Here is a 144179-nt window from a genome sequence, read left to right as displayed (position 1 = left end):
TAGAATGTCACTCAATAGAGCACATGCCTCCGTCAAGGCCCAACAGTCCCCTTACACACAGTCAAAATGCACCAAATTACACACCATCATAATGTTAAAAAGCGTTATGTCAAAGAAAGGGGGAAAATCCTGGATCAGCAGCAAACTTGCAGCATCCATCCACCAAGATTGATGGTAATCTGTTCAGTAGTTTTTACAGAACCTTGCTTACAAAGAAAATAACCAACAAACAACGGGACAGGGGGGAATACATAACCTCCTTGGCAGAGGTAAACATTATATAGTTGCAGACATATAGAGTTCTTTTATACGTGGTGATGTCTGTAGCCCGGAGAAGCAAAAAAGGGTCGATCAACGTCGAGGCAGAAACGACCTCAGGAAACACTTCGTCATGCATATGGGAACCGTTCAGCCCGAGAGTGTGTGCAAGTGTTAATATGCATGTGAAAGCAGGTTTCTAACATATGTGTGTGTGTGTGTCAACATGAAGGCGTTCAGATGTGTTGGGTCTGTATGGCTGTGCGTCACTGCAGCACAATGAATTATACACACACTCCTGAGCAGCAGCAGCAGCCCTTTACTTGAGTGTCTTTCGCATCCCCTCAGTATGGTGGAGAATCTATTTTCCCATGCAGTAGCACTTCAGGCCCGGCTCTGATTGATTGTCTGTTAAACTGCTGCTGTCTGAGAGACAGTCTGCCAGGAAGTCGTAGTCATACGATGTGACGCGGCCCACGGCCAACCGAGAGGCAGCAACCCCCTGCACTCTACGACACAGGAAGGAGAATCAAGCAAATTAGAAGGGATGTGTAATTTGGAAGAAAGCTTGGCAAGACTCTCAATCTGAAAACACTAAACATGTATATTTGGAAAAGGCAGACTTTGGCAGTTGAGATCTCCAACACACACACGTCTCACCATCACACAAACACACACACACACATGCTGGACAAAGTTATCAGCTAATGGAGCGATGAAGCGAGATGCATTAGGAGATTTGCACACCTCCACAGACTGTCTGAAATAGCAGGAAATTAGAAGCGTGGAGGTGGGAGGAGGAGTGGGGGTGAATAGTCTTGAGAAAACAAGAGCAGCAATGATTAGTTGATAGAACGGAAATTAAACTGCCCTTTTCAACATTGATTGACTGTATTTCTTTTAACAAAAAGATTTAACGGTTTCATGCTCTCAAATGAGACAATATTCAATGTTTCCCTTGTTTTATATTGTAGTCAATTGAATACAACCAGAAAGGCACTCAGTAGAGACAGTCACCTTATGAAAGTTTAAATTCAATTGATCCACATTTTTATTTGGATCTGCACCAAAGTGAACATACACATAAAAAACATTCCCCTTAGCATGCCTGGCTTTTTTCTTTCTTCAAGATCCATGAATAAGTCTCTGAGGAATCAGGGAAAAATTGAGACAAAACTCACAAACCAGACCTGCACCTGTATTTAATGAGCTCTTCACTGACTCATACAGCATCCTTCCTCCAGGTTTCATGCTAATCCGACCAGTAGTTGTTGCATCATATAATAAAACTAACAGACATAAACGCAGATGCATACATCCTCCTATAGGCAAGGTAATTATGTAAAAACTCACTAAAGGTAATTTGTTTATTTAGTCAATATCAACACAAGTATAGCTAGATTACCTTTACCCAGCACCAAAGGGTTATTTCGATCATGTTATTGTTGGTATTTTATATTTTTGATTGATTATTTAGCTAAACTTAAATCTGGTTATGTCCCGGTTATAATATAATCTGGTAATTTTTACACACAAGCTCAAATTTGACCTAGAAAGGTCACAAAACGATGTTCATCTGACAATGAAAACTGCAAAACAAATTATTAATTGAGAAAGTAATGGGCAGGGTGATTTATTGTGAAAATGATGCAGGTTTAATGAGAGCACCTCTGAGGTTAAAGATGATGCTCTAAAGCTACTTCCTGATCACCAGGGAGTGTTGTGCACAATGAGTGATTATGTTAAAGAGCTGGTATGACATCATTGAGAGTGAAACCAAATCTTTACTTCTCCAAACCATAGTGCACACACACACACACACACACACACACACACACACACACACACACACACACACACACACTCACACACACACACACACACACACATACATGCACACAAATAGTCTGGAAACAGACCACACAAAGAGCTGAGCAGGACGGGACTACATGAGGCCATGTATCTCAGGTTTGACAAAAAACAGTTGCACCATGCAGAGAGGTCGTATGAGCCGAAGTCTATCTGACAAGAAGACGAGATGTGATGTCTGAGGTCCTGGTTAAGGTGGTAATATGGGAATCGTGGTTATAGTTCAGGTTAGGATCAGCGATGAAATGGTCAAAGCAAAGGCTTTGATACGGTTTTGGTTAAGCTGTCCACAATGAACGAAAGTCAATAAAAAGTCCTAAATCTGTTCACTCCGGCACATTATGTGGACTTTACTTCCTTGTGGGGACAAAAACATTTAGGCTAGGTTAAGTTTAGGTTTAGTTCAAGGTTAAGGTTAGTTTAAGGTTAAGGTTAAGGTTTAAGGAGGCAGAGATATCACTTTACTGGTCATAAGGTAAGGTTGAGTTAAGGTTAAGATTTAGGTTAGGGTTAGGCTTAAGTTTAGGTTAGGTTAAGGGTTCGGGTCATGCAAGTTAGGTTAAGGTTTGAGTAAGCCCAAAGTGAATCAATGTAAGTCAATGTAATGTCCTCTGAAGTCTAGAGTCCTGTATGTGTGTGTGTGTTTGTGTGTGTGTGTGTGTGTTTGTGTGCGTGTGTCTGTGTGTGTGTGTGCGTGTGTGTGTGTGTGCACGCGTGTGATACAGGTGTACAGTGGTCCCTCAGACTGCAGCAGGTGATCTGATCCCTCAGTTTGCTGTAAGCTGCTATTTTTAGGAGCAGCGGGTGAATTAAAAACGTGCATGTTCCGTGCGCCCCCTATGTGGCGCATGATTGGACAGCACCGGGGCCCGGGGGGGTGCAGTTGCTGCCCAATCAACATCTGGTTTTGGCAATAACAGGGTGATTGACAGCGTCCCGGCACTGTCAACACTGCGGAGTCAGGTGCAGACGACACGTATCCGTGCGTAACGCGTCCCCCCGTCCCCCCCACCCTCCACGGTCTGAACGGGCATGTAACCGCGCGGTGTGGAGATTTGAAAAATGATAAGATGAACAAAGGGCATCAGGATGTTTGGGGTTTGGACACAGAGGAGGGAATAAAGAGCTGCTCGCTTGACAAATTCTACTTTGGAGACACCAGTTGTTTTGGGGGCATCCCTCTGCTCCGAATGCGCACTGGATCGATCACCAGCCCATGCACAAGGTGACTACATCGCCCCTCATGTCCCAGACAGAAAGGAAGAGGACCTACCTGGTAATCTCGAAGCTGCAACCTTTCCGGAGGAGCAGGGCTCTCTTCCGCATGATGCCTTTGTCTCTGCCGAGGTACACATTTTTATCTGAATTCATGGGTGCTGTGCGAGCAGGTAGACCCGGGGCAGACAGCACCGCTTCCTTGCCAGGGGGAAAAAATAAAAAAAAAGTCAGGGGACTGCGAGAGGCGAAAAAGAAAAGAAGAGGAGGAGGAGGAGGAGGAGGAGGAGGAGGAGGAGGAGGAGGAGGAGGAGGAGGAGGAGGAGGAGGAGGAGGAGGAGGAGGAAAAATCCCTTTTACGCTCGACTCACCTCCGCGGAGAATATGGAAAGTGATCCACCGCTCGGGCTAAACAACAGAAGGCGTGTGTGAGCGTTCAGAGGTGCATGGTGTGGAGGCTGCCGGTGCGTCCATGGAGCAGCGAGGGACTGGGAGCACTGGGAGTCTCTACCGCCCCGGAGAGCCAGTGATCCTGAAGTGTGGAGCCGCACAGCCGCGCTCCTCCTGCTCCTGCTCCACACTGAGAGAGAGAGAGAGGGAGAGAGAGGGAGGCTGCACACACTGCACAGCAATGACTTCAGGAGAGAGAGAGAGAGAGAGAGAGAGAGAGAGAGAGAGAGAGAGAGAGAGAGAGAGAGAGAGAGAGAGAGAGGGAGGGAGGCTGCACACTGCACAGCAATGACTTCAGGAGAGAGAGAGAGAGAGAGAGAGAAAGAAAGATAAGTGGTGGTGATGCTACGTACATACTGTATGTGTGTGCGTGTGTGTGTGTATGTGTGTGTGTGTGTGTGCGTGTGTGTGTGTGTGTGTGTGTGCGTGTGTGTGTGTGTGTGTGAAAGCATTTTGGCTTGTTCTCACCCTCTAATCCACTTCCAATGGGCTATTTGAGGGTTAAGACTTGCCTTTGGTAATTGATTTGTGATGGTTAGAGTAAGGTGCTATGGAATGCATCATGCCAGAGACCTGGTGGTGAGAACATGGTTTAAGGTTAGGGATAAGGTTCTGGTTATAGTTTACTGGAGAAAAATGAAAACACGACACATACAATCCGGTATTTGAGTAGCAGTAAGCACCACATGTGATCTGCACAGCTACAGTATCATGGGTCACATGTCGAGGATCACAGACGGAGGACAAAGTGTCCGCTGGCAAAACAGCGAGAGACACAGTTAGGCAGTGAGGACATTACTACAGTGAGTGCCATTGGAGATGTCTGGTCTCTGGACGTTTTCAAAGAAATGGAATTCACTGAGATGAGAATTTATATGTACAGTATAGAACGGGATCTGCTTAGTATTAAGCGGATTCTGATCATCTGCAAACCGCCTCGCCTGCACAGTGAGCCTCTCATAATCCTCTGGTATAGACCGGGTGTAAGATGTGTGAGGACGGCGATGCTTTTACACAGCTACACAAAGTTAATCACAAACGGAAACCGCTTTTGGCAACATCCATGGTGTTAAACCTAACTGCCTTTTGTAGTACTGGTCAACAATGAAGTAACGCTTGACATCACAAAGTTTCCCCTAAAGTCGCCCTGATAAGTCGATAACATCGCTATAGCATTGGCCTCATGGGGATCCAAACCCAATGAGGTATTTTGACCCAGTGTTCTTGTTGCTTTTACACATTTGCGGCATTATTTACCCAAACTATCAGGTTATGGTCCAATTATAACATAACCTCAAGTAGTAGTAGTCTTACCTAAAAAGGTCAGAAAACAAGTAGAGTTTTCATTAGTCCTTTTTTTTTCTCTACCCATAATATTCATGTATTCAAACACATGGAATCAGTCCAGTGTTCCCAGCTTTGTTCAGGGTGGATGCATCAACCACTCGTTTTAGATTGAAGTGGCAAATGTCCACAACAACCAGATTACCACATAGAGTTTTACTGCTAAAAACCAAAAAGCACAAATATGTTGTGTCTTTTTGTATCAATCTGTATCAATCTTTCTTTTCCCTGGTTTTTAATCGAATCTGCCACTGTTCTTCATGATCTCTCTTGGAAGGACAAACAAGATGATTCCTGCCAAATTTCATCCCTGCTGGTTTTGGTTTGTCATATGCAGCATCACAGTTGTCCTCTCATTTTTATTTATTTTTTACAAAGGCTGTAGTTAATACAGAGCGGAATGTCTTGACAAGGCTCCTTAAAACACAGATCATCTGAAATATATAAAAAATTTGTAAAAATATGTCCTAAAAATACTCAAAGCTTTGGCAATTAAGAGAAAATGTATCGAAACAGACATTTATAACCTCTCACTACTACTTGCTAATTTAAACTAGCAGAACAGATTTGACTGAGGCCGATTGGACCCTTCTATTCTTATGTTTCTATGTATACAAGCATTAGCATTACATTACAATACATTACATTTCATTTAGCTGACGCTTTTATCCAAAGCGACTTACAATAAGTGCATTTAACCCAGAGGGTACAAACCAAGAACAACAAGAATCAAGAAAGTACATTTTCTTCAAAAATAAAGCAAAACTACAAAGTGCTATAAGTAAGTGCCATTTAAGTGCTACTAAATTCTTAGTTTCTGTGGCTAAACTGTGGCACTGTGGCTAAATTTACCAAATATTCTGTGAGCAGGATTTATTGTCATCTGTTGGTGAGGTTACATGCTGCAACAAACTCCTCAAAAAACAAACTCCAAAATCCTCCCCTCTCCCCTCTTGCAATGACAGCCTGTGTCTAAAGAGCAACATCATGAGTGAAGCCAAAAGTGAAGCCAAAGTATCTTGATCACCACCTGGTGGCTGGCTGCAGTATATCCCATAAACCCCACCTCCTCTAAGCAGGTGGATGGGACATGGGCAAAATTAAACAGACAATAATTATTCAGTTCAAGCTCTAATTTTTCATGCTTGGTCTTGTTTACCTTGATACTGAGGCTCCATTCCATTCCCTGCTGCTACTCAGACTCCAGGGTATTAATATCTGGATCGTGCCCAGTGATCTTTATGTAAAGTCTATGTTTCCAAGCAGAACCTTTGGTATTCTTGGAAGCTAATGTGCATTTTTTCCAAAGGTAACAGCTTCTATGCTGATTAGCAAAGACTTGTGGTTGTTTTCTGTAGGTTGTTGGTTGTATGTTTCACCTTTTCCATCCAATAGAAGGAGCCTTTAGTAAACTGATTACTCCCACATATGTACACACAGACACACACACACACACACTCACACACACACACACACACACACACACACACACACACACACACACACACACATACACACACACACACCCACACACATACACACACACACACACACACACACACACACAGTCTAGTATGTCAGCCCGCTGTTTAGATGAGGAATTCTCTCAACATGACTCACAGCTGTATCCCAAGTCTTGACCTTGTTTGTGTGAACAGGACGAACTTCAGTTTTGTTGCTCAAACCCTCAGATGCGCAGTGATTCAACAGCACTGCCGCTTACCACACCGCCTTGTGGTAAGAGACGCCTTTAAATAGCCGCCTTCTCTTTAACACCACTTATCAGTGTAGTTGTCTTGTGGAAGTATATAGTGCCACCGACTGAGGTTTGATTTTGATTTGGATTCAGCAAACTTCAGACTTTCAGAGCCTGCAAGTAAAAAGTACAGAAGTTGTACTTACCATTAATACAGAGAAATACAATGTTTTGACCATGAATTCCGGATTTCTTATTGTTAAATATCCTCTGGACTCAGGCTAATGCAAGCACACTCAAGGTTAATTCTTATGAGGGGGGTCATTTAAAGCGTGTCCAGGTCTTTTCTGTATTTACTGAACAAGGAACGAGGACACTGTGAGGCCTTGTAAGTCTGTGACCTCCAGCAGGACTTAATGAAAAACGTTATTCCAAACATACTTGGGCTTTTTGAATATCCTGTGTTGCTGCGGGCTGTGATGAGAAGGAATAAAATAGTTCACTAAATAATATTATTACTGCAGCATTGAGGTGTGCATGGACTGCTGTGTGTTATGTGGTCTCACAAAACAATGGAAGATGGAATACACAACATTTTATCTTTTACTGTGTTTGTTTTCATTGGTGTTTGTTTGTCTGTAGGCAGGATTACACAAACACTACTGAACTGATGTTCTTGAAACTGAGTGCCCTTGTATCAATTTTTAAAAAGATCTCAAGATACAAGCTGTAAACACAGCAAATAATCCAATTTAAAGTTGATGCAGTGAAATTATTAGCAATTATCTACAGCAGACACAGTCCTGTTTCTGGCCAATATCTTTAAGCTCGGTTTTCCTCTCCACCAGCTCTTGAAGAATAAGTGCACTACTCACATAATTTGTGCAAATTCAGTTAATTAATCACTGTCCAAAAAAAGAACCAGGACAAGTGACAAGAGATGAAATGCAACATCTGTGAGTTTTGTAGAAGTCCGGCGCATGAGTGTGGCTAGTGAGAGCAGAGTTAAGAGTTCAAGAGTCAATGAAATGTGTCAGTTGAGAAGTTCTTAGAGACACTTCAGCGAGTACTGAGAAACAGAGCACTTTGATAGCGCAGCTTTGTGGCTCTCAGTTTTACACAGAGATGGTAAAGTCCCCATCACTTTGATCGGCACAGTATTGACCAGCTGTCATTTTTGAACATGAATGTGGGGGAGCGAGGCTCGTGATCTGCTGCCGGCCCCCTGCTCCGATCATGGCTCAGTCTTTAGAACCACATTGACCGGTGACCTCTACATGTACATTTATAAGGTCGTCTCATCCCAGCATGGGCAAAGTGAGATTCTGTGTGCAGCCTCTATAAGTCAGGAAGTGGCGGAGAGGGCCGTGGCGAGAAGAGCACGAGACGCGGCACACACTCACACTTGAGAAAAGAAGAAATACATTTGCAAGGGAAACCATTTGTGAGGGAGCGAGGAATGGACTGGGGAGGGCAAAATCTTTGGGATGAGGTGATGAGTGAAGCACCAGTAAAAATTAAATGTCAAGACACGTATTTATTTGAAAACTAATTAGTTGACACTTCAGTGCCCTGAAGGGCTCAAAATGAATGAGCTGCTGATGTCACACAGTCACACTGTGGCGAGCAGCTTAACATTTAAAACGAAACTGGTGTAAACATTTTAAATAAATAACGAGGACATTGATTTACTGATACTGGTTGTGTCCCATTTGGTCTGAACCAAGGACCAAAGACACCATGTGTATAAAGATGGACGACATGAGGGCTGCCAAAAGTAAAGACTAAGCGTCTCGCAAACCCCGCCTCCTCCATGTTAGTGAATGGGACATGGACCAAACTAAACTAGTCAAAGTACTCTTCAAATCATTTTTTCGGGGTAATGTTTTTGTTCATTTTATATACACTGATGTATGTATGCATATTTTTTTCCTAAGTTTGATTTTAATAAGTTATTTGTGTCATTGGGTCAGATACTGAACATTATGTGATAGTGTAGCTTACAGTAGAGCTGTGTGAACGTGTGTGTAAGTGGGGGAATGTACTGTAAAGTGTTTTGAGGAGTCATTAACAAGAGAAATGTGCTATGTAACACTAAGACAAAACTAAGATCTCCATATCACCGCTCCATCGCCTGAATGCTAATGCACACAACTCTGGCAGCGTTCCTATCCAGGATATTTTGGCTTCATTGTTGGATATTGGGAGGAAGTGGAGACGTGTCATCCATCTTCATAAACAGTCTTTGGTCTGAACAATTAGGGAAAACAAGGAGGTTGTGTTGCACTGCCAGCAAGACATGAGGTAAGTTGGTGGAATCATAAGAAATAAATCTCCATGTGACAAATTCCCTCTAACCTGCAGCTAATGCATGGAGACAGAGAAGGAGAGGGAAAACCTGGTAGCCTCCTCTTCATCTCTTCACCAGCTGCCTATAATAGACAGATTCATCACTGTCTTGCTGACCTGAGCAATAAATGCAGAATAAGAAGGAGAGCAGGGCCACAGCCAAAACTCAGCTGAGGGGAGTCTATTAATGACATTAGGAGGATTTTTATTTAGCCTCATCCCAGCCTCCCAAATCTAACATATATTTTGTAACTTTGTAAAAATTCAGCTTGGTGACGTTCAGCAAATGATGCCAAAGGTGACACAATCTCTCTGGGTCGTGGGGTTTTTTCTCGGGGCGTGAAGGGAGCAGTGGCGGCTGGCAACGAGGGCACAAGTGTCAGCAAGCTGTCCTCCCCTGAGGAGGCTCAATGCAGAGGACAGAAGAGCCAAATGCCACTGCAGCGACCGCACTTTCAACAGCAGGACACAGACAAGGGCTTTTATTTAATACCGAGTCATACTTAAAAGGTTTCATCGCTCTCTGAGTCCTGCAGACAGCTGCGGGTTTAACTAGTGCTTTCAAGTGATGTTGATCTCGTGAACCTTTGAATGGAAGCGCTAATGACCCCTCATCACTGATTATAGGAGCCGTGTGGACACATTTGATGAGCAGTTGAAGCTAACGTTGATTATTCCTCTTGCTCCTGATTCTTTTCAGATGCCGCTGAGATATTATGTATTTGATGAGGCAAAGAAAGCATAAATGGGAGAAACGTATTTGTAGGTTTTATAGATGCTCCATTCCGTTTTTGTTTTTTTTCTTTCATCAAATCAATTCCAAAACATGGATTTCGTGTCACATAGGTCATAAATATGCATTTTGTCAAGTAAGGACAAACAGAGAATGTTAATTTTCACCAGCTTACAGTAGTTTCTGAAAATTATTATTCAAGGTTTGAAGTGATATTTTATTAAATCAATTTAGAGAGGAAACGTGTCACTTGTAATCAGTAGTAGTGATTAGAAATTCTATACAGGTATAGGCAGGATTACAAGAAGACAGCAGTTGTCTATTTTAATAACTTTATTGATGTACAAAGGCGATGATGCTTGACTGTTCACTGTGTGTTTCGAAAGAGCAAGAGTGAGTCATTGAATTATTTCAATATATATTTGATTATATTATGAGCTCTTTGTCAAAGTTGAAAATGTTGAAAATGAAAAGAACCACTTTGACGTGATGAAGTGTCTGAGAATATGATAATTCATCACTTTCAGACCTCATCCTTATTCAAATCAATTCAAGTGAGGCTTTCAGCCACACATATGCTGGTGTGTGTGTGTGTGTGTGTGTGTGTGTGTGTGTGTGTGTGTGTGTGTGTGTGTGTGTGTGTGTGTGTGTGTGTGTGTGTGTGTGTGTGTGTGTGTGTGTATGTGTGTGTGTGTGTGTGTGTCATGATCTGTACCTAACTTGTATGAACAGGTGCAGGGGGTTACTTTGGGGTTGATGATGTTCATTCAAGACGAAGAAAAGGACTTCAAGGGCAGTGTTAGTGCATGTGATAGAGGACAAGACTTTTCTTTCTTCCTTTCTTTTGCACTGCAGACACACACACAATCACACACAATCACACACACACACACACACACACACACACACACACACACACACACACACACACACGCCTGCACAATCCTTTAAAGAACACACACCTCTTTCGTGCCCTACTCCTGCTTCCCACCGACAATCAGAACATCGACTTCAGACTGAAATCGTGATCACAAGGAAAATTCTTTTAGAGGAAGAAGCGGAGCCATTAAAGTGCTAGAGTTTCCCCATTCACTCTCTTTTGTTCAAAGAAATCCTCACTGTCCTCTGGTAATGACCATCAGCTCCATGCACATGAATACATTTACCCATAAAACCATTCTCCACACTATGACCCTTTTTGCCGCAGCTGATTGCACCAATAAACACATATTATAGATGTAAAACGGGAGCAATCAGCCAGGCAGACGTGATCAAACACTAAAAACTGACGTCCTGCAGTAATTCTTTCTCAAATCACCAGTGAAAACAATCATGTCAGGATTGTGGAGCCTCTCACAGGCCTGTTTGAGCACTTAAAAGTAATTATCGGATGAAAGATGAAAAGTGATAGCCGTTGAAAATGTAGCTTTATGTGCAGACAGGGAAAATATTCTGTAAATCCAGATAATTTCTACAGCTGTTGTGCACTAAAATATTAACAGAACAGCAATTAGTGTCCCTGTATCAGAACATGTCGGTTAGACGTCCCCACGCGGGATTTCAAATAATCCTGTCATGTTCATGGATTACCTCATATTATAGAGATTATTCTAGGGGCTACGTGCCTTCTTGTGAATTCCAATTCCCTCATCCATCTGCTTAGTTTTCCCACGGGACGACATAACCATATCTGTTTCTATTCAAAAATGTAATTATGGAGTATTCACCGGAAAATCAGTTATTATCTCAACATTGATATTCCTCTGCTCTTGCACCTACATCAGCCGATAACTGAGGTCAGCCATCTCTTTGTCCAGAGTGCAATTTTGTTCCAATCCTGCAAGATGAAAAGAGATTTTGTTACAATTTGGATGTACGGTTACGTTAATCAAGAATTTCAACTTCAAGCCATCATTTATTTTATTTTTTAATTATTCATTTGTGGTCATTACCTACTTGTGTCTTTTCATAATAAGAATTCACATAACAGTCATTTGATATTAAAAGGTTAAATATGTTTCCTCAAAGCAGCAGCACCTAGTTAGAGCCCCTTGTCTTGTCTGAAAAATAAAAAATAAAACAGTTTCAACTCTATGCCACAAGAAACTGTTGGAAGACAATGGTGACTCTTATATTCATTACAACAACAATCTAAAATAAATATAAGAAAAACCATACAGGACAAAAACCCGATGAGTAAGTACAAAGGGATTAAAATGTTGGTCTTTATATATTTATAACTCTAAAAGTAGGATTGAAACAAGACAAGACCCCCCCCCCAGAAGTTAAATCCTGCACTGTTAAAAAACAACAATAAAAGCTTCACAAAGTCGGAGCAATTATCTTGAATGAGGTTGTGATGGCGCTATTGACATTTCTTCTGTCTCTGTGTCTGTTAAAGCCTGAACCCTCATCAGCAGCAGGATGGACAATGGAGCACAGCAATTACGGCTTAGGGCTCTGTGATCACAGATGTTGACTTAATGATCATGTGTGTGTTTTTGTGTGTGTGTGTGTCTTTATTGAGTTTTCCTACTTAAATCTGTGTTTTGCATGCACTGAACTGACAGAACCACAATGTAAAGTCTCATTAGGGCATTTTTTCAATGTGGTTGTTTTTGTCAATACAGACAAGAGTAATAAAGTCAGTCAGCACTGCACGTATCTGTGAGATGAACTAACACGTCTTTGTAACCGTGTTGGAGCTCTTTCTAAAGATCGAGGAGTACCAGCTGCAGATCTTGAGTACACTCTGTCTCCAGGTCTCCATGTGACTTGGCTCCTTCTCAACCAATCACAGGGTGATTCAGAGCTTATCACTGTCAACCCACTCGAGCAGACGCACTCAGACGTACACACACATTTACCTGGTCCTTGTCAGGGTGCCAGTGAAGCTCTCTCCCACTCTCAGAGTTGGGGTCACCCAGAGTGGCAGCATTGAGAAGGCAGATGGTGCCACTCAATCACCTTCCTCCCCAGTAGATTTGATAAGAGAGAGGCTTTCAAACCCATACTGTAGATCATTTGGATTTATGACTGCTCTTTCTCCAGGGACTCATCTAAAATATGTGTAGATGGTCTAAAGATGAGCTCAGGTAAAAAAAAAGGAAGTGCACACTAGAAGACTTGATGACAAATAAATTCACGACTGAAATAAAAAGATAAAGCTGATGATATTCGACATCTTACTCACAATCCCATGAAAAGATCAAAGCCAGTCTGGTGTTAGCTCATGGTTTTGTTCTTTCTGTGACTTCTCTGGTTTTTACCAGAAAACCATTTAGCCAAAATAAATGTAAGACTATTATTAAAAAGCTGATTATAACCCAACTAGCTGCCTTACAATAGCTAGTGATGTTGGTCTGTCAGTCAGTCGCATTTGTGACAGGGAAATAAACAGACATTGATGGTACCCAGGGGATGTATCCTAATGACACTGGTAACCCCCTAGACTTTACCGCCACGAGGTTCAAATTTGTGGTTTAAAGTAAAATATGTAACTATGATCACATCAACCTCAGCTTTTTTAAGTGATAACAAATGTTAGGTTGCGATGCTATCATTTTGAAAGTGGGAAATATTATCGGTGCTAATCAGCAGTAGCATTGCCATAGTGAGCAAGTTAGCATACTGAGGAAGACACTTTGGTACAACCCATAGACTTTATAAAGATGGACGATGCCTCTCTTCTTCCTCCAAGTGAACAAAAATTAAGCTAAATATGCAAGTGCTGCCCTCTTGAGGTCATTTGGAACCAGAGTCTGCACAGCAGTGATCGTGGTTTAGCCGCGTTGTTGAGGTCCCGTCAATACATGTCTTTGATCAATTAGGAGACGAGAAAAATTGATAATAAAACAAACATCAGTGTGTTAACAACGACCCAAAATGACAAAAAAAATGTATTCAGCATGTCGGCTACATTGACTTTCTAGTTGGTCCATGTCCCATTGACTAACATGGAGAAGGCAGGGTTTAAAACGCCATCAGGGGCAATCAAGATGATTTGAGGTCCATTTTCAGCCAAGGGTTAAACACATTTAGTGCACTTTTTATGGAAGCTGATCAGTGTATATAGGGTTGAATCAGAATACAAGATCATCCCTGATCTGTTTTTAATAGTTCTGGGCCAGCAATCAAGGTCTATGATAAAGAGGAATTACATCAATTCAATTTAAATCTGTTTTATTAGCATAGTGCCAAATCCCGACATACATGATCTCAAGGCACTTTACATAATAAGGTTGCGACCTTACAATATTCAAGTTTTGGCAACTCCTTGTTTGAAGGGGAAATTAATCACCTATTTTGTACTTTCCATGGGATTTGTTGACATGAAGGAAAACTAGACTACAAATCACCAGACTTGTTCTTTAGATGCATTAAGTGAGATGCTCAGTTTCTGAAGAGGAAATCCCTCAGATGGAGACATGGGTGACTAACTGAATGAATGAATGCAGCCAGGTATCATGTGTCTTCAAGCTTTCCCCTTTTACTTGCATTAACTTGTCAATATCTTCTTGGCCCACTATCCATCTCTTCCCTGATTGCCAACGTTTAAGCTTCATGGAATCATTCAACATAATTACTCTTATGTTAAGAACATGTTGTGTAAGCCACTATGCAAATCACTTTCTGTCTTTCTCCCCAGCCTCTCTGGCCGTTGATGTCCTCCTGGGTCTGTGGGAGGATCAGAGAAACAGATGTCAATTATTCATCAGGTCTCCGTGTCACAGCGGCTCTCAGAGATGGGCTTACGATTGTCTGTTGCATCCATCTGTTGTATAATGACCACATCCTTCCTCATAAATGTCGCTCTGACTGTTTAAAAAAACTTCTAGTTTTTGGAATTTGGAGCATATATCAGATTTAGCAGATGGGAACATTTTACATATGCACAGTTCTAGAAAAGTTTTTGGACTCAAATCTTTTCCATCCCTTTGCACAGATGTGTGGGTCTATTATATTCCAGCATTATTCCACTTCTGTACAAGGTTTACTCAAAGTTACTCTTTCGCTTTTTGGCCTGGCTGTTAAACAACAAATGATATGGCAGGTCATTTAAAGACCAGAGTGAAACTTCGGATGTGTCCCAATCAGGGGCTGTATCCTTCAGAGGCTGCCTTTCAACACTGATAATGTCAGAGCTGCACAATGAGGCTGTCCCATTTGGAAGGCTCCTCCAACAGATGCTTCCAGGCAACAAAGGCTCCAACAGGTGCATTCTTTTCAGGCCAAACTATCCTAGGATTCATTTCCCTTCAGTGGAAAAAAGAGAGGTTATGGTGGCGGCAAGCAATGAGATCCAAAGCATCCAATGCTTACTTTTAGATTTAAGCATCAGGCTGAACAGCTGAAGATACAAAACTACGGGCAATAAAACATTCTCATCGTGTCCAACAGCTCTGATGCTGGGTAACAGCAGTGAGGGTGAGGTCTTCTTTTTGGTTCACCCCTTTTGGTCTACATGACCCCAGATGGAGGCGGCGGCCTTTTCCCATTTTTTTTGCAAATCATTCAAATGATCTCCACCATATTGGTGAAGCTCTTTCAACATTTCTATTTTTCTGTTACAATTATTGTGTCTCCTTCCTGGAATTCAGTACACTTCCTTTTGCCACCCATTTTCTTTAACATTAATAACAACATCTCATAGTTTCACTTCTAGACCAGTATTTCATCTTTATGTGGTTCTTTTTTTTCTTTGTCCTCTGACAACAACTCCAAGAGACTTACAGCCACCAATGAGGTGGCTGTAAGTCTTTGTTATTTTCATCTTTAAGGAAAAAAAAGAAACTGTATATTTACCTTAAAGATGAATATAACGTGTCACCTAAATTACTCTAACCGTATTGCTGTGCTGGTTTTAATTGGCTCCAATGCCCCATAAACTGCAGAGTCTTCTTTGGGTTTATTATAAAAATTATTATAATCAATCAGACGGTTGTTATGTCGACGTTACTTTGTAAACAACAGCTAGGTTTTTCCCTGTGCACTTTTTTGTTCCGTTTTATCAAGGGGATCTTAATGGCTTCCTGTACCTCAGAGTAATGATAGCCTAATGCTCATCACCATCATCTCTCATTACATATTGTTGAGGAGGCAGTCATCAGACAGCTTCTGCTTCCTGGAAGTCTGACTCGCCGTGCACGCTCGCCCTCTTATTTCTCCCTCTCCTCATCCTCCACCATCACCCTTGGGTGCTGCCAAAGTTTGGCACATTTGGCAATATCAGCTTAAAACGAATGTCTTTTTGCCTTGTGATACCTCCTTGCCTGCCTTGCGTTCATCAATTATCCATTTTTGCAATAGGAATTTTTCTTGCAGATGCACTTTTTACTAAAGTTGCTGCCCCAAAGGCGGTGGGGTTTAAACATGTGATCGGGGCCAGTGTCAATAAAGCCAAAGAACCAACGGACAAAAAAGGAGAAGAGTGCCTGCGTTGCCAGATGGCCTGTCCAGCCCTGCAGCCAGGGTGTCCAGAAGTCTGAGACCACCGACTGCATGCACAAAAGGTACTTCAGCGTGGCTGTTTCCCTGGGAACGTGAGATGAGCAGGTGCAGCCGCCTCAGGCAGGGATTCCCACTCACCACAACTGTCAATCACCTCGGTGAGGCTGGAGCTGCAGGGCTTCCCCTTATCACCTAGTGTGCATGTGCTACAAAGATGTAATACTAACAAGTAGAAAGACATAAGCATTTCATAAACATATTGCTCTTTTTTCCATGTAATGATTTCTTCAGTCCTCTATAACACTGGTTGTTGTCACAGTTGTCTCTTCTCACCTCTATTCTCTGCCTCTTCCCACTCGGTGCATGTTTAGCATCCAGTTTTGGAGATTTTAAAAACACAGATTTACATAAGTGGGGCAAGAAAATGTAAGACTACTCTATGTTAATTGGCTACTCAACACAGACACTTCATGTAAATTGCATAATTAATTGAATCCTCTTGTTCTTTTGTCTCTGTTAAATACACTGACATGATATCGGCAAACGCTTAGCCTGATTAAAGCTAATGTCCATGATGTTGCATGCTACTTTCTTAGCATTTCTAGTTTGCATTCATTAGCATTCATGAGAATGCAAATATATTCCACTGTCGTCCCTTAAGTTATTGTGTCTCAGTTGTTTGCACCTTGCACAACACCTTGCATCATATCCTTCTATTAGATGTTATTGTGCTAAACATCAGGGTTTTTCTCTGTGCATCTTCTACATATGTCTAGCAATAGTTTGTAAAAATGCACTTTGAAAGAGATTCTGTAACTATCATCTGAAGATGAGGACAAATCAAGATCAGGTTGTGTTTCTCATGCAGACTCTAAAGAAGAATGTAGGAAAAGTCCTTGAGTAACAATTGAACCTGTCCCTCCCATCGACGTCCCTGTGTGTCAGCTGACCTTTATTATTTTGCAGATCATTACCATCTCTGAAGGACAGAACTTTGTCCTTCGACAATACACACACGCACATGCACACACACACACACACACACACACACACACACACACAAACACACACACACACACGTCCACCTACTTGTATCACATCAATCACATTATTATTATTATTATTATTATTATTATTATTATTATTATTATTATTATTATTATTATTATTATTATTATTATTATTATTATTATTATTAAGGAGTAAGAGTATTCTATTGTACTGTACTGTGCTCATAATCCTTATATTATTTACATGACATGTCCTTTAATTGAAACCATATTGCAAAATAACTATATGCATCATCATACCTGTTTCATTGGCTGTACTTTGACCATCATCATCACTATGCTCCTTTGAGATTATAACCATCCCCACCACTAGCTCAAGCAAATCACAACTGTCCTAAATATTGTGCACTCTTGTAATTTGTATGTGTCGTTGTGGTTTTTTGTGTGTATTACTGTCCCCAAATAGTCTTATTTTGTTATATTTTATTTTAATCCTATTCCTTTTAGGTTTGGCTGCTGTAATAATCTGATTTCCCAATAGGGATCAATAAGTGATTATCAGCCGATCTCTCTTATCTTACATTCTCTCAGTATCTGAAGAACAGAATCTATAAAAATAGAGTGGTGCTTGTGAGCTACAGTTCAGCAAGCTGCACTGCTCTATGCCTCGCTCTCCACAATCCTCCATCGTACATGCACTTCCAATTTAGCAAAGATTTCCCATGTCTCCCTCTGCTTGTCAATGCCTCGGCCGCCCTGCGTCAGTGTGGCTTCCTGTTGTCTCAGCCCCTCCATCACCCCAGCTCCCACCTGCAGGCTCCGACAGTGGGATCAGACATATTTGCTCATCACTCACTCCACAGACAGTCACAGCGTGAACTCAGCCCATTCTCCACTTGACTGATACAACACTGCAATGTTCACGTTTACATCCGTAATTTTAACAGCTCAAGACCTTCACCCCAAAGTGCATTAATTGATCTGCATGTGATGTCTTTTGCAAAGTATGTGATTTCTGTATATCTTTTTTTTAAAGGAATATTTATAGGAATAGTTATACGTTGATAGGATTTTTTCTTTGCCTGGTTATGTGTGAATGTACTACATGGATTTCTGAAAATGTTCTTGTGCTCTGTGCAATGACAATCAAGGGAGTATATCCCCATTTATTAATAGCGTCTATGTAATCATGTCTGAGGGAGTGATGAAGTCTCTAACTCAGTTCTGCTGCTGTAATCAACATTTCAAATGTAAATTGTATAACTGCAATTAACCTAAATTAGTGTCACACTGCCGAACATTGTTTCTATTTCTGTTAATGGGAGTAAAGAGAAAGGCATATTGTTTTTATAGTGAACTTTTCTGACTGTGACTCATGCATCTTAACTTATTCTTATTGCTTGCCTTTGTTCCTACAACAACCACGTACAGATAAAGGAGTCCCTTTCTTTTTTTACTATGAGGGGGAGGAAAAGAGAAGAATCTCCGTTGGTGCATTTTTATCACACTGTGATGTGTAGGTAACCCCAGAGATAAGACATTAAAAGGAATATATAGAGACCAACAACACACTTTTCATTCGATAGACCTTTCTTTAGAGGGAGCTCTTTCTGATGCCTTATGAAATGCTTGTCTTTTCTTTGTCCCTCTTATTGTGTATTCTGCTTAAAGCTCCTTATTCATATTTATTAGCAGATTTATTTTAACACAAAAGTGTCTTATGTTCCCAGAGCCTCTGATTACATCTTATTTTTCAGCCTTTATGAAATTTCACATTTCTATTTTAGCAGCACAAAGAAAGAAATGTGTGATGCGGAGGTGGTGAGCATCTGTTATTTACTCAATGTCCAAGATTTCAGCGGTATACTTCAGTAATATGAAGGTCACATGCATGTTAGTAGCAATTAAATCAATACTTTCTTCAGTTTGTGTGGAGTAATTGGTGCTTAATTTGCATCTATTTTCCTTTTGAAAACACTAATTACAAAAGCTTGTAGAGGTCAGACACCACAGATTCATATCCTGAATAAATTAAATCAGATATAGTTATTGCAATTCTGACAACTAAATGAAAAACATTAGAAAACAAAGAATGTGCAAAGAATATATGCACAATTGTTCTCTTTAACCACTCTTATAATTATTTTAATAATTCTTATCTTATTTATTATCATTGTATTTTTACTTTTTACTTTATATTTAGATATTTAGTGAAGGCGGCAGGTAGAAAGAAATAAGAACCTCATAGCATTGATACATTTGAAGCCTTTGAATCCTTGAATCATTTTAGAATGGTGGACCATTCATGCTTTTCATGATATTTCCTTTATTAAACTAAGATCTGCTGAGATGTGTGTTTCTGGCAGTCACACTTTTAAATGAAACGGCTCCGTGAGTGGATTGGAGCAAACAGATTAAGTCTTCATGTTCTGCCTCACTAGTCAAATCTGCCTCCTTAAATTACAGCGAAATCTAACACAGCAATCCCAGGCGGGGACGTGCAAACAGGTGTGGCGGAGATGCACTCAAAGCAGAGAGACAAATGAGATGATCACAGAGGAGAAGCACACTAAAACATTGAGGGGGGTGATGGGGGGATTACAGAGAGAAGAGATGTGGAGAGATGAAAAGATGAAGAGGAGGGTGAAGAAAACGGTCAGGACGAAAAGGAATGGAAAGTGGATAATTCCAGACAGACAGACCAATTTTTTTCTAAATGAGCTCAAGGAAAGTGACTCTCCAAGGTCGGCGACAGGCTCCGGTCATCGGTTTGAATGAGTGTGATGGAGTGGTGATAGTACAGGAAAAACACAGCCGCAGTAAAAAGCTTTGAGGTTAATCTGCTTCAGGAAAGCCACTACGAGGGCGTCATGTGCTGCTGCGGAGTTAGATGGTGAATGTATGGATGGGTGAATTGAATTGTGTGACTGCTGCCTGGCAACACGACAAAATCACTTCAATTAGATAGCAGACACCCAATAAAAAAAAGAGAGGACAAATACAAATTAAAAGACGTAAATCAATCTAAATAAAAATTGTGTAGATAAATCAATGCTCCTTGGCTCAGGTCTGTGTCAGTGTTTATAGCATGATGAATGGGTTGCTCATGTGTACGTGTGTGTGTGTGTGTTTGTCTTCACACTTGCCTTTGTGACAAGTATGAGATTGAGCCCTGCAAATGGGACAGGATGTATTCCTGCTGTGTGTCCCCTTGGAGAGAAGTGCTCCTGCTGCTTCAGCATCCTTCCAATCAATTTGTCACCAGTGGGAATAATCTGATTTGCTTCCACGAGGGAGGCATTCATTTGAAAAACTGGGACTGGAGCGAGACACCGGCTGATATTACGCAGCATCTATTCTTGTAAATATTCTTCAAAAAGTCATTAATTCCCGAGAGATCAATGTTGTTGTGGAAAGGCCTCAGTTCTATTCGTGGGACAGCTGAGCGACATAATCAAAAGGTTGAGGAGACGATCAGAAACTGCAATATACATAATTGGAAATGGTAAATCTGATATAATAATGAGTTAATGTTGAGGGTTTGCAGCACTGTTGGCTTTATTAGTTGACTAATGACATTTGTAGCCAAATCAAATAATTACAAAAATATGTAAAATTTGTATGTAAAATGTTTAACAAGCTTACTTTTGTGTATTAGCATTATTTGTTTAAAGGAGAAATTCTGTGCTCATCTTTTCACATCTTAATGTGTCACCTGAAAAGGTTTACATGCTACAATGTTAAAAAAACACATACATTTCCTCAAACTGTCGATTGCTGCAGCTTCTCTTTTCAGCCTCTGCCTGAAACATTTGGTTTTAGCTCATGTCCCTTTAAGGCCCCCTCCTGATAAAGCCCAGTCTGCATTTATTGGCCAACTGGCCCGCTCAGTTGTGATTGGTCAACTATATAAAGAGCGTGTTGGAAATGTCGACCTCTGCACCCACTTAAGGGTCCGCTCCCCCATATGTGAATGTATCAGGGGCACAACCTTTGCCTCCCATTTGAATCTAATTTTTGCAAGCGAGGAGGCAAATCAAACGTTTGTGTCCTGTGGTGAGGCAAACTGCAGCCTGGCTTTAAATTGAGTTCAACTATGGTGAACTATGACCTGCGATATTCACTTTGCATTCATGTGTGTGACAGTGCCCATACCTGGCTTCGTTAGGTGGGGGGGGGGGGGGGGGGCGTGCCGGACAGGCTGCTAGGCGTGTGTGGTGCACACGTGGGCTTTTGTGATGCATTGGATTAACTGCTAATGAGCTGCTTCAGGAGCTTCAGGGATTTCTGTGGGTGAGACGAGCTCCCTTTGCCATTGCTTATTAACTTTGCAGCCATTTTCCATTCACAATTTTTTTTTTATATCAAGAGGAAAGACAAACTGATGTAGTTAATTATTAATAATAATATCGCTTTTTTTCAGCTTAATGTGCGGTCAGTGATTAACATGAAATATGCAACACGGCCGGAAGCGATACAGGAATTGAACAAAAAGCAGAGACGTTAACGTGGAGTAAATAACAGAGGAGGCAGCAGGAGGTATCTGTGTCTGCTTGCTGGGATTCTCCTTCAAGAAGGCTTCTCCCCTCGTGCTGCAGACAAATCTGAGCTCTTCTTGAGATGTCATGAACTAAATTGAGTGTGAAAATGTATCAGATTTGGAGAGAGCTGAGAGTGCACACCCGGCTGAGCTAATACTGACTGACTCACTGCACTGATATTATCACTGTCACACACACACTGAAACCAAGGCACATGGTGTCTGATAAGCGATGACAGAGCATCTTTTTTAATAAACTGGGAGCAGAGGCAAAGGGTTAAAAACACTGACTCTCCATTATGTAATTAAAATGTACAAAATGTACTTAGTCTTAAATGATCGTTTTGCAGTGGTATTGGTCTGTGCTGAGCAAATGTTTGTGTGGAGTGAAAATCTATACGATTAAACATCTAATGTTAATCTGTAACTGTGGGTTGACGCTTCATGTTACAATGGGGTCGATCCAGTGTAGAAGTGCTAATACAATAGTCTCAAATCTATTACAAGTGAAAGTTCTGTTCTCTAAATCATACTTCAACAAAAAACAAATATTGCAGGCCGAAATGTTGTTTATGCTTAAGTGAACATGGTCTGTTAACACATCCTTCACAGGATACAAAAGAGAATCATCTTTTCTTTTTTTTTATATATATATAGGACTAGAGGATGAATATCCCTTGTACGTTTGAAGGCCTTCTGCATAATTTAAGCTACCAACTACCAGTAGCTGTTAGCAGGTGAAAGCAGCGGCCAGCAGATGTCATGTCTTGATTGCCACCTGGTGGCTGGCTGCAGTATGGGCCATGAATCCCACCTCCTCATGTTAGTTGACGGGATGTGCCCAAACTAAAAAGTCCTAATACGGGTCAAAGATGGTTTCTGTAATTTACACTAGTTCATCCAATCTTGGTTTAAAGAAGTTACTCAATACTATAAAATGGCAGCGTTCGTATCTGGGACATTTTGGCTTCATTTCTGGGTAGTCGGAGGAAGTTGAGACATGTCGTCTATCTTTACGTCCAGCCTAAGCTCTGGGCCTCCAACTGTTACTATTATTTTCATTCAGTTGTGTTGCCACATTGACTTTTCTTTTTACATTTCTGAACGCCAGGAAACAAAGGCATAAGTGGAAACTTAAAAGTATCTTGTAAATGTAGCACACTTACCAAGAACAAACTTTAACCACAGATGGACATATCCATCTCCTGAATTGGTTCAAACATATGAGTCAGTTTTGTTTCATATAGACTGTTCCTGCTCCATGTAACTCATGACCAAGTTATTGTATTAAAACACTGATACATATAATTGTCACAATTGAGTAAAGAAACAGTGAACAAAAAAAACGAAAACCTAAATGTTGTGCCTCAAATAACCACCATGACATTTGATTTAATACAAACACTTACACAAATATTTTATCAACACACAATTTTTCATTGGAAGGAGCAGTGAGCAATTGTACTCCATTCCCATAAACCCTGCACTCAGCATTATTACCCAGATGGCAGATACAACAAGGTCACACGTGCAGATGAACACAGAGGATATCAATGAACTGACTGTTCACTACTGGAAAAACAAATCAATGAGGGAACTTTCCTCTGGTTTTTCTTTCACTATTCTGCTTAATTTGCCAACTATGAGATGTCTGTTAAAGTCTCTGCAACACAAAAAATTGTAAGAGTTTAACACGTTTGCTGAGGGGGGGGGGGGGGGGGCACTGAACATAAGCTGATGGAAAGGTGCTAATGCCTCTGGCCCCTCTGGAGCTATAAGAGGTGTTGTGAGAAATGGGTGAAGAAATGTCAGGCACCCTTTACAGTTTTGCAAAGTTGAATTATTGAATATTTTGTCAAAAAAAAAAAAAATTAAAATCTCTAATGTCCCTTTATGATTTGAATGTAAACTAACAGTGCAGGAAGAAGTACCATAACCGACTGATCCTCATACATTTCAACTCTCATTCTCTAAATACTACTCATTCAGTTGTGCTTTGTTCACCTTAAATGATAAGTTATAAGTGCATAGAAGTGATCGGCTCATTCTTATTTGTCGGGACATCTCTAGGCATTTTTACTATACTGTGAAGTGCCTAGAAGTGTCCGGCTCATTCTGATTGATCGGGACATTTCTAGGCATTTTTGCTATAATGTGAGGTGCCTAGAAGTGTCCGGCTCATTCTGATTGGTCGGGACTTTTCTAGTCATTTTTGCTATAATGTGAAGTGCCTACAAGTGTCCGGCTCATTCTGATTGGTCGGGACTTTTCTAGTCATTTTTGCTATAATGTGAAGTGCCTACAAGTGTCCGGCTCTCATTCTGATTGGTCGGGACATTTCTAGGCATTATTGCTATAATGTGAAGTGCCTACAAGTGTCCGGCTCATTCTGATTGGTCGGGACATTTCTAGGCATTTTTGCTATAATGTTAAGTGCCTACAAGTGTCCGGCTCATTCTGATTGGTCGGGACATTTCTAGTCATTTTTGCTTTAATGTAAAGTGCCTACAAGTGTCCCACGCATTGTACTTCCCTAACTCCAAGAGTGGGACATTTCTAGGCATTTTGCCTCAATGATCGGATTTTAGTCCCCATCACTAAATCTAAGGAGAAATATCCTCTAAAGGGCAAATAGGGAGATGGGAGATCAATAATTCTGTTTCCCTGTCTTATTTTGTGCTGTGTCTTTGTGTTGGTCACCAAACTGTATTGCACTAAATAATACATTCAAGAAAACAATAGAAACAAAGAAAGCAGTCATTTAGCTGTCCAGTGCTCTTTAGCTTTTTTGTTTTACAGTTTTTGTGCGCTGCAGCTGAAAATGAGGCTGATGAGAATAAAACCAATAAAGTTGTGAGTAGAAAACCAAAACAAAGAGCTAAAAGAAGCTTTAAGATCTATATAGCTGCGGGGAACGGCAGAGGGCCCCATACAAGTCATGTGATGCACTGTTAACATAACAATTTGATTTAAGCAGCTTCAGGGAAAATGAGCTGTAATTAAACTTTTAAGAGTATATATTTATTTTGAATTTGAGTCAATTAAATGTATTTCCAAAAACACAACAAATGTGTGATATAACTATAGTGTTTGGTGTAGTTTAAAGTCATTATAGTGATACATTGTTACAGCATTCTCATTACGCAAGAGCTCACGCACCCAGGTCTTTTTTCTCTCGTAGGTGTGAGTTGTGAGTTTTCTCTCTGCGATAAGGAGATAAGCATGTTTAGACAGAACTATGTAATGTTAGACACTGTTAAAACAGATATACAGAGCCAAGTTATCAACGCTGGAAATCAGTCTAGTTATTTTTATTTTCTAAAAAATTATCCTTTACAGATGAAGCTGCATTGTAAACATGAGCTGGATGAGGCTGTGGTGCAATGTCAACGTAAAGAGGAAGTAACACTGTGCAGGGGAGTGGGGTGGAGTCATTGTGTGTATGTGGGTGTGAATGACAGATGTGTATTTAAGAACACAAGCTAGTTACACATTATACATGGTTCATTTTATACTGTATCAACGTAACAGGCTAAAAAGTAGATGGAGCTCGTCAGGTTTCAGATTTCTCCTTATCTTGGTATTGCAATAAAAAGACAAAACTTTGGCTTCATCTGAGTCAAGTCAACTTTATTGTCTCAACTTGTCTTAAAGTGTCTTTGCAAGTTTCAGTCATATGCAGATGCTGTTTTACTTTCCATTTTGTTTAAAAAGCAAATACTTTTGCAATGATCTCAGCAGCCATGATCCCGTTGGTTTGAAATGGGGTGTGGGCAGATGCTCTGTTGGTACATTGCAAACCTGTTTTCTACCATAAAACCAGCAAAAACACAAACTCTTTTTTAAGTTTTTCTTCAATCTAGTTGAGGGATAAAGACAGAGGGTGTGAATAGGTTCTACTTTTAACACACGAATGACTATGCTTCCTTAGAATCGTGACTAATGTCAGTGTCAACAGTGAAGCACCACTCCCTCTATAAAAGGCCATTTAATGAGTTGAGAATGGATGAGAGAGCTTATGGCTTTAAAAGGGGAGGAGCATTATTTGATCTTAATCTGAATAAAAATTAACACATAAATGGTGAAGGAAGAAAAACAGCATCAACTAAAACAAATGTGCCCTCCAATGCAATGATACCTCATGTCAATCATAAATATAAAAATCAATTCATAAACAAGTCTGAGAATTTAGTTTAAGCTGCTGCAAAAATGTTAGTTTAGTTAATAACATAGCTTTAAAAGAAGCAAGAAAAAAATAAATAAATGAGAGCAGCACAGTGTGATAGTATTTGCTAATAAATACTTTGTTATACACACACACACACACAATACACACATGCAGACAGAGAGCAAAGGCAAATTTGTTCGTACAAATTACAGCCAGCCACCCCCGACACTCAGAATAACAATGATGAAGGAGAATTGCTCAGATGACACTGAGGTTCCTATAATGGGCCTCATATAACAAAGATTTCGGAAATGGGAAGAATGGCCGTCTGGTGGCTTTTGTTATCATCTGATTAATTGCAGATGGCTCCATGATAATAAGGCCTGTGGATAATAAGAGAAGATTTGACTGCCTGAACAGTTCACAAGGTCCCACAAACATGTAAGTGCGCAGGTAACAAGCTAATGGGATTAGACACATATATGTATAAGTAATCTTGTTATATAGAGGTTTAGTGGCTCCGATAAACTTTAACCTCTTTCATACCAATATATCTAAATAAATATGAAAAGGATTGCCATTAGATTTTGTTTAGACATTGATGGATCCTACAGGATGAAGTCTGACACTCAACCTCTACTTGATTCATTATCGCTAAATCTTGTGCAAACATTCATGTTTCTGAGACTTTAAACTCTACTGCATCTGCTGTTGATTACTGCTTGAGTGACAGGTGTATGAAAAACTAGTTATTATTGCTTCAGAATTAACAGAACTGCACCATATAATACTGACCTCACCCAGCAAAATAAAAAAAAAGAAGCTTCATGGTAAAAATACCAGGATGCAGATGTAGAACCAAGGTTTTTAAAAGTTGTGTTGGAGTCTTTGAAACATCTACTGCCAGCAACCATAGACTACATAAAGATGGACGACATGGCACCTCTCAAAACTTAAGCCAAAGCATCTCAATTGCCAACTGCTGGCTGGTTGCAGAATAGGTAATAAATCCAGCCTCCTACATGTTAATGAATGGAACATGGACCAAACTGCAGCATTCATATCTAGGATATATCTGAATTGAGGGAAAACAGTGAAATAACATTATGTAGCAGATGATGGAAATATGCCATAAACAGGTTTAAAGGAAAACACAAATCTATAACTGTTGTTGCCATATTTTGGCCTCATTTATGGATAGTGGAAGGAAGTGCAGACGAGTCGTTCGTCTTTATATACAGTCTGCGCTAGCAATGTGGCACCAAAGGGGAAATGGTGACTCAGAGAACGTGTGAATTTTGAATAGGAATTTAAATTAAATGAGGAAGTGCAAATGTAAGTCAAGCCCCTCCTCCTGCTATAGTCTATTCTATATTATATACAGTTGAAGCCTGTGTGTTTAAAGTGTTGAATGAGGAGGAAAGGAAAGTAGGAAAGTATATTTACCCTGCACGCCAAACACAGTTTTTTATCAAAGAACAAAGTGAAGGATAAAGTTTCTGAAAATGATAAACTGTGCACTTTCCCACACGAGAACTGTAAAATGAGATTTATGAATGTCTGGTGGCTGTGAATTGTATTCATAGACCTTCTCTTGTTTTTAAGTGAGAGGGTTAATTGAACTCCTACAGTTTCAATCCCTTACAATCATCCTGTGCCCTGGTGAAGGTCGAAAGGTTCTAAAAACAAAGACAAAAACAATAATCAGGGTTGAACAAACTCCCGCGGACCCACAGTTCAGTTCAGAGCACACTCTCTTTCTCTCTCTCTCTCTAATGGCCAAGGCGTTAAATCTCCCCTGGCAGCTCAAGGCTTTTAAGCACAAATAAAAAAAACTGATGTCACTATTCTGCACCACATCCATGCTCACAGAGACATGAGGGTGTCAAAACCTGCAGCCTCCATAACATGCAATCATCTGCCCCGCTCCTCCTTGGTCCCTCTGATCTCCTGTGACACAATGCGAGGCCGCCACTGCCGCCTGCAGCAGATGGGAGAAGCAGCAGTGCTTTTTTTTTTTTCACTTGGACCCGCCAGAGATAATATTATGTTGTAATTCCATATTCTGTCCTTGCTGCACCAAAAGCTACAATTACCATATTCTGGAGACTCCCTCTGGATGTTATGCTTTCAACGAAATTGATGTTTTGTGTTGTTATTCTCACAATATAAAGCAAATTTCTCTGTGACGGTTTTTAATCCGTACATTGAATTTGTCTCGCTAAGGTTTCACCCTGCATTACTACACTCGATTTCTTTTTTCCAATACCTTGCTCTTTATGTTTGGTCTGTGTTTGGGTGTTCATTGCTTTTTGTTTATTATCCTGAACATTTGTTAGTAGTTGATAGAGTGAGGTGAGCTGATGTTTTTATCATACCATGTTGGGGAATGGCATGTTGTGATTTTATGATGTTTTGTGTGCCAGACTATTTCTTGGCAGATAATTACTAATCAAGCCCGACTTCAACCTGACAGGCATTTTGTTTTCTGTGTCTGAACCTGACCCACAACGTTTTCCCCGATTAAAGGCACCTGTTGCCAGCCAAGTTGATAAGTTTGAGCACTGAGTGTTGTGCACCATTTGGATTCAGATTCATACTAACATGCTCTGTTGCAATGTTCTTCACTATCCTCCCAAAGATTAAGCTACATGCAGGCAAACAAAAAGCAGATCTCTTCAATCAAGATCAATTTTCACCAACTGTGATTATTGTGTTGCTGCTGCATGAGTAATCTTCACAGTAATTTAACAAAACTGGGCCAAATAAAAAAATAAACTTGAGATGATAAATTAAATTGAAAAACCATTACAGGCACTAACAGCTGAGAAATGATCGACCCATGTGGAGTCTCATCGAAGCCGGCACCAGGAATCATGGGTAATACCCAAAGGCCAACAAGCTAAATGGAAAACACAGGGACTCTCTCCCCGAAGAGCTCAAGAGGTCTCTTCAACGTACAAGTGCAGTTCAATGAGGAGAGACTTGGTTTTTACTTTACAATATTTATTTTGTAAACACACAAGATATGAATGTTTACGGTGTGTGGCATTTAGACCCCTGTGAGATGTCAGGGTTAGAAGGAAGCGGAGCAGGACATCGAACAGGAACACCCCCCCGGGGTCTAGACACTGGTGGTGGTTCATCAGTCAAGCGATAGTTTTGGATGGCCCATGTCCGTGAGAATTGTCCTATTGGACTTCGCCAATTGTGACATCCTCTGCCCTTAACCCTCACAAGAGTAAGGAAAAACTACAAAACCTTCTTAAAGGAAAAACGTAGAAACCTCAGGAAGAGCCGCATGCGAGGGATCCCTCTTCCAGGACGGACAGAAGTGCAATGAATGCCACGAGTACTAGGTATATTGTCGGCAGGTTGTTGCCTTTTTAGTCCGCGATCAGCTCCCACCGTGATCGGGTGCCGCCGTAATCACGATCCGCTGACAGTCTTGGGATCCGTCATCAAGGTCCATGATCTTTGCCAGCATGATGTGAGATTAGGCATGTAGTCGGTTGAGGTCGATGAATATCCTACAGGGGACTGGAGGAGATTGGGGTGGAGGAGGGGTTATGCGCGTCGCTGAAGGACGCCTGACTGCGGAAGAGAACAGAAGGGATTTTTAAAGTTTGCCAGGTGCTGAATGATTGGCTGAAAAGCCCGCGCCAGACTTGATTGGGCATTTAGAAACGCCCACGATCAGCTGATCACTTTGCAGGTTAGGTGCTCCGTAGATCAGCTGACCGTGTGCAGCTTAAGTCTTCCTCACTGAACTTGCGCTGAGCTTCATATGACAGCGAGTGGAGAGCTGTCAGCATCAGCTGTGGTGAGTACACTGGTTTATCATGCATTCAACCAAATGCCTGTATATGACTTGTTTGTCTAGTGACATATAAAACAAACGTGAGTGGTAGACACTGAAATCTTTTGTGCCTTAACTTACTGAGCTAAATTGTGGCTTTTTCTTCTCAGACCAAGGTTGATTTTTCCAAGGTGTTGAGAACAAGTACACATCTGACCAATCAGATTGTGTGTTGACAGTATCCCATTCAAAACATCCGCTTGATCGCAAACTTTAACAAAACTGAATTCTTTATGATAAAAGGGAAACCAACAGCAAGGACGATGGTTTGTATGTTTAACATGAAGCAGCAGTGGCTCAGTTGAGGCTCCTGAAACAATCAGTGAAATTCACCATGTTCTTCTCTCTTCATCAGTATTAGGTGAGTATTAGCTTGATGGCGATTCCATCTTTTCCGGAGGCGTGTTTTTTAAATCTTGATAATTTTTTTTTTTTTTTTATGTTATCAAATTTTTATTGGGATTTGAAGGACAAAAATCATCATCATTCAACAGCACATAAATAAAGTAATTACCGTATACAAACATAAGCATACCCATGTACTCACACACACAGATACACACATACTCGCTGGATAATAATAAAATGAAAACATTAAAATAAAATAAAAAGATATAACTGAAGATAAATTCATAGCAAAAATTTAGTAAAATACATAAAATGTCATAAATGCAAAAGGAAAAAAAGTGCTATTGAAGTGTAACCTAGTTAGATCTATCAAATGGTTAGATGTCATACACAATTTGCAGTATACAGTAAAACCTAATCTTGATAATGTATTGATTAAAGTGCATCATGCTTAATGGGAATAGTCTGATGCCTCAAAATTTGCTTCCGAATTATTGGGATTTCGTTGTGTTGGCACAGGTCATTTTACTATCTGCAAGAAACAGCTAATTTAATCCGTACACTGAAATTAACAATGCAGACTGGATTCTATTATGCAAAGTTACATCAGCAGACTTAATCTGAACTTCTCAGGAGCCAACATCCCAGTTCAGCAAACCTCGTGTCTCTGTGACTTTGACTTCAACACATCAAAAGCCAAACTGGCCGAGCAGCAGCTTGTAAGAAACATCTCATGCAGATCTCTTGTCAACCAGCCAAACATATTGAAGTTGTGTTTCTTTCTTTGGATAACCCCCATTGGCTAAAATCAAAGCCAACATCCCTTTCCAGTCTTGTTCATCACAAGCTATATTTAGCTTTGCCTGGTGCTAACAAGAGTTGCTAGGCTCTCAGACTGTGGCTGACCTGTTTTGAGCAGATTGTAAAGGTAGTGGCTGGATACCCAGGATATTACTTCTCCTCCACTTGACCTCGGAGGAAGATATTTCCGTGGAAAGGAAATGGTTTGAACCTGGGGGGTGATATGTCTCCTCCAGGGCCTCACTCCAGATGCTCTTTACCCAAAGCCAGACACGCCTCACAGGCCATACAAGCAACACAGCCTGAAAAAAACCATGACTTCATTCTTTTCCAACTTCACAATAAGTTTGCTAGAGGTGTACAACTCGTCTAGATTTAAAGCAAGAGGAAAGCAGCTATACATGACAGCCATGCTCTCTCTCACTGCCACAAGTCTTCACAGTTCCTCGTCCTCCCAGCTCCTTCTGTCAGCCTTATGCCAGTGTTTACATATCTGGAATGTCTCTCCTCCTAATAAAGCCATGACAGAGAGAGAAGATTCCAGTAAGCCCTGAACTATTTGTTGGGTTTATTATACTATAATATATCCCTCAAAAAAGAATAAATACAGATATCAGTTTTACTGCTGCCTGGAAAACAGATAGTAAGATATTTATTCATAAGAAGAAGTCAGACTTTGAGGTTTGACTCAGCCTCTGATCTCTGCTCACATCATTTTGGGCAAGTTGGTCCAGTAATCCAGATGTTGTGGCAAAGCCCAGAGGTCAACTCCATCCGGACAGATGTCATTCATTCAGTATTAGCATTTAGACAAGGCACTTAACTGCTCCCATAAAGTGAAGCCAAACCTCTTGAATGCAAACTGAAGGCTGGTTGCAGTGTAGGTCATATACCACACATCCTCCATGTTAGTGGATGAGACAGGGGACAAACTCTAGTGAAGTACATGTCAACGGCAAGGTGGTTTCTGTCATTTTACTGATGTTCTAATGTCTGTTGGAGTGTTCAAGTTTGGTGTTATATAGTGTATAATTACGCTTTAAAAACAGGGTGAAACATGTTTGACAGCTGAGCCTGACTAACGATTGGGCATGACCTCACCACTGAAGCCTCATCCCCCGATCACTAATGTGTAGACTCTGGCACTAATTGGCACCAAAACAACAAGATGGCCGCACCCGCCAAGATATTTTATCTCAAATTTTGAACAATAGGAGTGAGAGGCATCATCCATCTTTATATAGGCACATACACACTGTACGCAAGCAAGCGGTTGTGAAAATTCATATGGTGATTGGAACTGAACGTAGATGAGATTCATGTTATTACTTTTAACGATGATGTAAATCTGTAACTGTTGTTGACCTATTTCCCTTAAAACCAGGGACATCGCTACAGAAGCTTTATCCATATAATCCATATGTCATGTCGCCCCCCCCCCCCCCCCGAAGACATACGATGCACTTGATTTAACCCGCGTATAGCAGCGATGTTACTGAACCTAACTGCTCCTCCCGTAACAAAGCAGCCTGGCAGGGTTGTCTACAGAACACTGCTAGCGGCCTGAAGCTGTGTTCTTTTGATTCATACTTGAAATAATGCAGAGCATCCAAGCTTTAAGATTTCTAATATCATTGATTCACCTGCATTAGCATATATGTTATTTGGAGATTATAGGTTTGTCACTTTAGTAACTGCAGTTAATAACATTGGTATATTATTTAAGCCCTTCAAGGCTTCTTGAAGGGCTGTCCCAATTCATAGGGGAATATTTAAACCACAACACCTTGTGACTCAATTCAAGGGGCAAGATAAGGGGTAGGGCCTAAGGGTGAAATGGGATTGGGCCTAAGTGACACTAAATCCAATCATCTAATCAAAACAGCCATCCTATCTTAGCCATTTCTATCACAATGTCAACATGATAATAAACTGTGGTACGCAGGCGTTTCAAAGCTTTGTGTCTCATCTTTTCCACTGGCGGCTTTTATAATGGAAAGACAAGCGACAGGATTTAAACCCTGCGTCAGTTTGATCAGCCGCTTCACACAAGGAGCTTTGATCACTGATGGCCTCTCTTCAAAGACTAACAACTTGCATTAACGAGCACATAACATACAACGGCCGTCAGACTTTAAGCAGCTATGTAGATCCATAGAGCCGAGGTTAACAGACTTCAAGCTGTGGCTCTGTGCAGGTGTCACAGTGATTGGATCTGGTCAGATCAGACCGTCTGGTATTGAACTGGTATTGAGCAGAGGCCATCTCCAGAGAGAAGGATCACTCAGATTGAGGAGACCTCCCCTGGAGAGAAAGAAGAAAGCGGAGGGAGCAGCTTCTTCTTTCACGAAGGCCACACAGACAGACACGCTGCATTATTAATTGTCCGGTTGGGGAATTCCAAGTCGAGAGAGGGCACATGGGGGGTGAGATCCTGTGCCACAAATAAAACACGCCACACATCTCACCAATTCTCTTGTTTTAGCCTGTAGCCCAGGTGGCGTTTGAACTCCTGGGGAGGAAAAACATCTCCAACACCTCGGAGCTAAAGGATTTCACCTCAGTGTTCTCATTAGTGCATTTCACTGAGGCCGCGAACACATTAAGCCTGTCAGTCATTTGTCCGTGCTCCAGCTGCAAACTGCAGAGGCGAGGCTCTGCTGGCTCGAGGTAAACCGAAGAAATGGTTCACCTCCTTCGCAGAACAACATCAGAGAAAGTGACCGAAAATGTCACACGTTTGAGAAAGTTTTGCATTGTTAATGCCAAACGTGGATGTAGGGAGGAATGATTAATGCAGAGGGTAAGAGGGCAGAGGCAAGAGCACACAGACTATTCTTGTTCACATTCAAACCAAAGAGATGAAAAGAACATCAGCTTTTTTTTTTTTTTAATAAGCCTGTGGCTGTGCTTTGAATCCAGCTGTGAACTGCGTGTGAGGGTTTCCTCTGCTGCCCGCATTTGAATAGTATATGAGAAGGCTTTACAGTTTGAAGCCAGAACTCGGTCGGATAGAAATATGTTAGCAATGCTGCAGTGATGAGATATTACACAGACGACATGAGGCGGCAGGTAAAAGACGTGTGATCACGGGTAACTTCAGCAGAAACACAAAGATGAATCATATGAATGATGATGTGATCTGCATAAACAGTCTTGACACAGATTAGTGCTGGAGTATTCCTCTTTATTCATTTTTCTTCCATGTGTTATTGCTGTTTTCGCTCCCTGCTACAGGTGATGTTGAGAAAAGCCTTGTCTCTCGGTGTAAATTCGACTGTGGGAATTCTACACCTGAACCACAACACCGCCCCTCTTCTCACCTCAGCTGCTCATTAATTGTCACCTCTACCTGTCACAGGTTACAACTCTGCAATAAATTAAATTCAACATAATTAAACAGTACACTACTCTTGCCGCACAAGATAAAAACAGGAATTTCCGCTATGTCTTCAGCTCTAGAATGTATACAAATTATTTTCATTGTTAGGATACCTGGTTATTGTCTTGATTTATTTTCCCCACCGATTTATCACTTCAATAAAAGAAAAACCTCTATATGTTCAGATTTATAAATATCTTCAATATTCAGCAAATACTTACATTTGAGATTGAAGTGAAACTAATAATCAACAGAATTGTTTCTGTTAACTGGCTGATCATTTTATCGTTTCATTCTCCCATTTTCAGCACTCCAGCCTTGTATAAACAGGCCAATATATAGATATAGGGCTACATTCAAAGGCCATTTTCATTATTGATTAGTCTAAATCTTTTTCTTGATTAATTGACTAATTGTGTGATCAAGAAATTAACCCAAAAAAGAGAAAAATGCATGTGACATTTGTCGACAGTCACTAGTGACAACATTGACTGATAAAAAATCCAACATATACATAATGGAGAAGCTGAAACCTGGTTATATTTTGTATTTTTGATTAAAAAGGACAATGGTTAATTTTGTTTCTAATTTTTCTAATTTCTATCATGTAAATAGTTGCAAATTAATATTTTAGTATGACCTACTAATTGATTAATTGTTGCAGCTCTATATTAGTTAACAATAATATGGTCAAAACAATGTTCCCAACATTTAGATTAAGAAAAAACAATTTCAATGTGCAGCAGCAATGTCATTGTAATTGTCTTGAGAGCTTTTAAAGAAACAGATTTTCTTATCATTCAGGAGAGAGAAAAGATAAAAATCCATCTGCCATGCTGTCATTCTCCAAGGCCCTATGTGATTCCCCAATTATCTTCCCACTGAGCCCGGGGCTTCGTTTTATAACCGACTCCCCACCCAGGAAGGTGCAATTCAAAGCTTTCAAGGCCGTTAGCTCTCTGAGGGTTTGCTTTCTTCCTCTGTTGTCTCACAAAACTTAAATCGTTTTCATTCAACAACAAATCCCTCTGTTTTGAAAGATTGCAATCATGCTACACACAGAATCAATAACACAATACAAATTCCCTTCGGCTAATTCCGACAAAACCAAAAATACAAGTAGCACAACACATGCTAGACCCAACTCAACTCTGATAAAACAAAAACCGACTGCACAGCCAAAAGTGGTCGTGCATAAACCCAAACTATGCTCCAATTCTCGCCTTTTCCCCCTCTTCTGACTTCCTTGTTCTTTTCTTTCCACCCATCATCCAAAAAGGTGCTTTTCAGAAAACAAGGCTCTTCCCAAGATCACCATCAATGTGAAATCTGCAGAAACATCAATTTGCACCACAGCAAAGCATCATACAAAAAAATGTTTAAATGTTGACTACTAGCAAAAATAAAATGCATTCCCTTATCTTCTTACGGTAAATGATGTGACTAAGGCCGCAGATACAAGCGTATCTTTACGCGTACGCACAATGGCTGACTCACTTAATCTTCGTCTGTTAGCAAGCTGCAATACCCACTTCAAGGTAGGGGCAGTGGCGAGTCCTTGACCGGGTCAGTGGGAACGACATCAGTTACAGAATAGGCGAAGTCCCAGCATGAGCAGAACAAGAGAAGTAAGCTTGCCGTTTTCACGACACGTCTGATTTAGGGGTCTGACATACCACCTTCGCATTTCCGTCTTGATCTTGACATTGGCCAGAGTGCTCTATAATTTTTGAGTTCTGTGATGAGCCCTCGTCTGGAGTCCTCAAGTAACACGCATTGCACCTTTAGCAAGTACGCGAACAATAACCTTTGCGATGCAGCCAGTTGCGTACGCGTTATTAAACAGCAAGTATACCGCAGGGCTAACAGTGCAAGAGTGGCTACATGTTTTCTTCTCAACATTCTAGTTACTAAAAAGTAAATAAGATGATTAATTTTATTACAAAAATACTAAATCTGTTCAATGGCTAATATTATTTATACACTTAGTTATTAATGCTATGTCTGTACTGTGTCACAAGTGGACAGAATAATTAAAGTTCCTGAAATGGAGCCCAGTGCAAACACAAGAGGGTCTGACAGTAAGTACTGCACTGAAAGCTGATTGAAGAACATAGTGACGAGGTCTTCAGGGGAATGGCGGCCCGTCCTAACTCCGCTGGGGGACATTTGGGTCTTCCTGGCTGCTCTCTGGTAGCTCGTCCTCAGAGAAACTGATGTGAAGGCAGGTATCATCTGCAGGAGAGGAGAAGGGCAGTGGGTGCTCATAGGTGTCCGAGTGTGAGGCGAGGCCGTGGGGCTCGGCAGGGTACGACTCGGAGGGAGAGGCAACCGCTTCGTCTCTCTCCTCCGAGGGACTGTCACAGCCGCTGGAGGCCGTCAAAAATGTCCCGCGGTCCCCGAACAGGTCGTCGTCGTCGCGCAGAGGCGAAAGCAGGGACTTGGTCTCCGAGCGAACCCCCGAGTCCTCGCTGGTCGAGCACGAGCTGCTCTCCCCGTTGCTGAGGGAGTGGAAGTCGCCGGACGACAGGGAGCTGGGGGTGGTGTCCGGGAACGAGAGGCTGCTTCTGCGGCTAGGGGTCGCATCGTTAGCGGCGACCTCGTCGGGCGTGGGCGCAGCTGTGAATTCTGACCCAGGGGACAGAGTTCTGCTGGCCCGCTTGCGGTTCAGGGAGGGTGGTGGGGGGTCAAGTTTGGGGATTGTCTGTTTACACCTGCAACAAAGAGAAGACACGCACTGGTTAGTGAAGGGTGTCAAACTTTTGATCAACATGCTGAGTTTTTCTGGTTTTGCCAATTTTATCTTTGTGTGGTTCTTCCCCAAGAGCGAAGAGTTTTAGTTTGAAAGATTTTCAGTAATGCTCCCTCTCGAACCCTGCGTTCACACTAAAATATCCCCCGTTTGCACTCGAATTTTCCGTGCTACATTTCACCTCTTTTGTGCGCAAGTAAAACGTCTGCTCTCTGATCTCTCTTGTGCTCTGGATGCAGTAAGTGAAATTGTCTGGCCATCGTTTTTGGTGTGTAAGCTTTATGTCTTTGATAGTCCTGTATGGGTGGTTACTTAACCGGTTCATGCCCTCCCATACTCAACAGCTTACACTGGCCTCCAGTCCAACAGATGTTTGGTCAACATGGAGCAGAAAAACCAAGATCTTAAGTCCTTTACGGGACCACTATTGTTAGCAACACTTTTGCTAATTATAAAAACACAACAGATGCACCCCTTTTTCCGTTTCTCTGTATTTTATGAGAAAACAGCAAGGACCAACAGCTAAAGTAACCACGAAGGCGGGACAATTTCATTCGGTTTTACGGCACCTGATATTCAATTGGTCGGAGAATTTTGACTCACTTGATTTGTAACGTGTGCACAGAAGCAAAATGAGCGTGAGGACAAGAGCTAAAGATGAAGGGCGGGATATTTTAGCACATTCAGGGTATATTTGAATGAAAGCGCAGAGTTTTGAGTGAAAACATGAAATCAGTGAGTCCTACTCTCAAACTGTAAGACAAGGCTCTTGAATAGAGAGGAAAAAAACATTTTCAGCATCTCCTCTCTGTTACAAGAAGTACTGTATGAGAATAAGCCTGAAGGCAGTGTTCCTCTCCGTCAGTCACATTATACCCCATTAACCTGAGCGTACGCCGGCTGTTACTAGACAAGACAGTAACACTCTCTCTGCGGCTCCCTGTTGTTTCGGCTGTCTAGAGAGTTATCTACACCCCACAGATCCTCTGCGGAAAATATAGAGGGACAGAGGCAGAAAGAAGAGGGTCGGGGGGGTAAAGAAGCGAGGAAAGAGCTGAAGGCTTTGCCCTCAGACTCGCACACCAGAAATAGCTACATTGCAGTCTCTTCGACAGCACCACAATAATGCCATGACAAGCACCAGTGCGCACAACCACACAGTCACTCTCTCGGAAAATGAGTCCTGACACCAGACGCACTAACAAGCCTCACTTCCTCCCAGACTCCTCCCATCTGTGTTATAACTGGTGGCTGCTGACTTTGTTCCCATGTGAAATCCGGTCTGTGGTTGAATCCCGGTCCACATAACGAACTTAGGTGAGCAGCTGATGTATTTACCGTCTCGGCTTCTGTATGAGGACGGTGTTGACACCTGTCGTAATGACCAATTTGTCCTAATGGTGCAGGGAAACCATCTCCAGATAATTATCCGCCCTTTCCTATCCTAGCAAATGTCACGTGCAGCACTATAGGGTAAAAGACATGACCTCCACAGACTTCTGTGTCAGAGGCGGTATCATTAGTTTTTATGAGCCAGGCTGGTGGCGTGGCTCCGTGTCGGTCAGGATCACCTATCAAAAAGAATGGCATGGAATTTTACACCCACGCTGCCTGGAGCATGAATCTCTCAACTATGTGTGTAAGATTTTTTGGTTCCGAGTGTAGATTGTGGATAAAGATAGATGACGAGCCTCCACTTCCTCCCACTATCCAAAAATGAAGCATTATCCAATATCCTGGATATGAACTCTGTCATGTTGAGTATTTGGAGCCAGAGTCTGCACAGTTGCAAACGGAGGATGGAGCCATGGTAGCAAGTTCCTGCCAATAAACACGTAACTGTAAGGCAGTCTCAGTTGTCAATTATGACCATTTTTTATACTCAAATAACTGCATAAAACAACCGAAAAACAGAAATGAACACTAACAAATAGTGTGATGCAAACCCTCTTTAGGCTTATGGTCCATGTTCAAGCCATTAACATGGAGACAGGGCTGTAAAATTTGATATAGAAATTCAAACATTCATTTGAATGTGGTATTCAAACTATAATGACCCGTTTGAAATCAAATTAATACAGTATTTAACACATCAGACTGACGTGATCCAGCAGAGGGCGATCACCATCATCGTGATCTATTGCATACCCACATGACTTGTCAGTAATCTTATGTTGTATTGTCAGGAAAATTGAGGCCATGAAGCAAAGCTACCATGAGGAGACAACCAAATTTACACCAGAGCATTGGGATTTATGAGCAATACTGCAGCCAGCCACCAGGTGGGGATTGAAACGCTTCGGCTTCACTTTTTGGGAGCGGACATGTCGTTTAATTTTATACACAGTATAGATCCTAGTAGACTTAAATATTTAATGGATCCTTTTAATTATGGACATTAGTGTGTCCTTCAGTATAAATTGTGATGTGGTTCTTTAATCTCACGATTGTCAGCGCAAAAATTAAACTTATCCTATACTTATGAGTAATAAACAATTACATGCAACATCAATTCCATTCAGCTGAATTTAATGTGTGGCACCAATTAGAAAACAGTAGCATGCTAGCATGCTGACATTAGCCTTTAGCTAAAAGCACCACTGTGAGGTATTTAAATTTTGCTTGGTTTGATGGAATTATGCATGTAGCTGACTGTTCTAAATCAAACTGAAACCCTTTGATTTATAATGGAATGATGCATCTTATTCTCACCCCTGGGGTAAAAGTGTATTTATGGATTATAACAGTTAAACGTTTGATTCATCTGTGGTTTCATGTGCAGGTTTTTTTGGCAGGTGAGCATTTCCAGGATGTGGGGATTCATTTGCATCTGGATGAAGAAGCCGCCGTCTTTCTTTCCTTCTTACTCAGACTCATTATCATAAGCTTGACTCAGCACTCCTCTTTCTGTCACACCGACTCCCCTCTTCCACCTCACTGCACCATCTCTCCCTCTCTCTTTATGTCTCTCCATTCATCTCACTGTAGTGTGGAGTCATTCAGCCTGTACCTGCATCTCAGCCACTGTTGTCTTTTTTCCCCTCTGGTCTGACTTTTCCAGTCGGCTTAATATGGAAATTCAGTCTCGCAAATCTATAAATCAAACAAGGATGGACTAATTGACATAAAGGTCAATTCCAGCCACATAATTTAATAATTCATATCGCATTTGCACGAGTTCCGACAATAATCAATATGTACAGCCTCTCTGTGGCAAAGACCAGAAACAGAAATGGCATTTGAGCTTTAAGTGCTACATTTGATTTTCTTCGAGTACGATCATTAGAACCGTTTAATATTAGAGGAATCAGACCTCTTTAATTGGAACATGTTGATGTTAAGTTGCTTACAGACGACGGAACTTAAAATTCCCACTCTCCTTTTTAAGAAGAGTTAATTCCACTTCAAAACACGTCGCTGCAGAATATTCCTGGGATCACACAGTTGTCAGGGATATGGCCCAAAGTACTCAAATCCTCCAGTGCTCATTTTGAGCGCAGCACAACATCAGCTCTCCAACTAAAAGATCATTATGAGCCCGTTCAAGTCGGACCACTTACGGCAGCTCTCATAAAAATATATTGCATATTATGGCTAAAGAATAATATCTACATATTCCACCTGCTTTCAGTTCTGCATGAATTCAAAATAACTTCCAGGAATTTTCAACAGAGTGAGTTTTTTTTTCAAAGTAAGATTATCATAATGCGGATGAATCACAGGCTGTATATAAAGAAGACCTCTCCGCTTCTTCCCTCATTCGGCTTCATTTTTTTTTCTTAGACTTCATTTCTGGATAGTCTATCCATATTTTTTTTTTTTTTTTTTTTAAACACTAGTGTGATGTGAACTGCCTAAAACAAGAATAATTTATTTGACATGTACTTTCATGTTTTAGTTTGATCCTACATGTCCCAACCATTAACATGAGATTTATGGCCTACACTGCTGCCATGGCATCCATCTTTATACAGAGTCTGAAATAAACAGATTTCCTTTTTTCTAAAGTGGTTCGTTTTAATTGTGGCTGGAGGGCACCAGAGAATCAGAGCAACATCAAAAGACTCTAAATTCACATTATCATTTTTACGTGATCAACATGTTACATATTTGTCTCTCCTGTTTATTTTCTGCTGGTAAATAAAATAGAATGCGAATCACTTTTGATTTAGATTCTATTTTGTTCAGTTATTACCAGCCACAAATACAAATGGTTTTGTTTCCCTGTTGTCCTTCCCTGTTTTCATGCAGCAGTAAAATTTGTCCGACCTCTGATGTCATTGGGCCTATCATCTGGAAGACGGTGATTTGGTAATACTCCGGAAAAGAAAACGTGCACATGCCAAAAAACAAACAAATGAAAACCTAACACAAACGCAACCATAACAAAGTGAGTGTGAGACAGGAACATGAAGACGTACTTCTCCTCTGCTGCTGCTCTGACAGTTTTACTATCAGCCTGATAGTCGTTGACAAAATATCAAATCCCGACGAGAACATTTCTTCTCTCCTGCCGAAAAGCGTGAGAGGCAAAACAAGTGCTCACAGTCCAAAACACAGACATCCCTGTAACGCTGGCACACATGCGTGACTCACTGATTACCTCCATGCTAATGTGGTTATGAATTTGCAGAACCACATCCGCATGTAAATGGGAGGCTATTATGCAGCCATTAGCAGATAAATCACTGGTGAGAGCCACACGCGAGCCAGAAATCACCCACACTGTTCATCCGCCACATGCCCAGGCCCATGCTTGTGCCACACACTGGTTCGGCATACTGGTCGTCATGAGTAATACTCACATAGAGGGAGGAGAAGGGGCAGAGAGGAGGAAGAGAAGAAGAGGAGGAGGAGGAGGAGAAGAGGGGGCTTAGGCAGTGGTAGAGAGCTTCCCATGCTCCGAGGGAGAGGCAGGTTGGTGCAGCAAACGATGAAAGGGACTGGGCATGAGGGGGCGATGGGAAGCACGAGTTGTGGGTTTAAGGCAGCTGCTGCTGTCTGGGTTTGTTTGTATGGGCAGACTGACGGGGGGGGGGGGGGGGGGGATGAGGGATGTTAGATGAGGAAGAGGATGAGCAGGCGTGGGTCTTCGCACCTGCACCAAAGAGAGGCAACAGTTAGACTACAGAGGATCCACTTGAAGGGATTAGAGATGTTCCGATACCAGCATCAGAAATGCCTCAGATTCTGCGGGAAAACGCCGGGTCGGGCATCAGCGAGTAAACAAATCTATTTTCAGATCGGATCACGACGTCTTTAAAGTATATTAGTTTCACCCAAATAAAACTGCAATCTTGTTTTCCTGGTAATCGCTTCTTCTTTGCTGCTCAAAAGGCAGCAGTTGTGCTGGGATGGAACTGGTAAGTTCCCTTTTTTGGGAGGCGAAGAAGTAGTGATTTCCAGTCGTGTATAGTTAGTCAGAGCAAGATTAAATGTCAACAATTTTGTGAGAATTCACGCTGGAAAGTCCAACAAGTTAAACGGCTATGTGAACCATATGCAAGACTTCAGTTTTGAGCCATTTATTGTAAGTCATAAGAATAGTCTAAGAATTTACATCAACCTAGTTTGACTGTCATAAGTCAAAGAGAACATTCATTATCTGTTTGTATTTGTATTTCAGAGGATTTAACCTGAGCCAGGCCATATGGAAATGATAGTAATCTCAACTTCCATACAGGGTTAGTAACTGACAGCTGTTAAAATATATATTACAAGTTTACTTTTCAAAATGAACAGGTTTAGATGGGTACTTAACATCAGCTGGTATCTGACTACATTTTTGGGAAGGGAAAAAAAATGGTATCTGAACATTTCTAAAGGAATCAAGACTAAAACAAATAAAAGGGAAACTCAAGGGATTTCGCTGGTTTAAGCTCAATGTAACCACTATGTGAACATTTTAAACATTTCCCACTTGGCACCTGCACGTGTAGAATCCACAAAGACAGATCCAAGCTGGGGACACTGAGATGAGTGGGCTGCAAGCAACGCACACCGTATAATTTTGTGGGTCGTTTTTTTAACAACAAACCGAACAGAAGAATGATTTGCTTCAAGCTTTAGTGAATCTACATTGCTGAGGGCAAGCCGGACCTCCTGCTCGTGACGCAATACTGGCTACTGTCCAGGTTTACTCAAATACACATTTGGTGCTACTTGGATTTATTAAGTTGCTAAAGACTGAAAAAAATGTAAATCTAGTGACAGAGGCTCAATCTTGGTAACAAGAGAGAGAAACAGTTCACGCCAATTCATGGTCAAAGAGCAACTGCTAAAGAGTAAAAAAAACAAAAAAAAAAACAACAATTGGTATGATTTGTGAACTTCAACTATTATACAGTCAGTACTCTGAATAATAAATACACGTATTTATGAGGAAAACACATTTCTGCCTTTTGTTTTATTGTAGGTTTAATATGCAAATTTATACACATTTGTGCCAAATCTGCTTGAAGATTCTGTTACATGTCTTTTTATGTATTTTGTATGCAACAGTCAGGGTACAGCTGTGCAATGACAGTAAAGGCATTCTATTCCACGCGACATTTGGCTGACTGATGGTGTAACTTCCCGACTCAGTCAGCGGTCAGTTCAGCCTAAAAATACACAGAGTGTGTGTGTGTGCCAGGCTTTTCTCTGCTGATCCTCCTTTATATAATAAATGTCAGATGAAAATCAATACAGGGACCAAAGCAGCAAAGGTGTTTCAGAAGTTATAACAAACACTCATGGGGTCTGCAGCACAGAAAGGGCTCAGTATTATCAAATACTATTATCATTATTAGCCTTAATTTAACCAAGTTAGTCCATGGAGATAAAAATATTTAAAAAGGGACTGGGCCGAGAAGAGCATTAACACAGTTTCAACAGTAAAACACACAGCAGATTAATAACATTATAAATGATATCATGTGAAACACTTGCACTCAGGTAAGTTGGACTCAAGAGATTTTACCGAAGCTTTCAATGTTACCAGGTTTTGAAACAGAAGTTGTCTGTAAATTATTCAATGTATTAGGTATCAAAAACCCTAAAGCTCTTTTCCAATTCACTAAAACAACAAAGAGCAAAATGCCCATTCTCATAAGCACAGCATGATCATTTACTTGACAGTTAAAAAGGATTAAAGCAGACACTCAATATGAGTGTTTTGTAAAAGCTTCTTGCTTTTGCAAAGAAATTAACACACAGAATCCATCTGAGTGTTTGTGGGACGCTTAAGCATGCGAGTGGATGAACGTGAGAGGCGTAGATGTCAGATACAAGTGTCGGCAAAACGGAAACTCTCAACCGGCTCGTCTCAACCCTGTCTGACCCGATCAAAAAATATTCAGTGACTCGTCAGGTCGACGCTCCACCTCTTCAGGTATCACATTTAGCGAGACAGGAGTCTGACAGCAGCTAAAGCTCAGTGCAATCCTCTTAAAGACCTCACGTTCCATCTCTGAACGATGTGTGTAGCTGTGTGTGAATCCAGCTTCAAATGCACTGTAACATCCTCCATTAAGACTCCAATCAGATCACTGCAATCAGATTACTGACTGACGAGGCGGCCGATGCAGCTCCGACACACGGGCGACGTTAATGACGAAGAGGGAAAAAAACGGTATAGAACAGGAGATAAGACGGGGTTACGCAACATACAATACTGGCAGAGAGAGCAAGTGTAAGAGAGTGGAGTCTATACGATGCCAGAGGAAAACATGAGTCACTTGTGAGTAATATAGTGGTGTGTGTTCGTACAGTCTGGCCACCATATGTCTGTTTTATGCTCTGTGTGGGCAGTGCTGCAGTTTTTAGCAGCGTGGCTCCAGGGATCACAATGTGGGGCTGAACTGGATCTGTGGTTCAACACTGAATCAATCCATCCGATGGATTGCTGAGGAACGTTCCTACACAGGATGAATCCTATTGTCCCTGTTGATACGTAACTTCTCATCTAGCAACACCATCAGGTTGACAATTGTGTTTATTTTCTCATCTACAGGATGCATCACTATTGAATTTGGTACAAACGTTCATTGACCACATATGACTTGGATTGGCACCTAATGTACAGACGTTCATGGTTCCCAGATGTTGTTCCCCTCCATTGAACTATTGGTGATCCCGACTTTTAGTCCAGCTCCACCATGAGGTTTACATTTGTGGTTTTTATTCATATATTTCTACAAATAGTACTGAAGATGTATTGCCGTGAAATTGGTTAGACACACATTCGTTTCCCCAACAGGATGAATTGTAACAGTCCAAAACAGAAATGCCACTCAGAGCATATACCTCTGCTAAGGTGAAACAGTCTCCTTAAATTCAACCAAGCTTTCACACACTCGGATACAAATACTGACTTTCCTGGTCCCTTTACTTCAGAACCACTGGCAGTTGAATGTTCTAACAGCTTTGGTGATTTCCTTACACTGCTATCGTGAGTTCTCGTTGATCTCATCCTGTGAGAACTCACGATAGCTGCAGCAGTAACTAGCAGGAGAATAAGAACGGACATTTGGGTTAAAACATGGTGTAAATGGCGCAGTTTCAAATCTGAATTTCGGGGTTTATAGACACTTGGATTACACCACACGAGCAGCATGGAGGCATTTTGTGTTTGTTTGTTTTCTGTGTCTTAACGTTAAAAAGTTGTCCCCAGTTACTTCAATTGTATTGGATTTGGGTGCAATGCAGTTTACCCCTGAAACTCCTAAAGTGTTTTTTGTGGACTCAAACAACTTCCCCCACCCCTCCATTGACATTGTGGCGATTAGACAATGAGTGAATTTTATTTTTGGGTGAACTATTCTTTTAAATTAATTCCCTGAAGGCATTTTTATGTTATCGTCTTCTCAAGCATGGGACGGACGGATGGATTGACAACTCAAAAACATAATGTCTCCGGCCACAGGCAAATGAAATCTTCATCAGCTCCAGTTGCATTTAGTACTAAATATCAAATGTTTTTAAGCCAAACAAGCTAACAGGATGATGGTAAACATTAAACCAGCTCAGGAGCAGCATGTTAGCTTTGGTACAATCAGTATGTAGCTAAAAGTACTGCTGTGCCTAAGTACAGCCTCAGAGCTGTCCAATAGATTGTGGGCTGTTTTATTTACAAAATGTAATTTCAGGCTACTATAACATCCTACTTAGTTTGTTCTGTTTGTCGTGTAAAGTGTGACTCATGGTGTTGAGTACAATGCCAACAAACCATATGCAGTGATCATACAATAAAGTCCCCGAGGCCCCAGCTGGTGCGCACACATGGCTCTGGTCCATGTTGGGCGGCAATGCTTGTGTGATGTAGAGCTCAAGGGCACTGATAATGGGAATTGAAACGATTCTATCGCCCTGCATGGGCAGCACTGAGGAAGAGGTGGAGGAGAGACGGTGAGGGAGAATGGCAGAGGAGTAGCCCTCTGCTAAAATATGGCCACTCAGGTTGTAAACATTGATTTGCTAGGGAAGTTCAGAAAACAAAAGCAAATAGAAGCAATAAAAATCTGGGGGCGGTGGAAGGAGGGTAGAGGAGGTGGACTGCAACAAGGTAATGCAAAGAGTTTGGCAGGAGGGGGACACACAATAACATAATGGAGCCGGAGTTTCCATTTCTCCAGCTACCGGCTTTTTAATTTTCCTTTGCTTTATTGGATGTATTATACAGCTTATGAAACTCGACTGGTTCTTTTAATGTCAGTTTTATAATCATATACAGACACCGTTTTACTTTAATTATTTTCTATGACCTTGGATTAAATTTATTATGTGATATTTATCATAATTTATGAGTTTGATTTTTTTCCTCTTCTTTTGACAGTTGACAAATGTTCCCAGCAAAAACATTGGATATACCTCTTTAATAATTAATTTAACTTGTTTGTTTCATATATTGGATTTATGGTCATTTGATCGATGATTCATTGGATTGATCCTGCATTATAAAGTTGGATTATATGGTTTATCATATCATCATATTCAAGCCAATAAAGGAGGAGTTTGAGGTTGAAAAAGAAAAATAACAAACTGCCCAATTGGTGCATTTCTGAGGTGCTGAGACAGAAAACAGAACATGTGGTGAAGCAGAGAAGCTCAGGAGGAGAAGAAAAGAAAAGACGCTGGTTGTTATTAAACTACGAAGGGAAACAGAGGGAGGGGGCTCAGCCTGGCACACCACACCCCCCCAGATGAAACTGATTTTCAGATGGAAATGTACAGTAATTAAATGTCTCTCTATGGAAGAAATCTGAATTTCCCTTTTGTCTTTCCTTTTATTCCCCCTCTTTGCCCCTTTATATAAGAAAAATGTATTCCGACATATGTGGGCGGGTCGGGTTTCAGGTTGTGAAGGGGACGGGAGCTGGGATTGGCCGAGACGCAGGGCTGCAGGAAACCACAGCATGCGAGTCTGGCTAAGCTGCGGACCCACACACAAAAATTCCAACATCTATGATCATGCCAAACACACCACACCGCTGAGACGATTCCAACACTGTATTCTTCCTCGTCTGTCGAGAAATTAACTTTCACATTCTCTTCTTGGAAATATGACTGCTGATTGTTTTGAGGAAAAAAAAAATACAGCGCAAAGATGAATTGGGAGTTAAGTTAAGAATGAGAGAGGAAAAGAAACAGACTAAAGAGATTATTCTGTGTGCGAGCTCGGCTTGATCTAATGTAGGAAGTCTGTTTCTTTAACCATAGCCGGTCTTTGTGACAGTTTTAAAGAGATTAAAAGCTCATTTAGACACAATTACATGCTGCGACTTCATATATGCATTTGAGGAAGAAGTTGCTTGTGTATCAGAGAGTTGCATTCAGTACAATAAAAAGCTCTTCATAAAATAAAATGTGAAAGACAATGAGAAATGGAACCAAACATCCCTGAAAAGCAAAACCCATAATCACGAATACCCCCCCCCCCCGGAAAAAAAAGATTCCCATTTACAGTTTTTACTCTCCACACATGTTTTTAATGGCTTCTTCAAAGCCTGGAAACAAACACTGGGACGGAGGTAAAGCTGATGGAGTTTCCGTGTTTGAAATCTCATTCGCTGATTCGCTCTTTCAAGCTCAAACCTGATCCCCTCTTTGTTTGTCAGACCCCGGCCCTTTTGTCCCGGTGTTCTCTAATCCCCTGATTATACTCACACTTTCATTAGCTGCAGACTGTTTCTGCTGAGATGAGCTGTTCTCCACTAATAACTGTAAAAGCCACAGGCTGCATATGTCACACTGGGTAGAGTGGTTACCTCCAACACAAGCTGACTGGTGCCACATACGGATTGTTTACGTTTTTTCAGCATTTAAGTAATCCCGTGATGTCATACATGGTTCTTTGCAAACAGAAATGGCCAAGAGCTGATTTGGCGAACTCATAATGAAACTACCATGCCAGGATGTAAACAAATATTGGCTAAGAAAACAAAACTGTGCCCCAAAGCTAAATGACTCATAAGCTGTGTCTCAATGCTGGGGCTGCATCCTTCAGAGGCTGCATTTGAAGACTGGTTACGTCAGAGACATATTTAGGCTGAACCATTTCAAAGGCTCCTCAGAATGCCGCCAAGAAATGCTTCCATTAATCCCAGAGGAACGAAGGCTCCACAAGGTGGGTCCTTCCCAGTCCAACCTTTCCCAAGGTGCATTGCGCTTCCTTGATGAGCCGTTCTTCAAAGTGGTAGTGAGGCCAGCAAGGGACAAGACGTCTATTACTTGCGCATCAGGCATTCACTCCACCGAACAGCTAATGATACACATTGTTAAAAAAAACTAAAACAAGGGTGCTTTCTAATCAATGAACTGCAGCCCTGTTGCTAGGCGACAGCATATGGGCGTGACAGACTGGTGACACAGAACAGGTGAGGTCTCTGTAGACCAGGCCGTCTCATTTCGGTCCTGCATTCATTCTCTATGCAGGCACTGAAGGATACGCCCCTCGAATTGAAACACAGCTAGAGACTGTACATTAAGAAGGATGATGCATCTCCACGACCGGTTAGAAATGGAGCCAAAGTATCTGGGCCATTTTACACTTGACGTAATTTGGAGCCATAGTCCGTGCAATCGTGAATCTGAAGTGGAGCTGCAGTATCGAGGTACTGTTGATATATACAAGACCTACCGTGAGTCAGTCTCAGCTGTCAATCCTGATGTTTTTTATTGCATCAAGTTACTAATTAAAACCACTAGCTAAAATAACAGAAACCATCTTTGAGAAACTATTTTGACGTGTACTTTGACTTTTTAGGTCCATGTCTGATCCACTTATGCCCTCTTCCAATTTCTCTCCCTTCGCCCTCCTAGATATATTAATAATAATATCTTTATTTGTATAGAAACATCTGACAACTGCAGGACATATTGAACTATTGATCAATACACAGTCAGTCAGCGTGTTTACAGTTATTATTTCAATGTAACGTTAGTCCTGTACTTACTCTCCAAACCTCTGCCCCACACTGAAAACGTTTTAACATGGGCTTCATTTATTGGACACAGGAGCAACTAACTTTTCTTGTAGTCCCACTTAGACCGTTTACATGCTTGTTTTGATGGCAATGACTGATTTAAATAGGATATTCCACTGGATTTAAAAAAAATGTCATGGTTATTATGCAAGAGTTTCACACTTTCATTTGAGCATTTTACCTGCAATTAATAATAAGCAATAAAGTCTCATGATGTCCTGAACATTGTTGAATTCGTTCTTCAACACTGCTATTATACTGTATATTAATGGTCTCCATCCATTAATATACTTTCCTGAGTCAGAGTAGTAACACATGGGTGCGGAAAGTGAGGTTACATTTCTCTTTTAACTATACCCTGAATGTATAACAAGCATCCTTTTCTCTGCAATCAACAGGAGGTCAGCAGACTTACTTCTCATCCATGTTGTCAGAGTTTCTCGATGTGAACGGGACGATCTCATTGCAGGACCTCTCCTTGTCGTCCGCCGCCCCGTTGGCCCTGATGAACGGGTCCAGGCTCCCGTTGATCGACGCTGCAGACGTGCCGCAGTTCTCCAGGTTGAGCAGGTTGAGGTAGGACTCGGCGCAGTCCACCTGCGTGAGGGAGGTCTGCAGCTGCCATGCCGGCGTGGAGGTGATGAGCTGGTCAGAGGTCTGGTTGTAGTGATTCTTCAGATTTAGAGACAGGGAATTTGCTAATGTAGAGACGGATGATTGCAGAGCATCTGGAATAGATGAATGAAATGAGTCTTAATAAGAAAAAAAAGATAAGTCAAAATCAACCTCAAACCACAACATGTTCTCATACAGGAACAGAGTGTGTTAGTGGCAGCACTTGGAGCAGCCGTATCTGAGATTTGCTACAGCAGCATTTTCTATCAGGGGGTCTGCCATGATTAATACAAGCATGAAACATGATGAGTCAGGTTTAACACACACATACACACAAGATGTGTATGACTCTATATACAGTGTGGTCCAAATGTGTGTACTTTTCATTTTTATCTTTGTGGGGACCACTTTGAGCATAGACCCTGCAGAGTGACCACACTTGGCTCGACCACACTTGTTTGAAGGTTCAGACTTAGGTTTAAGTCGGGGTTAAAACGCAGCCCTCTGAATGAACTCTATGAGGGGCACGGGCAATAATAAATGTAACATAAATAATAAATAGTATATTTTGTTTTATTCAGAACAATTAAACCCACCCGACAATCTACATTTATGAACACCATAGGGTTAAGGGTTTGACTGAGAGTTTAGACTTTTTAGGATAAGGGTTAGAATTAGGTGTGTGTGTGTGTGTGTGTGTGTGTGTGTGTGGTCATTTTCATTCTGACTCTATGTTGTTTGAGCTGCTGTAAATGCATCTCTCATAAAATCCTTTTACCAAAATTGCAATCAAAATTCTCCCTGAAAGCAAAGTCAGAATGCATGTCTTGAATACACACCAACAGGATGTTTACTTATATCAACCATGCTAGTGACAACATTCAGGGTCCTCTGAGGATTTATCCCAATGACTGTGGTGATCCATTTACTCCTCCAGCACCAGCATAATGGTAACATTTGTGATTTTAAGTGAAAGCCAACAATTATTGGCCGGAGTGCAGTGAAATTTGGTTCAGGCTTTGATATTCCCCTAAGAACGACTTGTAATTGCTGATCTAATTACCAATTAGCGATCCACGGACTTTCTTTTAGCAACATCATCAAGTCAAAATGCTGAAAGTATATGAGCAGTTTACTAAAATCACTGCTTTGTCTCAGTGCCGCCTCACAGAGTCACGTCTGGTCTTAGTTAATGCAATATACAGGCAAACAAATTGAGTATCAAATTTTGCTTTAGGACAACAGAAAATTCTACTTGCTCATGGAAGTTGCAATTATTTTGAGTTCATTATGACACCGACGCAGGTCAGAGGATCGAGTGAGCAGAGGGTCCTTCAATGTGACCCAGGACAAATGACAGCTGTGGCTCAAGAGGTTGAGCGGGTCATCAACTAACCAGAGGGTCGGCGATTCGATGGGATCATCCAGTCCCCATGCTGGCGTGTCCTTGGTCAAATCACTGAACCCTAAAGTGCCCCTGACAGCTGTATGCACAGTGTGAAAAGGGCTGCATGGGTGAATCTGTTAACTGGACTTGTACAGTAAAGCTCCTCGAGTGGTTGACGAGAATAGAAAAAACACAATAGGCAGTGCATTTACATTTGGGGGTCACCCTGCTAATAGGAATGTGGCCACGAGTCCCAGACCACCTCCAAATGTGGTCTGAGTGTTCGAATCTCAAATGCAAACTCCAAGCATCTTGGGTGCGTTCACAACTGTACTTGGATATGAGTCGTTGATCAAATCATTCAAAATGCATGTTAGTGATTCTTATCGTCTGACCAGAACATTTTCAACATTAAAAATAAGCATCTACATTTTTTTCTTATGCTCCTTCCTGGCAGACAGTATTTTTGTCTCAATACAGACAAAAAGTGTTCATTTGAAACATGCCCAAGTGGCGCAGAAGGAAAAGCACTTCACTTCCAGGAAACTGTGGTTCTGCCCCATCGAGCACAACTGAAATTGTTGCCGACAGGAAGTAAGTGAGGGATCATGGTCTGTGTCACGCATGTCGACATCATCCCCGAGCCAACAGGGGAGAGTAACGAGGACAGCAGCAGATATGGGGAGGGACCCTGACCTGTCGTGAGTTGGTACGAGTGGCTCCACTGCTTCTACTTCACCTCCGCAGTAACTTACTGTGTCCGTTCTCTTGAGGCTCCTGCTGGGGCGGCTCTGGTTGTGCCGTCTTTGGGGAACTGGTCTCCAGCTCTTTCAGTTGCTGCACCAGCAGCGCCAGGTGCTGCAGCAGGTCCCGGTTCTGCAGCAGCAGCTGGTGCACGCGGGCCTGAGCCTCCATACGGGCGGCGGTCTCTGCTGCCATCTGATCCTTCAACAGCTGCACCTGTGGCAGGAAAACAAAAGGGCAGGTTGTTTGTGCAATGAACATTTTATTCAATAGCAATTAGATTCATTGTTTGAATGGTTATTATCTGTACCCACTCGATGACAGTCAAGTTTTTGATTTACGATATTGATTTAAAACAGGTTCATAATCCTGGTCTTAGCTATAATCCTTAGACTGAGACTCAAAGTAATCTTAGGACGGGGAGACTCAAAGTAATCTTAGGACGGGGTTTTAGAGTCAAGGGTTCCCTCAGAGACGTTGATCTGATAAAGCAGCGCAATCAATAGCATCGGATATGAAAGTAAACATGAATCTGTTGCAGTTCCTCAGATTTTGTTCAACAGCTTGTGAATCTCTTGAGATGTTAAACAAACATTTGTGCATTTTTAATTTCAGCACAGGTTGTGTTCTCCAATACTGCACCACCTGTCCTTGCATAACTGTGTTGTTGCTTCCCCCTAGTGGAACACCGTCAGTACAAGACACACAGTGCTAGGGGAAAACTCAACCTACCTAGATTTTATTGTGAATAAATAAATTGATCAATATCATAATCTCATGCTGTGGTTTCCTGAAGGATTTTCCAAACAAAGATCCATTATTGTGTATTGACTTCATGCAGAAGACGCCACAGGTGTTTTTTATATATAAGTCAGGATCAACTTCTCAGGCTCAGGCTCTGAATTTATAGATGAACCAGTCTGAGGGGAGCTGAAGTGATTAGTCAGGTGACAGAAACATTGTCTCGAAATAACTTTGGTAATCATTTAATTGTAATTTTTCAAGTAAACAAAGATTATAGGATGGATGTTTTTGCATAAGTTATTAGAGTATCTTTACATTTTGGACTTGTCAAACGATCTTGGAGTCGATCGTCGATCGTTTGATGACAAATGATCCTCTTGGGGAAATGGGAAATATTTTGGGGCTTACAGTGTAGACAGTATATATCTGTGCCAGGACTGACTTCAGTTCTCTGTACACTATTTAGAGTCCGACTAGCCACTGACTAAAGTTGGAGTTTAGAGACAACATGTAGGACCAGATTTTTTCTAAACTAGCGAGTTGTGAAAGTCGACATTTCTACTTATCTCAATTAACAGCTATATGAATATGAAGGCAGATTAATTAAAAAGCCAATAGCTGATACATTACGGTCAATGAGTTCACCTCGCTTGCTCTCCACTCCTGCGGGAAACCAAAGCCTGTTCAAAAGTAACTGGTCAAACTAGACAAAATATTGTCCCTCGCAGACTATACAAGTCCTTATCTGGGCTCTGGGAGAAGTTTGATGTTTCATTAACCAAAATAATTGATTGAAAACACTAACTGTTATATTTACTGGTGAAAATAACCTACTTACAGCTACAGTTTGTACTGTAGCTCAGACAGACTGTTCAGAGATTCTCACTTTGCTCGTGATGCGTTTTTGTGCATATCTAAATCTGCTTTTTTAGACGACCAGCAGTGGTTGTTGAAGTCTGCTCCTCACCTGTGCGACGGCCACCTGTGTCTGTTGCTGCTGCTGCTGCAGCTGCTGCTGAAGAAGCTGCAGGAAGTGCTGCGACGCCAGCGGAGTGAGAGACGGAGAGCAAGGGCTGCTGGGAGTGATGCCTTGAGACGTCACAGTGAAGACGGACCGTCGATCAAGGTCCTGTCCAGAGACAGACAAATTCAATAAATTATTGAAGGAAGGGAAATTGCAAAAATGACGAAGCTGAAGTCATGCGTATAAATCTCAATCATCTTCCCTGACACACTCAACCTGAACATTTAAATGTAATCAAAGGCCCGGTGGTTTTCAACATTGGGCGATTAGAACTAATTTTTCATCCTGGCAATAAGAAGCCATTTTTAGACATCAGACACCAGACCAATGCAATTAACAGACTGGTCGGATAGAAGCCGCCCAGGACTGAGAGCCACTGATCTGGAGCCCCCCGGAGTTCCCCACTGTAACTCCTCATCAGAAGTGGAATGATCTCTTAGCTCATTATACCACACACTGTCTTCAGTGTCCTTCCTTTGTGGATTTTAGATCAATTTCTAGATCTCTGATAGCACATGTATCCAGAAGAAAGTATATCTCCATAATTACATAAAATCTCGCTTCTGTCATGCAATTGCTTTCTTCATCAAACCACTAGAGGGCAAAGTAGCACAATATAAGGTGCAGCACATTCACTTCTGTATCAGAGGGGCTGCCTTAGCTTGTCTTCATCTTCTATGATTACCAAGTCCATTTTGGAAAATTCAAAGGTTTTGTCTCTAAAGAGCAGATTAAAACCTGAAACTTTCAAATCTCTTAAATGTTATTTTTAATGAATATACTGGTGAAATGACAGAATGGATATGGGAATCATGAGACCTGCAATTGATTAACATAAAACAAATCGACAATTGTAAACATTTTAGTTGGACTTCCAAATTCTGAGTATAACTATTCAATAAGCATGGCCTTGATGTACATGAACGGCAAAATATCGAGGCTTGGAGAAAACAAAGAAATCATTTTTTAATTGACACTTTTCCATTATGAGTCAATAAGCATCCAAGCAACTGTAGTAGTATGCACATCAGATTGTAGCAAACACATGGAAGATATTCCAGAAGCAATATTTAAGACATATGATTATAAACTGAATTGAATGTTTAAATACTAATTGGACTAAATAGCTGTGACTTAACCACCACAGACAGTCTGAGATGTTTATTTTGTCTCTCGATGCGTCGCTTGTTTGTAACAGCATCTTGTATATTTTTGCATCTTCTGGCCAGTCTCCCTTTTCGTTATCCTCATCTCCTTTCATCCCTTTCTTTGCTTCATCTCTTCCCTCACTTCTTTGCTTATCTGCAAGGAGCAGATGCTCCTGAACCCTTCGTGGGATTATAGTGCCGTTATTCAAAAATCAAAAAGGGAACAGATTGGGGGGTTTTGGGATTAAGTGGCCCCTTTCTACAGCCAGCAGGAATATTCAGGTTCCCGACTCAAATCCCACTCTCTCTCTCCTTTTTTTCATCAGCATGGCTGTGTCTACCACACTCGCTTTGGTGACAAATCCAAAAATGAGCAGATCATGACACGCTAGAAGCCTGCAATGTTCACATCTTTTTAACCCTGTCATACTCAAAATATCATCAGTTCCTGATTTCATAAGGATTCAGAGTCTGCCAAGATATAGTTGTTTAATCTAACTCATGGGTGACCGGGCCGTTTCATGTCTGCAGCTTCACCTGACAACCTGGAGCTGTGTATGAAGTCATGAGAGCTGTAGTCAATGATCTGGTCAGGTGCTGCAGAAGATGACAAAGCACTGCGCTGTACTTTGATAGTTTAATGATCCATTTGGCAGCGCTGTGCCCAGATAATAGCATCAAAACACACTCCAGCCAAAATAATGAATCAACAGAGCACAGTCGATATCCTGTAGCTGAAAGGACAGAAGCAGGCGGGAGCAAAACGAAAAACAAAAGTGGGTGCTGGTGTTACCTCCCCTCCAGTGTTGATAAAGAGGAACTTTCACTGCAGCTACAATTAGAAGTAAATGTCATGAGTGCGGTGTTTATGATGAGTGTTGCTGCTGTGAGCCTTGAGCTGTTCATTGGCCGTGACAAGAAATGCTGCCACAATAAAAGAGGATTGTAAAAGGTTCAACGGAAGCCCCTGGCGGACGGTTGAGCCACTTTGGAAACCCCCTGCACCTTTCTGACAGTGGAACTGGGTCAGCTGTGATTGGACAGCTGAGCGGGGGGGCGACAAAGAAGACAGGATTTCAACTCCTGCCATTTTCTATTCGCGGCACTTCATCTCCATGGAGGGCAAACATCTACATGCTTCCACTCGGTCAGATTATGGAATAAAAAAATCAATTCTACAGATGACACATATTTACATAACCACATCACCAGGGGACTATAATCCCATACAAGCTCTCAACAAGTGCATTTAACCTGCAGCTCAGTTGGTTTATTAAAACCCTAAACAATAACAGAAACCAACAATACTCTCACCTTCATATAAAACGTTTATGTATAGTAGTAGTAAATAGAAAAATAAAGTGTCAAACCCATGACACAAGTTAAATTAATCTTTTTAACCTCAGCAATTCAATATTGTGTGTCCCAACTGTATCTTACCATGATGGTCTGTCCAGGTTTCACCACATTCAGTTCAGCCAGACTCTGCAGAATATCACTGACGGCCTTTTCACACAGTGAAGTGCCGGCCAAAGAATCCTCTCCTCGTCTTCCTCCGTGTTTGCCCTCCTCCTCTTCCTCCCCTTGCTCTGCTCCCGTCAGTTTACGCCCTGTAGAGGGAAATGGACAAGACAAGAAGCAAGAAACCATCAGCCTCTGGTTTAAACATTTTGATTAATAAGAGAAGAAAAAAAAGGATTTTAGGATATATGCTTCCGTCTCTAGAGAAGACTGATAACTCCCAGTTGTCTAGACTTTAAAGCTATCATCATTAGCCTGTTAACCTGGCTCAGCACAAAGATGGAGAATGGGGGAAACTGCAAACCAGGCTGTCCCTTTCTAAAGATCAATGAAATACGTTTGTTAGATTATTTAATAAATAGAGCTGGACAGAATGAAATTGTTTTACAAGAGTTTTTATTAAAACTATTTTTTCCAGGTGAAGCAAACTTGACCGACTGATGGCAACAAATTCAAATGTAATGCTACTGATCGTCCGAATATTGGAGGGCTCTTGTTAAGATAAGGTCTGATTATGCTAACACTTACTGAGGGCTACGAATTTAATGCAATTCAAAATACAATACGAACACATGTGAAGATGGATTTTTTCTATTGAAATCACACAATGCTCATCAAATTAGTATCATTACTATGACATATATATACAGAACCCACCTTTATATTACACTGATGCCACATTTCATGTTATTTACTGCATGAAAGCAGTTTGTGGACTTTAGCTCTCGTTTAAAAGCTGATAAATCCAACTTAGTGGTACAATAATAATAAGGAAAGGAAAGCCGTACAGACCTGGATGCCTTAATTTATATAACTAAACCTTTAATTAATGCTATGTTGAGCACACAGTATTTTACTCTCACGATCTCTTCTGCCTGTCACCAACTCCAGCCCAATGTCAGCTAACCCTTCATCCACAGTGCAAATTAAGGTCATTACTGGGACCAGTGACAGCCGCCCTCTGCTGCTGCTGCCCCATGATGTGAAAGTTAGAATCCAGTTACTTCTTTCCACCTTGTAACTTGTAGGCATTTATAAGCAACACTCAAATCAAGATTATGTCTTAGATTTTAACACTCTAGTTTGACCAGACATCTATGTTTATAGATCTCTGAGCTAATTTAAAGAGCTACCGAGGTGTGATGGTTCCAATTAGACCATAAGGAGGCAGTAATCAAACTGAAGGGGAAGGTGGAGGATGGTTGTCATGTAAACACATTGAAGGTTCATAAACACCATGTTTACACAACAACATTGTTCAGGCCCAGTGGTAAACAGAAGATGCTTCTGAGAACAATGGTTGTGTTGTGTATAAATATACACCCACATTAACATATATTGTATAAGACATCAGCTGCTGCCGAGTTCTCCTTTCACCAGCTTCCAGAAAACTTCCATAACACCTGTCATCTATCTTGATTTATGGTTCAGATGATGATTTCTTCACCAAGATCCAAAAGTTATTAACTTAACGCCCTATCCTATATTAAATAAAGTATCAGGACTCTCCCAAGTGAAGCTTAGAGTTTTAAATTCTTTGAGCAGAGTATGATTTACAATCCTGAGGTAGAACAGTAATGTTTTCACCTCCTCACTGTGCACGATACATAAGCAATATGTTAAAATATATTGGACTTGTGTGTTATATTGCCATTTATAAAAAAAGTAAATATTGTGATTATTATTGATATTGTTTTATTGTCCAATACAATTATTTGGTATCCTGAACAAAAAATGACTAAACAGAAGCAGGTATCAGATAATTTTTACAAAGTTTAAAGGATTTTAGTGCCTACTTTAAATAGCATCTTTTAATATTCTCTAAAAATCATTTGTATTTTATTACACACTTTGTAGTCATGAAAATCTTCTGTGATATTATTACTCAAAATTATATGTGCAGAAATACCCTGTGCAGCTAAGGGTTAAACATTTCAGGTAGAGCTCACCATCACTGCTGGGCTCCTCTGTTGATTTATCACTCTCTCCGTCTGCCTGTCCGTCTGCATCCTGCTCAGCGTGCTGCAGACTCAGCTTGTGGCACACCTCGAAGGCCTGACCCACCGTCCGCACTATACGCATGGCCTGCGTCTGACAGGGAAAAGAGGGAGAGATGTCATAGATAAAAGGTGACAGGTGAAGGTTTTTATTGTATTCAGAGAGAATGCATCTTAATCACTCAAACAAACACCACAGCACTGATCGGTGTTGTTCCTTTACAACCTGCTACCACTTTGGACAGACTTAATGTGCACCGACGCCATCATCCTTGGCTTCACTTCTGCAGGACATCATTATTACAGCTGACTGATGCTCGCAGACCTCCGAGCCAAGACAGCCGTGACTTGCAACAACTGCAGTAACTCACACATACAGCTTCAGACAGGTAGAGAGAGATGTGCAGTCGTGATCCTTCACCTCGAGTGCATCCATTAATGTGCAGTGCGAAGCCACCGGATATTAACTGATATTAACACCAAGAAATTTAAGATCAAATTAAAAAACTAAAATTGATTAACTCGGCTGACAAATTCAGGAAATTAATTATGGAGTAAAAAGATAATGGAGAATGCAGACTACAGATAACCTTCAGTCACAAGCAGCTGGACACAAAAAGGGGAAATAAATCACTTAACATGTCTCAGGGCTGCATTAGATTAAAGTTCCTGATGCTGCTGTAAAATAACTCGTCTTAAAACAAAAACTCACATTACAGTCTGTTGTTCAGAGTTAAATGAATAGTTAAACATTGACTGATAAAGATGGACGACGTGTATCCACTTCCTCCCACTATCTAGCAAAGCAACCAATATATCTTGGACATGAAAGCTGCCATCTAGTGCATCTAGAGCCAGAGTCTGCAAAGTAGTCTCATCAAAAATCGTATTTGCCACAAACTAACACTTCGACAAACAGTGATATTGAAAATGACAGGAACCATTTTATCAAATGTATTTGACGTGTACTCTGACTTTTTAGTTTGGTCCATGTCCTATCCACTAACATGGGGGAGGCAATGCTTATGACCAATGCTGCAGCCAGACACCGAGCGATCATGTCATCTATCTTGATTTACAGTCTGTGGTTCAGACAGAAAGCAAAGTGAATTTTCACCTTGTGGCATTTGCATCAATTTGACTTCGGCACCAGCTGCACAGTAGCTGTAAGCTGCTTTAGATAAACACAGACTGGAGACCCCATGTGTGCATTTGTATCCATCTCAGCCTCCGATGTCAGAATTGACTACACACTTCTCTTCATTTTCCACCATTCTCTCATTTCACCGTACATTTTATAAAGCAGATTCATAAAACCACACGATAAAGCTGCATCAAATTGTGCTGCTCTGGGCAAATTCACATCTAATCACATCTTTCTTTTTACTCTTGTATCCAATCATGTGCGCTTAAAAATTCTCAGCTTCTGATCAAACTGACAGGAAGTCTCTGCTCCCAGCCAAGAAACAGAAAGAGCACATATGCGTCTGTAAAACAAGAACTTCTGCACTTTTCCCCGGATTAAATAAAATATGGAATGTTGATCGAGTTCTATGAATGCTGGCAGGTGTAGTTTCAGTCAAAGCTAAACTAATGACCTGCTGGCTCATTTGATATTTAACACAGATAAACAGGTACCAATAGTCAAATAGTTAATTAATATTTGATTATTGGACTTTTGCTTTGATTATAAAGGTAGAAAATCTGAAGGTGCACGTCTACAGTGAGGAAGTGTTCGGCTGTACCTTCTTCTTGGATTTAAACACGTTGCATCTGAAGGAGTTATTGGAACCATCTCGTGCGATGTAGCTGAAGATCTTTAAGTCCTGGGAGTCGTGAGACACGTAGAAAATCCTGCAACACACAACAGCAAATTTATATACTGAGCAAAAGTTACAGACACCAAAGAATGTTAAAGCTGTGACGTGATTTACTATTTTCTCAAAAGTAACAAGTCTCACCGTACATGCACACACAAAAACGCACACAAGGACAATTATATTTATCACACAATCACATAGGGTGTGGCTTCAGATCATCCCACAGATACAGTATATGACTCATTTACAACTCAAACCTTTAAGAGTACATAGATATTTAATGTTAAGTCACTTTAAGGTAGCTACCCACTGCTTCTGACCTCTGAAATGTCAAAACAGACAGACAGTTTCACAGCTCTCACCAAAAATCACTTATATAATAGATAATAGAATATCTTCCATTATATTTTTCAAATATTTCCATCTAGTATTATTTTGATCAGTGACTGAGAGCCTCACAGGCAGGCAGATGATTGGCTGACAGGCTCCACCACAGTATAACTCAGTAAAATGTGACAACACATTTTCTTTAAGATTGCTTACTGTGATATTTGTCAGGCTGAAACTTTGTTGTACTTTTGTCTCAAAACACCAAATACAATCTGAGAAGAGCACCCCCACCCCCATACTTAACATACAGTATGCTCGATCAACTAAATGCACCAGAGTTTACATTTTTCATGATGCTGGCTTTCGCATGTAACTGCATTTAGCTTATATAGAACATTCAAGCGCATCAAGTCCTGAATAGAAGAATGTACGATGGCCTAAAGCCTCAGCTCATAGAGTTACAGGGCAATTTCCACTGTATTATTTACCGAGTGCATGTTTGATCCACTAAGTGCAAAAATGCAAAGATAATGACTTGAATACAGTATAAACCCCCATTCATTTAGCACAGACAGAAGTGTGACTGACCTGTATATTGGATCCTGCATGATCAGCAGCTTGCTCTCATCCCATGTCCACTCTTTCCTCTGTAAGAAATAAGGCCATCAAATCACATTTATCCTCATTCGCAAAAGCTGGAGAGCTTTAAATCTGAAATATTAAAAGAGAATTTCTCCCCTCAGGTGGAATTCATCACTATATTCTTACCTTCTGTTTCTTCCTCAGGAGGATTTTAACTCCGTCTACAGACACCACGATGCTCACTTTCTTCTTATTGATGTTCTTGGCCTTAAATTCATACTGAGGGAGCAGACAAAAAAAAAATGGTATTAGAGATAGTTATACGTTATCTATATCAAGGGATTTCTTTATTTTAAATAAAAGACGCATTAATTTCCGATGAGAACAAAAATGCAAAATCAACAGAGACTAAAGATCTAGCCATATAACCCTCGGACGAAAATCACAAGAATCACACAATGCTTTACAGATACATTTACACAAGTAGGCCGAGTGTGGTTTTGAAAAACAAAGCAATAGCAATCAATGTATATCCATTTTCACAAGAGGTAGCAATAACACAAGCCAAACAGAATGGAATAACAACAAAGACAAAACTGTACCATAATTAATGTATTAATTTGGTAGTGGACAAGCCCCCACTACCCAGAAGGATGCACAAAAGAAAAGACCACAAAGAACAGAAACCCACACAAGTTGCAATTTTAAAATAAGTTTATTTCACATACATGAGCAAATGACAGTTTAGGCAAACAAAATACAACCAAAACCAAACGCCAAAACCTCCCATCAGACTCCTGCTCACAGAGGGTGGTCAAACAATAAGCCCCAGCACAGTACCCAATCTGTCCACCAGAGAGCGCTGGACTGCAGAGTTTTTACACTAAATATCCACAGGACAAACCTGGGTGACCAAATATTTGTTTATATCACGAGTTCACGTTAAAATAATAAATAGTGAAATTACGTTGTCCATCACATGCTTGGATTATTTGTATACAACCAAAAAGGCCTACACAATTTATAGTCCAAATATATTCCATCAACTGGCATTGTCATACGATGAAAAGCAACAAATCTTGATATAAGAGTGGCTGGAAGGAGCAAAGTTGTGAAACCTTCCCCTGAAAGTTACAATTAAATGATAACTAACCAACGGTTTCACCTCAGTGTACAAGCACGTGCTCATACACACAGAAACCCCCTCACACACACTCTAGTAACACTGCATATGGAGTGAGACAGATCAGAGCGTACGTCCTGAGCACATTTGGCACGATGACAGAACTAAGGGCACAAGTGGGAACATCCTTCAGCATTAAAACATGATCTGCGCTGCACTTTAATGTATCAGCACCTTTTAATAAACCGGCAGCTCACGTATGAGCCCTGATAAAGTCTGCTGAATATTCGCAGCCAAGCCAACTGAAGATAAAACATTCCTTCAACACTGAATGCCAGAGACAGGAAGGACAAGGAAAATGGATGACAAAGACAAACAGCAAACCCTTAAAACACAATACCAAAATCCAACTGATTTCCAGTTTAAGTCTAAATCGCTGGGTGAACTACATCTGAGCTTCTCAAGGACACACAAACAAAATGCACCAACTGAATTAAACATTTGAAGTAAAAAAAGCGAGGACGCTGGTTTGCCTCTGCTCTGTTTGCTGAGTGGTTCACAACAGCCGTGTCTGCACCGAACACGTTTCTTCACAGGTCGGATCAGTCCACTCGCATCAGCCTCACTTTTTAAAAGTCAAGCTGGGTTCAACTCGAGCTAACAGCTATCAAGGCCTGCGGCGGCACTGCAGGGCCGAAGCCATCCAATAGGTGAGAAACAAAAAGCTTGGTTTCGAGATGGAGCTGTTTTATACACATTATACTTATTGTACAACTAGCATTACATCGGCATTAACAGGGCAGGAAGGTGCCGAGGATATTGAAAAAAACGAATTGCCTTACATAAATAATGCAGCAGGAAAAAGAAGCCAAAACCTCTGACGAACAATCAACACAGCTGGAAGCTGAACTGAAGCAGGAGCAGACAAACTGAGGCCTAATTAAAGACAGGTTGAAACACATGAGGGAGGGGTAACCAATCAGAAGAGCAGGAAATCAGACAAACCCAGTAAGTGACACACAAGGAATTTCAAACTACAGTAGGAAATAATCACACGGTCCAAACCAGGACCATGATGTTAAGCTAATATAATAACCTGAAGAATATATGTGAAGAAAACCTTCAAATACAATCATAATATTTATATTTCTTTTTAGCTCTGATCGTGATATTTAGATTTTTGTTTAGTTATGATCATTTTATTAACATCTGTATTCATTTCTGATCATGATATTGAAGTTCAGCATGCTAGTGGTTAGCCGTGACTCCTGACTGCACAGATGTGAGAGAATAAATCAGGAGCTCATAAAATCGTGAGGATTTACATCTTGGCAGGAGAATAACACAGCCGTTAACGTGAGTGTGTCCAGGTGCAACAGAGATGCTGTGTCACTTTAAATGTTGCTGCAGCAATGAATTGCAGGATGGCATTTTTTTCCTTTCCTTTCGAAGGGAATGGTGTGTTTCCTGTGCAAAAGGAGATAAGATAAGAAGCATAGAAACTCCCTTCCTCATAATTTGGGGAATTCAAGCAGTCATGCCTTTTATCTTTACACAGTCTATGAACCTCAAACTGGCGATGACCCTGAAACTCACTTCAAATCTCAGAAAAGTTGACTGGAGCTGCGGATTCAATTAATTCTCTGTAAGTTTATTGCTATGAGCTGTCTCAATGTTTTCACATGGCCGTTTGACAATAAAAAAAATCAATTTATGAGCACTTTCCAATTTCATTTCATTTCCAGATCTCTCCATGTTACATTTTGTGCAAATAAAATGAAGCCCAGGTCAATGGCCCATGTTCTTCTTTTCACTACCCCTGCAGAGAGCAGCACTTCCTACTGGAGCCAGCAGAGTTGGACCGAAAATAACAAACGTCCACTCTGATGTTTATTGCACTCTGCCAAAATGTGAACTTACATTAAAAGTGAATGGTCTTCTCTCCAGCCAGAACAATATGATAAGGGAGCAGAGGATGAAATGTTTAACAGCAAAAGGACTGCCAGCATGGAGACAGGGCAAAGATTAAGAACGGAGACGAGGGAAGACGGGAGGTGAGGAGATGGGAGGAGACAGGAGGAGAGGAGGTGAGGACGCGCTGTTGTGTAAGGACCTCCTGCAAACTGTGACCTTTTAACACAGCGACACAAAACCATCATGCAACAAGCAGCTGAGCATAATGAACAAGTCAAAAACCCACCGGACACGACTAGTTGGGCTTTTTATTTGTTCTGTGTGAATAGGATGTGTCCTCACTGTGTGTGTGAATGTGTGCACACTGACGAAGCTGTTATTTGTCACAGGCGTTCCCTCCTCTACGTCTCCATACGTTCTCTCATGTCTGCTTGAAATGCCCGGCTCTCCCTGCCCTGGATGCATGGTGATTAACGCTTCGGTCTCTAATTATACAGAACTGGATCCAGAGTGAGCTGATTAAAGAGAGAAAAGAGCGGGAGAAGAGGAAATGCACCGCAGAGACACAAGAGAGAGAGAGAGAGAGAGAAATGCTACACAGGGTTTACAGAGGAGGGGATGGAGAAAAGTTCCTGCTGCAGAGTGAATCTGTTCAGTGTTGAAATTCAATCAGCGTCAAAGCGTGAATCCAAAAACCAGATGGGCTTCATTTCCCTCTATTGCACTATATGCTCATGAAAACCCCACTTGTATTTTGGACACAGTGTTTGCTCTGATGGGAATAATGAGATGAGGCAATACAAAGAAAGGCTGAGCAGCATCATAATTTCTGGCCATCAACCTGCCAGACGACCTGTCTGCTCAAACTGACGACTGAATGCATTCATTAGCAAAGGAGCAGCTGATAGCATAAATCATTATAATTCTCCTTTGACCTCAAATCAGTTGTTCATGTTCCTGTGGGTTTGGTTTTAATAAGTTATTTCATGTTATAAAAATAGGGTGAAAGGTTATGATTGACAGCTGAGACTGACTAATGTAACGGTCTAGTGCTCGAGTGTGTGTGTGTATGTGTGTGTGTGTGTGGCAAATGGGTAAATATATTGTGACTCTTACACATACTGTACCGGTTGGGTATGGTTAGGATTTTATCAATACCAATACTATTACGAAACTGTTAATTGATACAGATACTTATTGATACTCAGAATCCATCAATACAACAACTGTGCGTGATGTCCTCTCATATTCTCAAGTCTCCTCTCCGGTGGTCACACTTCCAGATCATTTAGTCCATTGGTTTGCTAGTTCCTAAACAAGTAAATGTGCTTTCTAGTTCTGGAGACAGTATTGCTTACGCAGTCTCATATCTGGGGCGTCTATAGGGAGTGAACCCTTTGACCTCGGCCAATGCTCCCTCACTTCCCCAAACGTGACAGACAGCCGCACCACGGCTCAGAGAGAGGAGACAATGTCTCTGAAAATCCCATAACACACTGCATTGCGAATACTCCTGCATTGTACAAAGCATCGGGTCTAATATCCATCTGCCCGAATCCTGAAGCGGTGGTTGTAATATTCTGCAGCAGTGGGATGCAAAGCGGAAACCATGAACGCAACAGGAAATATCAAAAGCAGCCCAATTTGTTCAGACTGACCAATAAGGAGGCGGTACCAATTTAGTGCTGGTTCTTGATACGCATCCCTAACAGTACTGCATACTGAGGCCTTTAGCTGCTAAGCTCACACTAGTCATTTAAGTGTGCAGCACTGAAACATAGCCAGAAACGACATCTGGAGAAAACACACTCACATCAACAAAACACCAGTTAAATCCCAGTCTGGGTGAGAAGAGACACACTTTCTGTACACCAATGACCCACAAACCACAAAGTCTAACACACCTGCACAGCCAAGCGGCTACCTTTACTAACGCATCAGTGTCACAACTCTCACACTGAGCTCTTTTATAATTCACACTTCATGCCAGCGTTCTGCTGCGGCAAAATGGGATTTTGCAACTTCCTCCAAAGTATGAAATTTTTATATTTTCTCTGCTTAAGTGCAAAGTGTTGTGAAATATTCAGGCTTATAATGCACTTGCATTGTTGTGTTGTTGTTTTTGTCCTGGTATCAACAGAGGAACAAAGACTCAAAGAGCTGATGACTAAAGTTCCCCCTGTAAACCCGAGCACATCAGCTCAGAAAACTTCCAGCGAGGCGTGGAGACATCCCAGAGAAGAGCTCAGTTTACTGGAGTCTGCTGCTTTAGACCCTGAACTTCTCTGAATCGTGTTTGAGAGATTTAGGAAGACAGACTTTAGGAATAATGCATGAGCTGTAATGAAAAGTGTATGACTAATATGTGGATTGAACAGGCATGCAAAGCCTTATATTTATATTTTATTTCATTATTTCACCTCTCTTCATGTTTTCTTTATTGTACCACACTCAGTCTTGACTCGATTTGACATAAGCTCTAAATTCTAACATGCTCTTCAAAGGTTTGTCTTAAAACTTTAAAACTGCACCTTAAATGCTGTTGCAGAGCTACTGCAAAGTTCAGGCTCCACACAGACAGAGGGAGAGTCTTTATTTCAAATCCTCCTCGGTTTGGATGTTTGCATTTCAGACTCATCAGTCTCCTTAGACAGCGTGACAAATTCCAGTCAGCGTTGCTCTCTGCCGTCTATTATGAACGCGTCAGACGGAGCGCTGATGTTTCTGTTGCCATGTGCACAAAATGAGGAAGCGGAGCGCTGGCTCTGATCCCAGTGTTATGAATTTAAAACGACCTTAATAGATGACAAGATCAAACTGGGGGAGACGAGAGGTCATTCTCTTTTTAATATGAACATCAGAGCAGGGCGAGATAAGCCGAATAAAATCACTATTTAATAAGTGACAGTGATCGGGAGCTGAGGGAGACGGCTTCATTTGCTTTAAGCTCCTTCATGTATTCACCTCTACACTGTTTAACTATTAGATCAGTTATAAAAAATGAGACCGTCACATTGAAATTGGCTTCATGAAGCGACAACGTTAACTGAATATATAACCACAGGTCCAACATTAAGCTTCATTCACTATCAGATTCATTATTCCCCTATTGAGAGTCTAATCTCGAAGGCAGGCAAGGAGAATATATTTGTGTATGTTATCGCACACAGAGGTCATTCAATGTGCTTCACAGAGATAAAAGAAGCATAACAGTGAAGATCAGGAGCATAAACTACATAGAAAAATGGTAAAACATTTTGTTTTAAGTATTAAAACTGATTAAAAAACCGGTCATGTCTAATTACAGTTCAGGGCTAGTGTGATTGGGTAAATTAGTTAGAAGAATATGTAATAAAACATCAGTTTCTAACTACTTTTTAGAACAGGTTTTAGTTGCTTATGAATTATGGAAAGCGTGACGCTCTGTTACCATTGGGAGGCAAACTTGAATAAGTAAACAAAATTAAATAAATAAATAAATTGAAAACTGACTTAGTGTAGATCCAAACTTAGAAACTATTATGAAACAGACTTTTCCACAGGTAGGATAAAAAGTTTGATAATGCCTCATCGGCGCCTCGACACCAAATCACACACACTCATGCTTATTCAATCCAACTTCAAAGAACATGAGTGGCAGGAGGACCGAGTCTCAGAGGAAACTGTGTCCCAGAGACATGAGCGACTCCAGAAAACTCCAGTGTTGTGATGTCCTCTTTCCTAGACAGGTAGTGATGACGGGCAGATCGTCCAGTCATCACTAACGCTCCTTCAATTAATGTTATTTGGTTCTGACTTGAAAGTCTCTCTTCAGAGGGATTTCAACAGAAAAGCTGGACAACTTTCTTCTCCCCTGCTGTTTTTGTTTATTTCTAGAGAGAATAAACAAGCCGGATTTCGGTTTTGCAAACCAAATCATGGAATAAGACATTTTGGGTAAAACCCCCACTCCACTTGAACAATCCTGAAAAGCAGTGGAATGCAGGGGGTGCGTTGCAGGTCATTGTTGCTCCCTGACGTACCATTGAATCCATACAGGAGCCCACAATAGGCCCTATAGATCGCAACCTAGCAACCACTTCATTACAATTCCCAGGATTTGGGGAGCTCCGAGGAATTTCGCTGCTTTTTTCCTCTCAAATCAGTTCACAAAGAGATGACTGTTGGGAACAGAGCGGAGCTGAGAAACACAACAGCTGCGAAAACAGCCTGGCATTTAGCACCAGGGGAAAAAGATTTCTTGGAAATCAAAAGAAAGCGTGAAGCGATTGTGAAAAGCAATTAGCAAATGTATTTGTTAAACTCCAACTGCGTGTGTGCTTGTTTTTTTCGGGGGGAGAAGGAAATCACCATCAGGCAGCTGCGTTTTTTAGAATGTTCCGTTGATTGAACAAAGACTTGGCGCTAAAACTGACGCTAAATCTGCCCCAACTGCCTGCGTGTGGTATTTTTCCAACAAGCCTCTCGGCCTCGTGGCCAAACCCCGGGGATGGAGTAACTCCTGTGACAGGGGAGGTTGCCCAAAACCTCGGGAGGGAAACTGGCACGTCTCATCGTTAGTCAGCAGAGTGTGTATGAGGAAGCAATTACCACGACAGTCACCACTGACAACGACCTTGGCCCACATCAGAAATGGTCAGGCGTTTGTTTGACTTAATACATGTATGAAAAAGAGAGAAAAGAGGAGATGCAGCGGCCGGATAAGACGGGGGGAAAAAGCATCTGTGTGTTTATGCACATATGTGTCTGGCATTTAGATTCTTGCCGCCGCCCGTCTACGAAAGTGGCTTCCGCCTGAGTGCAGATATTATGGATTGGACTTGTGAGCCGGAGTCTTTTGGCAGCCTCCAGTGAGCAGCGGCAGTCTGGTCCTGTGGGACAGAGAGCGCTAACGGGGGGGAAACGGCCCACTTAGAAGGCTGCTTAGAGGGGGCTTTTCCGTCACAGCATGGTCACACGCCAGACTGGGATCTGCTGCAGCGGCGTATAACTACTGGGGCTTTTATTATGAAAGAGTTTGATGCAATTACCATTAAAAGACCGTTTTAATAGCAATTCATTTGTGATTAGCATGTTTATTCTTCTTCTAATTATTATTATTATGTGGTGGTAATTTCTGTTGCATAAAGAGCAAAGTCAAAGCTGGTCTTTCTGACATTTAACTCAGCACCTGCAGATGGACTCACAACACATCACGAACAAAAGATGCTAAATTGAGCAAAGTGAGGAAGGGACATTAATGATTTATACCCTGTTAGCTGCTGGGTCACACACTGAGCCAGGCACTGTCAACACTTTGAGAACAAAAACAATACTTTGGTGGTGGAAAGCACTGCGGATGCTCTTATCTCTCCTGTCCTTGGACACGGAGACATATGCTGGCGCTTACACAAGTGTGTTGTGTAAAGATTATAAAGAATACTGTGTCGGATGAAAACACCATTAACCCTTTAACCAAAGAAATGAATTACGTAAAGCTGAGGACTTAGAATGTTTGATACAGATATCAGTGAAGCTTAGTGTAAGTTCAATCAGGAAGATTTCAAGATCCACAATTCTCTTTCGTGCTTCCCGTTTATCCCCAACTGTCATGATCTCCATCAGCCAATCATGTGGATGCTGTCAAACTTTTCCTCCTCGTCCCTCATCAGCTGCCATTTCAATGATTCGCTGTGACCATCCTCCTCCTCCCCAGTCATCTCCAGTCTCTATATCCAGAGCCCTGGTCAACATCAGTCCACTCATCTCATCAGATCGTCAACATCCTCTAGATCCCTTCATTCATCACCAGTGTCTAGACCACTGAAGGGTTTCCTGTACTATGCAGCCATGTCTTCTTTCAACCTTGATGACATCATGAGGGGTCCAGGTCCCACATAGGCTTTAAATCACATCATTTTCAATCTTATTGTGCATGACAATACACTTTGTTCATTCTTTAAATGAAGTCCCTCCTGTTTTAAAGTTGTAATTATTCGACCTGTCCAGGGTGGGATTGTCTTCAGCTGGCCCCACAACCCTCAAAGGATAATCAGTATAGATAAAGTATTATTGTCATTATTATTATTATTTAGTAATTTCTTAGACAGATGAACAAGCAGCTGGCACTGACGCTGCACCAGCTCCCCGGACTTTTCTACAGAAATGACTTTCACTTCTTACACCGCAGACTGGGTTGATAGTGACTGACAGGGAGAACCGATCAACCGTTGCCCAGGTGAATACTGAGTGTCTGAGGCGGAGAAAACCTGCCACCGATGAAAACAGTGACAGCGGGATGCGTGATGAGTCAGTCAACCCCACATGAAGCAGCTTTTTCAGAGGAAGCAGCTGAGCCCGGCCGGTGTGCGGGCCCAGGCAGGCACTCTGCACCTCTGCGGTGAGAATGGACCCACGCCTGAGTAACTCGCTGACAGGCGCAGTGGAAAGGACAGCCAGTCCCTGAGCGCTGACGGTGGCTACTCAGGGTTAGTCACATGGGACATGGAGGAAATACAAAGGAACAACCTGAGCATGTTCACTATCAGACTGAAGGGGCGGAAGGATATTTCCCATTATTTCATAACTTACAAAAACCCAAATCCAATAAAGGTGATGTAACACCGAGTTTTAATCTGATCTGCGTTTCACATAAAATAACTCGAGATGGGCCTGAACATGTTTTTAAAAAAGAGGAACAAATCAGGCGTGTCCTGACTACCGGAGAGAAACGAGGCAAGAGCATGACTTCACCTACACCTGCAGTCTTCACAACAAAGAATCCATTTGCTTAATCCTCCTCCAAGTTCTTCCTTTAACAGAGAGCGGTGGGTCTCCTTTAAATGCAAATCACGTAAGTAACAGTTACTGAAATGAAAGAAAAGAAAAGAGCAACAATATATGAGATTATTGTTGTTGTGGTTGTGGAAAGAAGGGCTGTGAAAGAAGAATTTGGATTGGTGTCAAAAGGAACTACACAGGTTTGATAGTGACCAGTTCAATGCCCTTTCTTAAGCTGCCTGTTTGGAATGGGCTGTCTTCTTGGCCTGTGGTGATGCTGGTTGCAGGTTTCTTTCTGAAACGGTAAAAGTGACCTGAAGTAACTGAGCCGTGTCTGCAAGACTCGGTCCACAGATCCCTGAGGATGCTGCACAAACACTGTTTATTAAAAGCTTGACTCTGAACCCCGAACTGGTGATGGAGAACCAGTTACTGATGGTGTTGTCGTGAACATTCCAGTTGTTTACAACAACGACACCTCCTATGTTGGCATCAAATGTGTCCAAATTCAACACATTCAACACTTCCCTACACCTTATCGTTTCTATACTTGGATGTTTCAGCTTCACTGTACAGAAGAAGATAAGATAAGAAGTCCTTTATATGAAGAGGTTGATGATCAGCAGTGAGTTTAAGACGTGTACAAACAGCCAATAAACAGACACAGCTGAATAATTTATTTAACAGAAACTGATCTGCAAGTATTGATTTAGGATTTTTGTGGAATGAATTTAGCATTTTATAAATAGTAAGAGTCAGAGTCACTGCTCGAATCTCACATGTGCTGATCTTGTGTTTTATGGTCTTTGAACTCTGATTTTGACTTCTAATCTGTGTGTGTGATTATGTTGATAACTTTGTCTGATGATACAATTTTTTTAACAAGTGACAGTGTTTGTTCACACAAATCACAATGGTTGATTATTTGTCAGTTAATCAACAGACAAAAAATGATTTGAAACCTGATTTGATAATCAAGTAATCCTAGCCACAAGCAAAGAAAAGTCGTCCACTTTCTATAACACTGCCAGAATGGGCGGTTTTCAAGGATCTTGATGGAAAAAATGTTTAGGGGACTGTTATTTATTACAAATATAAATGCGGCTTCATGAGGGGCACTGCTGGGCCTTGGTGGGGCTTAATGGATGAAACAACGAACTGACAAGCAAATAACTGGTAGATTAATGTCAGCCCTCTAATAGTAATTATTATTTCTGCTTCTCAAAACCAGGATATTCATGGTTAATGTGACCTTCAAGCTGTAATTAGCAACAGGGACTCATGCTCCGTCTTTCTCCAGCTTGGAAACAGTTGCACATTATTCATAAATGCTTCACCGGCTCAACAAGTTAGGCTGCCTGGCTATCAATCAGGATTAATTCAGCCTAGACTGAGTTTAGATTCCAGTAAAGACGTCTTTTGGGTCTTGGTTATGTGTTTCAAGAGTAGACAGATGCACATTTCCCACAGTTCAGCCAAAACTGAAGGCAATCTGTTTATTAATGTGGACTGGCTGGTGGGCTGGTGGGATGATGGGCTAAGTTTAGCATAGTGACCGCAGTGATGATGATAATGATGATGATGATGATTGTGGCTCTGTCCGATGCAGCAGTCTGGCAAGGAAGCAGCTAGAGTAATAGGATTACTGGGACAAACGCTGTCAGTTCACTGGCCTAAAAATCTTCTTAGCAGCCAGTGCAGGGGTGGGGGGGGGTCAACCATCATTGATCTACACCCATGTAATATATGTTTATCCTGCTACTGCGAGAGTCAACATGAAGATCTGTAAGTCTGAAACTCTGTGAGTTGAGAGCAGAGGAGAGTTTGAATCATTGTCATTAATAAAGAAAGCTTCCACACTGTTCTGGAGCTAGAACAAGTATCGGATATAAGGGATGAGTCAGTCAACAGAAAATTAATTGTTGAAATGTATAAATAGTTTCAGTAATTTTTTTTAAATCAAATACTCAATTTTCAATTAAATTTATCATTTTATTTAGTTGTTCAGACAAAAAAAGACATTTGAAGATGTCAGCTTAGACTCAATTAGTTAATAATATAATCAGCAGACTAATGAATACATTTTTCCTCATGTGGTCGATTAGTTAAACAGAAACAGACAAGATATTTCACTAGAATAACTAGATAAGAGAGCACATACCGCCACCGAGGCCCAACGGTCCTCTTATGAAACCACATTGAAATTCAATAGATCCTAAATATGCTAGATTTATTTCATCCAGATAAAAAAAAAAAACCTGGATCCACATCAAAATGGTAATGGCTTCTTCCTTGGGACATGCCCCACCCCTTCACACAGTTTTAAGAACATTGGTCGTGCAGTTTCTGTAATCCTGCTAAATGATAAAATAATGCAGACAAAAACAAAAACCTCCTGGTTGGAGATAATTAATCATTTAATTCTTCCAGGGCAAAAAAGAGATTAATGATAACATAGAATCTGTTAGGACTGGTTTCTGCATTTAATTAACCTGGAAATATTTGCAAGGTCTTTCTGTTGCCAAACGGTAGCTCTACACTTCCGCCATCAGGAAGCACTGATGTGAACAGACAGATCACTGGGGAGCCAACAACCAGTGGAACAGAGGGACACGATGGAACGAAACCAGGAAAACACAAAAGCAATAATAATTATGTAGGTGACACATCTTTTATTGACACAATATCAAGTTTTAGGCCAAACGCTTGGCCTCGCGCTAACCCTGCTTTGGTAAACACGGGGTGTGAATCAGGGGCGCCATCTGTGCTTTACATGCAAACATGTCCCAAAAAGCCCCTCGGAACAGGCTTTAGGAGCGTGTGGGAGCTTTCATAAAGCTCAATGATGAGTAGCTTAAACCTGTGTCTTAAGGGGCTGAGACAGCTCCAACCCGCCGTGTCAACGTTGGGCAAATTGTGCCACCACATGACACTGATTGATGCTGACTGCCGCCTGCACGTTTATTCTAAATTCGTCAAGCATGACACCATCAAATGAATATCTACATCTGCACCGTATCAAGTGGTTTGGATCCCATTTGCATTCATTCAATTCAACTGATCAAGTAGCTTATTATGTGTTTTCAGACCAGCGAATACACCACAGCCGATTAAATGGAATCAAGTGGCTCAAACAATAATGGCTGTCATTTGTGCAGAAGCAAAGGCTGCTCTGGAGATAAGCAGTGTTCAGTTTGCAGTGTGATAACAGAGATGATCGCGGCTGTACTTTTGTGATATTGTCCATAAACAAGACCGGTCTACATGCACACTTAGCAGCTCTGTGAGGCAAAGCAGTGCTTTGAGCTGAATGCAAATCAGCATTACAAAGTAAAGCCGGGGCTTATGGGAATGCGGGTAGTTTTGCATTCACAAATTAAACTTTGACAGAATGGGGGCACAAGACGAAGAGTTTTGGGATCACCTGATATGTTACAATTCATCCAGTGGAGAATATCTGTACCAAAATTCATAGCAATCAATAGATGAGACTTTTTGCTCAAAACTCTACATATGATCCTCTGGCGTTATCCTGACCTTTCCTCAACCATCATCAAGAGTTGGACTGGCACCAAATCATGGTCACCAGGTGATGCATCCTAAAGACTTTGGTGTTCTCCTGACCGTTGTCTCTAATGCTATGAGTTTGTGCACATCCATTAAATTGTAAAGATGTTATAACTTTGTGTCAGCGAGTGTTGAAGACTAGCGGTCAAAGTGTGTGAAGGATATTCAGGATATTTCTTTGGATGGGTGTTGATGTGACCTTCATTGTTTATGCGATTGGCCGGTGTAACAGCATCCATAGGGGACCGGAGTTTGATGACAACAATTTATTTGTCCCAGAACCACAGTCCACTGTAAGGGTGGCCAACGGTTGTGAGTGAAGGTCAGTCACTTTTAGCTGAGATAATGGAGCTAGGGTCCGAACTCATTCACTAACTCCTACTTTAGTACATAGGCTCTTCTATATAGAGGACTAGTGAGCTCATAAGCAAAAGGTGAGGCAATGACAGATACAAATAAGAAAGACGTCTGAGAGGCTCAGGCTTCGTTTTAGCCCCAAGACACGTACTGACAGAAACTGCGAAACCAATCCTGACAAAATCAAGAAGAACACGAAAATTCAATTGGGATCACATTGTTCAAAAGGAAGCTGAAGAAAACATGACAAAACTACAAAGTTTGAGAAATTGACTTCTAAAAATATGCTAATGCCTCCAGTGCATATGATTAGACGGCTTATGAGCCGTCTCCCCCCTCATTATCCATTCAGTTTTTCTGCCCTGATGGGTTGATGCAAGAGGAGATAACAATGCAAGCAGCAAAACAGTTTCTCAAACTTTCCCTGCAGAGCAGAGTGTTATATAAACTATACTCACACAGCATGAAAACCCAGTTCTGTGTCTGTTTGAGTGAGAAGATGGCTTTGATTTGATTTGATTATATCCATCTATATTAAGAACCTGTTGCTGTCTGAATGATGGACACTGACGGACAGAGTTTAACAGGCAGGGACATGGTCCTCTGTTAAATCTGAGTGACAGTCCCATTAGCCCTGTCAGTTCGACAGCAGAGAAGATATTATGATGCTAGTTGCTGTGTGGACAGCAGTATTGAAGCAGTGTGAAGTCCTCAGAATGAAAAGTAGTAGTTTGTTCACATCATTTATCCATTCGGGTAAAACAAAGATCGATTGTTGTGTCCTGACATCCAAGAACCACACATCATGTTATAAACAGTAGATTATAACTAATATCTATAACTACAATTAGTTTTAGTGATAAGACAGAAGAGCAAAAGGTAAATATAAGCTGCGATGGAAATCAACAGTGAACCCAGAGAGTATTTACTATATGAACTGTTTCTTACAGAAGCAACATATTTTGAAATATATTAAAAAATATAAATCAAACAAATCATAAAAACAAACAAGACTGTGTTACTTAAATAGTTATTAACCCTATGGCCATAAAACTGCTCTTTAAACAGGGTGTTTATGTGTCGGACTAATTCTTTCCCCAGCACAGTTGTTTCCTGGAGTCTCAGATAGTTGCTTAGCAACATCAAAGTAATAATAAGTTACTGCTCCTGGCCAGGGAATAGTCATATCCCCCCAGTAAATCACAGTGTATTGTTTGAACACACTGTATATATTAAGCTATACTACCCTGTGTTAATGAGTAAATGGGCTATTTTCCCTCACTGTGTGCTAAGATAATAACAGGCTGCTAGCTGCATCTGAAAATTAAAGACACAATCATGAAAGTGGTATTGATGGTGTTCTGAACTAAGTCAGCAAGAACACACATGAACATAAATAACCTTCCTTATATGTAACTTTATTTATAAATTACCCCCTTGTACCTTTTTTATTCAGGCGATGCATTTTATACACGGTTCTACAGACGTGCATGTATTTGATTTGACAGTTGATATCTGGTCGACTGTGCTCTGCAATGTAGCTCAGCATTTAGAGAGAATTACACAGAATTGTATAACATGGGGTCTCTGTTTTTGGTGAGTCAGTCAGTTGAGTTTAAAATCTCGTAAGTGTAATTCCAAATCCTAAAAAAAGCTGCAGGACGGCAACCAGCATGTATGACTCCGGCTGACAATTCAGACAGACTGCTGTCAATCTATGTCACCGTCTGGGTCTAGGGGCAGCATCAGATTGAATAGTCCGTGTTTCTGCTGCCTCTATGTTTGGAACACAGGAAGAGCACGGATCTAAATAGTCAATAGGAAGATGTTGCAGCAACAAACGTCTGATGCAGGTAATGGAGGTGTTGCACCGGGATGTCAGTCACACTTAAACATCAAAACATTTCAACGCAACTGCTTCTTGGGTGTTAAAACCGGCATAGACCTGAGACAAGAGAAGAAGAGCTAAGAGTAAATGTGGCTCTTCACTGAATGAGAGATCAAGGTAGTAAGACAAAAAGCGAATCCGAATGTGGGGAGGTTGAACGATGCGAGCGGGAGAACGAGACCTTGAGGCTTTCTATGTAGCACGCTGGAACAAGATGAGAGGATTGAGATGACTGTGCACACACACAGACATATATACACACACACACACAACTCCAAATCACATTTAGAAGTAGGGCAGCCTATCTGCCAGCTCAGAAGCCTGCAGCTCTTTCCTCAATCATTATCCAACAAACGACACCGTACGACAATAGGCCCAGTTTATCTGCCTACTCATGCTAAGGAGGAACCCTCCCGGGCCGAGCGGCACATCTTACAAACCTGACATGTTTATTTTAGGTAATAGTGGGAATGAGGGAAAAGGCAGAGTTTAATTTGTGTGAACTTGAAATTTGATACTTGTGTCCTTTCCTTTTCTTGAAAACCAGTTTAAGAGAAAGTGAAATGGTGCAGCTTCTCAGTTTAGCTATGCATGTAATGACACAGTTTATTAATGAGGAAATGAACAGCCCAAGTCTCTGTCTGCACCACGCTTCACTTAGAGAGCTTCCCAAACACGGAGAGGAGTTGAGAAAGACACATTTCTGCGGTGGAGCCGGTTGCCCTGGAGAGGAGAGGCACGACACTCTGCAAAAGGCTGATGGGTGTAATGTCATCAGTTTTGCAAGTCAAGTCAAGTAGTGGGTTGATGAAAATGTTGCCAAGTTCTAAATGACCAACGTGCAGGACAAACTTGCTAAAGGAGAATGTGAGTCTTTGTACCATATGATATGTCATGGGAATCCATCCAAAAATGTTAACGATGTTTCCCTCAAAACTAGAAATGCCAACCTCACTGTACCAGGAGAGAAGAAAAAACAAATCATGTGATCATCGAAGCTATTAAGATTCTACCTCTGGAGACCATGACTGTTTGATCTAAAGTTCTCGGTTACACAGTTATCCATCATATAGCCGTTGACATATTTAAGGTGGTGCCTGAAACAGACCGACATTGTCTTTTCTAGAGTCACTGTCTAGGAGAAAATAAGCAACTATACTGAATTTAACAGGCAAATCCAGATGAATCCAATAAACTGATCTAGAAACCTATTGTATTACTTGGAAATTTTACGAAAGTACACAGTCAGAGCAGGAGGAGACTTAGCTTAATGACAATTCAGTTCCAATTATCTGGACCACCAAACAGTAATGTGTCCCTATTATTCTTACAATGCACAGGACTATTTAACCAACACAGCTCACATGTAGTAATCTGTGCAGGCACAAGGACAAAAGAGCTGCCCAATGCAAATGAGGTCACATGACCAGAGATATACAGGTGCAGGTTCATGCCCAGGCCCACACACACACACACACACACAGTACCCACCCAACGCGTATTCAATCCCCGGTCTGTTGACTTTAGTTGTGTTTGTACTTGAGATTAGCTGCAGGAGGCTTTGCAGCAGGCAGAATGTTATGACTGGTCCTGAGTTTCTGTGTTTGAGTTTGTGCTAAAACTGAACCTTAAACTTGGGCTGACTGACATATTGCAAAGGCCCGAAATACAGAGTCAAAATTACTCTGCCTCTATACAGGTTGAAAATGCGAACCGTCATCCATTTGAATTTTAAGAACCTATCTGACTTTCTTGCAGCACCTGGAATTTGAATATTGCACCGGGCCATCTTGACGTTTTGATTAAGTTTTGATCAAAAGTGAAGCCCGACTACAAACCACACTCGGTCTCTTTTCATTTTATCCAATGGATGCAGCAAATCAAAAAGCCACAGCCAGGCTGACTTTGCTTGCTGGGGCTGCAGACAGTGTCTGTCAAGGAACGTGCAGGCAGAAAATGTGCCTTCAGGCTCTGCAGCAGGATCGAGTTCGTGGCTTTAGAAAACGTCTTCTTCTTTGGATGGGGATTGTTCGGGGCGAGTGTCGGGGGCAGGGTTGGGGGGGGGCAGGGGGGTCAGAGCATACAAGACTTGACTAATTGTGGAGCAGAAGAGACCTGGCTCAGCCCCCGGGCAGATGATGAAAGCAGAAGCCTGTCTGTGTGTGTGTGTGTGTGTGTGTGTGTGTGTGTGTGTGTGTGTGTGTGTGTGTGTGTGTGTGTGTGTGTGTGTGTGTGTGTGTGTGTGTGTGTGTGTGTGTGTGTGTGTGTGTGTGTGTGTGTGTGTGTGTGTGTGTGTGTGTGTGTGTGTGTGTGTGTGTGTGTGTGTGTGTGTGTGTGTGTGTGTGTGTGTGTGTGTGTGTGTGTGTGTGTGTGTGTGTGTGTGTGTGTGTGTGTGTGTGTGTGTGTGTGTGTGTGTGTGTGTGTGTGTGTGTGTGTGTGTGTGTGTGTGTGTGTGTGTGTGTGTGTGTCCGAGCGTGCCACACGATGCTGGTAGTGGAAGTAGGGACCACTCACCACCTGTCAGTCCACCCATGTGAGCAAAGACCTGCTGCCACAGTGTATTTATCCACAACACAAGCACCAGTGGGGGAAAAGGGCAGGAAGCGGACAAAGCAGGATTTACAGCAAAATAAAATTAATAAAAAGATACAGTAAATTAACTTATTCATTCAACCCTCATAATGTATATATTTCTAATTTTATTTTATATATTTTGTATATCTTATAAGCTTATATTTCTAATCCCGCATGGAGCAATTGGAACAAACACAATTTCCCCCCCCGGGATCAATAAAGTATTTCTGATTCTGATTCTGATTGAGGGTGTGATCAAAATAAATATTCAGATTGCAATGACCTATAAAATGTATAAATGTTAGAGTCTATAAGCACATGAGACTGTTGTCAGTAAACTAATACGTAAAAATGGGTCTTGATGAAAAATTATTTGGCATTTTTAGGGTCAGAAATGAGTTTCTGCAATTTGGTGCAGATCCAACTGCAAAATCAGGATCCAGCGGCTATAATTGAGTTTCACAGGGATGTAGGCCTTTTTTTTCAGCTGCTGCCCGTAACAGAAAAGACAAGGAGGCAGGTGTAACTATTCTTATTCACTAGCCCTATTATGTTCTTGTCACCAAGTTTAAAAAATATATACTTTGCAAATGGATTCGGATTGAATTTCATGTGCCACTTTCCAGTTTGACTGAGCCTTATCAGAGCAGATCAGGCAGAAGTGTACTTTGTTGATCATAGTGGTTTGCGACTGGTATTGAGATAACTGTTAATCAGAAGTAATGGGACCCCCGTTCTCTGGGGGCCTGGGTAAACAAAGGGAAACTCCACTCTTTCAAAGCTGAGATCACGTCTAATCCAGTACACATATAGGTCACGCACTATGCACTTGTGCATCTGCCATTAAGCTAGCATGAATACAAAGTGAAAACAGTGCCCCTCATTATGTATGTGTCATGTCTCCCTAAATACAGCATATCCCACATTCATACAGAACAACGCCGACCAACCGCCCCCACTTTGCTACAGATATCTAACCCCCCCCGGAGTTAAGCTGTGTTCTCATTTCTCTCCTGGTTTTCTGGGACATGCGGGGTGTGCAATTGTTGTAGATCTGATTCCCGGATATTTAGAAACTGTTTGTGTTCGGTTCTGACCCCTGATCAGTGAAGCAGAGTAGTGTTGTTTAATCAGCATCTGTGTTTAATCTAACTTTGGTTAAGGATGAGAGCAAAATGCCTAATCTGTGCATTATGCATGGTCATAATGTAACTAATCTGTGTCTGTGGGTGTGTGTGAAAACGGGTTAGGGTTATCGGCCAATATATGTTTGTTAATAAAAGATTGTTCCTAGAATGTTGTAATAAAGCTGTTAAGACTGAGGCTTGATATTTTACAGTTTTACCATAAATACAAGAAACTATAAATAACAAAAACAAAAATATAAACAAATCTATAGAATAGCTTGAATTTGGAAAAAACACAACATTTTATGTAAAAACATGAATGCACATCTTTTCTGCATTGTTTATAATATAAAATACACATTTTCCTATTGGGCCAGGCTGAGCATAATATCTGAACAACGAGAATTAAGTTAAAAACCAGGGAAAAGAATAGAGGGAAGTGAAATAAGGACATTTTCTCTGGTGGTTTATTTTGGCTGTTGCCAAATAAGTTGACCGGTGCTACAGTGCTGTATGAATGAGTGACATTTGACCACAGGAGCATGAAGATGGTTAATAATGAAGCCTAATCATTTCCAACACTAGTGAGGCCTTAATCGTGCTTGAGGCATTGGTAATCATCTCATGGGTTGTGTTAACAGAATCCTCGAGCCTAGACCATAACTGTAAGATATAATGCAAAGATTTTTGTGCCAGCATTAACTTACTTTACTTACTATTATGTTACTTGCTTCTCAAAACCTTATCTAGAATTACAGCCACCAGTGCATTTTCAGTGAATCTTTGAGTCTGAGTGACAATCGGTCAAAATGTGAAGGAAGATTTGAGCTATGTTCAAGTGACCAAAACATGTTTTGTTAGGCCACTGTGATCTTTGACCACCCAAATCGAATTGAGTCAAGGTGAACATTTGTGCCAAATTTAAAAGCATTCTCTCGAGGCGTTCTTAAGAGAACACGTTTATGAGGCAAATAAGGGTTTTATTAGGTCAAATGACCTTGACCTCTGACCTCCAAATTCTAATCAGGTCTTCCTTGAGTCAAGTGTATGTTTGTGCCAGATGTAATGAAATTCTGAATGCGTTTACTGATACTTATCACAAGAACATAAGGCTCCTGTGACTTTGACCTCCGACTGATAAATTCCAATAATTTCCTTCTTAAGTCTCAGTGAACCTTTGTACCAATTTTGAAGAAATTCCGTGAGACATTGTTAAGATATCTCATTCACAAGAATGGGACTGACGGACAACACGAAAACACAATGCCTATGTCCACTGTGACCAGCTTTGGAGGCATAAAAATATTTTCTTTCACAGTTTGGGTAGATTCGGAAGCATAGCTACTCAAAAACACACAAACTCAGAAAGTGAAATTGTCTGCTGGCCTCTCTGACAGGTCCAGGTCCCTCTACTTCCCTCTCAGCAGCCAAACATCTGCTCCTGACTGAGTCTTGACAGTTCCGGTGAGCTCTCAGACGACTGACACAGGCTCAGTGGACCCACACTGAAATGACAGTTAAAAAACAAGGTTCGCTCCTCACAGACAAAGTTTGCCCTTCTCGCACGCACGGCAAAACAAGAGATTCACGAAATGTTCCAGACAGCCGGGGAACAAAGGCAGAGGGAGGGGAGCCATGTAATATCCAGGGAGCCTCTTGGCGGTCTGAAGGAGGAGGCTGCATCCTGACGGACATGAGAGGGAGGCTTAAAATCCCATTAGAGCCGATCAAAATTCAAAGGGAAGCATGCGCAGCCTGCCCTCAGCCTCTATTCCTGTCAGCACTGAGTAGATAGCCAGAGAGGAGCTAAATCGAGATGGTCTATTTTGGTAGGAGGAGAGTGACGGGATGGAAAGAAAACAGCGGTGGATGGAGAAGGAGACGGAGGGGTTAGACATCAGGGAGTAAGAGGGAGGGGGTGATAGAAACATAGACGAGAGGTGAGGAAGAGAGAGCGCCCTCAAAGTTGTTTTCTTCTGCAGAGAGGCAGAGGCGTCCCGTAAATGTTTTGTGTCTCAAAAAAACTCCAGCGCATAGTCACGTCTCTTTCTGAGGCAGTGGGAAGTGGACGACAACAAGGAGTCTCTCCATGTGGACGCAGCAACACCGGCCTTTGTCCTTCAGCCCCCGTTAAACGAATGAGGACGTTGTTAAAATGCAAGGGCTCTCGTTATTATGGGCTGCTTCAGCTCAGGCCCACACCCATTCACCGCCATACATAAAAAACACACGTGTGAATGCACTTGCACGCCCCTGGGGTGGTTTCTATGCCACTGGTCAAACTGAATGAAACAAATTCTTATAAACCAACACAGTAGGACCAGTCAGCCATAATGGGGGGGGGGGAAGGTTTAACAAAAAACTACTCTGAAAAGATCCACAGGATACAAAATTTGTGTCTTTTCACTTTCTCGCTGTGGGAATGTGTGTGTGTGTGTGTGTGTGTGTGTGAGAGAATGTGTGTGTATGTGTGTGTGAGAATGTGTGTGTATGTGTGTGTAAAGACGGCTGAGGACTAAACTAGCACAGCTCCTCCGCTCTGTCAAACCCAAATTTACAGTTTAGTCAGAGACGATCAGGCCGCGTCGCCCGCTCTCCCTCCGGTTCTCCTCAGATGTTTGCTCCTGTTCTCTCACATCCACTGAGACTAAAGAGATTAGTCGAGGGAGATGAAATGACTGCGGCTCTGCCAGCCACCGAGCAACCCCTTCCCTGATTCAAGGACTTCCTCCCACCGCAGCCGTTCTCGCCGCTGCCATCGTCACTCTCTTTAATCACACTCAACTCCGCAGAGTCTCCTCCGCGCAATCCCTCGGCTAAAGAGCTGCGCTTTTAATTTAAAGACGAGGGCCTTTGCTTCGGTGAGATGGGGATATTCAGGAGGGCCGGCCAATATTCTTCTGCACAGAGCTAATTACATTTGACTTAACAGCCAGTCTCAAACATGCACTGCTGCCCTTTAAAACGTTCATGTGTTTGCATCCGCACAGTGTGGCACAGTGTGAGAGGAGTTCACACAAAACATTGGCACAAAAATACAATCTTTACCTTCCCATGTGTATGAAACCGGGGGCTGCACAAAAAGCGAGTACACTAGTAATTCTTTATGTCTGAAAAACAAGACCATGTAACTTTTAAAAGAAGAAACACTTCTTGATGCTTAATGAGGCTACATTAAGACAATTACAGCTTTACTTGGTTTGGTATGGACTAACTTAGTGCTAATACCAACTGCTGTTAGGTATCACCGTGGACTGTATAATGAGGGATGAAAGGTCTCCACTTCCTCCAATTCCCACTCCCTCCTCCCGGAAATGAAGCCAAAGCATCAAACACTGCTATCTTGAACATTTTCGCAGTAGCAATCAGGGTAAAGGAATCACAGTAGCTAACTCCATATACACTCTTGTCCAATCATTAGTCACTTTCAGCTGTCAATCATGACGTTTCGTAATGTTTTATAGCATCAAATAACTGAAATTTCTACTTGAACATATACCAGAGTGATAAGAAATACCTTAAATAATAGAAACTATTTTATTACAAACTAACATGGAGGAGGCAGGGTTTATGACTTGTACTGCAGCCAGACACAAGGTGGCGATGAAGGCACTTTGGCTTCACTTTAGGGGAGCCGATCATGTCGCCCGTCCAGACCTGAGCGTAGATCAGTCTTCTCACCTAAAATCCATCCATCCATTCATCCATCCATCCATCCATCCAATCCATCCAACTTATCCAATAAGGGTTGTGAGTGACCAATCAAAACATTGAGTGAAAGACGATAGACCCTGGACAGGTTGACAATGTTTCACAGGGCTTTAACCCTCACCAAGAATACAGATAAGCATATTTCCATAGCGGTTGAATGAAGTTAAGTCCTTTAAACCAGGAAGTCATGCTGAGGTCATTCAAAGAAAAGTAGCTGTAACCGAATGTAGTCAATGGAAGTCACTTAAGAAAATCGTGGAAGTATTTGCAATTTTTGCATCGCCCACAGTGCTCAGCATTTCACAAAAGGAAGACACTCTTTGATGTAAAGCTCCAGCTGCGAAATGACTCGACACGACAACAAACCCGAGCCCGAGTCATCCACCGGTCAGTGTAATAACAGAGGGCTATAAATAGGAACTTCTCTCTAGTCACTGTCCGCACAGATTACATGAAAGTCCCGACAAATTAATAAATCAGGGCTAGTTTTTTTTATAGATCCATGTTTCCTTACATATATGCCACTGGGGACTCTATAAAGCTGCATTAGTCTTTTAAAAATAAAGATGTTCTATACATGTTCTATATATAGGCTGAGAGCTACGACGTTAATACACTCACTCATTCATTATTAATCCAGAGCTTTCTTTGGACCTCCGGGGAACTTTATTCACGGAGATACACAATCCCGACAACACGGCATGTCCAAGACGCATCGATGAGCCCTGTGTACGTCGTATACATGTGTAGCTGCTGGTAAAAAGAAATTATGTTTTACATTGTAGTAATTAAAAGCATCTTCCTTGCCTGTCTCTACCTGCTCCGGTTTGTCACGCCCAACCTCAGCCTGCAGTGATATCACCCCGACACTCAAGTTTACAACCTTATTGATTTGTCAGTTTGGGGATCACTATCTGCCCATTCACCCGGAAACACACACACACAGTCCAGCTCCGCTCTATAAACTTTCTAAAGATGGGGTTTAGTTTGCCTGAAGGATCTGGGGGTTCCTCTGATTTGAAATGCACACAGTGTAACTGTTAAAGCAACAAAGCAGCCACCTACACACACTCAGTGTTTCACGCTGCACCAGCCAAAACAGGAGTAGGAGTCCTAAGTGCAAGATTTCCCCCCCCCCTAAAAAGGTCTGAATTTAGCACGCCGGAACTCATGCATGTTTCAGGAGGATAAATGCATATTATGGCTTTTTAGTGGCTCAAAAAAAAATCACACATTTCTCTCCTCAGCCGGAGATAAGAGCCTTGTCGTGTGTGTGAGCCGAGCTCCTCCTGTGAGTCCCTCTTCAGATTACAGAACCAACCCCGCTGTGCGATACGACTGCGTGTCCTCGCTTCTGCAGGAAAACACTGGTCTGCTGGGACGGTGCATGGGAAAAATAATCACACCCATGGAGGTACCACTGACACAGCTTTATATGTGCGTGTGGGGAGGTGGGGGGCTGCTAACTATGATATGACACCAGAGTGAAAGTGAGAAAACTGAAGCTGGTGGGTGCAAATCAATTCGAATAAAGTATCAGGTCAACAGAGTTTTATCAAAAGGCAGCGAAAGCAAAGATACACACTGGGTCCTTCACCTCTTACTAACACATTAAGAAAAGGGCAGAGTCCTCTTTAATTAAGGAAGACCCACAATCCACCTCTCTCTTATTGTTTTTTTTCCTTTCTGCAAAATTCATCTGTGCATCCCGTTCCCACGTCAACAGTGCTGATCTGTTTTACCTGACAGCACTGCACTTTTTGTGTTATTGTAAATGTAGTTTTTCATCATGGAGCAATCATTGTGTGTGTGTTTGTGTGTGTTTGTGTGTGTGTGTTGTGCGTGTGTTTTCATCTCACCCTGATTCTCCTCATAGCCGCCACAATTTCCATCCGACTGTTGGGCCTGGGCACGTCGAGGCTTCCCACGTACTGTGGAAAACAATCAGAAACACAGCGGCTGAGCGATTATCCCTGCATCATCACACTTGACAAACTCAGGGATATCATCAATTAAATGACACACACACTTAAGCTTAAATTGCTAAAAGATCCACTACATAAACAGATGCTCCCTGTCAAAGAGATAATGAGGTTACAGCCAAATTAAGGATCATTCACAAAGGTTTTTATTTGAAGAGGAAATAGCTGTCTACAACACGAGTTGATGCTCACTCTATACAGTTTAAATGTCCATGTAGATCATTTAAATGTCAATTATTATTCCCTGAATCCCAATTTAACATGTCAAACATGCAATTAAACAATAAATAATTATCACAATGTAATTTTCCTCAATAGTTATATAACAAAAATGTATCAATATATAGCGTATGCAAGATGTAAACACAGTGAGGAGGTATAACACATCATTGATTAACCTCAGATGTTTTGCTGTTCAAGGTTCATCAAAGGAATTGTTTATTTATTGTGCGTATAATCGATATTGAATATGAATATATAAATATTGGCCTAATCGCCCTACGAACACAACAGTCAGACAAACTGAACAAACTAAACTGTAATCTTGAAATATGGTAACCAGTGCTGATCAATGTGAAACAAGCAAAGTCTTATCAATAAGCAATTTGTAAGTTGTGTCTTTATGTGAAACTTGTTATATGTGTTTGAGTGGCTGTATACTTCTCAGTATGAAGTATAGGAAGTAGTTTGGTCCATTGATTTATAAGACAAAGCAAGTAAGTATTGAGGAAAGGATGAGGATGGAGGATGCAAGCCGCCTTGTTAGTGAACTTTAACCTCACTTCAGTTATAGTGTGAGCAGTGAAAATCAGCCCAGAGGATAAAGTTAGAGCCAGATGTGTGCAGATCTGAGCTGTAACTATAAATCCTGTGGCAGGAAATTAATCTGCAAATATTCTGATGATCGATCAACAGTCTACAAGCTAGACTTTCTCTGGTTCCATTTCAATGCATTACTACAAGAATTGGAAAGATTATTAAAGGGCCAATTTCTATTTATAATAGGAAATGTAAACAGCAGCTGCAGAGTGTGGTCACTACAAACTAAACATGGAGAGGCAGCTCAGTCTTTATGCTCCACGTTTATAGAACAGGCTCCCAGAGGAGTGCAAATCTGACTAACGTTCACTCTTACATGTATTCTTGTATTAATCTAGTTTGTATTTAACGCCTTTTAACTTTTTCTTCATTTCTTTAAATATCTTCTTTTTTGCTTTTTTTACAATTTGTCAAGTTGCCTTTTCACATTTCCTGCAAAGCCCTTTGAATTGCCTTGTTGATGAAATGTGCAAACATCCAACTTCTTCTCACAACAACTTTAGAAAATCTACAAACACACTCAGCTCAGTCCATTTCTCAGCATCATGCACATGTTGTCACGTCACCTCACATATGTTGCCCATGCATTTTTTTTTCTTTGTTTGCCCAATAAACTAAAGCCCCGAGCTGCAGCACATGCGTTCAAACTTCATGATGAATCTGGAGCCTGAGGGCGACCAGTGCACCTGCTGCTGCGCTGCAACACAATACATCACAAACGTGCACAACACACACACACACACACACAGATCAAACAGTGCAGGCTCGCCTCACCTTGGCTTGGAAGGAGATCCCGTGTTGGTACGCCTCCTCGTTGTGCAGCGGAAGCCTGGAGTCCGCCACATCGTCCACCAGGTTGTACCTGTTCCTCCGCGCAGGCATCGCGTCTCGGACTCTAACAGACACTTGTCTCAACAAGTCAACACGGAGAAGACGCCACGATCGATCACACGTGTGTTTGTCTGTCTGTGTGTGTGTCTGTCTGTGTGTGTGCGATCCAGCCGTGGTCTCCCGGTGGGGACGCGGTGCATTGTTGTCGCTGAGCCTCAGAGGTCCCGTCCTCAGCGGGGACACGTTTGTCCTCTTCTCTCCTCAAACTGTCCCTGAAAGGCAGCAGCAGCGTGGAGGATCCGTGTGTCCGAAGGTACAAAGAGAGAAACCCAGTGTTTGTCCTCCTGCTTTGCTCTTTTGATCTGGATTAATATTTATATTTTTTGAATCCAGTCCTGTTGGTGGCAACGCTGCACCCTGCTCTCTCCCTCTCTGTCTCTCCCCCTCTCTCTCCCTCCCTCCCTCTCTCTCACCCTCTCTCTCTCCTCAAAGCACAGAGCAACTCCCTCATTGGAGCAAAGTTCCCAGGAATGATGCAACCCGGAGCTGGGAGGAGAGCCAACACACACGCACACACACACACACACACACACACACACACACACACACGCACACACAGGAGCGGGAAACCTGACACACTTAATCCTGGGAACTGAAGGTGCATCATTTGTGAGGGAGAAATTAGACTCTTTGATCCACAGGAATATATTTCCTCATTTAAAGCAACAGATGATGGAACAATCAATTTCAAAATCCTCCAAATTTGTTTAATTTCTTTAGTTAGTTGAAGGTATATAAGCTATCACATTAGCTGCTTTCAGACATGCACTAAACTCCGGACATTCTCCGGAGCAAATGTCCCAGGTTAGTTCCTCCGGCCAGAGAATGTCCAAATGAGCGATGAGAGATCACAGCAGGAGATCTTCCACAGGATTAATATTTCATTTCTAACATTAACAGACGAACTACTGACAAAACAAGAATACAAATATCCCAGGATGGAAAAAGCGTTGCCATAGGCTACACATAGAAGACGGAGACAAAAAATGCAGAGACAGCTGTTGGTGGTGAGGGCGTCGATGTGTTGTAAACAAAAAACAGGTTATCTGTGTTCTGCTTTTCGGCAGCGCCACCCCCCACCTGAACTCAATGCGTTGTTCATGTGTGACCATGAAAAAGAGTTTGATGCTTCACTGACTTGGAATAGGGAGTGTTTCCTCTTTCATTCCCACTCCTCACCTTGAACATCTGCTCTTATCTCTGTTACTATGGTGAACAGGTACGATCTCACGTGAGAAGCTGACCCCTAGTCACAGAATCAGGCCCAGCATGTTCAAGAGTAGTGTTTAAAAACCAAAGTGTCGGCCATGGCGAGTTGACTGACATATGCCGTTCCACTCGACGCCGCTGGATGCACAAAAAGAGAAAAACAAACCTTGACAACAACAACCTCACAACAGTTCCTCATAGCAGCATGATGCATACAAAGAGAAGTATAAAAACCTATTTAGGCAGCATAGTAGGGACATTTGCTGATGTCACCATCCGTGGCTCCGTGGACAGGCAAGCCAGCATCTAAAACCTCCTCCTGGATGGGCTCCCTGTGTGAACAGACACGCTGCGGTGACAGACTGCGGTAAGAGTCAAAGATGAATCAAAAAAAGATTAAATTATCAGGTGCACAATTCAGAAAGCACCGCAAAGTAGAGGAGGAGAAGAAAGAACAATTTAGAGGTAGAATCACCCCGATTGTGGACATCATTAATGTTTATTTTTGTCGACGTGACATGATATGCTATCAGTACAGCTGATTTCAGACTCTTATATTTTTTGTTATATATTTTTATTGTGTTTTATTGCTTACAATTTTGTCTGCCTGTGTGTGCATTTGTATACAGTCCAAAAGTTATTGTGGATGCATGACAGTTTGAGTGTGTATGTTGGGGGGCGCCAATTTGAAATCTCGCCTAGGGTGCCAACATTGCCAGGACCGGCCCTGGGTCAACACACTGATAGACTTTTTCCTGATATGAAAACAACTTAACCACTCGAACAAGGAGCCCAACAAAAGTAATCACCCCTTGTGGCTGTAGAGGGCGCTGTTGCTAAGTTAAAGTTACATAGTGTTGCTTTAATCCCCTTTGTTTAAGTGCATGAGTTAGTTGTACATTGTCCTACACACACACACACACACACACACACACACACACACACACACACACACACACACACACACACACACACACACACACACACACACACACACACACACACACACACACACACACACACACACACACACACACACACACACACAGAGAAGTACTGCTCTATGTTTTGATAATGACTAATGATATCATATTATTAGACAAGTAATAAAACACTCTGCATAATGAGTACAGTTTATATTTCATTTTTTATGTATATGGTATGAAAGACATTTCCAAATGCAGGATCTTTATGTATAATTGAAGGTATTTATTTTATGGTATTACTGCTTTGATTAAAGTAAATTATCTGAGTCCCTCTTATAGCATTGTCTACCTTCAAAAGAGCTGTAAATGGATGAATATGCAGTCACGTCATATAACATTACCTGATTGAAACAACTTACTTTTCATCTTTCCATTTCATATTGCTTCGTGCTCTGTGGACCATGAGCCTTTGTTGTTTGCTCTTCATCATTGTATTCCAGTCAGGCTGACAATCAAATAGATAAGATTCATCACACAAATCGTCCGTTATTATTACCAAGAGATTCCCCTCTTGGTAATAATAGTGGAAGTAATAATTCACTACATAATTTGCTAAATGCAAGGTTAAATACTTAATTAAAAAAAAGAGCATATGACTGAAATAATGTCAGAGTGCCCTCTGTTGGTTGCTTGCTATCCTGCAATTAAATAAGCATTTTTCCTAATTATGTTTCTGGGTTGTGTTTTAATATAATAGTCTGTGTGTGTGTGTGTGTGTGTGTGTGTGAGTGAGTGTGTGTGTGTTAATAGAGCGCGGTCACAACTAAATCCCACTAATCTACTGTCAAAGTGCAAGATATTAAAATTGAAATATGTTTAATAGATGAGAGATAAATTATTCCAGTCTACACTTGGGAGAGATAATGCTGAGATAATACAGATTTAATTAAATGTGGTCATAATTAATCTGATTCATAATTAAAAATTCACATCTACCAGTAAAAACTTTTAAAATAACCTTTAACGTAACCTTAATACATCATCCACGTGAGGAGGTCAGTCTCACAGGCACTGGATTAAAGCAGTTTTATTCCTAAAATGTCAAACTTTAACTAAAAGCTCCTTTAAACATTGGTTCGTAGTTTGTTGCATTTAAATTCACTGATGTGCTTCTTCCCTCTGCAGATGTGATTAATGATGCCGGACAGTCGTGGAAGACATGACTAATGATAAGAGACCGGGCGCCATTTTTTCTATTAGCAGTGACATTTCCAATTAGGCTGTATCAGTATTATGTCACATTCATCTCTAGTACAATGGTTCAGAGCTGCTGCAAAACAAACCCACAGAAAGGCCTCGGCAACTTGGGATGAGTCCGAGTTCATTAGTGTTTAAAGAAACTAAATGTAGACAGAGTGAGAACACCTGAAGTGTCCTACAGGTGGAGTCTGGGGAGTGTGGAGGGACACATGGATAATGAGATGAAAGAGTGAGGTGGTGGAAGGGCCTGATGTGTCGCATGTTACGGACATAAATCAACTTTCAAAAATGTCCTTTACTTTTGCCATAGTGAATCTTAAGGAAAAATAAAAATAAAGAGTTTTGTGGTGCGTCATTTCATCACTTAAATAATTAACCTCGCTTAAGATCTAAAGTCTCTGAACAAACAACAAAATGAAAGGATTTCATACATATTGAGGAATGGAAAACCTAAGATGGCCTGGAATTCTGTGATGAGATGATATTTTAAGCAGAGTTCTTCATGACCTTATATCCTTTTTCAGCTGAAATTTTTAAAAAACACAGACTTAAAATGACATTACTGTTTGTTGTTTAGTTTGGTCCTGATAATGTGTGACATTCTAGTATATGCATAGATTTCTTCTATGAGACACAGTGTTAATCAGTGGGTGCAATTGCTTATCCTGTAATTTGGGTTCTGATAATCTATAAATGCTGTACTGCGGTTGTTTGCCTCTCCCAAACACTGCAGTTTCTGTGTACGTAATATTTTTTACAGACTCAAAAAAGGTCACTGTGACTGTTCTCTCTAACCACTGAAATGAAATCACTTTATCTTTTAGTACAAGTGACACATGATCAAAGATTGAAGAAATTCACTCAAGGCGGTCTTGAGACATCACATTCCAGAGGCCAAAACATGTGTTGTGAGGTCACCATGACCTTTGGCTTCCAAAATAAAATCAGTTAATCCTTGAGTCCAATTGAATTTCCCATTTGAACAAGTTTCCTCGAGATGTTCTTAAGGTATCGCGTTTACAAGAGTGTGATGGACGGACGGACACACAAACCCCCAAAAAAGTTAAATAAAAAATAAAAAGCCAACACCATAACAGTAGTAGGAAGTTTGTTTTAATTCACTAATTCATTACAGGATGAGGATTCACATCAGAACACACATTTTACACAACCCTTACATCAGAGGGCACACAATACAATTCAAAATGGACAGGTGGGTGGACAGCTTTGGACAACGAGAGCAGTGTTTTTACGTCTTATTAAACCTGCGTATAAGAGCGAATGTATGTAGTATGTGTGTCAGACTGTAGCATATCGCTGGTGTGTACTTGGTGTTTAACCTCTTGTGAGCATCAACATTTCAAATGTTTTTACATTAGCTCTGGTAGGGTGATAAGTAGGCCTGTCGCTATATGCAATAAATCAATTAATTGCGCGATAAATTAAAATGAGCGATAATTTTTTTGCCGGCTGCAATAAATTCCATCCGCACGCTTCAAAGTAACTGGATATCAAAAGTTTTTAATCCGGTGTATCTGCCCTCTCGGCGGATTGGTGTTTTTTTGCCCCAACTGATTTCTTCAAGGCAGCGCGCAGGGTTAGGCATTCAGTTGGTGATGGTTATTATTTCCTGCAGCGCAGCCTTAAAGGCCGAGCTGAGGGCACAATAAGTTAACCCACTCGTCACGTGTCAGTCACTTGTAGCATTGGTCTCTATGTGGGAGGCGGAGCCCTGGCGTTGCACAGTGCAGAGTACAGCATGAAGTCCCAAGAGGAGAAGAGCAAGAGAAAAAACATTTGGAAGAATAAAAAGATGGAGTTGGTGTCTAAGCCGAACGCGACAGCTGCCGTGTGGGAGCACTTCGGCTTCAAACCCAACGGCCGGGGCGAACCAAATAACCTATGCGAGCCGACATGTCGCATTTGTTTGAAAACAATATTGACAAAACGCGGCAATACAACAAACCTGCATCTTCACCTAAAACACATTCCTTGTTTTTGGTTGTGTTTGGTTTTTATTCAAGAGCATTTTTGGTTAAAATAATTTTATTTATTGTTTTTGGATGTTTTGTTAATTAATTCTGGATATTTTAAATGTCTTCCAGATGTCCAGTTCCAGTGTTCTTTAAAAATAAAAGGTTTATTGATCTTCGAAAGGGTGTACTTGCATTATTATGCCATTATCATTATATAAGTTGAAAATGGTGTCAAAACGGCAATATTATCGCTTATCGCAATAATTTCTGGGGCAATTAATCGCACAGAAAAATGTGTTATCGTGACAGGCCTAGTGATAAGTCACACTAGTTGTCATATATCTATGATCATACACCACTTTCTTAACTGTATCTTTACGCTGTTCATTGTCAAAGTATGTCACCTGAGAGCTGGTGGTGATGTGCGAGCAATCCACCGAGTCACTGACCGGCCAGTAACAAGACACGAGCAGGAGACAGCTGTAAGAGGTTTGTGTCAACACTTATTCCTTGTTACCGGCAATACAACGGAGGCAAGGCCACAAAACAACACTAACACAACCTGTATATTTGTCGGCCACTGCGCTACTCATTTGAATGACAAAGACAAGCTGTGGTTGTGAGGATTGGGTGGGATACACACCAATTAGTCCCTGAATCAACTCACTACCCCTCATTCAAATGTAATGGTCGGTTAATGCACTAATTAAGACTCGTAACAAAACACAAACAAATATTCAGGAACTGAATTGAAAAGGAAAGAAAAGCACGACACCTTTTTAAGCCAATAAAATAAGCGCACTTTCCATTTTTCCGGTGCATAACGTGCCACAACATCTGCAGCCACATCCTGGCTACCGGCTGCTCCGACACAAGCAACCGTTCGTAAACAAGGACCCATGCACCGAAAGCTCTAAATGAAATTCCCTCTTTTCAATGCTACCAAAATTTAGTGCAGCTTTGCTTTAACTGAGCTTATACCAAAGGGGGAAAATAAACATATGAAAGCACAAAATAAAACTAAACTTTCAACTTTCTGTGTCTTTGGGTTCACCAGATACATTCCCTGATGTTAAAAACATCCCTAATGCCCGTATGTGTTCATAAATAATTTGAAGCTGCAGTTCAGAGTTGTATGTGTGCAGGGGGTGTAACACTATAACACCAAAATCCCTCAGTTTGTATCTAAACTTCAAACTTGCCATTTCTAGGATGCAACTCTCAGGCACATAGGGTGGAGTCTGCAGAGTAATCCCAAAGATGTTTAAGGAATCTAAAAACTGTTTTTTCGATGAAAGTGAATTCTACTCTACAATTGTTACTAGTCTATATGCAGCTCTGAGTGTCTGTGTTTATGTGTGATTCATAATTATAAAGCTCAGAGGAAAAATCTAAATCTATTATTTCGCTGTGAACATTGTAATACTTGAGCGACGAGTACTGCACCTGAAGTTGGTGATGCTGGTAGTGAAACCATAATGACATTACAGTAGCAATGAAATCAACCGAATGAACCAGTTAATTCATTCTCAGAATTCAAACAGTGAGACGACCCTGCTGAACGGATAACACCCTGACGTCAGGCGCACGCCCATCTACAAACGCATCAATGTGAAGTGAAGGTGATGACAGAAAGTAGGTATGTCATACAAAAGTCTGTAGCCCTAAATTGCGTTTCTGTACAATAGTACCAGGCATAAAAATACGCATTTATGATTTGAGATACATTAAACGCAGATGGCCCAGTTTGCTGGAAACCCCCACGGTCCCCAACTCTTTGCGATGATAACAATGATAGACAAGCTGGTATCAACATTTGGGTTGTGCTGCCAAAAACATGAATCGGAACATCTGTGGATTTTTGACTTATCTTTACCCACTTTACATCTCAGTCAACTCTGAATCACAGCCTTAAAGTCATAGTGAACAACCTGAAGTCAAATATGTACATTTTACAATCACATTAATTACTATTCAGATTTCCTAAAAGGCTCTTGGGCTACAAAGAAGTTACTCACATGTTTCCTGAAAAGAGGGTTCACAACCAACAGCAGCAACAAAGGGACTAAGTAATAAATAAATAAAACCCATATGCGGGAATAGAAACATAAAAACAAAACTTTACATTTTACATTTTAAGAGATTTGCACACCAGGTACCAACTAATGGGCTGAATCCAACATCATCTTATTAGGTCCAGATAACAAGAATGCAGCAATTTAAAGGGATTATATAAACTCAATACCTTTGTTATGTAGTGACAGAAGTGATAGTGGGGGAGGGAGGAAGAATGGAGGGCAGGAGCTGAAGAAAAGAAGAGGGGGAGGTTTGGAGGGTAGATGCCTCACACTGGAGCGCCGTTTTCCGTCCCTGCCGTTCTCTCATCGTCGCCCTGTTTCTGATGCTGCAGTCTGGCATAAGACACTGCATCTCCCCTGAGAGAGAGAAGGAGAGAAAGAGAACGGGAGGGCGGGATGCGAGAGAAGGATGGTAATAGGAAGTTATGAGGGAGAGGTGAGTGCAAACAAAGGGAAAGCAGGGATGACAGGACAATGTTAATCCGACGGGTATAACACCGTTGACCTTGTCAAAAGTTAATTTGCATGAATAAGGAGGCTCATTAGAATTGTTACAACTTTCATGGAAACAATAAAAAAAATCTTATTAGCTGATTTCAATGAAGCATGATGCATTTTAATAAGGGAGTCTGTTATAATATAACAATTTAGAAGCGTGTTTTTTGGGTGAGACATTAAGACGTATGAGTAATTTCAAAATGCACAGTATATATTCAAAAGGATACTGTAAATAAATGACATGAAATATCTGAGTTCTTTGACACACATCATCACAAGTTATTCACCACTACAAGGAAGCTTACTTTTTGCCTAAAGATGCGAGGCCGTACAGAACTCCTGTAGCAAAGGCGATGGCGTTCCCAAACAAGGTTGTCATGGAGAATTTCAACACTACGGGAAACAGAGCCATCCTGAAAACAGGCAACCGAGGGGACAGCAACAAGAGACAAAAACAAAAAATTAGTAAATCATATCAAGTATTTGCTGTAGATAAAAACAACCGCATTCTCTGTGCGGGATTTTCCCACCTTTTATAAAGAACAGTTTTTGTAAAACGCTCCAATAGCCCCTGATTGTACTTAGATTTGATCTGCTTGTGCTCAAACTGTGCTCAATGTATTTTGTTCGGGGCGCTTCAGCTTCAGCTCTCATCCTCATGTTAGATCTGTGTGCACACACGAAATGTCTGCTTTGCGATTTTTTTCCTCTGTGCTTGGATTTTGTGTGCAACATGTCTGTCAAAGCAAATCTAAGCACAAGCAAGGAATATTTGAGTGCAAGCACAAGGTTTTGTGTGACAGCATTACGAAATCGGTCCTGCTCTAAAACAGAAAGACAACGGTGTTTAATAAAGATAGGTAAAAAAAAGTGTCCAACAGCTTATGCAATGTTAGGCACTGACGGAAAACTCACATTCTACAAATTGTACAGTTCATATCGTGCAGTAGATTCTCCAGTGATATAAACCAAGTGCAATGGATAGTTGTTCTCACCCGCAGTAGAAGAGGGCTTTCTGCCACGGTTTGAGTTTGTCTGCACGAGCTGCTATTGCATTAGCAAACTCTATGAACTGGCAGCAGAATGGCACTTCACACAGGAACAGCACAAAAGCGTTCAACCTAGAGAGAGGAAGAGAGGACAAGAGGAGTCATCCTGTGCACTTTCATCTCAAACACAGCACAGCTCAGGCTCAAACGATGGCGGTCAGGAGTTTAAACACAGTAGAGGCGCAGAGAAGGACCATTATACTGTTAGTGTCGTGATTCAAGGTTACATCTTGGGCTATAGCGCGCACGTTCATGCTTGCTGTCAAAGAGAACCAGATAGAACGTTTCTACTGGGGGTTGTTTTGTGAAATCAGGGCTGAAACTAACGATTGTTTCTGACAAATTGAAGGAATCTGAGGCACTCAACAAGGTGGTGAGTACATTTTTGATAAACATATATTGTTTCAGCTCTAAAAAAAATAAAAGTTTTACTCTAGTTTGATCTGGTGTGAAGAATTTACCTGAAAAAAAGTCTGGATTGTAATTTTCATTTATCAAACGTTTAAATGTGTCATTAAACTATTGATGCAAATACACAAATCACTGCAACCTGTTTCAAAACATGTTAACACCGAGAAGTTGTCTACGACTGTAACTTGAGCAGTGACATAGGTGTGGAAAATCCCTTTTCTGTAACTATATTCTGAAAGAAACAGAGACCTGATTGTAAATGAATAAACAAAAACATAATTCACTAAATATATATATATGTTTTTTATATATAATATGTTGACTTACACCATCCACACTCCTGCAGCTATGTTCAAAGGGTTCACGGTGACGCAGTTCCACACTCCTGCGACGGCACAGGCTGCATGATTTGGACAAAACAAAAGCAAAAGATATTAGACACACTAGCACCGTACAGACTGAGATTTCCCTCTAGGTTTAATAAAGTACTATGTCTACCTCGACAACTACATACTAACGTTTCATGTATATTATATGCTGTGAGTGATTGGTGTGTTAATGCCTGTAAACTATAACCAACAATGAGGAACATGTGGATTTTTTTACATTTGAATGTAAAGTAGGTATCTATATATCAACATGAAAATAGATGCACACACGTATCACTGTCTTCACACTTAAGTTTTACATTGCCTTACAGAAAATCTCTTTGAAACCACCTTTTTGGTTTCAAAGAGATTTTGGACAAAATTAGGTAATACATCACTGATAACTTGATTTATAAGCTGTAATGAAAGATGCTCTGACAGGAAATGAATTACCCACATCAAATCTGACACAAATTACCATCAAGGGAATTACAAGATAATTTGATCACATAAGATACTGCTAATGATAACTCTTGGTGTTTTCAGCATTGTTATTTATAGAATTTGCCATGGAGTTTTACTTTGATTAACAGTCCATAAACCAACAAAAAGTAAGTTTCAAATATAAACGTTAGTATTTAAGAGTCAACACCATACTGTTCTACTGCTACAGGCAGAAACCCCACAGTGAAGGGTAAATGAGCCGGATGTGTGTATGAACTTCCACAGTGTCACAAACAGTGGAGCAACTACATTGCACATCCGGCTCCTTTAGACCTGCCAGCCTCCTCAATAATACAGAGCCCATTGAATATGCAGTCCCCCGGGTGGTTAACGTGACACCGGCTCTGGTGTCACTGTGAAGGGGAGACGGGTGGGAGGGTGAGAGGGGGAGGCAGGAGGGAGGCAACGCTGCTGGATCACTGCACAGCAGCAGTCAAAGTACCTGCTGGGGACACGGTGTGTGCATATCACCCTGGTAATCCAGGAATGACACACTGTTGTGGTATGAGACACACACACACTCAGGCAGTGCTGGGTGGTGGCTGCTGCAGTGATGGGGACAATGGGCTGGAACAAAGCTTTGGTGGAGCATGGCTGAGCAGAGGAAATGCAGCAAGTACACAATAAATAACGTGATTTGCAAAACAGCAATTTGATCCTGATCTGTCCCGTTTATGATCTGAGTCTTATTTTGACATCAGGGCTGAAAAGTCAACACAGTGCACAGTGAGAGGTGTGCAGGCAGGAGAGGAAATGCACTTGCAGGTCACAGAAAATAACACAAATTAAAACTAGATCACTGGGAACTGGTGCACAGCATGTTCAATACCCATATAGAGCACACACACCGTTTACACTCCTTGTATGACTGAATAAATGGACTTTTGGAAGTACTTACAGATTCCTCCCAGGACCCCGGCTATTTTACACAGCCATCGGTACCACCACGTCATGCCGTCATCGTCCGGGGAGGCTTGCGTGGCCGCTGCGGCCGCTTCGGAGCTCATTGTGCTGGTTTGGCTAAAGCTACACACAGAGCCAGTGTTTACAGATGTCAGCTAACAATGGCTAAGCTGAAGTTAGCTAGCCCGAAACTAACTGCTAACTCGCTGGAAACAAAGTGTCGACACTCGCTTTCGGTGATATCTTTTCACTTTTAAGTAGTTGTTTTTATCAAATATAAAGTCTTTCCTTTCGTCTGCTGCGGTTGGGTCCGGGCTGCCCGATGCTACCAGCGGCGTTAACACACGGCTTCGCCCCCGTCAGTCAGCCTCAGCTAACCAGCTAGCTGATGCTAACAGCACCGCCACCGGCTGCCGCTAGGAGCAGATGTCAGCCAGCAGCCGTCCTCCACTCGTAAATAAATTAAACACATGGACTAAAACTCTTTTATTTTAAAGTTAAAACTATAAAACTTCCGATCGCTTTGTTTGGGTTCAAGCTTTTTTTTTTATAAAGAGACTATGGTCTATGATTATAAACAATCACAGAGCTGCTCTCCTCCCTGGCTGCTCATCTGGTGTGGGCGGTGCATTGTGGGAGAGAGTTCCTGCGCGTCAGTGTTTGTTTACATCTCCAGCTGTGTTTGTGTGGGGAGGGGGGGTATGATCATCCCTTAGCTTAGAAAGATGCACAACCTGCTACAGCTGTTTAATAACAGTTAAACTGACCTGAAACTTTCAAGTCAAATATCATACAACTCCAATTATATCTGATGTTTAATGATAGTTATTTATTATTAAAAAAAATGTCACCTTCCTTTAGGTAAAAATGCAGCAGACAAAAGTTATTGTCATTGTTAAAGACAGATTTTCGCTGTCCATAACAACGACTATAAAGAGCTATTCTGTTCTATTCATCACATGTCATCAGGCTTCGAAACACAGTATTTAATTAATGTCCAATTATCCCCTGTTGTTTACTTACATGCTATATTAATCATTATTACTGATCAAGTAATTATATAGTGAACACTTTGGTTTTAAACTTGCATCCTCAAATTTATTTAACATTTTATTTGACTTTCTATGGTATGTAGTTTGAAGGTTTCTAAAGGAAATTGACATATATCTGATGTTGAGGAGAAATGAATGGATGTGGAGCTGAAGATGAGTCTGATAAGGTGCTTATTACCCACAACCCCCCAGCCAGTGACTAGAATGAGACATGCAAGAGGTATGCACCAAAGTGGATATGAAGGGTTAAGGGAGGGAGAAGGAAAGAGGATGATGGGGTGATGTGGGTTAGGATGAGGTAGAAGGGTGAATGATGAAGGGAAGGGAAAGGTTGGGTGAGGAAATATGAGCCAGAGCCTGATTGGTTGGTTGGGTTTATGGAGACCGAAGCTGATTACAGGTGTGGTCCAGGAATGTCCCTGCTCCTGAAACTTGGTTAACCTCATTTTAAACTAAATTAAAAAAATGTATTTATCTTTATTCATCCCCATTTTTTGTATTTGGTCATGGCACACATTCATAATTTATCTCTTGTCCCAACGCAACATTGGGTATTTTTCCCGAATCCTTCACCTCTTCCCTCCCTACCTAGCTGAAAACAAAATTCCTTTGTTTGCCCAGCTGCAACTGAGACATGTCCTATCAAGTATCTTAAAATTAAATTCTCATTGATTTGATTTGCAAGATCTATACATATTTATATAAAATGAAAAACACTGTACTGTGACACTAAGAAAGATAAATAAAAACTGAAAATAAAACTGAAAACATGCTCAATGACATACAAATTAAGATTCTACATGTAGCCTCTGGCTACCTTTTGTTTGGGCACAATTTAATAAAACTGTTTTAACATCTGTATCGCTGTCAAGCAGATGTGATTTGTTCCCTCTAGTTATTTAGAGGAGTCTATGATTGTTCAGAAAATACCTTCAGGGCTGTGTGCGGTAATGCTAACAACATTCTTTGTTTATCACCAGCTACCAGGTATTTATTTTATGGAGAAAAGATGAATGGCTCTGTGACTCGACTGTGATTTGTAATATATGAGAGGCTCAAACTGGTGGCTGCTACCATGCAGGTTAGATAAAGCATTTATATCAAAAGCAGAACAAATTATGTATTTTTTTATTAAATATCCTTTTTATCTTCATTCACACTTTTATATACAACATATTCTTACTAAATCACTCACTTTATCCGTATTCGATCCTGAAAGGATAAGTCATTAAGATGTTGTTTTTCTTAAATGCCTGCTGCACAAACCTAGACTGTGACCTTTGTAGTTAAATGTAGGATAGGGACAAAAAGTAAAGACTAAGTCCAATCTGCAGATTGACGACTGTATCTGTGTTTAGGAGGTAGATCATCTCGACAGAGTCATCTCTGTCATCAGATGATTGATAATAGTGAAAGCAGGCGTCTCATTCTGACAGCAGGGTGGACTGAAGTGGCCTCAGAGTCCTTCTGCTGAACCTCCTCTCCTCCATTATTGGCGCTGGTTTCCTCTTTCCTGTGGGTGTGTGGCACAGCATGTCGTCCACGGTCTGCTGAGTCACCTGACCGCCTCGTTCAAGCCGAGTCACTATCTTTTCCACTTCCCTCATGTGTGATCCGCCTTTACTCCGCAAGCGCAGCAAATCCACCTGAGAAAGGCGTAATGAGAGACTCCTTATTAGATGGTGTTTTTTTTTTCTAGCTCTAGCTTGCACAAGATATTTTGAGTATCAGTTTTATACTATTCTGTTCAAATGACAAATTGTATAGGTTGTCAAAACTCCTCCACCAGCATACAAACACCAATTACCACACAATTAGGTTTTTGTCAGCATTTGTCTATTTATTCGGAAGGATTACCCAAAAGCTATGTGGATTGATAACCACGAAACCTGGATAATAATTCATGGATCTTGATGAAAAAAAATATCACACATGTGACAGAGTGTGTGCAATTTGGTGCAAATCCAAATAAAAATCTGAATCTAGTGGATTTATGATGTGGTTTCATTAGGGGACAGTGAGGGGATACAGAGGTATGTGCTCTCTGAGTGGCCTTCGAGCTATTCATTATTTATGTCACTGTATCTTTAGCTATGGCTTCACTGTTGTAGCATCTGTGTCATTGAGCAAACACTAAGGCGTTGAACTCACCACCTCCTGTGAAAATTCAGGCTTCTTGACAAAAGAAGGGCTTTTAGGTAACACGGCTGCACACAGGGTGGAAATGGCACTTGTCACTGCTCCGGACATGGCTAATATCACAACCTAAAGCACAATAAGGAAACATTAACAAATTAAACAAAATATTATAATTATAAATGTACAACACAACCATAAGATGCACACTTACTTTCAAATTTTGACATAGTCTGCTATCTGTGCTCATGATTTGTGAATACAGTGACTGTGCCTTCTCAACGTCACTCTGGAAGAAAATAGAAAGAGTGAACAGATGAGTGATTATTGTTAAATATTCTCCACGTGGTTATTGAAAGATAAAAGGTAAAAAGAAAGAGATAGACCTCACCTGCCTGACTGCTAATGCTACAGCAAAGCAGTAAGTATGTCTGGGGATGAAGTGTCCATTGGTCTGTCCCTCCTCTATCAGAGTCATGCAGATTCTGTAGGACTCTGTAGTGTTCTGAGCAAGATAAAGCTTGACATCAGTCTACAGCAAACACATGATCCATACAAAAATAAAATATCCCATTTATTGAAATTGTAATTAAAATAATTCAAATGTTACCAGTTTATAGCAGGTGCCCGCTGCCAGTGTATGTGTGTCTTTGTTGAATGGTACGCCTTGGTCTCTCATGGTTCTTAAAACCTCCAGAGCATCTGTGACAGCATTATGAACATGAAATTATGACCACGTAGAAACAATTGTAGAAAAAACACTAGAAAGTAAAATTGTTCACCTACTTTCATAAGAGCCTTTCGTGAACAACATGTCTATGGCGATGTTAAAGGACGTTGCATCGTTGAAAAAACCTTTCATCCTCTGTTTAGACCAAGTTGCAGAAAAAATATATGTTAATATATAAAGTTCAGACACAAATTACAACTAAAACACTTTGTGAATATCCAGTGTAGTGGCTGATAGAATATCTGACCTCATCTGTAAGTGCAGCAGCAGCCATGTCCTGCAGACCCAGTTCATAACACTGTCTAACGAAGAGAGGACCAAACTTAAACTCCCCATACGCCATGTTTCGGTTCTCTGTGTGATACCTTGAGAGAGAAAAATAAAGGCAAGGCCGTTTAATTTATGAGGCACATTTGACACACGGAGGAGGATCAAGGAGCTGAGCAGGGAAATTAAAATTCAAAAATTCAAAGAGCACATATCAGTTAATTAAAGGAGCTAAAGAAAATAGATAAATGTGAGCAGAGGAAGACATAGAGATTAAAAAAAGTGGGACAAAATAAAAAAACTATATATCTGTATAAATATTTAGTTTAAAGAGTAATATGTTAAAAGTCAAATAGAGAGAAAAAAATTGAATAAAGGACCATCTGTATTGAATTAAGATACTTGACATGCTTACAGTCAAAGCCACATTGGAGACATATTTTCAAAATGTCTTGCACAGCTTGTTTGTGTGCTACAAATCTTTCAATAAAGGTTGTATTTACCTGTAGATTGCATCTCTGGCTATCGCCAAGTCGTCCTTAGACTGGCACAGGTGAAGGAGAAGCTTCAGCTCATCTTTCAGTATCAACTCGTTCCTTTGTAGCTTCTCACCGAACAGCTCAACATAATTTCCTTAAAAACAAAAACCAGGTATTATAATATGAAACAATTTGCAGCAGCTTAGAGCTGATGACGAGAACTACTCTACCTTTGGATCCAGTGGCGAGGTGAGCCACGGCCAGCTTCTTTTCCTGAAAGTCCTGAAGCTTGATGACATCGTCTGACAACAGATGCCTCTTGGCTGCAGGGAACAGTTAGGAAGATGTCAGTAGAAAAGTAAAACAAAGCAGCTGTGTTGTGCAGACCAATAAATAAGACCAATAAATGAGGGTGGTGTCATCACTGGCTAAACAACCATCATAAATAAACAAAAATCAAATCAATGTTAGAGAAGTTTCTCCCTTGACAGACCGTGATATCATAATTAGCTGGAAGAGTCTGCAGAGCCCAAGTATTATTTGATATCATTTGTGTCTACTGTGCATAATTTGATTAATCTCAACGCGATCTAAATATGTACTACTGTAAATAAAATATATTATATTTTGCATCTGCAGAAGAACATTATTTCATTTCATTTCTTGCTCTTGATATTTTCTTCTTAGCCCTATAGGAGGTTTATGACCTTATATTTAGCCGAGTAGCTTAAGTGTTCACAGCTTTTACAAACTTTACTGTAAAGCAACATAACACATTATATATAGAAAACTGTCACAGCAGCCAGAGCCTGGTGATCATCGTTAATGTGACATTATTACAGTGTTTACGTCAGGTTAGTTTACAGTCGTGGACGTGTAGGTTAATAACAACATGCTAACGTAGCTCGTCTCTGAGAGAGGACCAGTCACTTCTAATGGAAATCTGAGTGTCCCACAGGGCGAGCGATAGGAGCTGGAGTTGGTCTTTACCTCCTGAACATGTTTCCAACCATCCGGACGGTGACACACGGAATAATCCTCCTTTACCGGACTCGTGTGCTAACGACCGACAACATCTACTAAATCCCCTCAGCGCCATACTGCCCCCGACTGCACCATTACGATGCAAACAGGGGGGTGTTCTCAGATATATTATAGAAGTTTAGAAGTCGAATTTATACCACAGATAGGTATTCAAAGTTTTAAATGAACTTAAATCATACGAATATTTGTTTTTACAAGGACAGTCTGTTTAGATATTTTTATTAAAGTCGTAATACCCGGTTTGTAGTTGTTATCGTCCAACATGGCGGCCCCCGGTGGATCCTGCGCAGGATAAATCATCTCAAATCTCAAAACTAAACACATTTCAGATGTATGACTTTTATCTTTCCACAGAATGACTTAGATCACGTTTTAACATGAATGACAATAAGTGTTTAATTTGTGCAAATGACATTTAATTTCACTGGGCATATATACTTGTATATCTTTGTAGTGTGATAGATTCAATCTGGGCTGATATTCACATATGGATACAATATTTTTTTGACATAATTCCCAGCTTCTATATCTAAAGATAATTTTACATTTTAGTTTAATTTTAGAAAAATAAAATTATGAACTGTTGTAAAATAATTTTCATATACTAGAATGGTAGTGACATCTCTACACATGTGTTTCCTTGGTTTTGGTTGGTGTAGGGAATGATGAATACATAGTTTTTATCTCATGATTTTAATAATTATCAAATTTGTGTGAGACGGTATTTTTTACAATTTTTCCTGGGAAATACATTTTTAGTAAGACAATACTTATAAAATATTTATTACATTTGTTGTCCATGATTAACATTCTTTGAATTGAGAGTGGGGCCATTTGTACTTCTATGCCAAAAAATATATTGGCAAACCATCCCATACACATAGTCATGGGGAAGTGCTTTATGTAATTTAATAAAGTCTAATTAACAAAGGTTGAAATTATGTATGGTGTGGAATAGCGCATAATCTAACAAATTTCTTTTATCATATTGTAGAATCAATGATAAGATAAGGATTAATTCCTGTCTTATTCATCTATTCTGCATTTCTACAGCTAACCAACCTTTTATATCTTGTCCAGCAGGTAGAGCTGTCTCCCTGCTTTTTAAGTCTGGTGAAGACTTTGGAAACCACTTTAATGATTTAATAAATATGACTCCTCAGTGCTGTGTACGTCCCTCAGGAATATGTTTTAGCCGTGAATGAAACTGTTTGTTTGTAAAAATTTTATTAAAATAATATTTGATTATCACAAAATTTGGAAATAAATTTGTTTGGTAAAGCTCTATCCACCAAATAACACCAGACTGGTGTTTCCATTATTTTGTCAACTCCATGGATAAAATAAATATAAAATATCGTAATATTTACTAAAATGACAAACACCTATAATTATAACTCGGTGCAGTTCAACTATGTTTCAACTTAACAGTTGAAACATAGTTAAGTTAACATTTTATTGTAAACAAGTTGTATCGACTCCTCTACTTCATTATGTTAGGCCTCAGTGAGAGCTGAACCCTGCCACTAGCTAGTGAACCCTCTGACCTCCACGGCATTATGTAACCAAGCTCTTACATCTTTAGAAAGGACTGCTGCTGCATTTTCTCCTTAAAGGACATACATTTAAAATGTAACATTAAATATTAAATTATGAAAAAAAGGAACCAACTTTATAATAAAGTATAAATACAAGCCAAATAAGTATAAAATAAAGTTTTTCAATTTGCAGACACAAGTCAAGAGGGTTCAGTGACTGAAATAGTATGATAAACAATATAAATAGTATGAATATTTTACAGTGGTATGATGAAGCAATATGGAACATAATACCTGATATTATAGATTCATCTTGAACCCTTCAAAATGCTCTTCATGTTTAGATTTATTGGGTCAGAATCGTCTATTAAAAAACAAAGTCTTGATTATAAAAAGTGTTTGAAAGACAAATGTGTCATTATTGTTTCCTCACAAAGGATTTAATAGTAAGATGTGAGTTATCACCAGCTACAGATGTAATTACTTAATTGTGAAATATAACTGCTGGACCTGCAGACATCTAGAGAAACAAGGTGATAAAAATCATTCAAATGATTAAGGTGCCTCTTAAATGAACCAAGTCAGATCATCTTGCAGGAAGAAAATAGGGCTGGGACAGGGAGTTGCCCCACTGTTGCCTTAGCAACAAGACCTCGGCCCATCCAGCTGAGATTGCTTGCTCAGCCAATCAAAGGCAGGGCCCTGGATAATTTATGGTATCTTACAAGGTGTATGTATCTCTGAGGGGTTCTCTTCTCCTCTCTGCATATATGCATGTTTGCATGCATCTAAAAACAGTTTTTCCTACATTCAGCACCTGTATATCGACAGGTTGATCGTTTAGTGTGGTGACAGCTCGTGGTAACTTGCTTACATAAAGCAGTGCTGGTCTTTTTTTAGCATTTGGACTCAGCCAGGTTCTGCCCACAGATAGTAGCTCTTACATCTTCTTTGATTTATCCCTGCATGCCCTTCCTTTTAGTATTGGAAAGAGCCTGGGGTGTCCCATCATCATTAATAAATGTCCCTGCTGAAAGAGGTTTGGCACAGGAATAAAAAAAAACAGCTGGTAGTGATCACTGCGTCAGCCAGCGTGCCAGTTATAAAGGCACTGTCCTTGAAAGACAATTAAATAGGTTTGCTTCCATCTTTTCCAAGACATATGACATTAATTTATATTCATGCCTCTTCAATTCTGGGAGTTATTTTCCACTAAATCATAAACGTCTGTGGCTGCGTGTTCGGTTCGGAAAAGTAATAGGGATGTTGTCCCATTTGCATAACTTTATGTATAATACTGTAATTCTACATGGAAGGAAATGCAAACACTTTCCAGTTACCGCTGAAAACCTCAGAGAGTCTGGTTCAGCCGCAGATTGTTCCCTTGCTGAGAGACATGAAAGATGTGGACTTGTGGTCGTCCCACTGTACAACAAAAGGATGCTGTGGAGACATGTCCTCTTATCCTGCTCGGCTCCCATCCTCCTCTGCCTTCTCACTCAGGATCCCCGGGGCCTCCGATCCAAGCCACATTTCCATTGAATGCGGACTGGAGGAGATAATATGCTAATTATTATTTCATTCATGTGCATTTGGCATTATCCATATTCTAGATATCCTTATTGATAATCAGAGCAACACATATTCTATTAATTTGTTATTTCGCCTCCACCAAGGAGGTTGTGTTTCCGTCTGCGTTTTCTTGTTGTCTGTTTCTTATTTAGTAGCATTGTGCAAATAATTATTACCAGATCTTCAATAAACTTGGTTGTTTGGGTCGTAGTATGGGTCAGAAAAAGCCCTTAAAATGTTGGCCTATCCAGGATTTTTACTCCAACTTTTTTTTATTGTGGGATAAGGTCTTTTTCAACATTATCCTTGATTTCTCATAAAAAAATTCATGGATCTTGGTGAATATCACACGTTTTAGGGAGTGATATTTATGAGTGTGTGTAATATGGTGCAGATCTGTATAAAAATCCAGATGCAGTGAATTCAAATGTGGTTTCATGAGAGGTTGTTTTTTTTCCTGTTGCAGTAGAAGGGGAGGCTCAGCACTGCTGCTTCACACCATGCTCCTGCTGACTGCAGCTATTACATGTTCTTTCACTGCAGGTGCTGTATCTGCACTACAAAGGATGTGCATGTTGGGCACTATGATAATACTTTTTATTATTGAGTCGTTCCCCAGATGCCAAGCTGTGACCACACCATACTGTTTTATTGATGGAATGAGTCACGACAAATTACCTACAGGATTTAATCAGGAAATTAGGTTTGAGTGCACTCTTTGATTATTCTGCTCATTTCATTGCCTCTGTCCACATCACAGACATCTCTCTAGTCTATGCAAACATACATCCCCCCCATCTGTCCTGTCTGGCTCTCGGGGACACTTGTAACCAAGGAGACCAAAAAGAATGACTTCCCTCCTGGGCCACGATGACACCAACAGCGAATCATCTGTGAGCATATCACATTAGAGCTACAGTTATGTTCTCTTTCATTTTCATTATCATAGAGGAGTTTGTTTGCTGCCAGCTTGGGATGTCTGTCTAATTAGCACCCATAGGTCGTACAGTATTTGAACTGTGTCAACCAGTTCACTACAATTTTAAATGGATTGAGTTTTTAATGAGGATACAAAATAAATATAGGCTGGAGTTGATAGCGTCAGTGACCAATAAATTCCTTTAATCTTGTACTAAATTTAAAATACCAACAAACAGAGGAGATAAAACGTCAAATATTTCAAGTATTTGTAGCCAAGCTCAGTTAAACCTCTCAGTATCTCCATTACGTTTACAAGCTATAAAAAGCAATGTGTAGAAGCACTTTCACATGTAATGAGAACACACTACCTTAATATAGTATACAATAACACAACCGGGCTGCATGAATTGCTTAGAGAAGACAGACACATCCTTCTTGTTCACGTCAGATTTTATTGTGGTTGTTTTTGAGTGTTTGTTCTTCAGCAGTAGCTCCTCTTACATCAGATTCGCCATCAAGGGAATATTGCACACAAATATTAGAAAGCACTAAGGAATACTCACTTGAAACTAATTGCTATTGGGAGGTTATATGAGTTTTTTGGGGGGAAAGGGTGGGAGAGGATGCATGACCACAAGACAAATATACCACACAGCTGTAGACAGACATTAGTAAAGTTCTCCCGAGAGAAAGATAAGGAGAAAAAGGCAGAGATAAATAGACAGAGAGAGGGAGTGTAGAGAAAGGAGACGGAGAAAAGGAGAAATGTCAGTTCAAGAGAAATGTCAGTTCAGAGTTGCAGGTTTGACAGCTATTACTGTAGTGTTGTTCTGAGGTTCCCCTGCAGGGGAAGTCGTCGGTAGTGGTTTTATGAACACCTGACATCATTTCAGAAATATCTGGTGAGTTTAGTGATTGGTTGAGTTAATAACCCGAAGTACCAAAGCCTGTATGTGTGTCGATTTGTTGGATATTTCTTCAGTAGTTGGCCTGTCATGGTTGATCTCTGGCCTTTGTTACAGTTAGTTTGTGTCACGTTTGTGTTTAAAGTGTCTAGTTTTTTTTGTGTTGTACATACTTTCATCTGAAACACACCAGTCACTCACTCTCATCTCTGTGTGCTGCCACTCTCAAAAGCTTTGCCTCATTCCAGACACAGAGGAGAAACTCCATAAATGCTCACGTTCACTGGAAATCTACACTGTGCTGCACCCAGAATGAAGTTCGATTGTGATACAATGCCACAGTCAACCGCTTTACTTCCTGTACTATACAATGTCATGGCACAACTTGCAAAATAAATAACTAAACATGTAGCCCTGTTGTTCTCAATGCAAGTCAGAGAAAAATCCCAATTAAAAGAAGAAGAGAAAGATCCTAACACATCATAACTCATGCACGTCTTTCAACCAGTCTTTCGTCGGCTTCAAAGCTATTTATAATTATAATACAATGCTTTAGAAAAACAAGACATTTTAAGGTTTAGGAAAATATCCTGCCTCACCAGCTTTACATTGGGGAAAGGCTTGCTCCCCCATAGCTAAATGATTACATACAAAAACAAGTAAATTAAATAAAATATTAAAATATGCAAATAAAACAGGCGATCTGCAATGAACGACAGTCCTCTAAACTGCATGAAAATGATTTTACAGATGTGTCAAAGGCAAGGGGAGAGATTTCTGCGGCAACTTTCTGCTGCACTCAGTCAAAATCTAGACAATCACAATAAATTAAATTTGAAATAATAAATAAATATTCATTAGCAGAAACAGAGAGCAGACCAAAAATAAATATTCATGCTATTCACCCCTAATTCATATTTGCCATCATTCAACCATCATTGAACAGTCCTTTTAATGAGAGTGACCTCCAGTGTGTAGAGTGTCCCTACTCTCCAGCTACTTGCACCAGTTCTTGTACATTCATTGAAAATTCCTAAGGCAATAACAGAAAACATACTGTTTTATCCTTTGGTGTGGATAACAGCCATTACTTAAGAATGCATCATATGCAGGGATGTTGTGATCTCACTTGTTCTCCTATATTTTGATCTGGGGATTTAGAAGAAACTCGGGACATAAACAACAACGTTATACTTGAGTTCTTAGCATAATTGGACAATCATGGTTATAGGCTGCTTTTTATTTCTTGTTCCCTTCAAGTAAAATTCAGTCATACCTAAAACTCAGATAACACCTTAATGATGTCAAGGGTCTATTACTTTATAATGAAATCATTGTCCTTTGCATGGAGCCCCTCAATGCTAATTTCTATTAGGTAATCCTCAGTTCAGATATTTAAGGTTCAATGATTTGGGGCACAAGAAGTATCATACTAGCATAGGCTGTTTGTTAAGTGTCTGCTTGGGTTTTTATGCTACATAGATTTCTCATTATCACTTGTTCTCCTGCTCCACAGATCTCTTGCAGAACAGGTCTTACATCTCTATCTTACAAGCCGGGAATGACTCATCCTGCATGACGACTGTGCTGCTGCTGGCCAGGACCATGATGTTCAGCTCCTGCTGCTTGTCGTGGGTCTCCTGGTACCACTCCCTCATCACATCAGTGTCGTGGGTTGGAATCAGGGTGACCTGACATTAGAGAGGAGGGAGGTTTCTGAGCTCAAGCATTAAACAAACATTTTTTTTTGTCTGCAAAAAACAAATAACCCAGATGGTCAAAGATGCATTTGGATCTCTGTGTACACTATTTAATTGGCATATCAATACTTGAAAGCCTACCTGCATACTGTTTCCCCACTGGGCCTTTCCTTCCAGCAGAGCATCAAGGACAGCCCGACTGGGCTCCTGGGCAGTCTGATCATTGCCACTGACCACATAGTAAGAGGAGCGCACCCGCTTAAAGAACTCAGCATCCACATTCTTGGCATTGCAGTGATTGGGTATGTAAACCAAATCCATGAACATTGGAGGACAGTTGGGCTGAGCTGCCGCACCTGATGCCTTTCCACTGCCAGCACCTGAAAGGGGCAAAAACAAATTTCTCAGATAGGTAAGTTCTTAGAAAATATTGAAAAGTAGTAAAGTGATATATGATGACGATAAGTAAATTGTATTTACCTGACGTGGCACTTTTCACACCTCTGGACGCAGAGGTGTTTGTTGCGTTTTTGGCATCTTTTCCCTCTCCGACACTCTTCTTTGGAGAGGCAGTCTTGGTGTCCTTGATTTTGGCCAGAGTACTCTTCCTGGCTGGTGATGAAGACTTTTTTGTGAGTTTTTTCTTCTTGGGTTTTTCGCCTCCCTCTGTGTTTGCATTGTGGAGATTTTCTTCAGCCTTGAGGGCTTCTGGGTCCACCATACAGACATCATGTTGGCCCGAGGATGGAGCGGAGTCCCTGAAAGCCACTGGAGGAGGATCGGCATGCCTGTAGGTCAGGGTTCTGTCAGTAGGCAATGTCTCAGAATCATCTTCAGAGTCAATGTTAGCATCTGCTGTAATAGAGGGGCACTCCTCTGTCCCTGGTGGAACATCTGAATCGGTCTGGGAGGGGGCAGATTCACTGATGGATGTTGGTGGGGTCTCCTCACATTGCTTGGTGGGAAGCTTGCCCTCCGGAGGTGGGGGCCCTCCTCCTGATTTGGCCAAAAGCTTCTCCTCATCTAAGACGTTCTCTTCATTAATGAAGTACTCCACAGGGTTAGGGTTCATAAAAGATGGGGATAGTTCTGTCTTGGGGTGACGGTATTCACATGAAGGGACTAGGCAGAGGTCAACATCTGTCTTAGATGCAGCGGAGGGGCTTCTCTTAGTGGTGTCGGGATCCCTTGACCCACAGGCTGAGTTATAATTATACAGATCGGAGGAGAGTGGTAGGTAGGATGGGGTAGGAGGTTTGGGGCCCAAAGGGGATTTTGCCCCGTGTGTAGAATCATCACATTTAAATGGATTTGTCTCCTTTGCTGGGGAAGGTGTCTTCTCTTTTGAGAGGGAAAATGATGAAGATGGAGAACTAGCTTTGGGAGGTGAGGGTGACTTGTCGTATTTCTGCTGTGTGTCAGATCTATTAGAAATGCTCTCCACAGATGGTGAAATTGGGCTGGTGCCGTCTTTTCCGGGGGACCTCCTAGTTTCCGGGGGACCTCCTAGTACTGGGGATGGCTCAGTGGAATGGGGAGACTGGGTGAGAGAGGATGCCTTGGGGGTGAGTGGAGACTTGTCTCTCTGCTCAGCCATAGTATGTAGTATCTCAGCCATTTGACATGGGGTTGTTACAGAGGGTGTGGACTGAGATGCATCTGATGGGGTTGCAGAAGCGGCACGGACATCAACGGCTTCAAAAAGTAAAGGCTGCTCCACTGGGGAGACAGGTTCTCCAGGTGGTCTCACATCTGTGCCCTCTGAGGGGCTGTAGTCAACCTCAGTTGGGCCATTCTCTGTAGGATGTGAGCTGCTGCCCACAGATGTCGTGCAAGCAATCCCCTGTTCTGGAGATTGCTTGCTGAAGTCCAGGGCTAAGGAGTGGTCAGGGGATTCCTGGCCAAACTCTATGGACATGGTTGAGTGCTCTGGGGATTTCATATCCTGATTTTGTGTTCTGCTTTTTGACTTCGGTGAGATGTCTGGGGAGATTGACATGGGCCTGGGGCTATCTTCCTTGGATGGAGACCCCTCAGCCTCATGGAAGGGGGTTGGTGTCTGAACCACAGAGACAGACAGTGAGTCATCCACTTCTGTAGAATGAGGAGAGCCTACCTCAGCATGAAGGGAAGGAGAGTCAGTGGTCGGCTCTGGAAAGGAGCTGGTGGCCAGCGAGGCAGTGGATGCTGAAGCTAAATGTGAGAACAAGTCTTCTGCTACCACTTCTTCCATAGGGGATCCTGATTTTTCTGATGTGGTTCCCTCTGAAATAGACATTTTGCTCTCTTCTTTGGCCGCGGTAAATGGATTGGTGTCTAAATCATGTTTGGTCGGTGGTGCTGAGGACAACATTGAATAGCTGTTTTCTCCAATCTCCTTATGATCTAAATCAAATGGGGACGTTTCTTTCTTTGTTGGGGAATCGGGTTCAGTTGGAGATTGGCTTTTTGGAGATGACGCCACCCTCTCTACAGGAGAGCACATTTCTTGTTCTGGCTCATAAGGCTCTGGTGTATCTCTGTGGGAGGAATCTTCTTTATCACTTGTGAGCTCCACAATTATCGGACCCTGTGCTTTGTCTTCTGAGACAGGTGGTACACCTGCTGCTTTTTCATCTACTGGTGACTGATAATAAGGAGTGTGACCAGAGGACTGAGGCGAGTTAGTTCCTTCCAGTGTCTTGTCATCTGGGCTGACAGATTCTGCTGTTGCTTGGGTGCACCCTGTCATTGTGGTGGACAATTCGATTGGAGCAGCAAAAAGTGACAGGGAATCAAATGTATCCTTGCGGTCGATTGAGGGAGAACGAACAAGAGGTGTTGTTGTGGAGGTTGAACTGAGTCCTGTTAGATCTGCATCATGCTTCTCAAAGGACTCTTGAACTGTGTCATAACGCTCAGCTTTCCCTGCTGAGGCGAAGCCCTTGTAGAATTTATCCTCTTCTAGTGGCGAAGGTGGAGATATCGTGGAAGCAGAGTGGTTGTAGTCCTGGCCTTCTGTGGCATCACTATGAGAGCAATCTGATCCTGGCATATCCTGCAGTGGAGAAAGCTTCTTCCTATCATACTGTCCAGTGGCGGAAGTCACAATCCTGTCGCTATCCTGTGGAGGAGATTCTGCCTCTTTATTGGCGGTTTCGTTGCTCATAATGTCCCTAGAAGTCAACATCTCATCCATGGTAGTAGGCACACTGGAGATCTGGATGGTGGACTGAGTGACGGTGTAATCCTCAGGGGCTTCATCTTGGTACCCATCGTCTGAGGCCGTTGAGCTCTCAAAGCCAACTGGAGGCATTTCATCATGGATTGATGCAGCTGGAGAAACAGGCGAGGACACTTTGGGTAAGGCTGATTCAAACAGATTCTGTTTCTCTCTTTGTCTTTCATTCATAAGTGAATCCTCTACATTTGTATTCATCACATCATCATTGTCTTGAACATCGTCCCCTGGTTTGACTTCATCGGGTCTGTCTCTGTGTTCCTCTTCACTGGGAGTAAGTTTAACTTCATCCAATTCCATTCTCTGGGGTTCATGAACTTCTTCTGTCTCTCCCTTCTCTTCATAATCTCCTCCTTCAATCTCCTCCTCCATCACAGTGCCCTCATCTTCAAACTTCTCACTTGCACATTCGTTGAGTTTTACCTTGAGGACTTGTTCCTCTGGGGTCACTCCACTGTCTCCCTCGGCCTCTGTTGTGGTTATACCCTCGTCCAAAGACTCCAAGGCCTCAGGTGACTCTTTGGTCTCTATTATCTCTTCATGATGGATTATCACAGCCTCTTCTTTCTGATTTTGTTGCACCGTCGCATCATCTGTTGTGAAGTCTTCAGTTTGGAGCTCCTCAAAGTCCTTGGTAAGGTCCTCTGGTGAGGACATCAGAGATCTTTCTGCTTCAGGATCATTTGCAACAGCAACAGCAGCAACAGCAGCAACAGCAGCAACAACAGGAACAGCAGCAGCACTGGCTACAAGTTTGCCACTACCAACCTTTGTCTCTTTCTTTGAAACCTTAGGCTTCCCTTTCTCTTTTGACTTTGACGGTGTCCCTGCAAATTTGTTTGAGGCATCGTCTTTTTTCAGGGGCTTTGGTTTAGGTGCTGCCATCCTTTCTTCAGGCTTTTTCATGTCTTTTGAGGGCCGTTTGACATCTTTCTTTAGCTCTTTCTTTTCTTCCTTCTTCTCCTTCATAGGTGACTCTTTTCTGAAGTCTTTCTTTAGAACTTTCTTTGCGTCCTCTTTCTTCACTTTTTCTTCTTTTTTACTTTCTTGTTTGAGAATATCATCTTTCCTTGCCACTTCTTTTTTAACCTCCTTTTTCTTTTCCACTGAAATCTTGGCTTCCTTCTTAATGGTCCTTTCCTTTTCAGCCTTGGGCTTTATTTCAGGCTTCTTCTTTTCAGGAGTTTCATTCTGTGCTGATTGCTCTATCTTTGCTTTTGATTCTTTCTCAGGTTTTTCCTTTTTCAGTGGGACCTTTTCCTTTTTCTCTGTCTTTTGTGTTTTTTCATGAGCAGATTCTGCCTCTGTCTTAGCTTTCTCTGGTGTTTCCTCCTTTGAATCCTTTCTGATGCTCCTGCTGGGTGATGGCTTTGGGGTAGACTTCAGGCTCTCTTTGCTGTCTGTTCTGTATTTCATCTTTGCTTGCTTTAGCGTCGGCGTTGACGGCATATTAGAAGACATTGCTTTTTGAGTGACAACTGGCTGCTTTAAGAACTCCAAGTGCTTTAGCTTCTCTAAACCTTCAAAGACGTGGCGCTGGGTGGTATTTCCAGGAAAGAGAACACGCACAACCTTATCTGCAGGATTAGCAGGGTGCCACACTATGAGCGAAGAGATAGACGTCAAATGATTGACAGGGAACTGAGATTCTTTTCCGTTTGGCAGTAAAATAGAAGCTGTGTCTTTTTCACTACCTGTCCACTGCTTCATAAAGTGCTGCATCTCCTTGCTGTTCTTTGAAGGATTAAGCACATACATCTCAAGCTTCCCGACACCCATTTTCTGAAACAGTATGATTGGTTCTATTGTGTTTCCAACAGGACTTTGCAAAGGCTCTATTCTCAAATTTAGCTTGGTGAGGAACTGTTGGGTCGACGCCGCCTCCTCGACGTTCCTCCGCACTCTGTAATTAGGTGCAGGGTTATCCAGGCTCTCAGGGAGATTCACAAACACAACGCCGATATCTGGGGAAATCATGTTCTTCACCCAGTCACTGTTAGCTGTGGAACCCTGAGACTGTTCCTCCTCGGCCTCTACAATTTTCCTCTGCAGCATACTGTTGATGCCGGGCAGGTTGTCGTCACCGATGTGGGTGAGGAGGATGGAGTCCACCCGGTCCAGATGTCTCACCAGTTTCCAGAAGCACGACTTCCTGTCGGAGCCTCCGTTAATGAGCATGTTGAAGCCATTTACAGCAAAGAGAGCCGAGTCACCGCGACCGCCAGGGAAAATGTAACAGCACGGTTTGGAGAGTTTGAGGAATCCACCAGAGGTTGGCGGCTCTAACATGTCGAACGGAGACGGGATCTCTACTGACTCGGACAAATACTCGGTGAATTCTGAGAGGCCCTCCATTACAGGGAGTATGAGAGTGGAGTTTAGTTTCATGTTAATGAAATCCTGCAGGTTGTGTTTGTCCAAGTTTGAGTTTTTCCAGTCGCCTTGTTCGGGGCAGAAGAGTGTAAGGATAGCTTTGTTCGCCGGGTGAATGGTGCTGAGCAATTCACCAATCTAGACATGAGAAAAATGAATTGACTTTTATATATTGACATACTTAAATCAGACAAATTAAAAGAACACTGCTACAGTACAGTACAGTAAGTCTATTACGTAATGATGATGATGAAGAACTCGAATAAACACTGAAACATCTTCAATGATACTTATTTCCATATTACAGTATATTTATACTTTTGTGTCATATGCTGTATATATAGTCTATTTTATTAGGGGGTCTTTTTAGTTAATTTATGTATTCGTTTTTGAATGCATGTTGAATGTATTGTTTAAAATGAAAATAAAGGCTTTCTGATTTTGTTACGGTCCTTTTTGGGGTTACAACCATCCTCTTATTATAATTCTTAGTTTTTGGCAGTTGGCAACTAAGGTAAACAACAATTCAAGGTGATAACATAGTGTGCACACAAAGATTTACATAAAATGATATTCGAATGTTATAATTCATATTGTGCTTATATTTGCTCACCTCTTGGTCGGTGAATATGTCTATGAAGTTGGAGAAAGAGAAAGATCCAGACTGAAGAATCAGCTCACCAGTCTTTTCAAGGCATTGGCCTGAGAGAACCAGCAGCTTGTGTCTGGCAGTGTCTGAGATCATCAGACGAACCTGGGAGGAAGAAGAGGAAAGAAGGTAACATAGTTTTCTATGATTGCGCTGAAAGCAGAGGGAAAAGCACTGAAAAGAAGTGATGAGGAAAGCATTTATGACCCTTTAATAAATAAAGTGTATTACTTATTTATTGCAAATTTATTGCAAGAAAAGAACACTGCTCACTGCTGCAGCAATCAGCTCAGCGAATCTATTGTATTTGAAATATCTCCAGTTTCACATCATCCAAATCCATTAGCTAATTAACTGATCTGTTTTCTTGCTGCCCACTCTCCTAAGTTCCCTTTCATCCCTGCATCTCTCTCTGCCTCTCTTTTCTGTTGGTCTTTCTTTTTTCATCTCCTGCACCATCAGCTGTTCTGGGCAGCAGGCCAGGTCCATCTTGCTGTGCCCTGAGATATTATCAATGCACAGTTTGACTGCAAACGTGGCTGGAGGTCGAGGCAGCGCTGAAAAGGAGCAGTGACACGGGAGAAAATCTTGCGCCATCTGTATTCCCCACCGCTCGGTTTGGTCTTTCCCATTAAAAATGTTAGCATAAGAAAAAAGATAAAGTGCTGAGCTTGTTATTCTAGATGTAAATGAGATATTAGTGTCGTCCCCCGAGCTTCTAATTGCTCATTTTCTCCAATTAACAGCAACAAACAGCAGTGGATATTATCAGAGTGGATAATTGGCCCAACATGGCTGAATAATAATCACCCTTGTCGAGCTGTATATTCTTTAGAAATGGGATTTTTTTGTATCGATTTTTTGCATCATCCCTCTTTGACAAGAGAATAGAAGATCACATATGATGTTTGAGATAAATAAGGAAGAGGATATAACAATATGATAGATTGTCAATAACAGTTACAGCTCATTTTACCTCAGTACTGACTGCTTCATCTGACGGGTTGATGAGTACCACTGTTTCCAGGACATTACTTTTATGGTGAAGAATTCTCTGTCCTGCAACACAATAGAAAATAGTTGCAAATGTTAATACAAAAGAAATTTGAATTTTAACATTATAATGTTGATTGTGTCTTCTACCAATTTCAAGTTCCCTCTAACACGTTAAAAACAGTAGACTAAATGTGCTTGTAAAATCTAAGAGGATTAGCTGATTTATCAGAAAACAAATCAGCAAGAATGTTCATGTTTATTAGCTTCTCAGTAATGAAGATTTGTTACTTTGTTTTATGGGATATTTAATTGAAAATAATTTTTTGACAAAAATTGACTTTTAAAAGATCATCTTTGGACAAGAGAAGCATTAAGGAGAGGAGTCTCTGTTTTCTCAGATTTTCTTCTGGAAATAGGGAGGAAATAATCAAAAATAATCAGCATTTATATCAGAAACATTTTCAAAATCTGCTTGAAACAAAACCACAGGTTTCTCTCCAAAATCATGATAAAGTGGACAACATTTACTGTGAGTCTCCTCAGGAAGGACGACCTGATGTCGTTTATTAGAAACATCGTCTCCTGGGGTTCATATGAGGGGCAGGGCTCAACTAATTCATAATCTAATTCATCAAACTCAGACGGTATGACAGATCCAATATGGCTGTGTAAATGTTAAGAGTCTCTGCAGAAGAGAGCTCTTCATCACTAAGATGGATGAAATCTCTGGAGATGGAAGTACGACATATATCCTGAATCCCAGCGCTCAGCATCAGAAGGATATAATTCCTCCTCCATCATCCACTGTTGTAAAACATCCTCTGCAAACTTAATAGTGCTTTATTTTGAATGACAATAATATGGTTTATTGGACTGTGGTTGAAAGAAAGCTTTATTTTTCATGATATTAATTATTCTTCTGTAACCCCTTGGTAATTTTTCATCGTATGAATTATTCTTTGGTAATACTTTTTCATCAACACATCAAATATATTTCCAGGAAAATGTAACTTAACAACTCAACTTGAAGTAGCGGTAATGGAGTTTTTGACCACATGGGGGCAGCTCCATACACAACGTTGACATTCATTCTTGTCACTTGTTGTGAATTTGTATTCAATATGTATCATATTTACAAATCCAGCAGACATGAGGCGATATTATATTTAGCTGTGTCATGTTTCTGACCACCACAAAAATCAGAGTCCAATATTCACTTTCATTTTGGTTCTGCTTTGGTCTCCACCTACTCCTGTGCGAAATATCAGGCTCTTCAGCGGCTAAATGCTCAACTAGTTTAGTCAGTAATCCTGCTTAATCATCAAACTATTACGATATCATACATTCATTCATTTCATTATTTTATTATTGGTCTATATAATGTAACAAATAGTAAAAATGTCCTACCAGCAATCCAAAGCCTGAAAATATATGTAAAAAGCCATTAAGAATTCATATTTCAATATCTGGAAGGAGGGAAATTCTTGAATGTATTTTTATTTTTTAATTATTGCAAATTAATGTTGTTACAATTAACTAATCTATGAATAAACAAGTCATTATACCTCAACTTGAATTATCTACTGGAACTGTGATGACAACCATAAAAGAACAAAGAACATGTCATTGTTTGGTCTTTATACAATGAGGATTATTCATATTTCCCCCTCATAAGACATAGCAATCAATCATCCTGGGTTTTGGATTGAGCTGATCGATCAATTGATTGATCATGATAATAACAGTGTCTCTCTGTGTGATCCTCTGGTCCACCTGACTATACATTCACATCTTTAGCGACATCATTCATTCTACACTTTACTCACTCAGCGACACTATCTGTCCTTTTTACTTCTTCTTGTCTTTTCATTTGTTTTAAATTTTTTTTTCATTTGTTTCTTGTAACAGCAACAAGAAATGCTGCAACTCCAAAGATTTAGACAAACAAGAATATTGTTCCCTGTGAGGTTCACTGAGGTGTTGCTGTATCAGCTTTAAATTCAGAGGAATATACGAGTGAAGGCCGAGCGTGCCTCATCCCTGGAGACGTGATACTGCATCAGGTATCTGACTGCAGAGCCGACTCCTCCATACATATTTCATATAGCAGATTCTCATCATAGAGCAAAGAGCCATTAACTCTTTGCCTCCTCCCAAAGGGCTGTCACTCCATATGGAAAAACTCCTGCATTCACTGTTAATAGTCTGGTTTCGTCTGTGTAGTGTGATGGTGGAAGTAGAAATAATGACTCTGGGTTCAGTTATTTCTCAGGTGCTGGTCAACCCTGTAGCAGCTCCAGTGTTGCACTCCATTAGTTTTATAGTCAGTTGTCTTGAGGGAAAAATTATACTTAATATGACTTGAATTTTGAGCTTTCACATGAATTCAATATCAGGACAGATACTTAAATGGCATCAGAGGCATCGTTTTCTTTGGATGTTTTGATGTTTTTTGTTTAACTCTTTTCTATGCACATGTAGCAGAATCTTATTTTCTCATTTCACGTGAATGTCATTATTTAATCTGTATATTCACATATGACAAACATACCACTGATTCTTATGATTGAAAAGGGAAGTTATCACATGTTGATGCAGCAGATATCTGAGGCTAAACAGTGGTGGCTGATATTTATTTGTTATTTCTTGCTAATAGTTATAATATATATAAGATACATACTGTAAAGAAATATAAATATTTATGTTTAAAAGCTATTTGAATTTATCTGTTAAATATGTTTAATATATTATGTATATTGAGCTACAAGTAAAAATGATGTTTTCTTGTATTCAAAATGTTTACTGGCTATGGATGATGATGTCTCTCCCTTGAATTGATGGCCATGAAATCTCACATTCTTGATTCCCAGAAGATGAATCCTGATGACGTTTCTTGCCACATTCAAAATTACATTTTAGTTTTATGTCAAGACATCTTGATCTGCACTGAATCAGACATTTTTGTTTCCACTCAGGATGAATTGAAAACGCTCTTGAATTTTTCTTCCAGACTGAAAGGACATTGCCATTCTGAATAACATAAAAAATAGATAATAACTGTGAACTGCACTTTTGCATTGACTGATTTAGATATTTTTTTTGTACATTTTAGGAAGGGAACATAGTGTCTGTGATTTAATTACCAATGTACTAGAGAAGCAGTAAGAACAAAATGTCATTACATGATCTGATTTTTAATATATCTTTAATAGGTCCTCAGGCGTATTCCCTTTGCATGAGCCTTTTATTAGCTTTACGGTTCAGAGAGCTATGTTTTTCCTTGCATTGTTTACATGCAACATATGGAACCAGTTGACTTGTATATATACTGTCATGGTGTATGCTGTTATGTGTTGATCATCAGTGTTTCCAATACACTGCATATTCTCCTAGTTGTGCAGTACACTGAGAGCAATGTCAAACTGGAGCCAAATACCTTGTTTGTGTACATGTACTTGGCCCACGAAGCTGAATCTGATTCTGAACGTCTGTTGTTCATCCTGCTTGTACACGAGTCACATGTGAAGCTGCTAATGTAATAGGAAAGCATCTTGTTCTTTGTTTCTCCCTGTGGGTAACGCCCCTGCTTACACTGGCCTTTTGTGTGATGAAGCTGTCGTCTTAACGGCAGTCCCTACACTTTACAGACTGGTGGAGCACGAGGAAACCACCATCACCACAACCATTAACCTGCAATCACTGCATGTTCAATCCAACTTGTCAAAATAAAAAAAATTCAAAAATGACGAATGCACTGGAGCTTGCTTGACCCTGACAATTCCCTCGATCGATTTAAAAATCCTTAGTGCAGCTCTGTCTCAGCGGGAGGCTTCGGCAATGCCACATGCATCACCGAGCATTCTCCTTCTGGCTGAATAGAGTGCAAGACTGGGATAGCCTGCCTCCCTGCCACAGACTGAACCAGACAGGGGAACATCAATGTGGATGGCACCGCACCAGAAATAGATCAGTGGAACAACTACATTCAGTGTCGCCTTCCTTTTTGCACCGCTGAAACCAAAAGAAAAGAAAAACCTTGCATGTATGGATTATAATTGAATCGGCTCAGGTGGTGTACGCCTGTAGCACCGTTCATTTTATAGACATTTCTTTTTCCACCACAACACAATAATTGACCCTGGTGACTTTCAGCAGCAAAGATGCGGGCCGCCCTGAGCACAGTTCTCAATGTCACATGTCCCCACACCGCTGGAATAAAAAAGGGAATTAGAACACAAAACATCTTAGGTGTATGCACTAAATGACACTGCGACTGCATTACGCCTATTCACCCACAGACCAGTCACGTGTGTGGCAGTATTGATGCGTATCAATAACACTGGGCTTTAGAGTCGTTACACTGTCAAATCGAACGAGAACATGATCCGACAAAGACAATAATCCCTGAACAACATTGTCTTCCTATAGTCTGTTTCCTGACCAGCTATGTATAGGATGGGGAAAGGCCACTTAAGTAAATTATGACGAATCAATCAAATCTGCAAATTTACAGTCAGGATCGACATCTTGATCCATCTACCCAGTTTTTATTCAGGTTATCCTTTCATGCCTCAGAGTCTTTATCTCTGTTCGGAAATATATACGTGTAAAAGAATCTTTGAAGGTTATGGCTGTTGAGGTCGTCCTTAGTCCACAGAGATGTGAGATCAAACACCTCATGGAACGAGAAACCTTTTAGATTTTCCAATTTAAGACCAAGGCGTATTATCGGGTTTAACAGAGAAAAGGATTATTCTCCATCCCTATATCTTGATTTGTTAGGATTTGTATATGTCTGATCGTATTTTACTGGATCTTTCTAAGTATTTTTTTTCTGCAGTCCAATTGGGATTGTTGTTCTCTCATTTGAGGGACCTGCTCTAACTATTGTGATAAAAAGCTTCCTGAAATCCCCCAGGCCTATATATAATTACTTCATTGTTCACTTGCGGTGAGAAGGCCAGCGTGCCGCAATGCATAAAGGTGCTTTTCCTTCTATCTTTGCCATGCATTAGTCACTCTAATAAAAGCTTTTTCATTTTCCACAGCAAAAGTGCCCTAGTTTACTTTCCTTTCTTCCTTTTTGAGTCAACGCAGTGAATTGATCACAAACTGCAAGGTGGCCTTCAGCAATCTCATAAGCGAGGGTCTAGATTTGCGGTCTGGCAGCCTTTTAACTCTCCAGTCGACTTTAAAGCTTCAGTGTGGTGGAGTGCTGGGAAATCCATACATAATCAGATTCATCTAACGTCTATCAGGGACTCGTGGGGGTCTCCTGTCCTGCCCTCCTCCTCCTCCCTCCCTCCTCCTCCTCCTCCTCCTCCCTGTTGGGTCCAGACTTCCTGTGCCCTAACATAATGTGATGGATGGCGAGTCATCCACCAGCAGACAGATAATTGCATTCGTCCTCCTCCAGTACCACCTGCTGGCTTGTTTGTTACAGCGTGACTGATGTCTGGTTCAAAAATTCACAGATTTAAAAGAAAATTTCACATTTTAGGAGATATGCTTTTTTTTTGTTGTTGCAAGAGGAAGAGGGTAAATGGAAAGATACATTAAGCAGCTGATTGGATTAGCTTAGCATAAATCTTTTTTTCCCCTGAATTAACGAGACAGCTTTCCTTAACATCCCAAGAGACGCTCTCGTTTAGCCAATAGCGTTAAAGCAGAACACGCCCAGCTTCGGTTGTTTGATCCAGTTTTATTTGACACACTTTGGAACTCCTGTCCTGAAGTCATATATCTGGTATTGTTGTTTGTTTGTCGGCTTTGCACAGGCACCTCAGGACTTAGGGTTATTTTGAGTTCTTGTCAATTTAGAAAACGAGGGCAGATTATTTTTTCTCAAGTGGACAACAAAGTATCATTTGTACACTTTTAACATCTGTATTGCTGTTTCTCCATTACACAAAATGATCAACACTGTAACATCAGGGTAATTCTGCATTTTGGGATTTTCAGTGCCAAGTAAAAATCATGACTCAGTGCAGGATGAGTGTCCTTTGAGAACATAAAAGCTCTGCCACTGTCAAAGCAAACACTCTAGTATTCTAGGGAGCCCTTCAAAACGCAGTTCATTTATTAAAACTTCAACAGACATCAAAATCCTCCCCCTGAGACAGACGCTTGGAAAAACCCAGAGGCAAAAGATTATGAGAAAATGAAAGAGTTTCACTGTTATTAAGCATTAACTCCTAAAGTCTCTGCTCTACTGTATTTCTATCTCTACGCCTCCTCATCATCCTCCCTTGCTCCCTCCCTTGTTTGCCTTTCCCATCATCCTCCTTCTTTTTTCCAGTCATTCCCCACATCGCGCTCTCTGCTGCCCTCCCTCTCTCCGTTCCCCTCCGTTCTTTATTTTCACCAACACACACTTGCCACTGGGGAGCCGACACTGCTAATTACTCCCAAATCAACTGTGCATCTCACAATGTGTTGCAAGGCAACAGCAAACAGGAGGAAGGACGAGAGAGAGAGAGAGAGAGAGAGAGAGAGAGAGAGAGAGAGAGAGAGAGAGAGAGAGAGAGAGAGAGGATGGGAAAATGGCACAAACAAGAAAGGCAGAGGAGTCCCTTTGAATGCCATTGTCAATGAAAGGCAGTGTTTTAGAGGGAGTCCACTGAGGAGTATTCCACTTGCACGTCTGAGGTGTGATAAAGGTATTTAAATAAACCTGCTGATTCAGTCGACAGTAGCAGTTGTTCAAGATGGATTCTTGCCTCAGTGTGATTGGCCCTGCAGTTCGCATCCTATATGGAGTCGAGCCAAGCAGAGGCTCTGACTGCTGCTGACCGTCAAGGCCACCCTGCCCACTGACACACCCCATGTCCTGCACGTACTGACACACTGGACCTGCTCCATCTTTACAGGGCCACTCCCTTACCTTGCTTACGATTCAACGATAAAAGCAACAAAATGCTGAGAGGACGAATCCAGGGATATAGGCAGTAAAGCCCCTCTGCTTACTGCAGGGAAGTTATAGCTGACGAGATATGACAGTGTTAGGTTACCTGTAAGTGCTGCTCCACTGCACTACAGAGATAAATACTGCGCTTTATACTCAACTACACTTTCCTGACAGCGGTTCAATTTATATTTTACAGGTTATGTTTACTATAAAATATATACTTTTTTTTAACAGACAAACATGACTCCCTTTAAATCTTTATAAGGTGGAATTTAAAATGTGCTTTGGTATCAACAGTGAAACCGACAGATGGAATAGTTCAACTCATTTTACGATATTCAAATGTAATTTTTGTTTTACATTGCCTTGTTTAGATAAAACACTAACTTTCTAAATTTTTATAAAAATGGTGAACATTTTCAGACTGCACTACAAAATGATTCAGTTACAGACAAAACTGTCTATATGCCTTTTTGGGACATTTGGCTATTAATGCTTATTAATGGCCAAACACAATATGTGTCAAATATTGGAATATTTGACACATCTTTTCAGTGTTGCAGTTTTACTGAACTTCAGTAAATCTGTTTATCGCAGGTATTATTTGATGGAGCCAAAGCAATAAGAACCATGAAGGCATTAATCATTATCCTCTGTCTCTCATTTCCAGTTTACCTCTGACGTCTGCAGAGAAACGGGCCGAGTGTCTGGAGACAAACAGCTTGAGCTCCTGGTCCAGGTTGCAGTCGACGAGGTTGGTGTCCCATGAGCGGATCCCTGCAAGATAAGTTAATTTAATAAGAAAGAGCAAGAAAAAGGAAAGACACCAGTAAATAAAAGCATGTTAGTTCCACTGAAAATGAAAAAATAAACACAGTCAAGACATGGCAGAGAACTGGGGATTTGAATTTTACCGAAGGTGAGAAGGTCTCGCCCAGAAATCACGTTCACTGATCCTTTATCTCCAGCTCATTGAATAAATCTCTGTGCGAACATGTATTGATTTGTAACTTGTTTGTTATCAGATATCTGTTATAGGAAATCTATGGCTCTTTTTAGGTTTTGCCGTGAGCCACTCAACTGAGCTGAGTCATGGTGGCATCATCCTCTCACCCACTATAATGCAGCATGGAGGTCTAATAAAGGCCTCAGCAGAGCTGCTGATGAAAGGTACTTAAAACTAAGAATTAAGGGTTTGAAACCCCACAATTCATTTCACTCTAATGCAATAATGATTGATTAACAGAGGTGAAGATATTCAAATGTAGCTTTTCTGTCTCCAATCAATTATCTACTTAACGAACAACAGCAATGTGACATGAATAATTCAAATTCAAAACAAGACAAAAAAGATTTGATGATGGCAATTGAAAAACAAAATGCACCTTTTTAACTTTATTTTAAAGGATAAACATTTATCCTCAACTTCCAAGTCAATTTGGATGAGAAGCTAAATTATGAACAAAATAGTATCTAATAACAGAAAAGTTTTAACCTACATCTTGTGCAGCGTCATAGATACAATTAAAAGCACAAGACCAGCTACTAAAGGGAACTGTGGCTCCAACAGGTTAAAGACTGATTGGTTGGTTATTCTTTAATGAAGTGATACACAAAAGTAAACAATGTAAACAGAATGCATATTTTTAAAATCTCTGCATGGGGCAGAAAACTGAAAGAAAAGACATGCCCCTGTATACAAGCTTTCCTTCGTCCTGTATTATAAACAATGTAGCTGCGCCATTCTCTCCTATCTCTCTCTCTCTCTCACACACACACACACAAACACCCCCACACACAGTGCACCATGCAGGCCTGGGAGGTAGGCCTCCATTCCATACAGCTGCACTGTACTTTGAAGATCGGTCCTTGTGGCTTTCCGTAGGGACCGCAGTGCGGACAGAGCCACGCCCACCAGCCGGTGTCGGGATGAGAGCTGGATGCAGGATGATGATGATGTGGATGATGATGGTGATGATGATGGAGAGATGTTCCCACAGGATTGACGGGGACTTTTTTTATGACTATTCACAATGTTTACAGTCTCAAAAACACAGAGCGGACTGAACCCGCTTCAGTCGAGAGAAACAAAATGTCTTCCACGACATCACGGACCTATAACCTCATTGTCTGTCCCTGACAATGGATCGACGTGCGGGATTCCTCGCTGAAACAAAAGCTGGACGCACCCGGTTCAAGGCTGCGTGGCAGAGATGCTGCGGGAGAAAAACGCCACCAGAGAAACACGATGCGATGCGTAAATGACGCATAGTCCGTGGTTAAATGCTGAATCACTGCCGTCAGGTTATTCATAGGAGCTGCCCCACGTGTGCTGATGACAACAATTGGGCCCAAAGTGGTATTTATATATACATAATAAACAATGACAATGAAATAAACCGCTCATAAACAAAGTGGGTGCAGGGGATGGGAAGGGAACTGTGGGCGGAAAGATGTGGCGAGTGGGACTGCTGGGCAACAGCTGATGGGGATGATACTGGGAGGGGCAGTCCTGTTATGGTCTACATCTCTAATAGTTATATTTACCCATTACATACCGGCGCTTCTGATATAATAATACGCGTAATCTGCTTCAAAACATCGTGCGTAAAGTTCACCTCGAGGTGCATCCCCAGCCTACATGGGTTCTAAAGCTTCTCCAGGAACTACCGAGATAAACATCTTTGTTCAAACTTGCTATGAAGGCGTGAAGTTGGGCTCTCGGCGGCCTGCACCCCCCCCCCCCCCCCCCCCGCAGTCCCACCTCACCTTTCTCGATGTCCGCAATGGCACACTTGAGGTGATCCTCGCCCACGATCTCCCCGATCACCACCAGCAGGTAGAATTTTCCGTCGTTGAAGTGCGGCGAGGAGCCGGCGGAGGTCGGGGACGTCCCGGTGGTGCTCTGACCGCCCAAGGTCTCCATCTCTGCGGGTTGAACCAGCGTGGCCATCCTCTCCTCTCTTCTCCTCTCCTTCTCTCTATGTGTCTGTCTCCAGATGCGCACAGGCAGGTTCGCAGCAGCAGCAGCAGCAGCAGCAGCCTCCTCCCTTTATTCTCAGCAGAGCGCCGGGGAGCTCTCTCCAGACATACAAGTGGAGCCCTGGTAGGAGTGGCACTAGCGTTTTATACCAGCAGACATTGTGTCATCTTCGGTAACCGGGGAGAGAAGAGGGCGCCGGCTTTTTTTTTTTTTTTCGCAAACTCACTCCGCAGCTGATGTCATAGGCAACGAATCAGACGCCCCTCCGGAAGTCACTGTGATTAGATGCTCGGTGCTGAACAGATTCATCAGGTTGCTACAAATGCAAATAGAATAACAATGTAGGTTTAATGGGTTTGATTTGAAGGTTGTCTTCTAGATCATTTTCTGTTGAGGTTGTCAATGGGTCCATTGTCTGGATTTGAACCCCAACTCACATTTCTCTTTTCTCTGTCAGGGTTTAAGAGGATTAAAGCTGTCGAGGAGCAGACTTCCATAGATTAACTTTCCATGCAACATTTGGACTTTGAAATTATACCTCTGTTATTAAAGGGAGAATCTGCTTTGACATTTACATTAACAGAATTATAATTGTGCTCTTATCAGTAGCTGTTCAAATGTATTACAGAAAGTAGAGCCCTTTAATGAATGAGCCCACTAAAGACTGTAAATAAAGATGGAGGACATGACTGTTCCACAAAAACAGCCAAACCTTCTCGATCACCACCTGGTGGCACGGCTGCAGTACAATTCATAAATCCAGCCTCCTGCATGTTAATGGATGGGACATGGGCCAAATTCAAAAGTCAAAGTACACATCAAATATCTAAAAGATGGTTTTAGTCATTTTAGGTTTAGTTCTTAGCTAGACCGACTCGCGATTGGTCGAGCATGTGTACTGACAGGACCCCGCCACTGTGACTCCATCCCTTGATTTCTACTGCACAGACTCTTGGGCCCAAAACCCATAGATTGCAGCATTTGTATCAGGGATACTTTGAAGTGTTAATTTCTGGATAGTGGGAGGAAGTGGAAAACGCTTCCTCCATCTTTATGTAGAGTCTATGAAGACCAGAGGTCGAGGTTTATAACCATCTGAATAGTTAAATAGTCAGATGACCTCTAGTGGCATCATTCATGTGATTTTCCTCCATGACATTTCACAACCATAACTACATCTTTATTTATGTAACCACGACAAAGTTAATCATATAATTTGAATTCAAACAATCAAACATTCAGTATTTTTCTTTTATAATGTAACTTTATTTTTTTGGGGCCTAAACTTTATGATCTCCTTTGCATTCAGCCATTCAGTTTTCTTGAAGTCGTGGAGCCTCTGTCAAGTATCACAAGCTCACGCAGTTGATATATACAAGCATTGTCCACACACAATGTTTCTGCTTTATCAATTTTACCCATTTACACACGAAGTGCATGGTTTCTAACCCATACTCTTCAGATGTAAACGTAAACAACAAGGTCTGATCACAGCGTCCATCTTTGATCGGACTGGTTCCCCACAGTCGAACGGGGAGTTTTGAGAGATTTACTAGAAAACAAAAATCTCTTTGATTGTGTAAAGCCTCCATATGAAAGCAAAATCTGATCAGAGTGGGGGTTAAAGATGGGCAACCGCAAATGAATAGCAAATGAAAGAAATGGAGATCACAGCATCACAGGCTGTCATATTTTACCAGAGAGGAAACAGTGCGTATGGAGAATGTAGATGTTAAGTATAGCTGGCAGTGAATTGTGATTCATCCTGTGGTATGATATGAACATTAAAGATGCCCAGTTTTCCCAGGAGAATAATTTAGCAGCTGAGATTTTGGGCTTTTGAGAGCAGACAGACTTCAGAGCTGCAGCCAAGAACAAACATCACAGATCTGAGAGGATGCACAGATACAGAATGTGCGCACACACACACACACACACACACACACCAACACACACATTCAAACCTTGATCATCGGGCTGGTGTTCCCCGATGTGATGCATTCACTGCAGGTGTGGTACTGACTTTAAAAACCAGGCCATCAGGAACAGGAGTCCACTCAGCAGCTCCTCAATGTGAATATTTCAGGGCCTTTGAGGCCTGGTGGGCTGGGATTGGTCATATTCTCCTACGGCCATGGGAGTATGAAACATTCATCATACACTGCCGGGAAAGACACAAGACATTAAAAATACAACAGGCAGCAACCAAATGTCTCCGAGACACAGACATAGTTGAGATGGACGTGTGTGTGTGTTGTTTTGGGGGAAGAGGATTGATTGAAAGGACTGCCAGGACTTTCTTGCACATATCTCAGTATGTGACAGTTTGTAGACAGGCCGTTCAAAAAGGAACATGGATGGATTTTAATAATTCAAAACTCTTAAACCCTTATGGGATCGAACCCTGTGATGCCTCAGGTCACAAACAACAAAGAAGCAGTGCTCTGACTGTGACTGTCAACCAAAGCAATCTATTCAGTGCAGAAGCAAAACCTTTTTCAATATCCAAAATTAAATGTTCAATCTATCTATATACTACATATATCTTTCACACGATTGTTTACGTGTCTGTTTGTCCTTTAAAAATGTTATAACCTTGCAGCTTTTTTCCTCCTGTGTCAGAATTCTCTATATTCTCTTATATTGTCAAAATCTAATATCGTCACAATCTCCTCAAACCTTGGTTGTACAATGTTATCTGACTTATCGTTTGACAACCAAATTTTACAGGGTAGGACAATCACTCTTCCTTCACCTTATGACAGTTGCTAAAATCATTTCTGATAGTTACTGAATTTGAGAAAGTAATCCATGCTTTTATTTCCTCTCTCTATAACTCCAGCCTGAAGTCAATGTCTCGCCTCCTGTGCTTCAAAATAGACAAGCTCAGGGAAATCTTATCACATTGGCTTCACAACTGATTTTTACATTTTGCCATTTTAACATTTAGGTCTTTGTCAAAGTCAAGGACATAGTGACATTGTTCAATTATTCATTACTCTCTGAGCAGCAGTGCAGCTGCTCTTCAGTCCAGCCCCCTCACTTTAAATGTCTCCCTTCATATTACATTTTATTACTGTTTAAGTGTTTTATTCTTTATGTTCTCCCTTTAAAATGAAAGGGTTTATTTTGGTGATTTGTTGGCATGGAGACAGTCATCTGGCCTGAATTGGTATGAGGCTATAATTAAAACCTTATTGCCATGGTGTTGCTCACGAGAGAGCGGGTTTGTAAAAATCGATTGGCGCTTCATATGTACAATATTTGCATTATATAAATGTTTTGCTATGAATCAATGTATATATTTAACAAAGCAAGTGTAATTTAATTGAGATGTCACATGACAGCCAGGATGCACAATACCAAGGCCCAGTTCACCTTGAGGAAAGTCTGTTTTTATAAGAGAGATATCTGTTTGAATTATTATTGTTAATTAAACTTGGTAAAAATGATTATTATTTGATATTCAGTGAAGGAAATGAAGGCAGAAGACCACTATTTGTGATTCTACATCTCAGAGGGAAATGACACTTTCAACTCCACTGCTTTTATTTGTTCGCTATTGTTACAGTGGAGATGCAGATTACAGATATAAAATATACAAGTTATAGATCATACTACCCAACCGTGTTTTGAGTAGTTATTGTGTATGAATGGCATTGGGATCGAACTGGTTTACCAGCCAGGCCTTTCCTCATACATACATCTGCTGCTCTATTAGGACAAAGACATTCAGCCTGGGTTAATTCCAGACCCCCAAATTGCCTGTTGGTGTGAATGTGAGCATGAATGGTTGTTTGTGATTCGCTGGCAACCTGTCCAGTGTGCACCCTGCCTGGGATTGGCTGCAGCACTCAATGACCCTCAAAGGATAAGCGCTGCAGATAATGGATGGATACTCACATGTCAGGGCATCACTTATAATAATAAAATATAAAACATCATGATTTAATCCTGACAGAGGCGTTTCCATTACATTTACTGCAAAATTCTGTGGAAAAACGGTCAAATCTAGGATAAGAAACTGAAATAAAAACTGGTCTTCTTCACTTATGAATGACTTTGAAACAGGCAAATAATTTTTGTATCATCTCCATCCCTGAAGGGTCTATCACCCTTGACCCTGTCTGGTATCTCTGTGGGATTTCTCTGGGCTAGTCAGCCCCCTGCTGAACTGACAACACCGATGTGTCACCCCAGTGTGAGAGTGTGTGTGTGTATGTCTGAACACACAATTGACTGACAGAAACAGGGAAGCAGAGGGGAAGTGATTCAGAGAGTTTCATCAATCAAAGGTCATGTGAGCGCACTGGGAGTTTTATACGCTCTTTCCCCATGTATAGAATGCTGTTTATGTTTACGGCATGCACATATACAGCTATCAGTATATCACAACTATAATATACCTTTCACTGCGTCTCAGAGATAATTCCGTCCAGTATTGAACCAATGGCGTTGAATTATTTATTATATTATATATTCCGGTCCACAGCTGATGTCTCCCAGTTTCTTTGGTGTTTTCTGTTAATGCCACTATGAGGTTGACATTTGTCAACTTTTACCTTTAAGCAACACTGGGCATTTCATTGACTGTATATAAAAATGGACTACATGACTGCTGCTCAAAAGTGAGGCCCAAGCGTCTATATTTATTTCCCCCTGGTGGCTGGCTGCAACACAAGTCATAAACCCTGCCTCCTCTATGTTTATGGATGGGACATGGGCTTAACAAAAAAGTCAAAGTACACTTTAGATTTAGTGACATCTAGTGGTGAAGTTGTATGTTGCAGCTGAATAACCCTCCCCTTTCAAACATGAAAGAGAACCTGTGGTAGCCTTCAGTTGTGATACAAACTCAAAAAGTGTTTAGTTTGTCCAGATTGGACTAGTGATAAAAACATGGCCGCCTCCATGAAACAGGACCCACTCCCGGTATAAATATAAATTCCAATATAAAGAGCTCATTCTAGGATAAAGAAAACAACAATTAGTACATTGAGATGATTACACATTAGTGAAAACATTATGTGGCTTATTTTATATTCAATTTCTGCCAATTGATCCCTTTCACCTAAATCTAACACACTGAACCGTAATATTCTAAATGATGTTTTTTGTCATTTTAAGTCATTCGTACCACAGATTTATGTTCGATCCTCAATTTTACAGCAAGTTAGGTTTTAATTGTTTTTTAAATTGGGTGAATAAACAGCTGTATCTGACTCACGATTAATCTCTAGTTCATGTGTCAGCAGGACCTCACTACCTTAGCTCAATCCGTCGCTTTTACAGATCTCTAAGGCCCAAGATGGCAGCGTTGTTATCTACAAACGTTCGGCTTAATTTCTGAATAGTGGGAGGAAATATACAGTCCTACCCTATACTCCATCCTCCCATCCTCACAGAGCCTGTACTCATTCTGTCGAGTCATAGTTCTTAATAAATAAAAGCATTTGCGGTAAAATGTACACGTTGAGGTCGCTGACTTTAAACTTTAGAACAGCTTGTCAGCATATTGACATCTTTCCTTCTGTCTATCTAATCTGCTTTTAGATTCAGTAGCACATATCTGATACTCAATCTTTTCTCTAACCCTTTCATATACAAAGCCAACCATATTTTTTTAATGCTGCACTCACAGATGGGGAGAGTGAGGAGTAAACACACTCCCTCCATGACCCACTAATCTGAACTGTACTAAGTGATCTCCTGCTGAGACACAAAGCAAAAGGTGTTATTGGCCACTGCCAGGTTGGATTGCTTTTTGGTTACAATCCCAGGAGCCATTAGCTCTGGTCTTGACCAACAACCAGATGTCACAGAGGTTTCACAACTAAGATTAACAACCCAAGATTCAAAAAAAGTGGTGCAACATTCTCTGAGGACTCAGCAAAAAACCTAAGAGTAAGGTTTTAAAATATCACCTGTTTTTAATATATAGAGTTTAGTTTAGTCCATGGCCGTTCATTCTAAAGAGTACAGGAGAGGCTTTGCTGTCCTTGGACTGATAGCGCCCTCTTGTGGTGATCCTAGTTCCAAAGAATCCCACTCTTCTGGTGCAGTCACTCAAAATGATTTCAAGTGCAGTTTTGTTTCCACAGTAGGGGAATATTCAGTTTTTCAGATAAACATAATACATTCGGGATTATACTATAAATGTTCTCTTTACTTTAGCACAAGCCAGCGACAATAAACAACATATTGAATTTCTTTGATTTGTGGGCCCATTCTTGTATTAGTAAGAATATTAAAATGATATTAAGCTAATTTCAAGCAGTGGTGATCATGTATGTTTAGTCTATAGAAACTCATTTTTTAATATGTGATAAAGGTTGTATGGGTAAACTAGTATCTATGGAGCTCTCAAATAAAGGAAGTTGGGTAAAAAGCAGCCAATATGCAGTCAAGGTATATGGCATAAAATAGAAATATTAAGGTGCAGTACAAGTACAGTGTACTTCTTGTAGGGTTACATGGGTTACGCAGTTTATGAGAGAGATGAGGGGTTGAAACCTTCCCAATAATCAAAAATGGCCTTTCAACACTTTTTTCAACCTATTTTTATTATAGCCACTTTAGCTTAGTCGGAATTATCTGTTAAGAATGACGTATTGATCATGATTATTAGGGGCGGGGGTTGATAACTGACACAGATCCTGATGACTAAACTTTGGGTGAGTCATCAGGACTCTTCTTCCTGCTGCCTCCTTAAAAAGTATCCCGTCACACAGAGAGAACATTTCACAATATCAACTAAAATTGACCCTGATAAAATGTTCATCACAACATCACCGCATCTACATCCACTCTGATTCTCTCTGATTTGAACATGTATTCACACGCAGAGCAGAGATTTGGGCAATGACCTCTCCATAAATTACAGAGAGCACAGAGTACAGAGTACAAACTGTGAGGTCTTGTTTTTCCTCTGTTGCTTTCATAATCTGCCAACTCCAAGTCAGCTATTTACTCTCAGTAGCAATTTAAGGGAGGCATACCTGCACAGTCAGCTTTGTAATTAAAATACAACCAGAGAGTGGAGCTGTGGTACCACGAGGTGGAGACACGGCACCTGCTGGAGGAGAGGAAACTACTATATCCTGGTCTCGTGTGTGGGTATCCACAATACTCACAGACTGTGGTATTTGAAGTGAGTGTTTGTGTGACAAAAATTCCTGGTAATTGCCATAGGGCCACGGGCCGCAAGTGTGTGTCAGACACAGTCAGAAGCTGAGAGGAGCAACTAAATAAAGTGACGTCGTTCCACATAATATCATTTTGAATGATTTTTGAATGGTTTCTATCTGATGAATGTTGATTTTTGATAAAAAAAACAGAATTCATATTAATACTGATTTATTGATAAGATAATCACCTGTGGAGGTTCTACTCGAACTTTAGCTTGGTGGGACATACATATTGTGAATAAAACATGTCAAACATAAACTTTCTCCCTGTCTGCTGATTATTGTTGTTCCTAAAACCAGTCTATAGAGATGCCACTGTCCATTACCGGACAGGGATGGGACATTACACTGTGGTGCATTGTGGGAAAGACAACTCTGAATAAATTCTACAAGTGGTTTTACACAAAGTGCACATGGAATGCAGACACACGTGCTGTGTGTTGGATTTTTTCAGACGTAGGAGACACTTGTAAGGCCTGGTGGTGGTGGATGTACCTAAGTGATGTAGATCACAAGTATGGGAGGATAATGGAGAAAAGGACGCCTGGGCACACACATACACAAGTCTGTGCAGCTATCCTTATAAAGACATTGCATTGACTTCCACTCTTCCTTAAAGCTTGACCATGACCAATTCGTGCATAACCTTAACTTCACCTCAATTCACATCATAGCTCCAACCTTAATCAGCCCTTAGAAATGACGGCCCCATGAAGTCTACTGGTGACATGACATAGTAAGTGTTTCTGGCTGAAGCTGCATATGTAACATACATATATTAGGGTAGCTTTGATCTTTTTATCCAAAAAAAGCATATTTCTTCAAATGTGGAACTATTTTATCCTCAAAGGAAAAGGTTGAGATAACATTTGGGTCCGAGTCAGTTCATGGATTTAGCGCTGATGATTAAGTTTTGGCTTAAGGACGTGGGGGAATTAACATACTTGTGTGTGTGGACTTGAAAAGACACATTCGATCTGCCTTCCAGTGCCAAGCGTTTCCATTTCAACGAGGGCATTAAGACAACACTGGGTTACATTAAGTTCACTGTCACCATTTAGTGGAAATACTTGGCACCTGCAGAACAATAACACGCATGGCGAGCGCCCTTCCCGACATCCTCAGTGTGCTGGAGCGGTGGACAGAGCCAACTCTGCTTAGTGATCTAAGTAAACCGAACGAAAACACTGTGACAACAATCTCACAGACGTTTCTCAACCAGCACTACACTTAAGCACTGGCTGGTGCTGGAAGCCGGGCACCGCCATAAAACACTTTTATCCAGAAAGACGTCTAGTTTACCATCAATCAGTGTAAATGGTACAAGTGATGAAAACCTATCAGTAGTTTTGAGTGATGGCATGCAATGGACCTTTAAATATTTTCTTATGAGCCAAACAAAGAGGCATCAAAGGTAAAAGATAGACTCAGTGTCCTCCAATAAGGAAGTTGGGATAAACAGTCAACCCTGACGTTGCACCACTCATTTCCAGTGAAATCCAAAGGCTGCTTTTTTATCAGCCAGTCTTTCCTGTGGTCAGCTCTGTACATTCTCAGCCTCAGGTTTTTCTTTTCATGCTGAAAGATGTTGTTCTGTGTCAATCAGGGCAGAGGAAACTCTCTCCTGTCCACACTGAGCTGTTCTCAGCTCTGTGGCTCTTTGTTCTGGTTCCTCTCAGTTTACTGGTTTGATCACTGCTTATGAAATAATAATAAAAAATGTTATTTTGATAGCACTTTTCCAAATCAGAGTTTACAAAGTGCTTTGACAACGAAGCAAGACAAGTAAATTATAGCTTGAAAACGTAAAAGCAGTAAAATGACAATAAAAGTAAGTGAACGTGTCAACTAAAAGGGGAAAGGAAATTGATAAAATCACCCGAAAGCAAGTCTATAAAAATGGGTTTTAAGAAGTGATTTATCTGGACTCTTAGCAGGAACCTTATCTACTGACGGGCAGACTGATCTTCATCCAATGATCTAACACATACCCACCCACACCCCTCCACCCACACACACCCACGTCTACAAGACTTGAGATGTCATGTCTTTACGTTAAGAATATTGGCATCTATAATCAGCTTGTTAACACTTAAAACCATAAAATGTGGAACAGCGAAATAATCATCATGAACACAGTATGACATGAAGCTGTGATCATGTTTGATTAATAAACACCACTTAAGAACCACTTACTGGCTCTCAGACATACAAAGGCCTTCATCATTCTCAGCTGTCAGTTAAGCAGCACTGAACACTTAGGGTTAGGGTTAGGTTAAGTGTCCAGTCCTTAGGCAATAGATTCGGAGGCTTCACATGAGGAGTTGATATAAATTAGTAAAGCCTTCACACAGCAATTAGGTCACAATTATACAGAAAACATAAACAAACCGCCCCAATTTAATCTTATTTTATTTTTAGTTATGGTTCAAACTGCTCAATTAGTGGGTGTCCTAACGAGAGCAGCCAGGAGGCCTAAAGTTTCCGGAAATTTTTGGGATTTGGTGATTGATGTGTTCACTCTGCGCAGACAGAGACATGTTTTTTATCACATGACATGTTTCAAACACCCCCACACACACAGACCGTATCGCACAGGCGGTGCTACGGCGGTAAATTCATTTGGCACAGTTTTTTTTTGCAGCATGTGCGACGCATATGTCACACTGTACAACCCGGGCGAGCTACTACTGCACTTTGACTTGATATTAATGTGGCTGTAATCGGACCTCATAGAGCTTATATTTAGCAAGTAGTTTTAACACCATGTATTTCTTAACAACCATATTCAGTATCTGGCTGGTCTTTTTTTTCCAGACAACATGACTTTGTGTCTGTAGTGGTAGCCCTGATTCTCATGTATAGTGCATGAATGGCTTTATTTGATGTTTGCAGTGTATGTGGTTGTTATTAATATACCATAGTTTCAAGAGAAGTGCTTTAATGTGTCACATGGCTTTCCAGTCTCTCTACAACTACATCTTTTAATGGTCTAAAGTCACTGTGTGTGTGTGTGTGTGTGTGTGTGTGTGTGTGTGTGTGTGTGTGTGTGTGTGTGTGTGTTTGAGAGTGTGTGTGTGTGTGTATGTGTGTGTGCTCTCCAGCGTCTCAGCACAATCTGAACCAGACCTGCTGTGTCTGCTGAGTGTAATCTGCTCTGTGGTCAGACCTGGCCAGTGTTACTGTCTCTTGCCGACGGGGGTGCCAGCCTGTTACTGTACCGATCCTCCCTCCAAGCCCCAGGGTTTTGTTTTTTCTTTTTTGGGGCCGAGTGTTTACAAAACCAAGTAAGGCCAGCTTTGAAAAGGCCAAGGGACAGGCATCTTTGGGAATGTTTCTAGGAGATACTTTCTGAAATCATCGGGGCAAAAATCGAATGGGAACAAGTGACCTGCTGTGTGCAGTTTGCCAAGTTGGTCCCCACAAGGAGCCACCACATCGCCTAATCTCACTTCTCATCGAGGCTCTTGGATACATTTGCGTGCAGCCACAAAGGAAATTACTTGTAATCTCTTGTGATGAACAACGGTTTCGCTATGCAACTTGACCAGCATGTTTCATTTATTTATTCCTCAGGTGAGAAATGACAAGATTTATAAATTCAGACCAACTATGAAAACATTTCAATAAACAATTCTCTGAGTTGGTGCTTTTAAAAAGAAGTCAAATACTTTTTTATTTATCCTAGTCACTGCTGCTTAGTATCTAAACATGAACATGAACTCATGGTGCATTAATGCTGCACAGATCTCTGGATCTCTTCTTTGCAGGAGGTTTTAAAAGAACATTGCCTGGAAGACGCTCCATGTGTTCATGTTCATGCACTCCTCGCTTGTATTAAACAAAGCTGTTTGAGACTTACAAATTAAACATTATGGTATGAAAGCTACACAGGAAACACACTAACTATGATTGGTTTAGTGTTTTCAGTGGACAAGGATAACAAACTATATGGTGGACACTGGGGTTGTTTTTTAAACCGATGCATCTGTGAGATAATGCAGCTGACTCCTGATCCATCATTCCAGTGCCATTACTCAACAGCTCTCGACAACTGCAGGAATGGAATGAAATGCTCATCCGGTGATTCCAACTAGGGATCCCCCGCAGATTTCCATTCCTCCGAGGGAATCCATCATCACCCTTGCCCACAAACATGCTCAACCCCCCGTGGAATTAGAGAGGCGTTAAATGTACTCGTTGTCTCTGGGAAAGCATTTGTCGTCAACAAATCACGGATTAATTATTTTCCCAGTCCCTGTTCAGAGTGGGTCACGAGTTAACAGACGTAGCCCGACCACGGGTCATTCAGAGTGCCGCTTGGCTCCGGTTCCTTTCCCACGGAGACAAGTAACAGGCGATCGAGAAACAGCATGACTTATACATACACTACTGGTGACGCATTCACATTTTACCATCAAGTCTGTAAAATATAATATAAATATATAGTACTGTTTGTATATTTATATAATATGTCAAACTGAAAGGTTTGACATTTATTTAGTAAGTTATTTTTATTTAAAGGTTCAGTGTGAAAGATTTAGGTGAAAGGGATATATATTGGCAGAAATTTTATATAAAATAATCCTAGTGATGTTTTTCTTTAACCTAAAATGACCCTTTCACATCTAAATACTTTATATCTACCTCTGGAGTGTGTCCTCTCTACAGTAGCCCGGACTGGACAAACTATATAACCTTTTGAGTTTTTATGACAACTGAAGGCTACCACAGGTCATCGTTCATGTTTGGAAGGGGGAGGTTGAGTTGAGGGGTGTTCAGCTGCAACATGCAACTTCACCACTAGATGTCACTAAATTATACACACTGAACCTTTAAGACTCATAGGTCCATATCAGTATGAACAATCATTTAATTATTTGTTGTCTGCAGCTTTTTCAGTTTTGCACATGTGTACATGTGTGCAAATATGTGCACATTTGCTTTGTCGTGAGACGAGAAGATTGATAACAAGCTCATGTCTGAACAAGGTACAGCCAACATCTGGTTAGTTCAGCCTAGTGTACTGTATTGATACAGAGGGAAACAGGTTGTAGTTTACCAGCTCCACTAAAGCTCCCTGATTAAAATGCTATATCTCCTTTTTTTATTTCTTAATGACCACAACTATAAAGGCCTTTTCACATTAGTTTTTTTTTGCAGTAAATCAGAATTTCGCTTAGCGATTTTTGGCTTTTCTTTTTTCGGAACAAGGTCGATTTTTCCAAGGTTTTTCTACCGCCATGTACATAATCTAACCAGTGTCAGAGTGTTGTTGGCAAGTGAAGAAATAAAAGAAAACTTTGTCCTCTGTCCAGTCTGATATGAATCTTATTTGTTGATTTATTTGTGGTATTTCTTTTTCCTCACATATTTATGCTTTCAAACAATGTGATGTAGCCGACCTAAAGCTGTCGGATCAAGCCTCAGGCGACACACATCCTGTCGAATGGAACGAACCAAATGCACACAGCTGGGACTGACAGGACGTCCATCAAATTAGCTTCTCAAGAAGAAACTGAAAACTTGGTACCAGCTGTTACAGCAGTTCTCCAAACTGTCTGACGGACATCCTGAACTACGGACTGGAGCGGCTGTGGCAGAGTTTAAGCTCTTGGACCTCACCATGTTCTCCTCTCTCCATACATTTCATCAGTTTTCTTTTTACTAAGTAATAGGAGTTCATCATCACTCAATGAAGATTCCAATGATTTTGTTTTCGATAGAAATTTAGTTGCTAAAACGCGCTGAGCTTTATGAAAATCATATAAATACGCGTTGAAGGTTGCCTCCAAGTGTTCCCAATTTTTTTCCGTTTATTCGTGTTTTTCATTTAAATTCGCAACTGTTTTAATTTTGAGAACTTATGGCTCCTTTACATTACTAACAGTTGCCTGTGAATGTGTGCGTTTTGTCTCTTTTTTTTTCTCAGTGTAGAATCATAGGTATTATTCTATTTTCCAAAGCAGGTGGTTGATATTTTAATTAAGCAACATAAGGTGTCGTTTTCCCAAGGGCTGTAAATCTTGATTGTATGATTTTATAAAAGTGGGAAATTCCTTATCTTTATATTGATTTTGAGAAGAAAGCAGTAGTGTGGCTTACTTAAAAAACGATAGATCAATTGCTCAGACAGTATTGTGCTGTAATAAGAAGCTTTAAAAATAAGACCCCAGACATGGTGTCCTCAGATTTCTTGCCTCAAGACAAACCCCACTGCATGTTTCTGCTTAAATAATATTTTCCCACTGTCATATATTCCATGGACATGATAACCACCGTGTATTTCTGGGACGAAGGCGATAACATCTCACCTCCTAATTTATAGCTAAAATGGATCCTGAATCTAGATCTAATCTCAAAGCTATAAAGGGAAATCTTAGAAGTTTGTTCTTTTGTCTCCTATCACGCAGAAGAGAAACAGTCCCTAGTGGACATTTGGTGTCTTTTCACTCCTTAATGAAACAACATTTTCTTCTGAACTGAAAAAACAAAGAAAAGGATTTTATTGTGATCAACTGACTTAGTGCTAAAAATGATAAAGCATTCAATCTTGTATTTTGGCAACTTCTAATTTAAATGATGCTATTGCAGTTAACAAATCTTAAAGCAGCACTTTGTAACAATTAATAAGTAACAGCGCCCTCTGCAGGCACCCAATAATTAATTCAGTTGGTCTTTGTGTTTGAACTGTTAAAACGTTTTCATGTTGAGAAAAAACTGTCTATCAATGTGTTGACTGTGAAGTCCCACTCACTGAACTAAATTATATTGCCCACGATCCCCAGCTTCATGAACCAAGAGATGCAGCTGTAACAAATACACCAAACCCTGTTCAGAATTCTTCATATTTAAAAAAAAGTCTTTGCTTAATATTAGAGATAAACTCTGTTCTCAATGACTTCTATGTCTTTTCAACTGATCCACAGTTCAGCATTACTCTTGAACTGGCTGGGCCTGATACTGACACCTCAAGCTGCAACAATTATTCAGTTTCTCATGTAAGCAATGCTCACTGAAGGTACACAGAGCAAGAACAGACATTCGGAATGTGGAGCGGGAATGAAAGCGGCACCATTCTCCCCATTCCAAGTCAGTGAACCATCAAAATAATTTTGAAGCTGCTAATTTTAAAAGGTAAAAAAGTGGCATAGTGTTACTTTAACTTGCGTCATTTAACACATCTTAAAAATCAGCAAGCGCGTGACGAGCACGCCGCAACATATAGCAATGTTGCACATAGCATTATCATTTAACTTCAGTGATGTAGTTCATATAAACACGACTACAAAAACCGGTTTTAACAAATACGTCTGGGCATTTTCCTTTTCTGCACAAGAAGTTGTTTCCCTGGCACTTCTTTACAAATCTTTCTCTGCATTACATTCATAGATCATCTTCAGGACAGTTCTGCTTACATATTAACACTTTGTCACATAAATCTGAGGGATACATTCCACTTTCAGGTTTCAACATGCCATGATGTTGTAAGACTGGGGCATATAGAAATACTGCGGGAAAACAGTATGTATGTTTTTTTTTTTTTTTTACCCCACAGAGATCCTGCCAGATAATCAAAAGTATTTTATCACCCCTCCAGCAATCAGCAAAATTGCACAAATGGGTTCAACAGAAGTTTATGGTGAAGAAATGCTGCCGACTATTATCATGCTACTCTGGACAGTGAACAGGAATGTTTGCTGATAAATCTGGAAACGTGGGTAATTTCCTCGAGTGAAAGTGTTTCTTTCCACTGAATAGACTGACCCTGGCCGTCTGTCGATCTTGTCCAATATGGTGTCAGTTTCCATTCGGTCATTTCTGGCTACCTGCTTGAGCAATATTTCATTTTCTCTTAATCTCTCTCTCTTTTCTGAGCTCAAATTCTTCTCCGATGTAGTTTCTTGCTGCTTGTTAATACAAGTTACTGCTGTGAAGGTACAGAACAAGCGCCAGAAGTTGACACGGAGACACTTTACTGCTCTAGCAACTCCAAGTTAAGTTATTGGGGTGATGTAAGGAAAAG

At 41.0% G+C, this 144179-nt stretch overlaps 4 protein-coding genes across 4 annotated transcripts; all 4 read right to left on the bottom strand.

Moving 5' to 3' along the window:
- Positions 1–34260: 34260 nt before the first annotated feature.
- si:dkey-34e4.1 (carboxyl-terminal PDZ ligand of neuronal nitric oxide synthase protein) lies at positions 34261–88695 on the bottom strand. Its single transcript, XM_061071011.1, has 11 exons — positions 88196–88695; positions 86480–86551; positions 61787–61879; positions 61607–61665; positions 60614–60722; positions 58821–58962; positions 56791–56960; positions 54146–54307; positions 52446–52650; positions 50104–50416; positions 34261–37186 (listed from the first exon to the last, which is right to left on the bottom strand). The coding sequence occupies exons 1-11, from the start codon at positions 88301–88303 to the stop codon at positions 36622–36624; spliced, it is 1998 nt and encodes a 665-aa protein (XP_060926994.1). The 5' UTR covers positions 88304–88695; the 3' UTR covers positions 34261–36621.
- A 4109-nt stretch (positions 88696–92804) lies between these two features.
- Positions 92805–99863, bottom strand: cacfd1 (calcium channel flower domain containing 1). The gene is made up of 5 exons (XM_061067796.1): positions 99490–99863; positions 98047–98119; positions 97255–97380; positions 96565–96672; positions 92805–96118 (listed from the first exon to the last, which is right to left on the bottom strand). The coding sequence occupies exons 1-5, from the start codon at positions 99596–99598 to the stop codon at positions 96028–96030; spliced, it is 507 nt and encodes a 168-aa protein (XP_060923779.1). The 5' UTR covers positions 99599–99863; the 3' UTR covers positions 92805–96027.
- A 1797-nt stretch (positions 99864–101660) lies between these two features.
- ptcd2 (pentatricopeptide repeat domain 2) lies at positions 101661–105258 on the bottom strand. The gene is made up of 10 exons (XM_061073932.1): positions 105149–105258; positions 104389–104481; positions 104183–104312; positions 103660–103777; positions 103469–103547; positions 103293–103384; positions 103074–103187; positions 102897–102971; positions 102698–102811; positions 101661–102192 (listed from the first exon to the last, which is right to left on the bottom strand). The coding sequence occupies exons 1-10, from the start codon at positions 105255–105257 to the stop codon at positions 101971–101973; spliced, it is 1146 nt and encodes a 381-aa protein (XP_060929915.1). The 5' UTR covers position 105258; the 3' UTR covers positions 101661–101970.
- A 6415-nt stretch (positions 105259–111673) lies between these two features.
- Positions 111674–119129, bottom strand: map1b (microtubule-associated protein 1B). The gene is made up of 6 exons (XM_061078848.1): positions 119057–119129; positions 118045–118185; positions 115278–117569; positions 112319–115238; positions 111980–112218; positions 111674–111829 (listed from the first exon to the last, which is right to left on the bottom strand). The coding sequence occupies exons 2-6, from the start codon at positions 118174–118176 to the stop codon at positions 111674–111676; spliced, it is 5739 nt and encodes a 1912-aa protein (XP_060934831.1). The 5' UTR covers positions 118177–118185; positions 119057–119129.
- Positions 119130–144179: the final 25050 nt, after the last annotated feature.

Source organism: Limanda limanda, chromosome 1, assembly GCF_963576545.1.
Source record: "Limanda limanda chromosome 1, fLimLim1.1, whole genome shotgun sequence".
NCBI classification, from domain to species: domain Eukaryota; kingdom Metazoa; phylum Chordata; class Actinopteri; order Pleuronectiformes; family Pleuronectidae; genus Limanda; species Limanda limanda.
Note: the sequence above shows the minus strand (reverse complement) of the source record. Positions and strands in the feature narration are given on the sequence as shown.

Coding starts and splice junctions, on each gene's coding strand:
- si:dkey-34e4.1 (XM_061071011.1), bottom strand. CDS start 88,303: ATGCCTGCGCGGAGGAACAGGTACAACCTGGTGGACGATGTGGCGGAC. Junction 61,880..86,479: donor CGGCTATGAGGAGAATCAGG/GTGAGATGAAAA, acceptor CTGCTCCCTCAG/TATGAATTTAAGGCCAAGAA. Junction 56,961..58,820: donor AGAGGAGCCCAGCAGTGATG/GTGAGCTCTACC, acceptor TTCCCTCTACAG/GGCGTAAACTGACGGGAGCA.
- cacfd1 (XM_061067796.1), bottom strand. CDS start 99,598: ATGAGCTCCGAAGCGGCCGCAGCGGCCACGCAAGCCTCCCCGGACGAT. Junction 96,673..97,254: donor AAAGCCCTCTTCTACTGCGG/GTGAGAACAACT, acceptor GCCTGTTTTCAG/GATGGCTCTGTTTCCCGTAG. Junction 96,119..96,564: donor CTCGCATCTTTAGGCAAAAA/GTAAGCTTCCTT, acceptor TCTCTCTCTCAG/GGGAGATGCAGTGTCTTATG.
- ptcd2 (XM_061073932.1), bottom strand. CDS start 105,257: ATGGCGCTGAGGGGATTTAGTAGATGTTGTCGGTCGTTAGCACACGAG. Junction 103,548..103,659: donor CTGCTGCACTTACAGATGAG/GTCAGATATTCT, acceptor TGGTCTAAACAG/AGGATGAAAGGTTTTTTCAA. Junction 103,188..103,292: donor CGGGCACCTGCTATAAACTG/GTAACATTTGAA, acceptor TATCTTGCTCAG/AACACTACAGAGTCCTACAG.
- map1b (XM_061078848.1), bottom strand. CDS start 118,176: ATGATCTCAGACACTGCCAGACACAAGCTGCTGGTTCTCTCAGGCCAA. Junction 112,219..112,318: donor TGTGAAAAGTGCCACGTCAG/GTAAATACAATT, acceptor TGCCCCTTTCAG/GTGCTGGCAGTGGAAAGGCA. Junction 111,830..111,979: donor AGTGGGGAAACAGTATGCAG/GTAGGCTTTCAA, acceptor CTCTAATGTCAG/GTCACCCTGATTCCAACCCA.